Consider the following 144,179-nt stretch of genomic DNA (forward strand, 5'->3'; position numbering starts at 1 on the left):
CAATGATTGAGAGATTTCACACTATATTAGTTATTCATGTAAAGACCCATAATTCCACATTCACAGCACGTACTGGATTGAATAATTATTAGGTATGAGCAACAACTGAATTATAAAATTCGATCAATGAATTTAGAAATAATGAGAAATCTCGTTTTGCTATGTGACTGAGGAATATGTGCAAACAAACAGGAATTATTGCAATGAAAAGTAATTGCAGGTCTGTGAATTTAAATTCTGTGATTACGGAGATCATTCAAATAAGCAAACATCAGACATTCACAATTAATGTTGGATGGGAAGTCCTTAGATCCATTGTGGGAAACTTGACCTGAAAATAAAGTTTCATATTGCAATGTTGGTACTCAGAAACAATTGGTTAAATTAAAATGTGAATCTCATTTTACTTGTTCAAAAGACTTTCTTAAATAATTGCACGATTATTACCATGACAATGACTTGATAATGTTGCTATATGAGCAATTAAAATGATTCAATATTTCAAAATATTTGCTGTTATGTTGATTGGATATTTATTAAAATTGGTAAATTATGGAATAAAATATAGTAACTAGCTTTATGAATTGAAGAAAAAATGAGCCTTTCAGTGATTATAGAAATTTTTTTCTTTCTTTACTAAAAACTGAAGGTAACACAAGAAATATGAATTTCTATCAAATGGTTTCATCATAGAGACATGTTATTTTAATTTAGATGATAAATATTATGGTCAGAGTTCAGACATTTGTGTCAGAATTTGGAAGAAAGTTAATAGATAATGAAAGTGAGCATGAAAGTGAACAAATGATACAGTCAATGACATTTGGTACATAAAGGAATTATAATAATTGTTCATTATTGTACAGTGATGAATAATGTTGGAATAGAAAAGACAAAAAGAGTTAACATGTTCAAAACAGTTCTTTTCTTACAATTAAATGAAACCCATAATCATTTTGCAAAGCACGTGATTTGGAAAAAAAACCCAGTCATTTACTGTGTTATATAAACTGAAAACTACTTCCACTTTGCAAAAATGGAAACTTTCCCAAATTCAAAACTTAGGTTTGCTGAATTATACAACAAAAACGGTTGTAATTTGAAATATCTCTTGCACACAAATTTAAAATAAGTAATCTTAAAGATTTTTAGAATGACAAAACGTTTGTTGTTTGCATGATTGTATTACAGTCAATATCCGTGATAAAGTAGAAGCATTGTTTTAAACAACATAAATCATCTTTAACTACTGAACTGAAATAGAAGATATCAGTTCCACTTGTTGCATGGATTAGTAAACAAATGCTGACTGTTGTCATTGGTTTCAGGAGCAATAAGGTACTTACTCAGGTTATTCTACTGAACAATAATCAGATGGTGATGGAAGTCTTTGTGTTGCTTTATGTGTATTGTTCAGTGTGAACATTGGGTTCGCTAAAATTGAGGTATTTGCATGAATTCGGAACAGAGTGATAATTGGGTGCGAATGATCTGATTTAAAATCAGACAGTTTTTGATATTTACGAGGATTGCTGAACGAAACGTTCTTAAACCATCATGCAATCAATGGCATAAGTGAGAGATATGCAAATTGAACTTTCAAGTGAACACACCCTGATATTTTCACACCATTTCAATGTCACATTCAATATAAATAGATGACTGGAAAGCTAAAAACAAATCTCACACAATTCATAAACTGACCAGTAATTAAAAATTGATAAATAATAGCAAGTGACATTTGTTTATTTTACTGAAGAAGTAATTGATCTTTTCTCATATTTATAGCACTGGAACATAAAATTCTGTGTTGTTTTAACTAAGATCTACAGAACAAGAGAAAATTAATGACTGTCATGACTTTGTATATTTCAGCTTTATGACTGCAACATTCTCAAATATTTTCTGAGGAATATTGATTGAGTGGAATTAGATACATTTTGCTATGAGTAACTAGAAGAAAGTATATAGCAGATACTGTGATTATTGGAATGGATGATGATACCTCCAAATAATCTACTGATATTGTGATTGGATATACAGTAAGTGTCAGAATCAAAGTAAATTATAATCAAATCAATTCAAAAATGTTTCCAAGTTTAAAATAAATACAATATTCACAATGATTGAGAGATTGTACACTGTAATGTCCTTGCATTATTTATTGTACAGAAGCATAATTCCACATTTGTAGCCATTACTGGATTGCACAATTATTAGATATAAGATATATTAGCAACAAACGGATTTTAAAATATATATATTCGTGAATTTGAGAATAATGAGATATCTCATCTTGATATTAGACTGAGTAATATGTAGAAATGAAGAGTAATATCGCAGGGAAAAGGAATTGGAGTTCTCTGAATTTCAAAGGCTGAGATAATTGTTATATTTCACCTGAGCAAAAATCAGACATTTACAAAGAATTTTGCAAGGGATATTATTGGTCGTTTGGTATGTGCATGGGCCTGAACAAATAGGTATTAATATAGTAGCATTGACAATAAGAAATAATGAATGAAATGTTCAAAAAAACACTGCATTTTTACCAAGTCTATGTTAAATTGCTTTGCAATTATTGTAATTGATAATTGCTTTTAGAATCCTGACAGATAAATTGACTTAATATTTTGAAAACACTTTGCTCTGATGTTGATTGGATATTCATTAAGATTAAGAAACTGAAAATTAAAGCATAAAACTTAGCTGTATGATGTGAAAAAATCATTCAGCAGCAATTGAAAAAAATGATTTTGTTTAAAAATGCAGGCAATGCAAGATTTATATGGTTCCAATAGTTTTCTTGAAGAGTCATGTCAATTTTGTTGATGTAATTTTTACCACAATAAATGTTTCGAGATTTATTTCAGAATTAGGAGGAAAAGAATTAGGCCATGAAAGTGACTATTATTGTGAACAAAATACAGGGTCACTGACATTTGATACGGAAAGGAATTCTCATAATTGTGTGATTATTGTTCACTGACATCTAATATGGGAGGAAAAGGAGAATTGTCAACATTTCCGAGCAATTTTGTTTCTTATAATGAAATGAAAATAAATATAATTTTGTAGGGCAATTTGTTTGAAAAAAGGAAACAGTCATTTCATATGACATTTGAGCTGAAGACTCGTCCCCGTTTCCCCCATTGTAGTCTTTACAATAATTTAAAACTTAGTGTTGGTTGAACGAAAGAACAAATGGATATAATCAAAATGTTTTCTTGTACACCAAAAAAAGTAAATGTAAAGCAATTTTATCATGAAAATTATATCGCTCTGAATGTAATCATTTCACACACAATAAATGTATGTGTTGAATTGAAATGTCATCATAGCTGTAGAATTGTTTTCACTGGCAAGGAATGAGGACTCAGGAGGCAATCTGAGCTCAGGCATGTGGAAGATGTTTACTCATGCAGCAATCAGTTAATGAAGGAATCATCCTCCGAGATCAATCTCGGAAGGGAGATCCATGACACACTGTAACATGTACAGTAAAAAGCAGCATTTTTATGGACTTTCTGCATCACGATGGCCACATGCAATGTGGTTACAGCCCTTCCCTCCTCATCCAGCCACCCAATTGAAACACATAATCGCAGATGGGCATTCTAATGGATATCCCCAGATTCCTATTGGGATCATTCCATGCATCTTATTGACTTAGATTCCAAAGTTATTCCTGAACTCCCTCAGGCCTCTCAGGATACCTTATCAGCTGGGACATTTTGAGTTCTGCTATTCATTATATTTTATTTTACCAAAGCCAATTACTCCTCATATCATTCACTGTCTTAATTATATATGTACAAAGAAATAGAAAAGACAGTTAATTTTAGCTTACTTGCTATAAGATTAGTAATATGACTTGTGTTATAAAGTTTGTTATATTGTGTAAAATTATACTGCTACTCTTTCTGTCAGGACTTTATAATTAATGAGCAGTCAACATCATACCGTGAAGTTAATTCCTAAAACTAGCTAACTTCAAATCTCTGGCTAAATGCTTTTCTATAATGTTTTTAGGAGGCATTGGTTACATATATCAAACTTATGTTGCAAATTTCCCCTATTATACTCAAGAATCTGTAATTAGAACCTTTGTTTAATATTCTGAGTAACTGTAAAATAATAACTATATCTGACAAATGAACTCTTCTGTTGTCATGATAGCTGCTTAGTGAGTTAACTGGGCTGCACCCTGCAGCTGCTGTTTATTCATTTACTGGGACAATTATCCTTTCATTTATGAGGATCAGGATTGGTCATTTGTCTGTATGTCGGCATGCTGTTATCAAGAAATGTCTGGAATGCTGTCGTCCTGGCGTTGGAGTAGGTCCATTGGTAGTGTGCTTTCTTTTAATTTAAGGCTGAAACAGAATGTTAGTCTAGTTTATCACCCCCTGACACCTTGTATTTTAGTTCTAAGGTAGGCTGCCTGTTTTTGATTGTCAGGCATTTTGTATGAGCCAATATGGACCATTCTATTGCAGGTGGGGGTAGGCCATGCCCAGAACAGCAAATCAGCTAAGATTCAAGTATTGAAATAAAAATCACCATTCGCTACCATTGGTTTTTGTACAATGTAATACGTTTACGTTACTGAGCCTTAATTTCACACTTAAAGCTGTATATACTGGATTTGATCAATTCTTAAATATTAGATATAAGCAACAATTAATCTTAAAAACATTTCATAGCAAACTTAAAAATGATTAGAAATCTCATATGTGTAAAAATGAGCAGCATTTATTGGAGTGTAAAATAATCAGATGTCTCTTAATATGTAAGGACGAATATTAATCCAATGATTTCTGTGAACGTTCAAATGAGAAGGGAACAGATATTATCTGTGAGTGTTGGATAGGGAATCATTAATTTGTTTGTGTTTGTGTTCTCCTGGAATAAGAGAACTGTTATTCTTCTTTTAATATTGACACTAAGAAATAATAGATTAAATTAAAATGTGAATTTGACGATGTTTGTTACAAAACCTAAACTGAATTACTGTGTGATTTTTGGAATGACAATGAATTGATAATTAATTTTAGAACTTTGGCAAAGTAAATGATTCAATATTTCCAAATGGATTTGCTCTGATGTTGACTGGATATTTCTTAATCTGTCAGCTGAGAATGCAAATTCTGGCATGATGACAGGGAAAGACATTCGACATTCAGTGAACGTTGATCAGAAATGGTTTGTCATTCAAAATTCTCAGATCTTCAAGATTTCTATCCTTCGTTTCTCTACTTTTCTTCTTAACGAGAACAAATTCTGCATTGTATTTAATTCATGCAATTTTTCATATCATCAATATTTAGACATTTGAGTCAGAATTATAATGAAAATAAGTCAATAAGGAAGATTTATTTTCACAGAAGCATACAGTCAACAGCATTTATCAACGTATTTGTTTCAATATTGTCTCTGAATAAACGGATAAATACGTTTAATGGGGATCTGTTGACGATGTAATGAACCACAATATCATTATTATCATAATTTTTGGATTGGAAATCTATCAGAAAAAAAATCCTATATTCAGGATTTGCTTCATCTCGATACATGTTACACGTAGTCATAACGTGTCATCATGGGTCTGGGAAAGATGTAGTGTGTAAATTATAATAAGGTGTCTCCTACATATGTTTGGATCTGGTGAGACTGTGATGTTTGCTATGATTATTCATCCTGAGCACAATAAGGCACGTACAAAGTGTTTTTCACCGAACAGTAATTAGGTGGTCTTGAAGACCATTACAAGTACTTTGATTTCAATAATGTTGAGCTGATTACCATGATCTGGGAAATGTTTCACAACATTTTACCAAAATTCTGGATTCTAAGCATTCAATGGGTTTCGTGCAAACACCCTTCATTTGTCGTCATTCTCAAGTAAGGTGTCTAATGCTCAAGCACTGGCTGGAAGTCAAGGTGCCAGGAAGTCTGCTTCAACCTCTCCAAAACACAGCTCTTGGGCTGGTTGTAACAGGATCTCCCGAACCTTCGTGAGCTCTTTGACCGGGCTTTCCACTGTTTTCTGGAGCTGGTTACTTTGTCTACTGTTTCCTTTACTTTGACCTTTTTAGCTCTGCTTTCCCCAGCTGTAGGAATATTTAGAATGTTCAATTATGGGCCACAGGTCACTTGACCTTAGCGGACAGATAAAATATGGTTCACTTATTGTTGTAATAACGAATTGAGAATGAATCTTTGCATTTTAACAAATAAAATGTTTCAATTTTATCAGTGGTTTACAATGACATTGATTAGATAGTCATTAAGAGAGATCAACTGACAATTATAAGCTATTTGCAGGATTATTGAATTGAAAAAGGATACAGAGGTACAGAGATTTTTTTGGAAGGCATTGCTTTTTCATTCTAATATCTTTGTTGTTCAAGAGGTCTATGTAGCTGTTCATTGGTTCTCTTGTCCAGATGCTAGTTAATAATTCATATCGCTTTTATTATGCCCGGAATTTTGAGATTTGTATCAGATTAAGAAGAAAACGAGGAGCTATTAAAACGAGAACTTGAGTGAATAGAAAGCACAGTAAATTTAAATTAGAGAGGAAACAGAGAGTATTTGCTCCAAATAAGCAAATTTTTTTTATGTCGAAAGTGTGATGGTGGAAAAGCACAGCAGACCAGGCAGCATCCATGGAGCCGGAGATTCCCGATGAAGGCTTATTCCTGAAACATGGTTTCTCCTGCTCCTCAGATGCTGCCTGACATTCTGTGCTATTCCAGCACCACATTCTTGACTCTGATCTTCAGCATCTGCGTTCCTCACTTTCTCCAAATATTTGTAATGGACATGAACTGAAAATGTTAGCCTCAGCAGTTGAACAAAACCAAATTTACACTTTTTTGTGCAATATTTGGACTGAAAATTGTTTGTGATCATGCAACACATTCGGACATATGAACACCTCTTCCGTTAGAATCCTTTGCCATTCATAATAAAGAATAACCACTGCTTTGAACAACCAGTATCGTGTGTAATTATTGAACTGAAATACCAGAGGACAACTTCTGCATTTATTGGAGGGAATGATAACCAGATCCTTACTGTGGCAGTGGGGATTGATCTCAGGAACAATTCTGATTATTCCACTGAACAGTAATTAGATGGTCATGAAGACCTTTGTGTAGCCTCATGTTTAGTGTTTTGTGTGAGCAATGATTTAAAAAATATTGAGATATTTTACAAGATTTAGGAACACTGATAATCAAGTGTTAAAGGTATTAACTAAAGTCAACTTTTTAAAAAGTTAGAATTGCTTAGAGAAACACAATTAAACTATTGTAGAATCCCTGTTAGCACAGTGTGGTAACAGATCATTTCGTTGAAAAAAATGACCCTCCAAAGAGTAACCCATCCAAACACTTTCCCAACCATATTCCTCAACATTTACTGCTGACTAATATACACATCCCTGAACACAATGTGCAGTTTAGCATGGCCAGCTCACCTAACCTGCACGTCTTTGGATTGTGGGAGGAAACCACAGCAAAGTCACATAGACTTGGAGAGAATGGGTAAAGTACACAAAGACAGTCACCGAGGCTGGGATCAAACCGAGATCCCTGGCACTGTGAGGTAGCATTTTTAATGACTGAGCCACTGTGCAACTATATGCAATAAGTAAAATCAGTGAGAGGTATGCAAAGACAAATTTCAAATAAACACCCTCCGCTATTGTCAAAGCACATAAAATTTACATTCAATACGAATAGATGAATGGAAAACAAAAAAAACTCCAACAATTCACAAATGAAAAATAATTAGAAATTTAATTTGATCAAATGTCATTCCAATATTTAGATGAATTGCAATTTTTAATAACAAATGTAGGTAATTAGCTGACTAATGAATAATTGGAAGTGGCATATGTTTACTTTACAGACGAAGAAAGCGACTTGTTTTCTCTCCTTGTAACACAGCAGAATAACAATGTGAATGTCCGAAATGTTTGAATCAAGCTCTTTCGAACAAAAAACTAATCACTTACGATCACTTAGCCTTTTCACCTTTAAGACCACAACATTCGCAAATATTTTTCAGGAATTTAGAACCAGCAGAACTAGTTAATTTCTTTTCTTGGGAACCCGAAGAAGAGAATAAACAGCAGATACTGTGAAGAAGTCATTCAATGTGAACATTCAACTGAAGACAACATTCCTTCTTTCTAAAAATGTTCAACTTTCAAAAATTCAAAATTTATTATCATTGTTTAATGAAACAATAAAGAGATGCTGATGCTTTTTCATTGGATTTTGTTGCATGAAAAATGCTTAAGTCTTAAGTGTTAGCATTGAAGTGAAATATATTTACATTAATACAACTATGTTTCAACAGGTAAAGTAAATATTGATTGTTACAATGAATGAGAGATTGTACAGTGCAATACATATGAAGAATTAACATGATTCAATATTTCAAAAGCACTTTGCTGTGATGTCGATTGAGTATTTATTAAGATCAGTGAACTAAGGAATAAAACATAGTAGCTAGCTTTGCGTATTAAAGAAAAAATGAGACATTCAGTAATTATTGAACAAAATTCTTTTCTGAACTCAAAAATATATGCAATATATAAATTGCGAATTTCTTTCCACTGGATTCCTTGTAGAGATGATACGTTGATTAATATTATAATCAAAGTGTCAGAATTAGGAAGAGAATTAATAGATCATGAAAATGATCATGAAAATAAACAAACAATGAAGTCACTGCTGGGTGGTATATAAAGCGATTGTAGTAATTGTGTCATTATTGCACAATGATGAATAATGTTGGAATTGAAACAACAAAAAATTCAACACTTCTTTTCTTACAATGCAATGAAAGCAATAATCATTTTGTAGCATGCATGATTGGAAAAAGCAGTCTTTTAACATGACATACAGTGAAGACTAACCTTTTTGCAAAACTGTAAGAAGCTCATAAATTCAAAATGTAGCGTTTGTTGAATTTGCAACAAAATGGTTATAATTTGAATTGTCTCTTGCACACACACAACAGAAGAGGAGCTTAAAGATTGTTAGAATATTTTTTAAAAATGTTTCCAGTGTTATTGTATTACAGTCACTATCCATGATAAATTAGAATTATTAGTTTAAACAACAAAAATTTGCATTAACGACTGAACTGAAATGTAAGATATGAAATGCATTTACTGCATGGACGAGTAAACAAATGCTTACTGTTGTCATTAGTCTCAGGAACAATAAGATACTCAGGTTATTCCATTGAACGGTAATTAGCTGATGATGAATATCTTTGTGTCGCTTTATGTGCACTGTTTTGTGTGAACATTGACTTCAAGAAAATTGAGATATTTACATGAATTAGGAATAGATTGATATTTGGGTGTTAAGGATCTTATTTACGATTAGACTTTTTAAATAGTTGATAGAATTGCTGAGCAAAACACACTTCAGACATCATGCAATAAATGAGATAAGTGATTGTGAGAAATGAAGTTCAGTCACTTCAATAACTTCAGTCTGGAACAAGACCTGAATCAGTAGTATCGTTTATTACGCTGTTGCAAGAGGGGTGTGGTGTCTACTGTCCACAAGGCACACACACACACTGAATTTAACGAGTACACAATATTTATGTAATTCGTTACTCTTCCCTCCTCCCGTTGCTCGTCCCCTGTTTACATCTATTTCTGATCTAAACCGGCTGTTTATCTCTGAACTCATCCAGCCTCGTCCCTGACAAAATGTTTATCTCTGGCCTCATAAGGCTGTTTGACCACCTCCCTCTGTGGTCTTATTGTTATTTATCCTTCTTCACTGCCATCTGTTTCCGTGCTAACCAAAGCATAATTTCTTTTTATTCTTTATTTACACCGAGCCTTATGACCTTTTGATGGTGTTTTTTTTGTTCCTGCTGAAGCGGGAAACAGATGCTTGTAACTGTACAGGCATATATAGCTTAACCTACACCCCTCCCCTCACAATACCTTAACTATTTGTCTATAACATCTACCATTATTTGCAGACACATTTCATTCTTGTATGCACATTTTAGCTAATACAAAAGCAATAATATATTTCATTCACATAGTTTTCATTCTTGTTAACTCGGCTCTTGGCTGAAGCAATTATACATTGGTGTGAGTTCATTTACCTTGAATAAACAATTATGATTGCAGAAGTAACACTGCTTTACATATAGCCCACAGTGATAAATATGCAAAGTCAAATTTCAAATGAATGCACTTGGATATTTTCACAGCAGTTCAATCTCACATTCAATATAAATAGGTGAGTGGAAAACAAAAAACAAATTTCACACAATTCATAAACAGATCAATAATTAAAAATTGATAAATAAAAGGATTTGGCATTTGTTTATTTGACTGAACAAGAAATTTATTTTTTCTCCTCATTTTTACAGCACTGGAGCATCAAGTTCTATGTACTGTTTGAAGTCAGCTCTTCAGAACAAAAGAAAATCAATTAATATCATTACTTTGTATATTTCATCTGTATGACTGCAACATTCTCAAATATTTTCCAACGAATATTGATTGAGTGGAATTAGATACATTCTGTTATTAGTGACCTGAAAAAATAAATAGCAAACATTGTGATTATTGGAATGAACAACAGATGGAAGCATATCTAATATTAAATTGAAAGGCAATTCATTTGATTCTTAGATATTTTCTAATCAACATTCAGAGCTGCTCTGGCACAACTCTGTGCAAGGTGGGAATTGAAACTGTGCCTCCTGGTCTGGTAACAGAGACAATATCAGAGCTGCACAACATTCCTTCATAATGTTCCCAACCAGGCTGGGCAGGTCGACAATCAAATGCTCACTGTGGTTACTCAAGTGAAAAATAATCAGATGTTTATTGTGATAATTGGATTGGAATTAAATGGATGGATCCTGTGTGTAATGTACTTAAAATTAAATAGTAATTTACAATAATGATGGGAGTTAACAGATGTCTTAATTAAATATGATTTAATGATAATTTGTGGAATGACAACTTGACAGATTTGTGTGATTACTGGTAAATTGATAAATAAAAATGAATATAATCATTCTACATGTTCATAATAGTTTCTCATTTCATAAAATGCAACGTAAATTTTGTTTGTTCTACATGTAAATTGGAACAAAATGATGAATTGGTCAGTCAATGGGACTATTCAGCTAAAGACAATTTTCATTGTTTCTGAAAATGTCTGGTTTCTAAGAAGACACCATTTCCTGTGATTGTTTAATGAAACAAGAAAGATGTCAATCCTTTTTTTGTGTACTTCAAAAAAATTCATCAGAATTTAAATAATTGTGCACAAGAAAAATATTCAACTATTATTGTGATTAGAAGCACAATAAATGTTAACATTGAAGTGAATTACAATCAAATCATTTCAGAAGTGTTTCCAAGTTTAAAATGAAAAGCAAGATTCACAATGATTGAGAGATTCTACATTGCGAATTCCTTGCAATAGTTATTATATAGAACCATAATTCCACACTTACAATCTTTGCCAAATTGAACAATTATTTAATATTAGCAACAAATTGATTTTAAAACTACTATTAATGAATTTAAGAATAATGAGGTATCTCATCTTACTATTCCACTGAGTAATGTGCAGAAATGAAGAGAACTATTGCAGTGTAAAGTAACTGGTGTTCTTTGAATATCAATGACTGTGATGACTGTGATCTTTCAAATGAGCAAAAGTCAGACATTTACAAAGGATGTCGTAAGGGCAGTTATTAGTCTTTTTTGGGTGTATTGGCCTGACCAAACAGGTTTTTATATTGTAGCATTCACAATAAGAAATATGGAAAATATTAATAACACATTAATGTAGACTTCGTAACAAGCACAAAGTGCTGTGTAATTATTGTAATTGTTAATTGTTTCTAGAATATTTATAGATAAATTAACTTAATATTTTGAAAGCACTTTGCTCTGACATCAATTGCATCATAATTAAGATTGATAAACAGAAAATTAATATATAAAAAGTAACTTTAATAATTATAAAAAATACTCAGCAACAATTGACACAGTTCAACATTGGGTTTGTTTGTTGAGTCATGTTAATTTTTTAAATTTTTATCGTGATAAATGTTTAGACATCTATGTCAGAATAAGGAAGAAAATAATTAGACCGGGAAAGTGAGTACTATTGTGAACAAAAGGTCAAATAAATGACATTTGGTACAGAAAATTATTTTGCACAAAATGACTGATAATTATGTAATTATTGTTCATTGACAACTAATGCTGGAAGTAAAAGAAACAGATTCTAACATTTCCAGAGCAGTTTTTTTTTTCTTATAATGAAATTAAAATACAAATCATTTTGTATTGATTTGAAAAAGTGTCATTTAATGTGATATTTGAGATGAAGAATCGTTCTTTTTCCCCCAGTGTAGTCTTTTCAATAATTTAAAATTTAGTGTTATTTGAGCTAAAGAACAAATGGGTGTACCTACATTGTTTTCTTGCATACAAAAGAAGTAAAGTCAACAACATTTTTAAGTTTTGTACAGTTAATTAGCAAAATGCATTGAAGCTGTCATGCATGAAGTGAGATAAGTGAGAGAGAGAGACAAATTAAATGTTCAAATGAACACGTCGATATTTTGAAAGCATATCAATCTTATGAATTATGAATTGGTGGATGGAAAATAAAAACATATTCCTGACAATTCAAGAATGAATAGTAATTAGAAATTTAATTTGTTCAAAGCACATAACAACATTTAGATGAATTGCAATATTTAGTTAAAATTGTAGGTGATCAACTGACCAATGAATAATATGAAGTTGCATTTGGTTATTTTGCTGAAGAGGAATTTTGACTGTTTATTTTTTCATCTTTATAATACTGGAGAATAAGGATTTATGTGCTTGAAATGTCTGAACTAGGTTCTTTCAAACAGAGAAAAAAAAAAATCAGTGAGTATCATTTCTTAGACTCTTCCAACTTTAAGATTGCAACATTCTCAATTACTTTTTCAAGGAATGTTGAACTAGCAGATATGATACGTTTTATTAGTGACCTGGAGAAAATAAGTAATAGATATGGTGATGATTGAAATGCACAGCAGATCGAAGTATATTTCATGTTGTTTTGAAAATCAGTTCAATCTATGCCAGGTATTTTCTCATGAATATTTGAAGCTGCTCTGACACATCTCTGCTGAAGGTGGGAATTGAAATCATTCCTCCTGATCTTGTCGTAGAGACACTGTCAGAGCTCCACACGGACCCTTCATAATGTCCCCACCCCCGGAAGGGTAGGACCATAGTCACATGCTTACTATGGCAACACAAATGAAAACGAATCAGATGTTTATTGTAATAATTTGTATGGGAATTAATTACATATTTTCTGTATGTAATGAACTGACAAAATGAATTAGTAATTTACAGTAAAGTTGTAACAAAGCAATAATGACTTTAATTAAATATGAATCTCATGATGATCCATGATAGGAAAAAAAGCCTAATCATTTGATCATTGTACACTGATGAACAAAAATCAATCAAATAGTTCCATATGTTCAAAGCAAGTTTTCACAGAATGAAAAGAAAATCAAAATGCTTTTGCAACATAAATGAATAGGAAAATAAATGAATTAGTCACACAATACGACTATTCATCTGAAGACAACTTCCCTTCTTTCCCAAAATGTCCAAATTCCCAAAGTTCAAAATGTACTGTGACTATTTCATGGAACAATGTTAGCTCCTTTTGTTGTACTTCAAAACGTCACAAGAATTTTAAATTATTTTGTTCCATGAAGAATGATTAACTTGTATCATGTTTATAAATACAGTAAATGTTAACATGTAAGTGTAACATAATTAAATCAATTCATCTTTTGCTAGGGTTAAAATAAAAATTGATATTTACAACACACACTGCAAATCTTTACATTATTTCATGCATGAGCCATAATTCCACAGATATACCCTGAACTATATTGAACAATGATTAGATAATAGCAGCAATTGGATTGTCAAAGTTCTATCAGTTAATTTAAGAATATTGATAAATCTTAGTTGATTATTTCACTGAACAATGTGGAGAAACGACCAGAAATTATTCTAATGAAAAGTAATTACAGTTCTCTGAACGCTTCAGGCTGAGATTACCATGATCATTCAAATGAGCAATCATCAAGTATTTACAATGAGGCATTGAATGGGAAGTCATTGGTTCCATTATGGGATCGTTCAGCTGAACAGTAAATTGATTTTTATATTGTAGGGTTCGTACAGAAACAATTGATGCAACTAAAATGCGATTCTCACTATATTTGTTAGAAAGATTAACTCCAATAATTGTGCAATTATCGTAATGGCAGTGACTGGAAAAATAACATTATAATCTGAAAAAATAAATTGATTTAATATTCTAAAAGCACTTTGCTGTGATGATTATTGGATATTCATTAAGAGCGATAAACTGAGGAATACAATATAATGGCTAGCTTTCTGGATTCACAAAAATGAGCCATTCAGTTCTTATTCATCAGAATTGTTTTTGGGTCAAACATGCAGGATTACAAGAATGACATATTACCATCCATTGGTTTGCTTCTTGAGACGTACTTTTAATTTATATACTTTTGATCATGACCAATGTTTCGACATTCCTGTCAGAAGTAGGAAGTTAATAAGTATATAGTGAAAGTACGTATGACAGTGAACGTAAGATACAGGGAACTTCCATAATTTTGTGATGATTGTACATTGATAAATAACTTCGGAGTAAAAAAAGTAAATCAGCGTGTTCAAAGCAGTTTTTTTGCTCATAACAAATTGAAAATTTTAAAAAATCCTTCTGCAGTGCACATGATTTGAAAACGCATCAATCACCAGTCACAAAAAACATCGGCGCGAGACAATAAGACCCTAATGAAGGGGATTCTACTCAACAGGAATTCGAGGACCTTGAACATCTTCATGTCATTCTTGCAAAGAACACTCTTATTATTCCTAAAGTTTTATTATCATAAATATTTCGACATTTGTATCAGAACTAGGAAGAAAATGAGAAGTGATTCACATGAGTATTTTCATGAGTGAAAGTCAAAATAAATTTACAGTGCCATCTTTCATTATTTTCTCTGAATAAGCAGATAAAGATTTTTAAGGTGCAAGCTCAAAGTGTCTTCACCTACAGGTTGTACTAAGCCAAAATACATCATTTTATTTTGCGATACTTCAACTGGATTGGAAATCTGCTATGTATGCTGACGTTAGCGTCCTCGCTCATTTGTAATAAAGCATTGTTATTGGTTTTAGTAAAATATTTTGTGTGCAATTACTGAAGTGAAATATAAGAAATCAAGTGCATTTATTGGATGGAACTGCTCACCAAATGTTTATTGTGGTTCTTGTTCTCAGAAACAATAAGATACTTACTCAGGTTTTTCTCTGGAGCAGTAATTAGATGACCAGGAAGACATTTGTGTAGCTGTGTGTGCCGTGTTCAGTGAGCTTTTTTTTCAATTACAACTATATTTTAAGAATATAGGAAGGGATTAATAATCGTGTGTTAAAGATCTTAATTAAAGTCATATTTTCTTTTAAAAATTACGAGAATTCCTTTGTGCAACAATAATTTGGAGATCTCGGTATTGGACGAGGGTGGACAAAGTTAAAAATCACATGACACCAGGTTATAGTCCAACAGGTTTATTTATAAGCACTAGCTTTAAAGGCGATGGCTCTGCATCTGGTTATCTGGTCTCTTAGGAGAGACACTACTAGAGATACACAAGTGCCTTTCATTATCGTCCCAACAAGGAAGGGTGGGATTATAATCAATTGGGATTACTCAAATGAAAACTAACCAGTGTTCATTCCGAGAATTAGACTGTTTCTGTGTAATGGACTAAGAATGAAATAGTAATTCACTATAATAATGGTACTAAGCACATATGCTCTTACTTACAAATTAATATCAGAATAATGGGAAGAAAGATAAATCGACATATCATGAGCTTATTGTAAATTCATAAAAAATAAAACTGCAGAATACGTTTAAAGCAGTTTTTCTTATAAAGAAAAAGACAATGAGAATGTTTAGCAGTCGGACGGAATTGGAAGAAAAGGTCATTCACTGTGACTATTCAGCTGCAGACATCTTCTCTTCCTTCCACAAATGTATAACTTGCAACAATTCCAAATGTATTCTGAATGATAAAGGAAAGAGCAAACGCCTGTAAATTCTTTTTTTTTTGTTTACAAAAAAGTCACAAATTTAAATAATCTTACTGTGATCAGAATTACAATAAATCTTTGTGTTGAAGAAAAAATATAATCAAATCAAATCAAAATATACATCGATATTCACAATAATTGGCAGAGTGAACACTGCAATATCTTTCCATCAGTTGATGTACTGAGCCATATTTCCACTTTTCTATCCCTGACTGGATTGATCAATGGTTAGATATTAGCAATAACTCAATTATTAATATGCTGTCAGTGAACTGAATATTAATGAGAAACTTCACATTGCCGTTTGAACGAGCAAATGTGTCAAAATAAACAGTAATTATTGGTGAAATGTCATTAGATATCACTTAATCGATGAGGCTGTGATTACTTTGATTGTTGAAATAAGTAGTATTCCAATATTTCCGATGAGCATTGGATGGAAAATTGATGCTTTTTGGTGTAGAGCTGATTTTTTTTTATTGTAGCATTAGCAGTAATAATCAATAGATTAAATTATAATGTGCATCACACTTTACTGAATATTTTCAAGTTTTCTAACAGGTTTCTAGTCCAATCTTCAATTTAAAAAGGGTAATTTTGGCTCAGCACATCAGTAACTGCAAACATTTTCAACACATCTCCAAAGTTATTAATCTTATCATTAAAAAAAACCAAAACGTTTCCGCTGTAAATGTCCTGGACTCTATCTTTAGATTATAGTCAAGTTTGTTCTCTACTTATTTTCTTCCTATTTCTGACACCAGTGGCTAAATATTGATTAGATTAAATGCCATATGAGTGAGGTATTAGTTTTCTCTGAAAGATGTGTGCAGCACAGGAATGGGTCCTTTGGCCCGTAACGTTGTGCTGAATATAATGCAAAAGAAACTCATCCCTTCTGCCTATCCTTGGTCCATATCCGTCCAAATTATCTCAATGAACATTAAATAGCCTTAATGTATCTGCCTCCACCACCAACCCTTGAAGTTCATTCCAGACACCTACCACTCCCTGTGTAAAAAGTAAATGCCCCTCACATGCCCCTTGAACTACCCCCCACAACCTTAAATACATGCCTCATAGTTTTGACGTTTCAACTCTGGGAAGAAACTTCCTGACTGACAACCCTACCTATGTATCTCATGATTGCATTGACTTCAATCAATTCTTCCCCTCAGCCACCGCCACTTCACAAAAAAGCAGCCTCTCCAAATCCAGGCAGCATCCTGGTAAACGTCCTCTGTGCCATCTCCAAAGCCTCCATACCCTTCCTGAAATGTGGCAAACAGAAGTGAATACAATACTTTAAGTATGCCTTAACCAAAGTCTTACAAAGTTACAAAATGATATCCTGACTCTTGTAACCAGTTCCCTGACCAATAAAGGCAAACCTGCCATTTGCCTTCCTTACCACCCTATCTACTTGCATGGACACTTTCAGGGAGCCATGGTCTTGAACGCCAACATCCCTTTGAGCAACAAAGCTGTTCAGGGTCCTGCCATTAACTATCTACTTTTCCTTAATATTTGAGCTCCCAAAGTGTGACACCTCACACTTGTATGGATTAAGCTTTACCTTTAATTTCCCTGTCCATAGCTGCAGTTTATCTTTTTCCTGTTGCATTCTTTGACAACCTTCTACATTATTCACAACTGCACTGAACTTTGTATCATCTGCAAGCTTATTAACTCACCCAATTAGGTTTTAATTCATGTCACTTCTATATATTTGTATCGTAACCAGAAGGGTTCCAGTACAGATCCCTGTGGAAAAAAGACAGAAAATGAGGGAAATTTCTTGAATAAATGTGTTTTTTTTCAATGACAAAACAATTCTGATGAATAATCTCTGAAGTTGTGATTTTTGTTTTAAATTAACCCAATATTTTAATTCTCAGTTTACTAATCTTAATGAATATCCAGTACAAACTGCTTTGAATATATTGAATCATTTTAAGCATTGAGTTCTAACATTAATTATTATTTAATTGTCATTTCAATTCTCATACCATCATGAGATTCACATTTTAGTTGAATCCGTTATTTCTTAGTGCCAGTATCACAATGAAATATTAACATTCTTTTCAGGTCAACACACCTGCAATCAACCAGAGTTTTCTCACCCAACACTCATAGTAACTATCTCATTCTCTTTCATTTGAATTCTCACATTAATGGAAGGATTATTAATCAGCCTTATCAATTAAGAGATGGCTAATTATTTTTCACTTCAATATTTCAGTTTTTTTCAGATATACTGCACAATTACATTGCAATAAGGATTTTCTTATCAACCTTAAATTTGGTTTCAGCCATTTTAAAACTAATTATTGCTAATGTCTAACTGGTAATCATTGTTTAAATGCAATATATCCAGCTGTCGATGTGGAACAATGGCTCAATACATCAACTGACAAACAATATTGCACTCTACAATCTTTTAATCTTAGCAAAATAATTTTCAGTGTGGAAGCTTAGTTGGATTGAATTGGCTGTGAGCAAAAATACATTCTGAGGAAGGGTCACTGGACCCAAAGTATTAACACTGAATGTTTCCCACAGATGCTGCCAGACCTGCTGTGTTGTTTTCCAGCAATTACTGATTTTGTTTCTGAGTTCCAGCATCCACAGATTTTTGCATTCTTGTACTGATTGTTTTTCACTTCAATGCTAACATTTCTATATTTCTGACGATTGCAAAAGAGCTAACTATTTTTCACATTAAACATTATTTAAATTTCATGTGTTTCTTGTGTACACAAACCTGAATTTACAAATGTTTGATCTATTCTTTTACAATAAATCTTGAATTCTTAGAAATCACAATTTTGTGAAACTGAGGAAAGTTGTCTTTCGCTGAGTAATCACGTTGAATGGCGAATGCTTTATTTCCAATTCATGTGCGTTACAAAGCAGGTCAATGTTAATTTATGTATATGAATAACTGCTTCAAACATATTAAATTATTTGATTATCATGAGACTTATATTTATTTAAGATCATTGTCGCTTCGTTCCATCATTACTAGAAATTAGGAATTCTTTTTATCCATTACACACTGGAAGTGTCTAATATAATCCTAGTCCAATTATCACGATAAATATCTAAGCAGTTTTCCCTGTGAGTAACCACAGTAAGTATGTGATTATAGTCCTGCCCTTTCTGCATGGGAACATTATGGAGGGCTCTGGTAATGTCTGTACTAATAGACCAGGAGGCAGGCGTTCAATTCCTACCTTAAACAGAGATGTGTCAAAGCACCTCAGAGTTGATTAGAACATATCTAAGTGTCAATTGAATTACTTTTCAATCCAACATTTTCTCAACTTGTATCTGTTGTTGATTATAATGGTCACAATATCTTGAATTAATTTGCTTCAGGTCACTGATTAAAGTATGAATGTTATTAAGGTGAGGGGGAAAGTTTTAAAAGGGATCTGAGGGGCAACTCTTTTCACAACGTGTGTTTGGCATATTGAGATGAGATGTGACAGGAAAGTCAGCGGCTGGTACAATTGCAACATCTAAAAGACTTTCGGACAGTTACATGGATAGAAAACATCCAGAGGGATATGGGACAAACACTGGAAAATGGGACTAGTTTAGTTTCGGAAACCTGGCCGAATGCCAAGTTCAGCTGAATGGCCTGTTTCCGTGCTGTATCTGTCTAACTTTCTACAATTCAAACTTGACTGTGATAGGTAAAGGAAAGCAAAAACGGGTATTAATTCTATTTTGTGTCCATAAAAAAGTGACATGAATTTTAAATAATTGTGTCACATGAAATAGTTCACTCTTACTGTGATTAGAAATACATTGAATGCGAGCACTAAAGTGAAATATAATTGAATTAATTCAACTGTGTTTCCATGGTTAAAATAAAAATTGATTTGCACAATGATTGTGAGTTTGTACACTGCAATATATTCACATCAGTTCACGTACTGAGCTATTATTGCACATTTATACCCCTTACTGAACTGAACAATAGTTACATATTAGCAACACATAGATTTTTGAAAATATATCAGTGCACTTCAAAGAAGGAGATATTTAATGTTGCTATGTGACTGTGCAATGCGTAGACATGAACAGCAATCATTGCAGTGAAAAGTAATTACAGTTCTCTGAATTTATAAGGCTGAGATTACTGCAATTATTCAAATGAGCAAAAGTCAGTTTTCAAAGCATGTTGGATGCAAAAGCATTGGTTCCATTGTGGGATACTTGACCTGAAAACAATAGTATTGATACAATGGATTAAATGAAACAATGGATTAAATTAAAATATGGATCTGACTATACATGTTAGAAAGACAAACAAATTATTCTGTAATTATTATAAGGATAATGAATTCATAATAAATGTTGTAATCAGAACAAATAAGTTGACTCAACATTTTAAAAGCACTTTGCTCTGATGTTGATTAGACATCATTAAGATCGGTAAACTGAAGACTAAAATAGAACAGCTGGATTGATGGATTGAGGACATGAGCCATTCAGTAATTATTGAAAAGAAATGATTTTTGCTCAAAATGCAGACAATACAGAAATAATGTATTTCATTCAATTAGTTTACATGTAGAAACGTATTTTTTAAAATTATTTAATTTTATCCTGATTGATGTTCAAACATTTGTGTCTGATTAAGGAAGAAAATAAGGAGATAACGAAAGTTAATATTAGAGTGACCACAAGATACAGTCCATGACATTTGATAGAAAAAGGAATTTGCATAATCTTGTAATTATTGAACATTGATAACCAATTAACTCCTCAGGTACCGAAGCAGTCCAACCCCAAGAACAACAAGATCTGGACAATATCCAGATTTGGGCTGACAAGGGGCAAGTAACATACATGCCACACAAATGCAGGCTGCGACCATCACGTATAAGAAATGACCTAACTACCATCACTTGACATTCAGTGCTGTTACCATTACTGAAACCCACTATCAACATTATCCTGGGGATAATCATCGATCAGAAACTGAATTGGTCTCACCACACAAACACAGTGGCTACAAGAGTAATTCAACTCCTGGCTCCTGAACGCCTGCCCAACAGCTACCAGGCACAAGTCAGGAGTGTGATGGAATACTCCCCACTTGCCTGGATTAGTGCCGCCCTAACAACACTCAAGGAACTGATGGCCACTTCCATCTCGAAGGACAAAGGCAGCAGCTAGATGGAAAGGCAACTACCTTCAAGTTCCCCTCCAAGGTACTAACCCACCCTGATTTGGGAATGTATCGCCATTCCTTCACTGTCGGTGGGTGAATGTCCTGGAAATCCCCACCCCAATGATATTGTGGGTCAACCCACAGCAGGTAGACTGCAGCGGTTCAAGAAGACAGCTCAGCACCAATTTCTCAAGGGTAACCAGGGACGGGCAATAAATGCTGGGCTCAGCCAGTGACACCCAAATCACATCAAATAAATATTAACATAATTTCTGCAAGATCAAAACAGCTTCAACGCTGTCCTAGCTGCAGTCTCTGCCTCTTCTTATTGACAAAGATAAAAGGTTACCTTGCTCAACTTTCTCATCAGTACAGTATTCCCCCCAGCCCTCTCTTATACCAACCAGCAGCATTTCCATCACCAGCAGCAACTCCACTTAAAATATTTTGTCAGTAACTTTTCATTAACTGGTTACTTCAATTACAATGCAATCTCTACAAACAGACCAAGTACTTTTTCGGCAACAACAAATTTTCTAACAACTTTTCTTGATCTCTCTCTGCCATTCTTTTTGGTTATATGAGGTAGGGAGGAATTGGATCACCACAGCGATGTAAGATATATGTAACACAGTGAGACAGGAAAGCTAGTATGGCTCATGTTGACTCTTAGACCCAACACAGTGGAACAACACATTCACTGCATAATAAACACAACACAACATTTCAACCCGGTGTGACAGGAATAAAATGTGGATCGGTTGGACAGGCTGGATTTGTTTCAGCCGGAGTTTGGGAGAGTGAGGGGTGATATGACTGAAGTGTCTAAGATCCTGAATGGTTTGTTAAGGAGGATGTGGAAAGGATGTTTCCTCTTGTGGGTCATACGCGAACTCGAGAGAACTGCTTTAAAATTAGATTCACCCTTTCAGGACAGAGATGAGGAGATTTATTTCCTCTCAGAGGGCTGTGCAACTTTGGAACTCTCTGCCCCAGAAGGTGGGCTCAATGAATATTTTTAAGACACAGGTTGATAGGTTCTTGTTAAGGGACGTTGGGAGAAGATGGAACACAAATCACTAACAGATCAGGCCTGGCCTTATTGATTGGTGGATGGACTTGAGGGGCTGAAAGGTCACCTTCTGCTTCTTTCTCACATGACACAGGACTAAGAGCTTTGTTGAAAATTCATTCACTGGATGTAGGTGCCACTGGCTATGGGCAGCATTTATTACCCAGAGGGCAGGTAAGAGTCAACCACATTACTGTGGGTCAGGGGTCACATGTAGACTAGATCAGGTAAGGATGACAGCTTCATTCCCTAAAGGACATCAGTGACCGAGTTGGATGTTTCCTAACAATCGAGAATAATTTCATCAATAGACTCATAATTCTAGATGATTATTGAATTCAAACTGCTGAAACTGACTGACCATGTGGCTGTCAGTGAATCCAACATAAGTGAATGGAAACATTGCTCAGAGTCTGGTTCTGGAACATTCAATACAACCAGGAAATGGAAAGTGAATAATTAGCTGAAAACAAGGCCACTGCTCTGTTAGAGACAAAATCATTCAATGTTCAGTTACTGAACATTATTGACTCACAGAATATGTGAACCTGTAGAATCACAGTAAAAGGGGAAAGTAAACAACATTCTTGGCAAAGACAGAATGAACCAAGTTCTTGTATAAAAATAGCTCTGAACAAAGGGGCTGAATCCTCCACAAACTGACAAATCAGATTTGTAGATAGAGATTGGAAATCTTTAGAAAAAACTCTTCCCTGCTGATGGTGTGTGCTAGAAACCATTCTCAGGGTGAACTGCCACTTATTTCCTTTGAAGAGAATCTGTTTCCCCTCACAAAAGGAGGTGTGTTGCTCACTTACAGACAAAAGAAACCTGATGTGAGACTCGCAGGTTAATTAAGCTATTAGTGACAGTCCACTGCACACAACAAGAGCTCAGACCACAACAGATTCTAGTGAAACCAACAATGCAATGAAAATGGCGAATTGGTCTTTATACTCATGCAGCCTCTCTCAATCAAATAATCCTAGTCAACTTCTAAACATTTTAAAACTATTAATATCAATGAATATATATTTATTTCCATTCCTAATTTTCTCCAAAAAATGTACCTGATTATTCTCTTCAAAATATATTTTAAATGGTGTATTCCAAATCACAATTCATTTCCAATTATTCTTAGTGCAAAACGACTTGCAAACTAAAATAGTTTTCATGTCAATAATGACACTGTAAACTTTGTTATGTAGTTTAACCATATTTCCAAATATTGTTTTGGCTCATTATTGCAGTGAAGCTAAAATTAAAGTCTATTTATTTTCTCTGATATCCTTCCATTACTTTATTCCCTAATAACAATGCCCATGGTGTAATGGGTGACAAACATTAAATAAAATTGAATTTTCATTGCAAGAACTTGTACTAATAATCACATATTATTTAGTTCATTCATTGTCGAAGCTTGTCAGTTATTTTCATTGTATGATCACGTTAAATTCACTTAAATAATCACAGTAGAATTTTCACCTCTATAGATATGCAAAGTGAATGTCAAATTATTAATATTTCAAGTCAAACCAAATTTGCATTATGTTCTGTTTGAATCCAGGAATGATGGAATATGTTGCATTATTATGATAAACAGGAACAAGCAAAGGTGGTGGCTCTCAGACGTGAGGCCTTAAAGCCAAAGGGCCAGGTGGTAGTTACAATGGGGGGAAGTACCTAATGCCCCGCTCTCCTCAGAAGACAGTGAGGATGGTGACACTGACTGGAACGGGTTAGATGACAAAGCACCCACGTATGGACAGAGGGACGGCAATGGGTGGGATGACCCACTGCCCTATAAGGCCCAGAAGGCCGTGTCTATGGCACCACTGGGCATGAAAGTTCAACTTAGACATTAGGGAGCAACAAAGGGAACTGACAGAAACCAAACCTGAACCGTTCACCCGCTGAATAACAGATGTTGGTGAATGAACACCCAGCCTGATAGAGAAATGGTAATAATGGGCCTTATTGGGGCAATATGGATGAATTAGTAGAGGTACACAGTCTCACCGAAGATGATGCACGGACCCTCCCTCGGCCCAAGATGCCCTGAAGTGTACAGCAGAAACTGTACCTGCAATGAGAGGATGGGGGTGTGAGCCGGATCCCCCCCAGAGTACAGCTGATCCATGGCGCCAGGCATTTACAGATATTACAGGGACACACTGGGGAGGGGACAGACTGAATGGGCTAAAATAACCTTGGTGACTCAGGGAACCAAGGGTAATATCGAGGATCATACAGAGAGGAAGCCTGAGGTGTGTAAGGACCACGGGGGATTACCAAACCCCAACCTGTGATGATGAAATCGATTTGATGTATTTAAAAGATGACATAGGACCCCAATTAACTGTAATTATAAACATGGGACTCCCAGTGGGAGATAATTCTAACTACATTCTGAACTGGGCCATGAGAGCTGAGGCAAACACAGAAACACAGGGGAATAGCTGCAGTACAGGGAGGGTAATCAGACCCACAATGTTACAAGGGAAGCAGGAAAGGGCACATAGACAAGGAACATAGGCACAGAGAGGGAGACAGGTGTTCATATTGTGAGTGGCCTGTGTTCATGTCGATATATGCATCACCCATGAATATTCATTGACGCGCTGTAAAGGGGCCCACACTTGCATGATTCTAACACCACAGCATCTTTGTCAGTTACCGATAAGGATTTACCCCTCACCCCCTCAATTACTAAAATGAGAACAGTCGGAGAGGGAACCTCGGAAGGTGGATGAAGCAAACCTGTTCCGATGTCGACTGGGAGTATGACAAAATGTATTCAGGTATGGAGGTGTGACACTCAAAAAGAGACCATTCTGGGAGTTGCTCCTATTTATTCTAAAATGGCAACTTTTGACATCAACACCCGAATTTAAACTTGGGGATGCTCCGGCCAGGACTGGGACAGAAAGAAAAGGAGAGGCAACCTCTCCGGAGTAGCTACATTGTAGGGAGACTGGGACAGTCAGAGATTCTGGTGGGTTATAGCTTGGACCCTCTCAGCGGTGTGCGTAACTCAAACAGGAAAGTGGGTTGTTATCTATCGACCCTGTAAAGATTGAGGGCCCTCTCACTCCCCACAAAACGGGATCTCATCAAAGCTGGGGCTGAAGAGGCAGTAATTGTGACAGTGATAGATTGACAGAAGCTGGAAATAGTCTGGGTCCATACCTGTGGACATTGAATGGCAGAAGAGAGTGGTGTTTACTGACCGAGGAGAACAGTCCACCAGGATACTATTAACCTCAGGGATCCCGCAATATTCCAGTATATCCCACGGATGTGTGTTTGATGGATTTAGTCACACTGATCTTACCAACACCTCATCACCTCAAGCGGTGAGAAAGAAAATATCCAGATATTATACAGAGTATTGGATCAGGTTAGCCAGGCCGGGCTTAAAATTAACACACAGAGAGTGTAACTGGGAAGGTACGGAGAGACGGAACTGGGACATCAAATCAGGAAGGGAGAGGGAACAGACCCAGCGGGAACAAAAACTATGATTATAAAATTATCTACCCACACACCGTAAAGGGATCAGGCAAACTTTAGGATTGTTTAATTATTGTGAGAATTTTGTTTTGGAATTATCCAGAAATAGAGAACCATCAGGAGCCCTGGCAGAAGCGCGGACATTAACCAGGGGTGAGGGAGGCAAAATGCACACAGTCAGCATGCCTTTGGTATAGTCCATGACTAGGCTCAGTGAAGGTATATCACCCTGTCTGGGGGCCACATAGAGCATGAAGAATAGGTCAGAGAGTTAGTGGAAGCAGCTAACTTTCCCAGTGAAGCAGCACTAATGAAGATTAGAGCTCACAGGAAAGTAGAAAACCCCATACCAACGGGGTAGTTGGTGAGCATGGGTGAGCATACTTATTGAAACAGTGCAGACATTTGAGGAGGATGCAGTGGCAGTAGCTACAGAAGCGAGAAAGGAAAGTTTAAAGACATTTCCCGAAACAGTCCCATAGCAGGAGAAACAAGAATGGGAAAAGGGTGGGGCAGTAATAGGACATAGGATGATCCAGCAGTGCCACTGTATAAGACAAACATTATGAAAAACATATCATGGGATGGCCCATATTGATCAGGATAAGACGCAATATCGGATGATCAACTTCAGGGGTGTTCTGGAACAAGAAGGTTTTGTCGAAGGGGTGTAGTCTGTACACAGTGTGAGCTAGGGAAGAGAATCAGGATAAAATGGAGGCAGCAGCAGGGACCCAGGGGCCCACAGGAACAATTACAGATGGATTTTACATACACCCCCATCCCAATCCCAGGGAAGGAAATCCTGCTGGGTCTTAATAAACAGGTTTACTCAGTGGGTGGAAGCATTCCCCTGCAGATTCTGACGAAGGGACACATGTTCCAGGAAACAAAGTTCAGCAGCTCTGTGGCTTGTTTGGTACTGAGCAGAAATCCCATCTCACATCCCACCCCCAGAGCTCAGGGACAGTAGAAGGAATGAAGCAGACACTGAAAGCTAGTCTGACTAAGGCCCTGACAGAGACAGGCCGGGATGGGTTAGTGTACTCCCCACAATCCCCACAAACCCCAGCAAAGGGAACTGAGCAATCCCCCATTGAATTTGGACTATGCAGCTGCCAGAGGGCAGGAGAAGTACAATGGCAAGGATAGGGTGAAACAATTTGTGAAAGAACTGACAAAGCAACCGCACGAGCTGAGAGGGGAAGTTGCAGATGGACAGAGAATCAGAGACTGGGAAAGGGAGCTCATAAAACATCTGAGCTGACATTCCGAACCCAGGAGATTGGGTCGGGGGGGGGGGGGGGAATATTAATGGAACCTACGAAAGAAACACATCCAAATGCTGGACTTGGCTGGGGGAGTCACTGAGTTCCAGAGAGGGAACTCTTCCATCATGCATTAGTAAGGAGCTCTGAATAAACATTGGTCGTGCTGCTCAGCACAGAACTCAAGGCTCCTCTTTGATATTTCTCCCAGTAACAGTTGTGCAGGGGGATGTTGGTGGATGGAGGTCTGTGACCAGTGCCTCTGTTCCACAAGGGTCAGAGCTGGGACATCTGTTGTTTGTAATACATAGAAATGATTAGCCTGAAAATGTAAACGACTTAATTAGCAAGTTTGTAGATGGCACAAAGTGAAGAAGTTGTGAATTGTGAAGAATGTTGTCAAAGGAAACATCAAGGACGAGATCAGTTGGAAGGTTATGCGGAGAAATTGCAGATAGATTTTAATTCAGACAACTGTGACATGATGCATTTTGGGCAGCTCATTGTAAGAGGAATGTATACACTAAAAGGAAGTGCCCTGAGCAGCATTGATATACAGAGGGATCTTCAGGTGCAAGTTCACAGCTCCCTGAATGTGGTGGAGGAGGTGGATGGCAGGCTTGCCTTCTTCTGTCAGGGGACTGAATATAAAACTGTCATTAGACCACCTTTGGTGTATTGTGTGCTGTTTTGAGCACCACATTATAAGGAGGATGTGGACGCTTTGGAGAGGGTGGAAATGGGTTTACCAGGATGTTGCCTGGATTGGGAGAGGTTGGAAAATCTTGGATTGTTGTCTTTGGAAAGTCAGTGGCTGCGGAGTGATCCGAGAGGCACAAACACAGTGAATAATCTGAATCTTTTTCCAAGTGGAAATTACCAATTCCACTGGCCATAGATTTAAGGGGAGAGGCGGCAAGTTTAAAGGAAATGAAAACCAAAAGAACAGCAGATGCTGTAAACCAGAAAGAAAAACAGAAGTTTCTGAAAAAACTCAGCAGTTCTTGCAGCATCTGTGAAGAGAAATTAGTTAACATTTCTGAGGAAGGGGGACCGGACCCGAAACATTAACTGATTTTTCTTCACAGATGCTGCATGACCTGCTGAGCATTTTCAACAACATCTGTGCAAGTTAAAAGGGAGTTGTGTCAGACAAGTTTCTTATGCAGGAGGTGGTCATTGACTAGAATATACTTGCCTGAGAGGTGGTAAAAGCAGAAACAATCACAATGTTTAAGAGGCATTTGGACAGACAGATAAGCAGGCAAGGGTTGACAGGGATATGGATCATATACAGGCAGATGGAATCAGTTTGGAATGGCATCATGGTCCGCACAGACATGGTGGGCTGATTATTCCGGTGCTGCACTGTTCTGTTTTCCAGGGGGGAGAATGTGTGGAGCGAGAGATAATATTTTGAGTATAATATGTCTCTTCTTTAGAACACACAGTAAGTTGATGCATTTTGAGAGAAGCAATGTAGAAAGGGAATATATATTTGAATGGCACAGACATAGAGAGCAGGACAGCAGGAATGCGGGACAACGTGTACAAATCCTTAAAGGAGAGAGAACATAAAGTGTATTGAATAAACTTATAGGATGCTGGGCTTCATCAATGGAGGGAATGATAACATACTCATGGAAAAGATGCTGACCGTTGACAAAGTTCTAGTTAGGTCACAGTCAATCATTGCATCCAATTGTGGTCAACAGATTCCTGGTCAGGATGAGGAAGTTAAAATACCACAGAGGGGCCTGTGCCATACTTTGCTTCTCTTTCAGGATGCATTGGCGACTCAAGGGTTAAATATTCTCCTGCCAAAGGTCTGACTGCCGTATTGTAAGAGTACAAGTCCTGTACTCTTCCAATACAGACTGAACACATCAGTAGGGGTGAGGCAGACTGTATCTTCGAAATAGAACCTCTTGGAGCCACACATGTGGATTCCACCATAACCCCAAATAGAGCAACTTGCCCTTTCCAGACAAGACTGAGAGCCCTGGGCACAACCCTGTTAAACTGCCTCCTGCTCCCATTGTCTTACCTCCCCTCCATGTGAGCATAGGTAAGTGAATCCCCCACTTACTGAAGGAAGAACCCTTCTGCCTTAATCTCTTCCCATCAACACATAATCATGGACAATACGATAATCAGTTTCTGTAATCCATCACACATTATCACAGGACATTGGCATTCATCAAGCTTTGTAAATTCATAATTACCAGCTTTAAACTATGTAATTGCAATCGCCCATGTGACTGATATGCCTTTGTCTAATTCTTATTAAATATACTGTCTCTGTGGGTAAGGCAGAGATTCGTGAAGATGAGTCTGTACAAGGAGACAATCGGCTACTTTAGAGATGCTTTGAAATTCTTGCCAGCTGTCCAATAATAAAGCTACTGCTGTTGTACAGAAAACTTGTGTCATCTGGATTTGTGGAACAAAACAGACATTAACAAGGAAGAATATGAGTGATCTTCAGGCTGTGGAGTACAGACTTACTGGAGTGGTTCACTGATGAAGAAAATGCAGTCACTGGATTGATTTGAAGGGATTGCTACTTTCCTTGAAATAAACAAGTTAAATATATTTTTGATAAAGCTGCATAAGATTATAACAGACCTAGATATAGCAGACAAAAATATCTGTATTTGATAGGTGATGGCACAAGAATTAAGGTCAGATGTAAGGTTTTGAGACAGTGGGAGATGAGTAAGTGTCTATGCTGACTGTATTGGCTGGAAATATGCAGAACATGTTGCCTATTTTGGTGGTGCAAGTAGAGAAGATCAATGATTGATAAAAACAATTAGATCAGTTCTGAGGGAAATAAACTTGCAGAGTTTGGGGTACGTAGGGGGAATGAGAATATTGGATTCTGCTGCAGAGAGCCAGCTTGGATTTGATGGGCCTCTTTCTGTGCTATAATGCATTATATTTGGACTTGCTTAACTTGCTCTGGTCACCGATTAAGTTGTCATTAAGGTAAATCTGCTCAGTGTTCCTACTCAGACCAATACAGGCTGTCCCTCCACAGCAGGAGATAATGTTTACTGCTTTATACTGGGTTCTTGGGGGGGGGGGGGGGGCTAACGGTGTGTGTAACAGTCTGCTAGCTTATCTGAAATGGCAAAACATCAGTTTAACCACACTAGGGATCGACGCTGGAAATGTGGGGAATGCCAGAAGGGAATTCATTACCCATCCCACCTGGAAACTGGCCAAACCAGTCAGACTGGGGAGAAGCTGTTCGCATGCTCTGTGTGTGTGTGTGGGGGGGGGGGGGGGGGGGGGGGAAGGGATTCACTCAGCCATCCATCCTGCTGAGACACCAGTCAATTAACTTATAGCCACAGTTGAAGGATTTTTTTTCCTCTCTTATTCACACCAAGTAATGAACAATGGTTTTGGCAGCTCAAAGTTGTGCACATTGAGATCTTAGCTTTGGAAATGTTAACATTGTTGAACATGTACAGATTCACACTGGGTAGAGACTTTTATTTTCCTTTATTCATTCACAGGATGAGGGTGTCGCTGGCCCGGCAGCATTTACTGCCCATCCCTAATTGCCCAGAGGGCAGGTAAGAGTCAACCTCATTGCTGTGGGTCTGAGGTCACAATGTAGGCCAGACCAGGTAAGGATGGCAGCTTCCTTCCTGAAAGGGCATTACTGAACCAGATGGGTTTTTCTGACAACCGATTAATGGTCATCATTAGATTCTTAAATTCCAGAGTTTATTAAATTGAATTCAAATCCCGCCCATCTGCTGCAGCAGGCTGTGAACCCAGGTCTCCAGAACACTATCTGGGGTTTTAGATTAACTGTCTCTCGACAATCCCACTCGGCCAATACTTCCCCACATCACTGTCCATCTGCACAGAGTGAACAGTGATTTTCTGGTTCATCAGAACTGGGTAATCACACATACGTTTGCTCAATGATTGCAGGAGTTGGATGTTATTTGGCTATTGACATCCATCTCCGAACCATGTATTCTGGGGTTTGTTTCTGGGGATGATTGGAAGCATCATCAGTCTTGTTATCTTTTGGGAATAAAAACAGTTTCAATTAGCTTTCTGTTAAATGCATGGCAATCAATTCTTTCTCACAACTCTCAGTCAGATTAGTTTCTTTTGAAGGGCTCTCCATCACCCAACCTCCTCCATCCTCACCCCCAACAGTACAATAATCTCACAGAGTCTCTTTATGATTATGAATGAGACAATCTGATCAGCTGCTTCTTTCCCTACTCCTATGTCAAGTTGAATCTTAAACTCCCCTTGCTGCAGTTGTGATCCTGCATCATTGTACAGTGTTGCTCGTATTTCATGTCTTGGCCTATCAGTGTTCATGAGACTGCATGTAGTATATGGGGCCAACAGTGTAAGAGTTGTGCTCATTCCTTCCACCAACAGCAGTAGAATTGTACTCCAACAAAACTTACAGAATCATGGCCCAGCATATTCCCCAATTTACCTCTTACCATCAAACCAGAGGATCAATCCACATTCAACTGAGAGAATTCAGGAGAGCATGTCAGTAACAGCAGCATGAATACCTAAAAATGAGGTGTTAACATGATGAAGTTCCCAAAGAAGACTACTTGTGTGCCTAAAAGCATAAGCAGCAAGTGATAGACAGAGTGAAGCAATCCGGGAAACAACAGAACAGATCTAAGATCTGCAGTCCAGCCAAATCCAGTTGTGAATGAAGTCAGAGCACAGTTGGAGTTCTGAGGACAGTTCTCTTCAAGATACTAACCAACAAGAATGTCAGACTGGATTAATTATCATAAAACTCAAGTCCGTTTGATATTCATATATTTACAATCAGTGTTCAATTCACCAAATGTAGCTGAAGGTAAAGATAATCTTCAAGTGATTGTAACAGTGGAGACATCTGAATACTTGGTCAGCAACTTAAAGCCTGTTGTGTTTAGATAGTAATAATTTTAAAGAGATTTTTAAAAAGTAAGGTGACTTGGGTGTAACGGAAGAAGTTGATTGGTGGGGAGCTGATAATCTTGCTTTCATCTGAAGTTAATTTAGCATTAGTTAACAAATAAACACATGGTAGGAATCCCAGCCCCATGGAGCGCACATCCAGTTCCATGTGGGAAAACCAGGACACTTGTGTGAGCGACAACCACAAGAACACGGAGGTGACACGGGAAATGACAGGAACACTCATTTGACTGCAGTTAATGTACTGCACACACTTCTGATCCCCTTATTCCAGGGTTAATGTGATCACACCAGAGAGGGTACACAGGAGATTGATCAGAATGTTTCTACAATTGGAAAATTTCTGCTCTGAGGAAAGGTTGGATAGGCTGGGGGATGATTTCCGAGGAGGATGAGGTGAGATTTAATTGAAGTGATAAAATGCTGAGGAATCCAGATCGAGTGGATAGGAAGGAGCTATTCATTAACTGAGAGGTCAGAAACTGGAGGATTTAGGTTGAAACTAATTCCTACAAAGAATGGGAGGGGAGAATTCATTTCACTCAGAGATGGTGGGGAGTAGGAACTCATTGACGGTGTGACAGAGGCAGTAACCAGCATCACATTAGAATAAAAGAACATGGATGTAACTGAGATGCTGGAACATTCAGGGCTGTGGACTAAAGTCTGCAGAATGGGATCATTGTGATTGATTTAACATTTCTCCAGAATATTAAACTCAAGTCCAATTTGAGAATTTATGAACATCATCCAACCTGAATTCCAAATGTCAGAATAACTTTATCAGAATGTTACAGCACAGATCGAGGCCACTTGGCCTATTCTGAATGCGTTGTCTGTAATAGAATGACCCAGGCTTTACAGCGTTATGTACTCACCAATGAGAACAACAATTTCAGACTGTGAACTCTGCCCTCTATGTTGTTATAATCTGTTTTTATAATGTATATCTTTCACAGCTGCTCACCTTGTTTCCTGGTTTCTTTCCCAGCCCGAACTCCATTCCCTGTGGCCTTGAGGGACTACCATTTCTGCAATTCAATCTCTCCTGCCTTCCCCCGTGTGACAGACTGTCTTTTTGTCCTTGTCTCACTCCCACCTTGCTCACAACCTGTTACATTTCTGATGGTTCCCAGATCTCTGTGACTTCACTGCGCCCCCGGGTCAGGGGCACGAGTTTTGAATTCTCTTCCTCATGAGATAATCGGAAATCTTTCTGGCTGCAGTTTCCCCCAGATTTTATTTTGAAAAAAAAAAGAGGATTTGCATCGGAGTCAAGTATTTGTGAGCCCTCATCCACAATCCTGAGCACTTAGACATAATATGTGACTCTCCCACAGATGTGCCAGTTTGATGGATTGGCCGTGCTAACATGGCCTGTAGTGTGTAGGTTAGGTGGGTTGGGTTAGCCATGCTAAATGTGGGGTTATGGAGGTAGGGTGGGACAGCAGGTCATTGCAGACTCGATGGACCGAATAGTCTCTTTGTGCGCCTAAGGGATTCTGTAATTCTAACTAGTTAGGAAAATGTGACAACAATCACAAGTCCAGGTTCATTCAACTCAGGTACACATGCTGCCTTTTGTGTTTCTGTGTGTGCCCGTAGTGTTAGGTAAGGGGTAAATGTAGGGGTATGGGTGGGTTGCGCTTCGGCGGTCGGTGTGGACTTGAACACAGTCTCCATGATTGTGCAGACTCAGTGGATCAGCCATGGGACATGCAGTGTTACAAGGATAAGAGTGCTCCAGGTGGGATGCTCTTTGGATGGTTGGTGGGGTTTGATGGGCCAATGCTCTCCTGCCACCCAGTTGGGATGTTATTCGATGATTGAGGATAAAGCAGGGTGTCCTTGGAGAGGAGCATGTGGTATGTATCAATGCTCTCAATGCCTTTAGATACAGGTGGGCATCGCAGGGGATACAGCTTTATCTCCACTGCTGCCCCCTCACCCCTAACTCTACTTTGATTTGGTCCTTTCCCACTCTGTCATTTGTAATGGTTTGCTTTACCCGTAATGGGCTTTGTTTGTAAATATTCAATTGGTTACATGAGTGGTTTACTACTGGTGATTATACATTAACAAAACCTAAAATGGCAAAATGATGAACGTGGGAAGGTTGCTCAGCTGTGTGTGAGATAACATTTCTGGGCCGGAGAAATGGGGGGTTTAAGAACGCTTCACAGCTCACAGAACAAGAATTGAAAAGCAGTTAAATCAAACCAAAGGTTCAGACAGGGAGGGAATATTTCCCTGGAGTTTGAGTAACTGGAAAGAGATGGTGTCTGGGAATAGACAGGATTTTGTTTTACAGGGCATTTGAAATTTTTAAAACTGTTAGTTTCATTTCTTTTAGTTTTATTTATTGTGGAATAAATAGCTACAATATTTTAAAACCAAATTCACAAACCTTGTGTTAAAGACAAATGTTAAATAAAATCCATCAAACCATTTATGGGCGGCACAGTGGCACAGTGGTTAGCGCTGCTGCCTCACAGCGCCAGAGATCCGGGTTCAATTCCCGCCTCAGGCGACTGTGTGGAGTTTGCACGTTCTCCCAGTGTCTGCGTGGGTTTCCTCCCACAGTCCAAAGATGTGCTGGTCAGGTGAATTGGCCATGCTAAATTGCCCGTAGTGTTAGGTAAGGGGTAAATGTAGGGGTATTGGTGGGTTGCGCTTCGGTGGGGCGGTGTGGACTTGTTGGGCCAAAGGGCCTGTTTCCACACTGTGAGTAATCTAATCTAACCCCTCACTGAAAACTGATGTGGAGGTGCAATCTCCTGGAGAATCCCTGCCCTGCCGACTTCTTCCTACCCGGGCTCCGTAACTATATACATACCTGGGAGATAGCAGCAGGAGGCCATTCGGCCATTCAATCCTGCTCCACCATTCAATGGGAAACAGCTGACCATCCAGCTCAGTCTCCTCTTCCTGCTGTGTTCCAATCCCCTTTCATGGCTTTACCACAAAGAACTATATCTAAGTCCTCCTTTGGTTTCACTGCCTTTTGTTCCATTGGCGTTGTGGTGTTACTGTGTGGGGGTAGGCAAGGGTAATGTGATGGTGCTGCCTCCTGGAGGATGCACTCAGCCTCCCTCATCATCCTGCAGTAACATCAACTGGGTTTCAGCAACTAGAGATAGAACCCATTTCCAGGATATGGGCATCACTGGCTCAGCCGCATTTATTCCCCATCTCTGGGTACCATTGAGAAGATGGTCGTGAGCTGCTGTCTTATACCATTCACAGTCCATTTGGCGCAGAGAGACCGACAATGCTGGGAGGGAGAGTGTTGCAGGATTTTGGCCGAGTGATTCTCCATCTTTGGTTCTTCAAATTCTGGTTAACTTTATCACAATCGGCAAATGATTTTGAGATTTCAGTCTGCAAATCTTCACCATCTAGCACCCTGTATAAAGGAATATGTACAGGTTAGAAATTCAGAACAGACTATTCTAGTTTCTCTGGAATATCGTTTTCCCCTTTCTTCCCCCAAAGCTGTAACCTTCCAGCCCACTTACACTCTCCCACCATTCTGACTCTACTACCCCCTAATGTACACCCTCCCCATTCTCATCGAGTTGTTGATACACAGGTCTCTGCCACCACTTCCCGTGCCTGGTTAGAGTCTGCACCCTTTCTGGGTTCACTTCCTTTACCTTCAGTTGCTGCAAGTCAATAATGTAACAGCAGAATGAAACAAAAGGAAACAGAAAGGGAGATAGCAGATCCTAGACAGAAGAGGAACCTTCAGTCTGGGAGAATGGGTCAGATCCTTCTTTGTTTCTCATTGGTCGATTCCAGTGTTATGACAAGTTGGGAATGTAACTTGGTCCCATGTGGGTGTGGTGACACTTTGACCCTCCAACAGATCAATACTACAAGCAAATACGTTCCTCCTCCAGACAATCACAGTATGAAATACTTTCCACTAGTTACCCCAAAGCACATGCTCCAAAACTCACCCACATTCTGTACTTGTGCAATGCCAGGTTTCCCCACAGACGGTGGTCCCTGCCTCGGAATTTGGGAGTTGCAGTCCTCATGCAGCCACTGGAGCCCTGACTCTGGAATGTGAATGAAAAGTGTGGGATGGAGGATGTTGTGTATCAGATCCCCATTCAGACACACGGGACATGTGGGCTGTCACTGGGATTTCCTGAGACATCTGCTTAGACAACCTGATTTCTGACGTAAGGAACATAGATTCAGCCAATTGGGGCATAGGGAGGTTAATAAGGGGCAGCAGGTTTTAAGCAGAGGTGGCTCAGTGGCGAGCGCTGCTGCCTCACAGCGTCAGGGACCTTAGGCGACTGTGTGGAGTTTACACATTCTCCCCATGTTTATATGGTTTCGTGCAGTTCTCCAGTTTCTTCACACAGTCCAAAGATGTGCAGGTTAGACGGACTGCCCATGCTAAATTGCTGACATTGTTCATGCACGTGCCGGTTAGACAATTAGCCATGGGAAATGCAATGTTACAGGGAATGGGTGGGTCTGAATGGGATGCTCATCATAGGGTTGGTGTGGACTCGATGGATGAATAAACTGTTTCTGCACTATAGGGACTCTATTATATTCTCATGAGGAAGAATGTACCTATCACAATGGGTTGTGAATCTGTGGAATTCCCTTTTCAAAATGCGGTGGATGCCAGGACAATGAGCCAATTTAATGAAGAGATACAGATTAGATTAGATTACTTACAGTGTGGAAACAGGCCCTTTGGCCCAACAAGTCCACACCGACCCGCCGAAGCGCAACCCACCCATTCCCCTCCATTAACCCCTTTTACCTAACACTACGGGCAATTTAGCATGGCCAACTCACCTGACCTGCACATCTTTGGACTGTGGGAGGAAACCGGAGCACCCGGAGGAAACCCACGCAGACACGGGGAGAATGTGCAAACTCCACACAGAGAGTCGCCTGAGTTGGGAATTGAACCCGGGTCTCTGGTGCTGTGAGGCAGCAGTGCTAACCACTGCTGTTGAATTTGCAATGAGATGAAGGGTGAGAGAGAGCAGGCGGGAAAATCCATCTGAGACCGAGGTGAGCTCAATCATCACCGTATTAAATGGTGGAGTTGATTCGAAGGGCTGCATTGCCTCTCCTGTGCCCAGGGCTTATCTTCTTACAGTAATAACTGGAAAGCTGAATCCAAAAATTACCACCTTCACCAAAGGAGATTTTCGGAAAATGACAGATAGTCAGGTGGATTAGCATTCCAAACTTAGATAGCGAGGAAGCGTGTAGGAGATAATGATTTTGCAATTTTAAACTGAGGGGAGACAGTGATTTATGATTTTAGACTGTGTAGTACATTCACACCGTCCAGAATACTCTGCTGTGAATATCTATCCTGTACTTTATTATAAAGCCAAGGTCTCTGACAATGAAACCCAAAACTCCCAGGAAACATCGCCTCACCTCGTAATCTGATAAAAGAATTCTGATAAGTCTGGTTGAACTTAGAACACAGATGGAAAGCTGGAAGATTAGATCCACTCCCACGATCCTGTGCTTAAACAAAAGGAGACTACAATAGGATGAGGCAGGAGTTGGCTAATGTAGACTGGAAACAAAGACTTTATGGTGGGAAAGTTGACGGACAGTGGAGGAATATCAAAGAAATTTTTCGAAGTGCTCAGCAAAAGTATATATCAGGGAAAAGGAAGGACTGTAGGAAAAGGAGTAATCTGCCATGGGTGGCTCAGGAAATAAGGGAGTCTATCAAACTGAAATAGAAGGCATACAAATTGGCAAAGACCAAGGAGTAACTAGGAGATTAGAAAAACTTTAAAGATCAACAGAAAGCGAAATGGGATTGGGGGAGAAAAGTGATGAGTAGCTATCCCCAGGGCCAGAATAGCAGTTTACACTGCTATTGTTTGGGGAACATATGGCCTCTGCAATTGTTGAAGCACTTAACTGTTACCAAAGAGATAATCCCGATTAAGTTAAAAATCACAGCACACTCCAAAAGCTTGTACTTCCAAATAAACCTGTTGGACTATAACCTGGTGATGTGTGGTTTTTAACTTTGTCCACCCCACCACCGGCTCCTCCATATCAGAATCCTGATAGATCCCCCACTGAAACTGAAGCACCTGTCAGATACTTGAGGGAGCCACAGGGGCGTGGGGGAGGGGTGTGTGGTTTAACCACAAAGTGCTGAACTGAACTAGAGTTTCTAACTGCTGTCGCCATGGAGATAATACTGAGAGACAGTCTCTATTCAAAGTCCCAAACCATAAAGGTATAAGAATGGGAGCGGCACATCGGACAGGTGGGGAGTTACCTGATGCTGCCTGGAGGTGTTTTGCATGTACACTACCCAGGTAACTACCACGTCTCATCAATAAAGACTCAAAGAAGACCTCTCAGAGTTCTGTGCCTAGTTATTCCTATCCAGCAGGGTTCAGGAATATGAGCACACAGCAGTCACAGTCTTCACAGTGGAGGATATGACGAACATGCCAGTAATTGATAAGGAGACTGAGGAAGGTGAGGACCTACATAATAACCGTTATCATCAAAGAGTTAGAGCTGGGCAAGCTAATGGAGCTAAAGGTAGACAAGTCTCCTTGCCCTAATGGAATACATCCCAGGATACCAACAGAGTTAGGGGGAGAAATAGCAAATGCACTTAGTTATAGAATCCGACAGCAGAGACAGGCCATTTGGCCCAAACTGGCCCATGCCGACCAGAATGTCCATCCACGCTAACCCCATTTCCCTGCACTTGGCCCATTTGCTTCATACCCTTTCCTATCCATGTATTTGTCCAAATGTCTTTTCCCTGTTGTGAGTGCTCCTGGCAGCTCATTCCATATACATAACACCCTCTGTGTAAAACAGTTGCCCCTCAGCTTCCCTTTTATTCTTTCTCCTCTAACCTTAAATCCAATCAAGCCGTCCAATCCTTGAGTTCCTGGGAGAAGACTGAGTGCATTCACCTTATCCATGCCTTTCATGATCTTATACACTTCTAGAAAAGAACCCCCTCAGTTTCCTCTGCTCTAAACATAAAATCCTCACTTGTCCAACCTCTCCCTATAACTCAGACCCCTGAGCCCTGACAACATCCTTGTAAATTGTTCTGCACTTTTTATAGTTTAATAACTGAACCCTCCATTACATTCCTCATATTCCCAGTGTTTCCCCACGGGGCTGGAACCGACGGGACAATGCCAATGGATTACAATCCATGATCGAGAATGAACACCTTTACAACAATCCCGTTTTCATAGTGTTCCCCATGGTGCAGGTATCCTTGTGTCTTTCTGGTTGTATGGTTCATTAAAGACTTGTCCTTCTACAAAGCAAAGTTGTGGCTTAATTGTTCCTGGGAAATGTGCCATGATTTTCCAGACTTTCAAAGACAAATGAAATCTTTCTCCACACTCACCACGCTGACATGGACTTGGCTGTGTCTCAGTACTTTTGCAGTCACACCGGAGATTTGAAATATTCGCCCACGGACAGAATGCACACCTTTCCTTCCAGATGAAAAGGCCAATGATATTCAGATCGGCACAGATCAAGTAACTGTCAAAACTGAACATGAAGTTCAATTTGTATTTCTCATCCGCAAATCCACCCTTTCAGTATCAGACAGAGCACACAAGTTACCACTGTTAATACAGGATGGAAATTCAAAAGACAATTGTAGTATTAAACTGTAGTTTCCTTGTTCCCCCAAAGCTTTAAACCACAGTCTCACAATTTCTCTCTTCTGCAAACTGAAATCCAAACCAATCCCCCCACTCCTTTCCTCCACACCCAGTTCTCACACACTCTCTCTTCGAATTCAGTTTCCTAGCTCCTGATGAGAACCATCCTGCACACTCTGGCCAAGACCCATCTGACTAAAATGAGCCAAATTAGAATTCTAATTGCAGGCCCATCCTTGTCCCTTTCCATAACAACCCTGAATCTTCACAAAAGAGTTCTGATAACCTTCTGCAAAACGCTGCCCCACTGATAGTCTGATCACATGTCAGGGTAGCAAGAGAAGGGGCCATTCCCCTGGGTCCTGCTCCCAGAGGGATGAAGCTGCTAATGATAGATTAATCCCTCACACCCACAGCCTCCTTCCCAGGCACTGACCTATGCTGCACATAGTCCCACAATTGGCCAGCACTGCACCCGTGCACTTGTCTCCCCTCCTACAGCACGTGCTCCCAATCATACAGGAGTCCGGGTGATTGACAGCAGGTACTACCCAATATATCAGAATCCCTACATTATGGAAACAGGCCCTTCGGCCAAACAAGTCCATACTGACCCTCCAAACAGTAACTTACACAGACCCATTCCCCCTAACTAATACTGTGGGCAATTTAGAATGGCCAATTCACCTGCCCTGCACATCGTTAGATTGTGGGAGGAAACTGGAGCACCCGGAGGAAACCCGCTCAAACACTGGGAGAATGCTCAAATTCCACACCGACAGTCGCCCGTGGCTGGAATCGAACCCGGGTACCTGGTGCTGTGAGGCAGTAGTGCTAACCACTGAGCCGTCTCTATAGGGTGGAGGGGGCAGGGCTGGAGGACTGGGATAACGAGATTGTAAACAATGAATGAATGTGGAGGACACTGGGAGATGGACAGGTCAGTGAGGGACAGGATCAGCCCAGCAGCAGGAGGGGATCCTGGACAAACTGAGCAATGGGAGAGTCTGACAGGAGAGAAACTACAGGAAGGTTCTGTTTGGAGGCTCAGGCAGGGACAGCTGGGAGACAGTATGGCCTGGTGGCTTGGGCAGGTTTACTAATCAGCCTCTTCAAAGATGCTGTTTCTCAACTCTGAACCTGATCCTCCTAGTCCAGAGGTAAGGACACTTACACTATTTCCTGGTGGGCAAGGGATACAGGGACTGCCTTTCAAAAGGAACTCACCTGTGTTAGTGACATTAACAAGACTCAATACAGACTCACTGACAAAATGCTGGCGTACTTGAACTTCATCCAGAATATTAACACCTATAACTGGGCAATGCAGACCCCAATGTAAATCCTGGATACTAATAACAGCTTTGTGCATGGGAAATCATACCTCATGAATTTGACTCCGTTTTTTTGAAGAAGTAACAAAGAGGATTGCTGAGGTCAGAGCATGGACATGATCTACATGGACTTCAGTAATGTGTTTGACAAGGTTCCTCATGGGAGACTGGTCAGCAAGGTTAGATCGCATGGAGTACAGAACTGGCCCGAAGGTAGAAGGCAGAGGGTGCTTTTCAGGCTGGAGGCGTGTGACCAGTGGAGTCTCACAAGGATCGGTGCTGGATCCACTACTTTTCATCATTTATATCCATGATTTGGATGTGAACATAAGAGGTATTGTAAATAAGTTTGCAGATGACACCAAAATTGGAGGTGTAGTAGACAGTGAAAAAGATTACCCCAGGGTACAAGAGGATCTGGATCAGATGAGTGAATGGGCTGAGGAGTTCAGTTTAGAAAAATGCGAGCTGTTGCATGTTGGAAAAGAAAACTTTAGCAGGAATTATACAGTTAATAGTAAGTTCCAGGGGAGTGCTGCTAAACAGAGACCTTGGAGTGCAGGTTCATAGTTCCTTGACAGTAGAGTAGCAAGTAGATAGGATAGTGAAAGACCAACTGTGGCCGCTTGTCTTTATTGGTCAGAGCATTGAGTATAGGGGTTGGGAGGTCATATTGCGGCTGTACAGGACATTGCAAAAGTTGCCGAATCAATATTCCATAGAATCCTGTTCTCCTTCCTATCAGATGGATGTTCTTAAACTTTAAAAGAGATCAGAAAAGAATTGTAACATGTTGCCAGGGTTGGATAGGCTGTTTTCCCTGGAGCGTCAGAGGCTGAATGGTGACCTGAAAGAGATTTTTAAAATCAGGCTGGGCATGGATAGGGTATATAGACAAGATATTTGCCCTGCAGTGGGGGAGTACAGAAATAGGGAACTGGGAGGGAGGGTAGGCAGATCGAGAGAGGTGGGACCGAAATGGGTGGGGAAAGAGAGGAAATAGAGAGGGGTGGCACAGAGCCGGGTCTGGACAGAAAGTGGAATTAGAGAGGAGGAGGGGACAGGGGGTTGCAACTGACAGAAAGGGCGAGGGGAACAGACCGGGGGGGGGTGGGGAAAGAGGGCGAACAGGCTGACAGAGGGGGGAGGAGAACAGGCCGATTGGGGAGGGGGGGGAAGAGACAGGCCGGTGGGGACAGGCCGACAGATGGAGGGGGACAGGCCAACAGAGGGGAGGTACAGACAGAGCAGGGGGAGATGGGGGGAGCAGACAGAGCGGGAGGAGATAGGGGAACAGAGGGGGAAGATGGAGAGTTATTTTATAGATCTAAAACTCAATCCTGTTCCTGTTTTCTCCTCCTCACCTTATTTCCCTCTGAAGGGCTCAGAACAACTGCATAGTTCTTGGAAAGTAGAGTTTCAGGGAAATCAGGTGCTGAACGTGGCATTTGGGACACGAGCATTGAATGAAATGTGCTGATCAATAAACGTACTCTGGTTCGATTCCACTGTCTGTGTGGTGTTTGCACGTTCTCCCTGTGTGTCTGCGTGGGCTTCCTCTGGGTGCTCTTAATTTCCTCCCACAAATCCAAAGACATGCAGGTTAGCTGGATGAGCTTTGGGTAATGGCAGGTTACAGAGTTAGGGTGGAATGCTGTTCCGATGGTTGGTAAGGTCTCATGGGCCGAAAGGCCTGCTTCCACACCGTAGGGATTCTGTCACTGAGTATAGGGATTAGGAGGGCATGTTGTGGCTGAGTAGGGCATTGGGGAGGCCAGGTTTAGAATACTGTATTCAATTATGGTCTCCCTGATTTCAGAAAGATGTTACCAGAATAGGACGCAATCTCTTAATGACAAGTTCCTGGGAAGTGTTGACAGACAAACAGACCGTGCAGTGTGGGTTGATAGTTCCTTGAAAGTCTGGTTGAAGGTAGACAGGTCGGTCAAAGTGGTGTTTGGTATGCTCGCTGTTATTGGGCAGTGCATTGAGGATAGGAGTTGGGAGATCATGGTTCGGTTGTACAGTTTATCGGCTCAGCCACTTTTGGAATCCCCAGACTGCTTTACATTCCAGTCTCCCTGCTATAGGAAAGATGTTGGGAAACTTGCAAGAGTTCAGAAAAGTTTTTCCAGGGTGTTGCCAGTATTGGAATATGTGAACCATAGGGAGAGGCTGAATAGGCTGAGGCTATTTCCCTGCAGCACTGGACACTTTAGGTGGCTTTATCGAACTTTATAAAATTATGAGGAGCAATGATAGGGTGACTAGTCATGGTTTCTTTTTTTCCCAGGGTAGGGGAGTCCAAACAAATGTGAATCTTTTTTCCAAAGTGGAAATGACAAAGTCTAGAGGAGAGATGGCAAGTTTAAAGGATATGAAAACTGAAACAACTGAAGATGCTGTAAACCAGGAAGGGAAACAGGAGTTTCAGGAAAAGCTCAGCAGGTCTAGCAGCATCTGTGAAAAGAAATTAGAGTTAACATATCTGAGGAAGGGTGACCAGACCCGAAACTTGAACTGATTTTTCTTCACAGATACTGCATGACCTACTGAGCATCTCCAACAACATCAGAGCAAGTTTAAAGGGAGTTGTTTGGAGTATATACCTGAGAGGAACTTTATAAAGTGCGAGTGAGACCACATCTGGAGTAATGACAGAAGGTTTGGTCCCTTTATTTAAGGAAATACATCATTCCATCAGAGGCATTTCACAGAAAATTGACTGGGATGAACCCTTGTTTACAGGGATTATCTTTTAAGAAAAGGCTGAAGAAGTTGGGACTCTACTCACTGGATTTGGGAAGAATGAGAGGAGATCTCATTGCAACATGTAGGATTCTTAAGGAGTTTGACAGGGTAAATACTGAGAGGATGTTTCCCATCATGAGGGAGTCTGGAACCAGATTCTGGGATAGTCGCGGAATCACAGGTTCTGTTTTGGACTCGTTTTAGGCAACACCGACACGGGTCAGGGGTTTCAGTAGCAATGGAGCTGGGGTGAGGTGAAGACAAGCTACATTTAAGAGATTGGAATTCCTGGTGTTTGTGATTGTGTAGATGTTTGATCATAAGGTCACCTTGGGGTCAGATATGAGAGCAATATTGTGAAGAGTGTGGTTCTGTCTCAGACAGTTCCCAGGGAGAGGGAGGGGCTCAGCAGTAAGGGAAAGTAATTTGTAATAGTAACTGAAGGCAATGGGTTTAACCACTGCAACATTCCGTTGCAGGAAATTGCAGCCAATCGCGAAGTGGGAGCGTGATGAGCAGTTTGATAACTGAGTAATGGAGAGGGATGATGGGGAGGGAGAGCGAGGCATTGTCAGTGTACATGGGAAACCTAACACGGTGCTTTTGGACAATGTCACCTCCTGGCAGTATGTAGGTGAGATACAGGAGGGACCAAGGAGAGATCCTTAAGGGACACCAAATACAAGGAATTCAGAAAGGAAAGGGAGAGTTGGGATGGAGCAGGTTTTTCCAACAACGGTGAGGTCAAATATTAGTTTGTAGCAGAATGGGAGAGAAAGACATAACCAGAAAAAGCAGACAGAGAGAACAAGGAACAATATCTGTGAATTAGGGAGGGGGGGTGATGAGGAGGAGGAGCAGCCCAACTCCAAAAGTACTATTCCTCCATCAGTGACATCACCCAACTCCACCCTAGTCTCGGCTCATTTACTGAAATACTCGTCCATCCCTGTGTTATCTCCAGACTTCATTATCCAAACACACTCCTGGCCAGCCTCCCACATTCAACTTACATGTAATCTCAAGAGTATCTAAAACCCTACTGCCCAAGTGCTCACTTGTACCAAAACTTGTTGATCCATCAAAAGGCTCCTATTAACAAGCAACAATTTAAAATTCTCACCCTTGATGTAATTCCTGGCTGTGAACATCCCTGTCTCCCTGCACCACACAACCTGTGAGATCCCGACAACTCATTTTCTTTCAGACTCCCAACGATGTGTTTATTCATTGCTTCACCTGTCTGGCTGTTTCTACTGTTGCCAAGGCAACACGGTCTGGAATTCCCACACTAACACTCTCAGACCTACTTTCCTCCTTTAAGGTATTCCTGAAAACCTGCTTATTTGGCAATTCTTTTGATCACCTGACCTAATATCCCCATCTGTGGCCTTATGTCAGAAGTTCTCAATAGTATTTCTGTGGAATTATAAACATGATAAAAAAAAACAAACTGTCGTTGATTTGCACATACATTGTCAACTCTTCAATGTTACTGAGTGAATAATCTATAACAGCTCTTACCCAAACACATTGTGGGACCACCTTCACCACATGAATCGCAGCTGTCCAAGGAAGTCAAACATCACCTTCTCCACAGGCAATGGGGCTTTGGCACTGATCACTGGTATCTGTGGAGAGAGAAACACACAGTTGATATTTCAGGGAGTGCAAAATGCATTATAGGGAGGGAAAATGGTGCAGAATTTGGGATTTTCAAATTTGTGTTTTACAATGTGCACTAAGTTCTGTAAAACCTCTCATTCCATACCGTGAAAATTTCCTTCTCTTCCTGGTCAATATGTCTTTCCTTGCCCCTGCCCTGCACCTTCACACATTTCCAATGCCTTGGTCACAACAAAACTGTGCTGCCAGTGAAGTTTATGACATGGTTGAGTATTGCCCCGCCCCTCATTCACTCCAATTGGTTGAAGGACCAACTAGCACCTCTCGCCCCGTTCCCCCACTCTTATTGGTCCTGCGCTGACATCAATAATCCGAGGCTCATTGTGGGCTGGAGCATGCTCAGTGCTTCCTGCTTTTGCTGTTGTTCATCAGGTCCCAGAGAGAGAGAGAAAGAGAGAGGGCTCATCCCTGTTTGTCCTGATGTCAGACAATAACAACAACTACCTGCATTGTATGGAGCCTTTCACATTGACACATCTCAAATGCTTCACGAATGATGGAAACGTTGATTAAAGAGAACGATTTTTAGATACATCTTTAAGGCGGACAGAGGGGTTTAGGGAAGATATTCCAAATGTTTGTGTCCTCGGCAGCTCCAATCGTGGAGTGATATAGGTGGGGAACAGCTTACAATGGAGACAGTTAGTGGCTAACCATAAGTTAACAACCTCATGTCATAGCCCACTACCCCACACACCAGGCCTCGTTCTCACAGCCTGCCATTACACACTACCTATGGTTAGCCACTAACAGTCTCCACTAACAGCTAATCACCCTCCCCCAGCCAGATCGTTATCCACCCCTTTATCCAACTGTTCTTCTCACTCTATCCCCACCTATTCTTTACTCCTTTTATCCTCCCCTCCACACTAACTTCTGCACATAAACTGACTTTTTTTCTCAGTAACATCTGTCTCCTGAGAAAGGGACACTGGGTCTGAAACTTTAACTCTGATTTTTCATCACAGATCCTGCCAGACCTGCTGAGCTTTTCCAGAACCTCCTGGTTGTTGTTTCTGATTTACATCTCCCGCAGTTCTTTTAGTTTTAATTTACCAGGAGCTTGTAATTCAGGTCCAACAGCCTCTGTCCCAGTCTCTGCTGTCTCTCCCAACCCCACCCAGTGACACTGCACCTGCACAGCTCATGGATATGTGTCGTCTTGCTGGCCACACCCCTCATTCACTCCCATTGGCTGCAGGACCACACAGACTCTCCTCCCATTGGTCTGGAGCTGCCATCAATCAGCCGGGCCCCATTGTGATGAGAGTGGAGGGCTAATCCCTCTCTCTGCCCTGGGATGAGCTTCATCATTCACAGTGAATGGGGCAGTATCACAGAGCACAGGGCCTGGGGGCTATTCAGCCCATTGGGGCTGTTACTCTCTCCCTCTGGAGATGCTGCAAATCTGTCCCAAGTCCCCTCCCATGTGGCGGCATGGTGGCACAGTGGTTAGCACTGCTGCCTCACAGCGCCAGAGGCCCGGGTTCATTTCCCGTCTCAGGCGACTAACTGTGTGGAGTTTGCACGTCCTCCCCGTGTCTGCGTGGGTTTCCTCCGGGTGCTCCAGTTTCCTCCCACAGTCCAAAGATGTGCACGTCAGGTGAATTGGCCATGCAAAATTGCCCGTCATGTTAGGTAAGGGGTAAATATAGGGGTATGGGTGGGTTGCGCTTCGGCGGGGTGGTGTGGACTTGTTGGGCCGAAGGGCCTGTTTCCACACTGTAAGTAATCTAATCTAAAAATAAAAAAAAATGTGCCCATAGCCCCCCAAATCTTTCCTTAAAAAGTAAAATTCTAAGTCTGTTTCAGAAGACCTGCTGAATCTATGTCATTCAGACTGTTCCAGATGCTCAGAACTTACTGAATAAAATAGTGTTCACATTTTCACCTTGTATTATTTGCCAATTACTTGAAAGTTACTAAAAATTGTGACAGTGTGAACAATTCCTCTCTCTCTCTGCAAATTCAAGACCTTGGAACCAAATCTGCACCAGATCGAAATCACTGCTTCACCTTCTCAGCTCCAAGGATAATTATCTGTGCTTCAGCTAGCTCTCCACAAAAGAGAGGAATGCATCTTAATTTATTAAGATCCAAGAAACAGACCTTCGGTCCAACTCGTCCGTGCCAACGAGGAATCCTAAACTGATGGATTCCCATTTACCAGCTATTGGCCTGTATCCATCAAAACCATGGACCCAATTGGAAGCCTGTTAGATGTTGTGATTTTGTCAGCCTCCACTACTTCATCTGGTAACCCCTCCCATACACACACCACACTCAGCTTGAAAACATTGCCATTTAGATCCCTTTTAAATTGTTTGCCCTCTCAACTTAAACCCAGGTGCTCTACTTTTGGACCCACCTCACCTGAGGAAATAGGACCCTGGCTGCTCACCTTATTCACACCCCTCGTGATTTTATAAATCTCCATGAAGTCACCTCTCAGTCTTTGACTCACCAGAGAAAATAGCCCCAGCCTACTCAGGCTCTCCCTGTGGCCCAAATCCTCCAATCCTGGCAACGTTTTTGTAAATCTTGTCCAAACCTTTTCAAGTTTCACAACATCCTTCCCAGAACAGAGTAATTCAAATGAAAACAGAATTCCAGAAGTGGCTTAATCAATGTCCTGTCTAGTCACAATATGACGTCCCAGCTTCTGTATTCAATGCATTGACCAATAACGGAGAGCATTAATGGAGTCCCATTTGCCAGCGGTTCACCCTTATCTGTCGAAATCCTTCCTCTTCATGTATCCAATCAGATGCCTTTTAAATGCTGCAATTGTACTAGACTCCACCCCTTCCTCTGCAGTTCATTCCATACTTGCAATGCCCTCAACATGAACAAGATGCCCCTTAGATCCCTTTTAAATCTTTTCCCTCTCACCTTAAGCCTGTACCCTCTAGTTCTGGACCCACCGAATTTGGGAAAAAGTCCCTGACTGCTCACCTTATCCATGCCCTTCATGATTTTATGAGATCACCTCTCAGCCTCCAACTCTCGAGGGAAAATAGTCCCAGCCTATTCAGCTTTGCCCAATAAGCTCAAACCGTCCAACCCTGGCAAAATCCTTGCAAATGTTTTCTGAACCCTTTCAAGTTTCTCAACGTTATTCCAAGAACAGGGAGATTGGAACTGAAAACAGAATTCCAGAAGAGCTGTAATCAGTGCCCTGTCCAGCCACAATATGACGTCACAACAGCTGCATTCAATGCATTGACCAATAACAGGGAGCGTACCAAATGCTGCATTCACTATCCCACCTACCTGTGACTCTACTTTCAAGGAACGATGAACCTGCACTCCAAGGTCCCTTTGTTCAGCAATGTTCCCCAGGACATGACCATTAAGTGTATAAGTCCTGCCCTGATTTGCCTTTCCAAAATACAACAGCTCACACTTATCTAAATTGAACTCCGTCTGCCATTCCTTGCTCCAATGGCCCATCTAATCAAGATCCTGTTGTATTCTGAACTAACCGTCTTCATTCTACACAACCAATTTTGGTGTGTTCTGTAAACCTACTGACCATACCTCATATATTCACATCCAAGTCATTTATTTAAGGGCACAATGTCCATCCTTGCAGAACACTGCTGCTCTCAGGCCTCCAGTTCGCAAAGCAACCCTCCATCATCATCCTCGGTCTCCTACCTTCACGGCAGTTTTGTAATGGCTTGCTCTCCCTGCATTCCATGTTATCTAACCCTGCGAACCAGTCTGCTTTGTAGAACCTTGTTGAATGTCTATATAAACAACATTCACCGCCTGGCTTAATCAATTTTCTTTGTCACTTCAAAACACTCACTCAAGTTAGTGAGACACAATTGTGCATGTACAAAGCCACATTGACTCTCCCTGATCATTCCTTACCTTTCCAAATAGATGGATATCCTCTCCCTCAGAATCCCTTCCAACAACTTGCCTGCCACTGACTTCAGGCTCACTGTTCTCTTGTTCCATGGCCTCTCCTTACCACCTTTTAAAATAATGACACCTCACCTGTCGCTATCAATGATACAAATACCTCAGGAGAGGCCCAACAATCACTTCTCTAGATTTCCAGAAAGTTCCAGGATACACCTGATCAGGTTCCAGGGCTTTATCCACCTTGATGCGATTTAAGACTCCAGTACCACCTCCTCTGGAACATGGACACTTTTCAAATTATCACTGTTTATTTCTCCAATCTCTCGAGCTTCCATATACTTCTCCAGTAAAAATGACGTGAAATATTTGCATATCTTTCGCACCCCCTGTGGTTCCATAGACAGCCTTGTTGACCTTTAAGAAGTCCTATTCTCTGGTGCAGTTAATCTTTTGTCTGTGATATATTTGTTTAATCTCTTTGGATCCTATTCCAGGACATCCCAGAAAAGCCGACTTCAAGGACCGTAATTTTCCTCTGACTTGATCAACAATGCCCTCCAACACATACCCTCCACTTCCCGCACGTCCGCCTTTACCCCACCCCTCCAGACACAATAAAGAATATAACCCTGCGGTCTTCACCTTCCACCCCACTAATCTCCAGATACAGCGCATTAACCTCTTATTTCTGCGACCTAAAGTCAGACCCCACCACCAGAGACATATTTCCCTCCCCAACCCTATCTGTGTTCCGCAGAGACCATTCCCTCTGCACCTCGCATGTTCGGTCCACACCCTCCCACCAACCCATGCTCCACACCCTTGACCCTCCCTTGCCGCTATGGGAATGTAAAACGTGCGGCCACACCTCCCACTAACCTCTGTCCAAGACCCCAAAAGGATCTTTTCACATCAGGCAGAGATTTGCCTGCACATCCCAAAACCTCATATACTGCATCTGGACACTATGGGAAATTTAACATGGTTCATCCAACTAACCTACACATCTTTGGACTGTGGGAGCAAACTGGAACACCCGAAGGAAACCCTTTCAGATACTGGGGAGAATGTGCCAACTTGAACACAGGCAGTCACCTGAGGCTGGAATCAAACCCAGGTCCCTGGTGCTGAGGCAGCAGCGCTAACCACTGAGCCACAATACTGTGGGATCTTTGGTGCTGATGTGCTGCCCCACTGATACCTCAGTCACTCACCCTGCCTTGTCCTGATGACGGAGTGAAATTATCGCTAGACAGTTAATCCAGAGACTCAGATAATGATCTGGGAATCTGGGTTTGAATCCATCACGGCAGATGGTGGAATGTGAATTCAATAAATATCTGGAAAAAATAATCTAGTGACAACAAGGAATCCATTGTCAATTGTTGGAAAACTCATCTGGTTCACTCATGACCTTTAGGGAAGGAAAATGCCATCCTTACCTGGTCTGGTCTGGTCTGCATGGGACTCCAGATCTATAGCAACGTGGTTGACTCTTAACTGCCCTCTGGGTAAACGCAGCAATAAATGCTGGCCGAGCCAGTGACAGCCTCATCCTGTGAATGAATAAAGAAAACAGGTCAGGTTTTGTTCCTTCTCTAGTAGGTACATCCTACAAACTGAATCTGAAATGTTCTCATACACACTGAACAAATACCTTTCCATCCAAGCCCTTAAAACTACAGCACTCCGAGGCCATGTTGGTAAAGTTAAAACCCCTTATCATTGCAACTACATTATTCTTACAGATAACGGAGATCTCTCGGTAAAAATTTGTCTCAATTCCCTGCTGACTATTGGGAGAGGGTCTATAATACAATCCCAATAAGATGATCATCCCTTTCTCATTTCTCAGTACCAACCAAATAACTGCCTGGATGTACTCCGAGGAATATCCTCCAGAAGCCTAGCCAGAACATTATCCCTAATCAAAGATGCCACTCCCACTGCTCTGTTGCCCTCTTCCAACTTTGCTATTAGCATCTCTACCCTGGAACATTAAGCTGTTAGTCCTATCCATCTCTGAGTGATGCCTCTGTAATTGCTGTAATATTCCAGTGCCATGTTGTTCAAAATCATACCCTGAGCCCATCTGCCTGACCTGTCAGGTCTCTTGCACTGAAATAAATGCAGTGTAACTGGTCCGTCGCACCTCATTCTGTGACTTGCTCTTGCCTGCCTTGACAGTCTGACCTGTGAACAGTACCAGCCTCAGACTCACCTCTTTTCTCACTATCTCTTTAGGATTACCCCGACTCCCTCACTGGTTTAATGCCTCCCGAGTGGCACTAGCAAATCTCCCTGCTCGTCAGGACCCCATGCTTTCCCCTTCCTATGCCATTGGTACCAATGTACAATGACCTCCCACTGGTTATCCTCCCCTTTGAGAAGATTCTGAACCATCTCGGAGTCATCCTTGACCCAGGCACCACCCCATTCTGAAGTCTCACGGTCAGCTGCAGAAACGGCAGACTGTGCCCCTGACGAGAGAGTCTCCTATCACCATTGATCACGTGGAACTGGATATACCTCACATTACAGTAGAGCCAGTCTCAGTCACAGTAACTTGACTGTCAGTGTTACATTCCCCGAAAGTCTATTACCAACTACATTTTCCAAAACAGTATACTTTTTTGAGAGACTGCTGTACTACCTGCCTACCCCTCCTCGCTATCCTGGAGGTAACCCACCTACCTGACTGTATCTGCAGTATCCTGCAATCCTGAGACTGCCCCTTATCACACCCCCAGGCTCCTGTCAATTCCTCACTGCCTTTAATCACTCCTCCACCAATCCATCCGTTCCAATAGGATTTACAATCACACTTGCTGCAGACATAATCACAGGATCATGGAGACTCTCCCTAATCGCCCACATCCGACAGGAACAGCACGCCACTCTACAACAGGCCACCTCTCGGCCTTAAGAATCTACAGACCAAGAAAAAGGCACAGTCTTACTGCCTGAAAAATACTGCCCGAGAATAACAATGCTTATGTTTTATATTTCAAACATTTAATCAAGAGACTGTAAGACATTAAAAAGAAACCCTCACCTTACTCACTATTGTAGATTTAATAAAGTAGAACAGACTAAGATTGATATTTGAAGAGACTGAAACCCACTGAGCTGATCCCCGGCTCTGAGTACTTCCAAGGGTGAGGACTCCCTGAGGGCAGCTGTGAAATGTCACTGTTTCTCTTCTCTGTCCACTCCATTTCCAGAGATGTTTATAACTTCACAGCCAGTCAGCTCAGGGAGGTCACTGCTTGGTTTTATTCACTGGGGGTTGCCTTTGCTGCCCAGACCAGTGTTTATTGGTCACCTTAGTGTTGGAGAAAGTGGTGGTAAGACTGTCTTCCTGAAACGCTGCAGTCCATGTACACCACAGTGATGTTTGGACAACAATCCCCCTCCAGCCTCACCACCCTCCCAGTCTCTGTAATCCCCCTCCAGCCTCACCACCCTCCCTGTCTCTGTAATCCCCCTCCAGCCTCACCACCCTCCCTGTCTGTGTAATCCCCCTCCAGCCTCACCACCCTCCCAGTCTCTGTAATCCCCCTCCAGCCTCACCACCCTCCCAGTCTCTGTAATCCCCCTCCAGCCTCACCACCCTCCCTGTCTCTGTAATCCCCCTCCAGCCTCACCACCCTCCCTGTCTCTGTAATCCCCCTCCAGCCTCACCACCCTCCCTGTCTCTGTAATCCCCCTCCAGCCTCACCACCCTCCCTGTCTCTGTAATCCCCCTCCAGCCTCACCACCCTCCCTGTCTCGGTAATCCCCCTCCAGCCTCACCACCCTCCCTGACTCTGTAATCCCCCTCCAGCCTCACCACCCTCCCTGTCTCGGTAATCCCCCTCCAGCCTCACCACCCTCCCTGTCTCTGTAATCTCCCTCCAGTCTCACCACCCTCCCTGTCTCTGTAATCCCCCTCCAGCCTCACGACCCTCAGTGTCTCTGTAATCCCCCTCCAGCTTCAGAAATTACATGTCCGTGATGTAAGATTTTTATTTGGATTCATTTTTGTTTCTTTTACCTCAAAAATGAAAAATAAAAAACCCAAAAAACAAAAAGAGTGAAATATTTTCCCCCCAAACAGATTTCTGTTGAGTGACCTTTTGGAGAGGCCGACACATGGACATTTGAGTATTTTATCACAAATTGTACATGTAGAATGAGGGAACGTTTTTTTAAAAACTCTGCTAAAAAGGGAGGTAATGGCCAGATGGTATTCTTGCTAGACGAGTAATATATGTAATGTTCCGAAGATTAGGGTTAGAATCCCAACATGGCTGATGGTGGCATCGGAATTCAATACAATCGAGAATGAAAAGGCTAATGATGACCATGAAACTATTGTCGATTGTTAGAAAACACCCATCTGATTCATTAATGTCCTTTAGGGAAAGAAACTGTCATCCTCACCTGGTCTGGCCGACAAGTGACTCCAGACCCACAGCAATGTAGGTAACTCTCAACTGCCCTCAGGGTAAACACCCACATCAACTGAGTGAATAAACAAAAAGAGATTTATTTTTAAATCGCGGAGGAGAGCTTTTTAAAAATAAAATTGTGTTTTCAAAATTTAAAAAATGATCACCTTGGTCGGATGGCACTATAGACGCCGCAATAATCAGAGTGAACTAAAGGAACATACAGAGAGATCTCAGATATAAAGTCAGAATAATAAGGTGGTTATAGTAGACGATTCAATTTTGCAAACATTGACTGAGACTACCACGGTGTGAAAGGTTTGGTTGGGAAAGAATTTGTTAAACGAGTCCAAGAAAATGTTCTTTATCAATATGTAAATGTTCCTATCAGAAAGCAAGCAACACCTGACCCTTTTCTTGGCTGATCAGACAGGGCAAGTGACTGAAGTGATAGGATGGGAACAGTTTGGGTGGGAGGAAATTGTGGGCACCATGGAGAAATATTTGTGTAATCGATAACTACGGGTGAGCTACCTGATGACTGGAGAGTGGCTAATGTTGTACCTTTGTTTGTGAAGGGATCGAAGGAGAAGCCTAGGAACTGTAGACCTCTGAGTCTGACTTCAGTGGTGGGTGACCTGTTGGAGGTCATTCAGAAGGATTGGGTTTACATGTATTTGGAGAGTTAAGGAATGATTAGGGACAGTCAACATGGTTACACAAGAGGGTGTCTCACAGACTTGATTGAGCTTTTTAAGGTAGTAACCAAGAAGATCGACGAGGGCAGAGCGTTAGACATTGTTTATTTGGACTATAGTAAAGCCTTTCACAAGGTTCTGCATGGGAGACGAATTTGTAAAGTTTGATCACATGGGATTCAGGAAGAGCTTGCCAACTGGATACAAAACTAGCTTAACGGTAGGAAACAGAGTGTAATAGTGGAGGGTTGCTTTTCAGACTGGAGGCCCGTGACCAGTAGTGTTCCACAGGAATCGGTGCTGGGTCCATTTTTGTTTGCCATGTGTGTAGATGGTTTGGGTAAGAATATACAAAGTATGGTGTGTTTGTGGGTGACATCAAAACTGTTAAAGTGGACAGTAACAAAGGTTATTTATGATTACAAAGGGATCTTGATCAATTGGGTGAATGGGCTGAAGAGGGGCAGATGGAGTTTAATTTGAATAAATGTAAGCTATTACATTTTGATAAAACAGACATCGCCTTTACCCTCATTAATTAATTTCACTAATTAAAAGTAAGGCCTTGAGTAGTGACATAGAACAAACAGACCGAGGGGTTCAGGTCTTGTGTCATATGTAGACAGGGTAGTTCAGAAGGTGTTTAGCACACCTACCTTCATTGCTCAGACCATTAGGTAGAGGAGTTGGGACATAATATTGAGGCTGTACAGGATGCTGGTGAGACCTTTTCTGCAATACTGCGTCCAGTTCTGGTTCCCCGTTATAGGAAGGATGTTATTAGAGAAGGTTCAGAAGATATTTCCCAGGATGTTGCCATGGATGGAGGGTGATGTTGAAGGAGTGGCTGGATAGGCTGAGATTTCTGTCACTGGAGGATAGGAGGTTGAGGGGTGAACTTATTAGAGGTTTATAAAATCACGGAGAGTGTCGATAAGATGAATGCCCGGGGGGTCGCAGGGGGATTGAAGACTCAGGTGCATACATTTTGAAGAGAGATGAGAAAGGTTTTAAATAGATTTTAGGATGTTTTATCGATATCCTAACAGATATTAGGATATTTTTACATTTGTGGAATGAACTGCATGGGGAAATGGGAGCTGTGAATACAATTACAATCTTTAAAAGACCATGGGCTAAAGTTCATAAATAGGAAATATTTGGAGTCAGGTACAGTTAGTTTCATTTGGAATTATAGTCGACATGGATTGGTTAGACCACAGGGTCTGTTTCCATGCTGAATAACTTTAAGACTCTAACTCGGTGTCTCTGTAAATTGCTCCATGCTCACAACTCTCTCTATCACTGTCACTTCATCAGCTTCACATCTCTTCCTTATCTCTGTAATTCCTCTCCAGCCTCAGAACCCTCACTATCTCTGGTATCACAAAACATCTGTCTCTGTAACATCATCCATTCTCACAATCCTCCTTGTATTTGTAATCTCCTCAAGCCCCACAAATCTCTGTGCTAAGTGCCTTTCTCTAATTCCAGCCTTGAGGATAGCCCATTTTTAATTCAGATTCATGCACCCTGAGCTCCAGAAATTACTACTAAACCTCTCTGCTCATTTTCCTCATCAAAACATTAATTAATCCTGTATCATCTATTCTAATATCAAAAGGTATTAAGACGATCATACAGGGTATGTGTGCTTGATGACCAATATGGATAAGATGGGGGCACTGTGTTAAACAGTTTTATACCAGAGACTCTGACCCCATTTTATTCCGTGTTTCTCTGTGATTCTCTTTTCGAAGCAGATAGGAGTGGGAAGCAGTGGAGAATGTAAATGATCCATGGTCTTCATAGTGAGAAGATTCCACCACCATGGGCTGTTTACCCACCAGCTCCACAATGTCTGGTAGCCTATCCGAGCTATTGCGGGAGGTAACATACCATCCTGGATTCATGTCTGTGGCCATAGAAGTGCCTGTCTGTGCATCGACTATTGAATCCCCTGTCACTTTAGCCCTGCCACTCTCTTTCCTCCCGCTCTGTACAGCAGACCTTTCTGTGGTGTCATGAACCTGACTGTTGCTGATTTCCTGAGAGGCTACCCCACCCGTAACCTCCCAACAGAATCCCAAGTGGTATATCTGTACCTGTTTGAGAAGGGGATAACCACTGGGGACTCCTGCACGCCCTTCCTGTCTATTTTCTTGATCTGACGGTCACCCATTCCCTTTCTGCCTGTGTAGCCCTCACCTGCAGTGTAACTAACTCACTAAACATGCTGACCATAACATTCTCAGTATTGCAGATGCTCCACAGTGAGTCCACTCACAGCTCCAGGTCTGAAAAGCAGTTTCCCAGTAGCTGCAGGTGGGTCCACTTCCTGCATACATAGCCATCAGGGATACTGGAAGCTTCCCTTATTTCCCACATTGTGCAAGAGTAGCACACCACGGGTCTGAGGGCTCCTATCTCAATGTCTCTCTTTATTCATTTAGTTACTCCCATTAAGAGAATTTAAATGAACTAGCAACCTTCCTTCACACAAACATTTCTATTAAAATCAAAAGCACCAATCTTTACTTAACCTGTTATGTTATACTTTAAAAACTGTTAAGAAACACTCCGCAGGTATCACTTAAAAAACTGGCTGTTCCCATTGGGATCATGTAAGTTTCTGAAAGGCCTGAACCAAAACTGAGTTTCAGCTTCACCTTCTCCCTGTCTCACCTCACTGTTTACACCCAACTCTAAAACACTCTCATTGAGCCAAGCAGCCCTCACAGTGCAGCCCTGTCATTTTCATTGTCTGTCATACCTACACTGCCCTCAGCCTCCTGTACTGTTCCAATGCATCTCAATGGGAGCTCAGGGACAGCACCTCATCTTTCAATTCAGCCCTTTGTAACCCCAGAGTCAACATGGACCTCAGCAGTTTCTGGATGAACAGACAGTTGGTAGAATCTGGAACATTCCACCTGGAAAGGTGCTGGAATTTGAGTCTAAAAGGAATTTTAATGAGAAGTTTGCAGGTGATTGAAAATAAAGAGTTTATAGGTTAACATCATGAAGTGGGTGATTGGATCGAAATCTGACAGTTCTTACAAAGAGACGAGGTGTAGCTTGGATAAATACGTGCTCCCTCTCAGGCCAATATCTCCTTCCTCAGCTGCAGGGCCCAGAAGGCAGCACATACCAAAAGGGTGATCCAACCTCAAATTTGTACATCTTTCTGCTTAACAAAAATATTAGAAATATTCTCCCGCAAACAGAACAAACCCTTCTCCTTCCACAGTTAAATGCCAATGATGTTCAGATCCTGATGACTCCATTGACTGCAAAAATTTGCTTTGACATCCCAGCCTCAATTATTCTGATTTAATATCCTATGAAATGAATTCACAAAACAAAACTCAGTCAGTGCAGGAAGAATAGTAAAGACATACTTTTCTCTTGGTATGTGCTTGATGTGTAAATGCCTCTCTTCAAATCGCAGCCCCCATCCTAGGAAGGGGACATGCACATGCGCCTCACCTGTACCTTGCCCCTAATAAAGATGGCGACCATAACCCAGGTCCTGTCACCGCCTGAGGGCCGCAGCCGTTTTCCCATCTGCTGCAAACACGGGACCCAGAGTTTCTAATTCAGACTAACGAACCGCACAGAGTGTAATTAAAATTTCCCAGTCTAAAGTGACTCATGATCTCCGTCTCCGAGGCCACTCTCCCCTTCCCTGTTTGCGACTCCCACATTCACCAATGTCCGTGTCACGTGGTACTGCATCAGCAGAATTACTGGTGACGTGTCATCCCACTGGCCACGCCCCTCATTCACTCCCATTGTTTGGATGACCAGCTGGTTCCACTTGGTCCACCAGTCCCACGACCTTTTCCTATTGGTCCGAAGCTGCCATCAATCAGCTGGACCCCATTGTGAGGTCAGTGGTGGGATCCTCCCCCTGTCTGAATTAAACCCGGAAGGTGTATGGATGGTGTCAATCAGGAAAAACAAGCAGAAGGTGCTGGGAAATCTCAGCAGGTCTGGCAGCATCTGGGAACAGAAATCTGTCCAGTGGCCCTTCCTCAGAACCGATGGGAGCTGGGAAAACTGGAATCCTGACAGTGTGGAAACAGGCCATTCAGCCCAAAAGGTCCACAGCATTCCTCCGAAGAGTATCCCACCCAGATCCATTACCCTACTCTATTACTCTACATTTCTCCTGACTAATGCACCTAACCTACACATCCCTGAACATTATGGGAAATTTAGCTTGGCCAATTCAACTAACCTGCAGATCTTTGTATTGCAGGAGATAGGGGTTAAATAGTAAATAACAGGCAGGGACCGAACCCAAAGAGAGACTGGAACATTTGGAAAGACAAAGGAGTGGATTACGATCTGGCTGGGGGGGAGGGGGGGGTGCATAGCTGTTAATGGAGGGGACAGGAACCTGTGTCTGGCAGCATCTCAGTGGAAGTGGCGGAAATGGCGACTGATGATCTACGTTCTGCTGCAAAAACAGACCCCGAGCTTCCAGCTGCCTGCCACTTTAACACACGAGTCTGTTCCCCGGCCAACATCTCTGTCTCACGCTTACTGCAGTGTTCCAGTAATGCCTGAACATACCAAATTGCCCCGTTTTTCAAGGACTGCAATTTCCCCTCCCACGTAGTCAATACCATCGAATTGTCTCCTCCACTTCCCGCACCTCTGTCTTTGAAATCCACACCTCCAACTGCAAGGATAGAACCCTCCCCAAGTCCTTACCTTCCACCCAGGTACAACACATCATCCTCTGCCATTTCCACCACCTACAATCAAACCCCACCACCAGATTCTTAAGGGGTTTGACAGGATAAATAGTGAGAGGATGTTTCCCATCATGGGGGAGTCCGAAACCAGATTCTGTGTCAGTCACGGAATCAAGGGTTCCGTTTCAGATTCATCAAGTTTAAGGCGATACCGACGCGGGTAAGGGGTTTCAGTAGCAATGGAGCTGGGGTGAGGCGACAAACAACGTTCAAGAGATTGGAATTCCTGGTGTTTGTGATTGTGTAGATGTCTGATCAGAAGGTCAGCTTGGGGTCAGATACGAGAGCAATATTGTGAAGAGTGTAGTTCTGCCTCAGACAGTTCCCAGTGAGAGGGAGGAGCTCAATAATAAGGGAAAGGAATTTGTAAGGCAATGGGTTTAACCATTACAATGTTTCATTGGAGGAAATTGCAGCTAATCAAGTAGTGGGAGTGTGGTAAGCAGTTTGATAACTGAGTAACATTGGAGTAATGGAGAGGGATGATGGGGAGGGAGAGCTGGGCATCGTCAGTGTACATGTCAAACCCAACATGGTCCTTTTGCACAATGTCACCTCCTGGTATTGTATGTGAGATACAGGAGGGACCAAGGACACCAAATGCAAGAAATTCAGAAAGGAGTTGGAGAGTGGAGATGGAGCAGGATTTTGGAAGAGAAGGACATAACCAGAAAAGACAGAACAAGGAACAATGTCTGTGAATCGGTGAGGGGGACTGATGAGGAGGGGGAGGAAAGAGAGTTGGAAAGTCTGTAGTTTAGTGAGATTAGGGGAAAGGGTCAAGGTGAGCTATGATAAGGCTTGACATGAGATTGTACAAAGATGTAAGTTTAGGACAAAAACCAGGTACACTACGTGATGCAGTTTGACTCAGTGGGTTAGTGGGAGGAAGGGAAGCAACAGATCGGACTATCTCAGTCTTAGTGACAGAGAAACTCCATGTGCTCCAAACTCTTGTTGTTGGAGAGAAGGATGGAGGAGACAGGATGATGGACAGTGTTTCACAAAGAAACAAAACCTGGGTAAGTGATATTTAAAGTGAGTGAACAAACCTGATGTATTTAACTTTTATCCAGAATATTAAAACAAACGACTGAAGTCCTGGTTCGAATCCCATCTTGGCAGATGGTGGAGTCTGAATTCAAGAAAAAAATAACTGGAATTAGGAATCTCCTGATCTCCATGAAACCACTGTCAATGGCGAAAAAAGCCCTGCCAACCTGACAGTCGCCCAACAAGGTACTCACTGTATTAATCACGGCAAAGTCTCAACAAAGGAATGAAACTGGATAGACCGCTTGGTATCTATCAAGGCACCATTTAATATAACCACAGAATCAGCCCACTCGATGGTGCAACGTCCTCCTCACGACCATCTAGATTTTGGTGCCAAAATGTGCAGAGCTGTCTCACAGACCAATCAAGGAACAGCCTGACATAGTCATACTCACAAAATCAACCCTTACAGACAATGACCAGACACCATCATCACCATCCCTAGATAGAGTGTGGTGCAGGAAAAGCACAACAGGTCACGCAGCATCCGAGGAGCAGGAGAATCGAAGTTTCGAGCCTAAGCCCTTCATTAGCCTGACCTGCTGTGCTTTTCCAGCACCAGACTCTCGACTCTGATCTCCAGCTTGCGCAGTCTTCACTTTCTCCTGAAATCTCTGGATATGTCCTGTCCCACCGGCAGGACAGACCAGGCAGAGGTGGTGGCACAGTGGTGTACAGACAGGGAGGATTTACCCTGGGAGTACACAGCATTGGCTCCGGAGACCAGTAGATCTCATGGCTCCTGCTGATTACCACGTACCATCCTCCCTCGGCTGATGGATCAGTTCTCCTTCATGTTGAACAACATTTGGAGGAAGCACTGAGGAAGTAAAATGGCGTCAAACATACTCTGGGTACAGGATTTCAATGTCCACAATCGAGACTAGCTCTGCAACAGAATTACTGACTGAGCTGGTCAGGTCCTACAGGATATAGCTGCTCAACTGAGTCTGCAGTGGGTGGTGAGGGAACCAACAATAGGGAAAAACATACTTGATCTCATTGTTATGAATTGACCAGCTGCAGATATATCTGTCCATGACAGTATCAGTACGAGTGACCATCACACATTCCTTTTGGAAACACAAGTCTTGCCTTAAAGTTGAGAAAAACCTCCATTGTGTTGAGCGACACTATCACCGTTCTAAATGGGACAGACTTTGAAGAGATGTAGGATCTCAAACTGGGTATCTCTGAGGCAATGTGGGACATCAACAGCAGCAGAACTGTACTCCAGCACAATCTATAATCTCATGGGTTGTAAATCCCGCTCTCACCCATCACAATGTACAGTAAAGGAGGGCATGCCAAGAGCAGCACCAGGCATACCTAAAAATGAAGTGCCAACCTGGTGAATCTACCAAACAGGACTATCTGCATTTCAAACAGCATCAGCAGCAAGCAACAGATCTAAACGATCCTACATCCAATGGAACAGATCGGAGCTCTGCAGTTCTGCCACACCCAGTTGTGAACGGTGATGGACAATTAAACAACTCACTGGAGGAAGCATCACAGATATCCCCACCCTTACTGATGGAGGGGCCTCACATATACATGCACCAGATAAGATGACAGCATTTGCAGCAATCTGCAGCCAGACGTGTCAAGTGGATGATCCATCTCAGCCTTCTCCAGTGGTTTCTAACATCACAGATGCGAGTTTTAAGCCAGTTCGATTCAGTTTGAATAACATCAAGAAATAGTTAAGTAGTGCAAAGGCTACGGGCCCTGCCGATATTCTGGCAATAATACTGATGGTTTGTGCTCCAGAACTTGCCACCCACCAGGCCAAGTACCCCTCCAGCACTGACATCGACCAACAATGTAGAACAGGCATGTTCAACACAAAAACAAAGGGCAATCCAACCCAGACAATTTCTTTCTATCAGTCCACACTCGATCAGCAGTAAAGTGATGGAAGTCGTCATCAACAGGGCTATCAACCAGCAGCTGAGCGACACTCATTTTAGGCTCCACCAGGGCCACTCAGCTCCCAATTGTGATACTGCCCTGATTCACAACCTGACAACCAGCTGAATCCCAGAGGCGAGGAGAGTGTGATAGCTCAGTCCCAAGTCCAAGACCACTATTTCTAGCTGACTCCACCCTCATCTCAGCTCATATACTCTCATCTGCCTTGTATTATCTCCAGACTTCATTATCCAAACACACTCCTGGCCAGCTTCCCACATTCAACCTCCCTGTAATCTCAAGAAAACCTAAATCTCTGCTGCCCAAGTACTCCCTTGTACCAAAAATTGTTGATCAATAAAAAGGCGCCTATTCATAATCAACAACATAGAGCTACCGCGATGTACAGCATGGAAACAGACCCTTCAATCCAACCCATCCATGCCAACCAGATATCCCAATCTAGTCTCACCTGCCAGCACCCGGCCCACATCCTCCAATTTAAAATTCTCACCCTTGATTTAATTCCTAGCTCGCTGCATCACACACCCTTTGAGACCTCGACAAACCATTCTGTTCGAGACTCCCAATGATTTGTTAAATCATTATTTCACCTGTGTGGCTGTTTCTACAGTTGCTAAAGCAACAAGGTCTGAAATTCGCAGTCAAAACCTCACAGATCTGTTTTCCTCCTTTCAGACTTTCCTCAAAACCTGCTTATTTGGCAATGCTTTTGGTCACCTGACCTAATATCATCCTTCTCTGGCCTCATGTCTAAAGTTCCCAATAATATTTTTGTGAAATTATAAGCATGTTCTTGATTTGGACATTATCTTCAAATCATCACTGTTGCTGTAATGAATACTCTGTAATGTCTCTTACCCAACCACATTGTAGGAGCACCTTCACCAAACAAACTGCAGCTGTATAAGAAAGTCAAACATCACCCTCTCCACAGGCAACAGGGCTTTGGCATTAATCACTGGTATCTGTGGAAGGAGGAACACAGTTGATGTTTCAGGGAGTGCAAAATGGATTACAGGGAATGAAAATGGTGCAGAATTTGATAGTCAGAAACGGAAGGAAAATACACTTGCTTATTGGAAAAAAGAATTCTTGACTGTCAAAGTTTTTCTAGAAAAAAATAATCTGATAATAGAGCAGCACATGGTCAGGGGCTGGGCAGCAGTGAAAAATTAACTTACAAGAATCTCTGTTAAAGTAATAGGAAAATACTAAACAGACCAAAAATACACCTATTGTTCAAGACTGAGGAAGCTAGATTTTGACAAAGTGGCCATGAGGGAGCCCAGGGGTGAATCAGAGCAATATTAGCTGTTATGATCCCACAGTCATAGAGCTGTATAGCACCGACACAGACCCTTTGGTCTAACTCATCCATGCCAACCAGATATCCTAACCTAATCTATTCCCATTTGCAACTACTTGGCCCATATCGCTGTAAACGCTTTCTAATCATATCATGTATCTATTTAGAGGCCTTTAACATGTTTTAATTATACCAGCCTTCACCACTTCCTCTGGCAGCTCATTCCACCCACTGCATTAAAGAGTTGGCCTTTAGGCCCCTTTGAAATTTTTCCCCATTCACCCTAAAGCAATGCCCTCTACTTCTGGACACCACTACCCCAGGAAAAACACCTTGTTCATTTACCCTATCCATGCCCCTCATGATTGTATAAACCTCCATAACATTACCGCTCAGCCTATGGTAGTCCAGGAAAAACAGCCCCAGCCTTTTATGCCTCACCCTGTAGCTCAAATCCTCCAAACCTCGCAACATCCTTGTTATCTTTTTATGAAACCTTTCAACTTTGACAGCACCCTTCTGATAGGAGGCAGGCCAGAGTTGCACACAATATTCCAAAAGTGGCCTAACCAATGTCCTGTACAGCAACATGACCTCCCACATCCTATATTCGATGCTGTAACCAATAAAGAAAAGTATACTGAATACCTCCTTCACTATCCTATCTACCTGCAACTTGACTGGCAAGGAACGATTGTTAGAAATGGGGAAAAGTGTTGTTTTTGCAGATATAGAAAAAGGGGTACAGCAAGAGAACTATTAACTCTATAAGTATTTAGGGAAGAGAATCTATAATTATGGTTAATTAAATACTAATTTTTGTGTGTAATTATTATAAGTTTCAAATAAGCTCAATGTTTAAAATAAAGTTCAAATAAGTTTTGTTTAAAACTTGTGTTTTCAGCAAAACGCTGAGATAACCAAAATGCTTGAGCTATACAAGTCAATGAAATATGCAGGGATGGAATGTACCAGCAGAGTTGATACAAAATGTTGAACCATATCATGATGTACCTATGGATAATGGTCAATGGACAAGTGAGAAGGAACATCAAGATATAGGTTTAGCCTTGTGTCAGCACTTACAGAGGGGAAAGTTGCCAACTTGGAGAGAAGGGGGCAATTAGGGTGGAGCATAGCTAGGCATTAATAGAAATCAATAAAAAAGATTGTGTAATATAGGAGCCAGTCATAGTCGGTAGAGATGACCTCACGCAACTCAAAGGTACAACTGGTGTAGTAATTTGAATTTTTCCTCACTTCAATTGTTCTGTACAACTGGAGTCCGATTCGTGCAAGATCGTAGAATAAATTGTCTCGTTTCCAGTTTTGGTGGTCTCATCTAAATTTTATTGATTTTGTTTTCAACACTATGAACCTGCAGTCCAAGGTCTCTTTGTTCTGCAAGACTCTCCAGGGCCTTGCCATTCAGTGTATAAGTCCTGCTCTGATTTGCTTTTCCAAAATGCAGCACCTCACATTTATCTAAATTAAACCGAATCTGATCAATATCCCATGCACTCTGAGGTAACCTTCTTCCCTGTCCACAATACCTCCAATTTTGTATGACCTGCAAACTTATTCACTATATCTCCTGTGTTGACATCCAAATCATTTAAATGAATGACGAAAGAAATCCAGAAATAAACACCCATCTCTCTAGGTTTGAATATGCTCTGTGTAAATCCTGCCCTATGACTTTTACCAGAGAAACGCTGCACCTTGCCCCCTATAAAGATGGCGGCTCCGCACGTGTCCAGTGAATCGTTGCCCCGAATAAAGATGGCGGCGCTCACTCATCCCTGGAGCTGCGCTGAGGCAATTCCCCGTTTACTACAAACGCGGGACTGGGACGTTCAAATTTGTGTTTTTCGACGTGCACAATTTGTTTATAAAACCTCGCCTCTCATAGGAACACAGTTTATTTCTTTCCTTACCGTATCCTTTCGCTCCATAACTTCCCGAGTATTCATCACACCGACTCTGCGCCGCGCGTAAGGTGATCACGTGGTTTAGTCCAGTTCCGCCCATCATTCACTTTGATTGGTTGGAGGACCAACCGCCCTGCTAGGACCTCCAGCTCCGCCCACCGTCCTTTCATTGGTCCGGTGCTGACATCAATCACCCGGGATCCCATTGTTGGCTAGATCATGCGCAGTGCATCCTGCTTTAGTTGATATGTTGGGGAAAGTGATGGGAGAGTTGACTGAGGGGAAGAATTGGAGAAAGTGAGGACTGCCGATGCTGGAGATCAGAGCTGAAAAATGTGTTGCTGGAAAAGCGCAGCAGGTCAGGCAGCATCCAAGGAGCGGGAGAATCAACGTTTCGTGCATTTCCCCTCCCCCCACCTTATATCATCCCCAACCATTTCCCCTCCATGCACCTTATCTCAGTCTCAACCCTCAGACTCAGCACCGCCTTCTTGACCTGCAATCTTCTTGCCGACCTCTCCGCGCCCACCCCCTCTCCAGCCTATCACACTCACCTTGACCTCCTTCCACCTATCGCACTCCCAATGCCCCTCCCCCAAGTCCCTCCTCCCTACCCTTTATCTTAGCCTGCTTGGCACACCAGCCTCATTCCTGAAGAAGGGCTTATGCCCGAAACATCGATTCTCCTGCTCCTTGGATGCTGCTTGATCTGCTGCGCTTTTGCAGCAACACACTTTTCTGCTCTGAAGGGAAGAATTCCCTTTGTGTGAGTTCTGCAGTAGATTTCCTTTATTCATGGAGGGAATTCCCTTCCTGCTCATGACTGTATCGCTGTGATTGATGAATCAATGCCATCTGAACCAGTACATAAACACCCCATTTTCACAACATCTGAGATCTTTAGCACATTGTATCATGCTCTTCTTTGGAGACAAAAAACCATGAAATGGAGGCTCAAGGAATCAGAGCATGAGTACAGCATTCATCCCCTTCAGCTTGTTTCCCCCATTCTGTCAGATCATGGCTGGGCCAACCCAGGCCTCAACACCTCTTTTATGCTTGATTCGCATAGCCCTCCACTGCTGAATATTCCAAAAATCTATCTGCCCTCTTTTAAAATAATTTGAGGTAGAATCTGACCTTCGTGGTGGGAAAGATGCTGCAGTCTATGATAAAGGATGAAATTACGGCAGATCTGGATAGTAGTAACAGGATAGGACAGAGTCAGCATGGATTTATGACTAATGCTTGACTAATCTTCTTGAATTTTTTGAGGATGTAATTCTGAAGATGGACGAGGGAGATCCAGTAGATGTAGTATACCTGGACTTTCAGAAGGCTTTTGATAAAGTCCCACATCGAAGGTTAGTGAGCAAAATTAGGGCGCATGGTATTGGGGGCAAAGTACTAGATTGGATTGACAATTGGTTGGCTGATATGAAACAAAGGGTAGTGATAAACGGCTCCATTTCGGAATGGCAGGCAGTGACCAGTGGGGTACCGCAGGGATCCATGCTGGGACCACAGCCTTTTACAATATATGTCAATGATATAGAAGATGGTATCAGCAATAATATTAGCAAATTTGCTGATGATACAAAACTGGGTGGCAGGATGAAATGTGATGAGGATGTTAGGAGATTGCAGGGTGACCTGGACAAGTTAGGTGAGTGGGCAGATGCATGGCAGATGCAGTTTAATGTGGATAAATGTATGGTTATCCACTTTGGTGGCAAGAACAGGAAGGCAGATTACTACCTAAATGGAATCAATTTAGGTAAAGGGGCAGTACAGAGAGATCTGGGTGTTCTTGTACACCAGTCAATGAAAGCAAGCATGCAGGTACAGCAGGTTGTGAAGAACCTAATAGCATGCTGGCCTTCATAACAAGAGGAATTGAGTATAGAAGCAAAGAGGTGCTTCTGCAGCTGGACAGGGCCCTGGTGAGACCACACCTGCAGTACTGTGTGCAGTTCTGGTCTCCAAATTTGAGCAAAGACCTTCTGGCTATTGAGGGAGTGCAGCGTAGATTCACAAGGTCAACTCCTGGAATGGCGGGATTACCTTACACTGAAAGACTGAAGCGACTGGACTTGTGTACCCTTGAGTTTAGAAGACTGAGAAGGGATCTGATTGAGACATATAAGATTATGAAAGGATTGGACACTCTGGCAGCAGGAAACATGTTTCTACTGATGGGTGAGTGCTGAACCAGAGGACACAGCTTAAAAATACGGGGTAGACCATTTAGGACAGAGATTGGGTGAAGAAGTTTCTCCTCAAGAGTGGTGGCTGTGTGGAATGCTCTGCCCCAGAGGGTAGTGGAGGCCCAGTCTCTGGATTCATTTAAGAAAGTGTTGGATAGAGCTCTCAAGGATAGTGGAATCAAGGGTTATGGAGATAAGGCAGGAACAGGATACTGATTAGGAATGATCAGCCATGATCATATTGAATGGCGGTGCAGGCTTAAAGGGCAGAATGGCCTGCTCCTGCACCTATTGTCTTATTGTCTATTGTCTATTGTCTAGAATCACAGATTCCCTACTCTGTGGAAACAGGCCCTTCAGCCCAACAAGCCACACTGACCCTCCAAAGAGTAAACCAAGACCCATTCGCCTACCACATTTAGCTTTCACAATTCCTTGGGCTGGAAAATTCTTGCAATTCACTGAGAGAAAAAAAAAAATCTTTACATTTTGTTTTAAAATGAATGTTCCCTTCTGTAATGTCCCCTGATTTGAGACTTCACTGGTGCTAGAAGTTCTAGTCAATATCTACCCCGTCAAGCTCCTCAGAATCTTGTTTCCACAAGGTCACCCCTTATTTGTAGAGATTCTATTGAATAATGACCTAACATGTTTAGCTATTCTTGATAGGTCAACCTTTTCATCCTTGAAGCAGCTAAGTGAATCTTTATTGAATGGTCTCGAATGCTGGTTTATCCTTTATTAAATATGGGAGCTAACATTGTATACAGTACTCCAAGTGAGGTCTCAGCAACAGCCAGTGTGGTTAACCAATCCTCAGTCCATACTAATACATTACCCCAATACGGTGAGCTCCTATATTGTGCAAGTAACTTTTAAAGAGCACCTTATCATCTGCATTTTTTAATCCAAATGCAGAACATCATTGGCTTGCCCTTTATCAGCCCTGTCTGTTATCTCCTCAATGAACTTCGCAAATTTGTCAAATACCATTTCTCTTTCACAAAACCCAGTCTACCATGTTTCAGGATAAGCTTTTCAAAATGTCCTGCTATTTCTGACTATTATATTCAACTCTGTCATATTACCAAAACATATTAAACTAACTAACTGGGTGGCGTGGTGGCACAGTGGTTAGCACTGCTGCCTCACAGCGCCAGGGACCCAGCTTCAATTCCCGCCTCAGGCGTGTGTAGAATTTGCACATTCTCCCCGTGACTGCGTGGGTTTCCTCCAGGTGATCCGGTTTCATCCCACAATCCAAAAATATGCAGGTTAGGTGAATTGGCGATGCTAAATTGCCCGTAGTGTTAGGTGAAGGGGTGAATGTAAGGGAATGGGTCTGGGAGGGTTGTGCTTCGGCGGCTCGGTAGGGACTTATTGGGTCACACTGTAAATAATCTAATCTAGTCTATAGTTTCCTGATTTCTGTCTTCCTTTCCTTCTTGAACAGGCTCATCAATCCACTGGATGTTCCCTGTATTCCTTGATTCTGGAATATTCCAATCGATGCCTTAAATGTCTCTGCAGCCAGTTGCCTTAAAAATGTTTGATCCAGGCCATTAGGTCCTGTCTGCCTTTAGTCCTATTAGTTGGTCAATACTTTGTCCCTTGTGACAAAGACTGTTGGAACATTTTACTTCCCATGAGTAACTCGCTTATTTGCTACCTTTAGGATGATAACGGTATCCTCCTTCATGAAGACCTATGTAAAATATCGGTTTAAATTATCTGCTGTTTCCTTGTACCCATTATCAATTCCAGAGTCAGAACCTCCAAGGGTTCGATGCTGACTTTAGATACTCCATTTTTAATATACCTGGACAACTCTTGCCATTCGTTTTTGTTTCTTGTCAATTTAATTACATGGTCAGTTTTCTTCCTTTTTACTCATCTGCTGCTATGTCAATTTTCCCTTGTGGGTACTGCCCTTGACTGCCTTTCTTACCCACGGGTGGTTCACCTTTCTCTTCGAGTTCTCCATTTTACCCTAAATTAACTTTTGCTCAGCGTTATGTTTAAAAAACCCATCATATTACAGTGACCGAGCATGTGATTTTTTTTAAACATTGGATGCTTCAATGTTCTGATTGGGTTTTGCTGTTTCAAAGAAGAGCTGAGATCATCTGGAAAGGAGGTGGCAGCTGATTCACTGTTAATTTCCAAAATTAATTTAAATACTTGCAAAAAGAAATTATTTGCAACACTGTGTAAGTGGGGGGCTAGCCAAGTAGCTATTTTAAAAAGGCGGCACAGTTGTGATGGGTTGAATAGGGGCCTCTGATTTCAAAAGCAAAATGTGATCCAAGTGGTTTCCTCCCACAATCCAAAGAAGTGCAGGTTCGGTGATTTGGTCATGCTAATTTGCCCATAGTGTCCAGCGATGCACAGCTTCCGTGCATTAATCAGGGGTAAACATTGAGGAATAGGTTTGATTGGAATACTCTTCAGAGGGTTGGTGTGGATTTGTTGGGCTGAAGGGCCTGTTTCCACAACATAGGGATTCAATGCTCTGAGTAATTTTGGGGATCTAACAGAATCCTGGTATGCAGAGGGTTCTCTGTTAGTTAAAATAATATTGTACACTCAGCTTATGTTACCTTCTGAAGCAATTTGAGGTTGACTGCTCTGTACAACCTCAGAACAGATGCTCTGGAACCAATCAGGGATCATCTGATAATGTGATTGATTAATGAGCTCAAAATAAGCGACCCTTTTGGTAAGATTCAATGCAGCGTGATAGAATTTAGTTTTAGGGTGAGGAATTTGCTTCTTCAACTAGTATCCAAATTTAAAGGCAGTCACAAGGGTATAAAGTAGCAGTTAGCTAAACTGGAATGGGACTATAGTTAGAATGTTAAAGCAGAAGAATATATTCAGTTATTTTATAATTCTCAACAATATCTATTGACTTGTTAAAGAAATGCAGGATGAGCAGCACTGCATAGGTGAGGGAATTATGAGGGACATCAAATTGAAAGAAAAGATGCACAAAACTGCAAAGATGATAGTAGACCAGAAGGTTTAAAAATTTCAAACTATCGAAGGATGAACAAAAAAAAGGAAGATAATTTGTTCCTTGTCAGAGAGACTGTTAGAACATCTTTGCTCCCATTAATACCTTGCTTATTTCCCATCTTTAGGATGTAGCAGTATCTTCTGGATTAGTAAGATAATTGGGCAAATTAACCCACGAGTTACTCAACCTAAAACAAGGAAGGGTTTAAAGGGATATGGGCCAAATGCTGGCAAATGAGACTAGAGTAATTTAGAATATCTGGTCAGCATGGATAAATTGGACCAAAGGGCCTGTCTCCAATTTGTACATCTGAGTCTAACTGGCCATCTGCTTTTTGAGAATCATCATTGGTTGATGCTCCATACCCTTGCTTGGTGAAACACTTTTTCTCTCCCATGTTGTTTCACATGCTGTAATAAAGGTTGTTTAGCTCAGTTGGCTGGATTGCTGGTTTGCAATGCTGTGATGCCAACAGCACAGGCTCTATTTCCTGTATCGGCTGAGGCTCCATCTTTTCAAACTTGTCCCTCACCTGAGGTGCGGTGATCCTCAGGTTAAACCACCACTTTTTCTGTCATGACAGAGCAGCCCTACTGCCTTCCAGGGCTATGGTGACTTTACTTTTACTCAGTTACAAGTGATTAGAAATTTTATCCTCTTTATTGTTTGGTGTATTTCCTTTTGGTGACTTTTGTTATGAAACCCAGCGGGAGGGAAGGAAAATGTCTGATCATGAAAAGTGTGGATAAAGTAGGCTTGCAGGGAGGAGAAAATAAGGACCGCACATGCTGGAGATCAGAGTCAAGAATGTAGTGCTGGAAAACACAGCAGGTCAGGCAGCATCTGAAGAGCAGGAGAATTGACCTTTCGGGTATAAGCCCTTCATCAGGAATGAGGTTTGTGGGTCGGGGCTGAGAGATAAATGGGAAGGGGTGAAGTTTGGGGGAAGGTAGCTGGGAAAGCAATAGGTTGATGAAAGTAAGGGAGAAGGTGATCAGTCAGAGTGGGGAGTGAGGAACGGGTCCTGAGGGAGGTGCCGAGTTGCTACAACAGGAAGTGCAAAACCTGTGTCCACACCACTCCCTGCACCTCCGTCCAAGGCCCCAAGGGATCCTTCCACATCCATCAGAAATTTACCTGCACCTCTATCAATGTCATCTATTGCATCCATTGCATCCGGTGTAGTCTCCTCAACATCGGATAGACGGGACGCTTTCTTGCGAATCATTTCAGAGAAGGTCTCTGGGACACCCGCACCCAACCCCACTGCCCCGTGGCTGAACACTTCAACACCCCCATCTAATCCATCAAAGACATGCAGGTCCTGCGCCTCATCCACCTCCAAACCGTTGCCAACCGACGCCTGGAGGAAGAACGCCTCATATTCTGCCTGAAACCACACGGGATAAATGTGGATTTCAACAGCTTCCTCATTTCCCCTTACCCCACATTATCTGAGTACCAAGCCTCCAACTTGGCACCGCCCTCCGGACTTGTCCATAACTCCCCCTCTGACTTATCACCTTCTCCCCAACTTTCCTCCATCTATCGCTTTCCCAGCTACTGTACTCCAAACCCACCCCCTCCCATTTATCGCTCAGCCCCTCCACCCACAAGCCTCATTGCTGAAGGGCTTAGGCACAAAACATCGATTCTCCTGCTCCTCGGATGCTGCCTGACCTGATGTGCTTTTCCAGCATTATACTCTCGACACGCTTTCACAGCAAAATGCTACGAGTTAACTGTCAGTTTCATAGATAATTGTGGAATTGATTTTGTTAAATTGAGAAATTTGGGCTACTCCACCAATGATAACAGCCCTTAAGGTGAACAGTTCTTACAGGAAAAATAGCACTTAAAGGTCACGATGCTAAATGGGACAAATGTTTGAGCCAATTTAAGAACTTGAGACTGGGCATCAATGAGGCACTGTGGGCCATCATCAGCAGCAGAATTGTACTCCTCAATCTGTAGTCTCATGGTTTGTCATATCACACACTCAACTATTAGCATCAAACCAGGAGACCAACCCGGGTTCAATGGAGAGTGCAGGAGGGCATCCCTGAAGCAGCATCAGGCGGACCTAAAAGTGAAGTGCCAACCTGGTGAAGCTATCAAACGGGACTACTTGTGCACCAAACAACATAAACAGCAAGTGATAGGCAGAGCTAAGCGATCCCACAACCAGTGAATTAGATCTACATTCTGTAGTCCTGTCACATCCAGTCGTGAATGATGGTGGAAAATCTTTTATTTAAAAAAAAAAGCTTGCTGCAGGAGAACACTCTCAAGTATCCCTATCATCCGTAATGGAAGAGCCCAACACATTAGTGCAAAAATTCAGGCTGAACCAATTACAGAAAGCTTCAGTCAGACGTGGATGATCCATTTTGGCATTCTCCAGCGGTCCCCAACATTGTAAATACCAGTCTTTAAATAATTTGATTCATTCCACATGATACCAACGAACGGTTAGAAGCACTGGATACTGCAAAGATTATGGGCCTGACAATATTCTTGCATCAACCCGACAATATATAAAATTGCCCAGATATGTCCTGTACACAAAGCAGAACAAATCCAATCTGGCTATTTCCTGCCCTATTACCGTCGCTCACCAGTAAAGTGATGGAAGGGTCATCAACAATGCTAACAAGCAGCATCTGCTCAGCAATAACCTGCTCAGTGATGCAGAGTTTGGGCTCTGCCAGGGCCATTCAGCTCTTGAGCTTATTACAGCCTTGGTTCAAACGTGGACAAAAGAGCTGAATTCCAGAGGGGAGGTGAGGTGACAGGTCTTGTCTTCAGAGCCGCATTTGTGGCACCAAGGAGGCTGAGCAAAATTGCAATCATTGGTTTTTGGGGGCAAATTCTCCTCTGGTGTCATACCTGGGAAGTAGGAAGCTGGTTGTGGTTGTAGTAGGTCAGTCATTTCAGTTCCAGGACATCTCTGCAGGAGTTCCTCAGGGTACTGTCCTGGTTCCACTAATCTTCAGCCATTTCATCAATGACCTTCCCTCCATTATAAAGTCAGAAAGTGCACTCACTGCTGAACATCACCAATGTTCAGCACTATTTGTAACTCTTCAGATACTGAAGCAAACTATGTTTAAATGCAGCAAGGGCTGATTAATATACAGGGTTGTGGCAAGAAATATTTGTACAACCCCAGTTAAAGACCATCAGCAATAAGAGACAATCTAACAACCATCCCTAGACATAAATTTCCTTCAATGAATTTCCCTCTATTAAAACCCTGAGGGTTACTATTTACCAGAAACTCAACAGGACATACCACACCAACAGAGAGTGGCAACAAGAGCAGGTCAGAGACCAGGAATACTGTGGTGAGCAACTCACCTCCAAAGTCTGTTCACCATCTCCAAGACACACGCCAAAATGGCGATGGTATGCTTGCCACTTGGCTGGAATGGTGGGGTTCCAGCAACACAAGAAGCTTGACACCATCCAGGACATGCTAGCTGTTTGATTGGCACCACATCCACATGCACCAACTCCCTCCACCGCTAATGCTCAGTAACAACAGTATGTACGATGTAAAGATGCATTGCAGAGATTCACCAAAAATCCTTAGGCAGCAACTTATAAACCTACAACCACTTAGATCTCAAAGGACAAGGCCAGCAGATCCATAGCAGTTTTTCTCATCTGGTAATCCCAAAACAGGAATTAATTGCATTTAAGACAGTATATAATTAACTAATAATTTGCAAAATTCAGTGTTACTAATTAAAATAAAGTACCTTCAGATAACGAGTGGACCATTGTGATATTTCTGCAGTGTTGCCCCCTTGCTGAAATAACATGCATATGTCTGGAACCTGCCTTATTTAACCCTAAAACATCTGTTTTCAACTTGTATCTGGCAGAATAAATGTTAACAGATGATACTATAAAATCTAGACTAGAAATCCTAAATATCAATTTCCAAAATATTCAGTGATGGATTTTGAATTGATTGTTTCACACCCCACTGCGAAAGAGTCCAATGGAGGGTTGAAACCGGACCTCTAATTCCTCACCGGATAACTGGGAATTTATGATAGTCAAGTGATATTTGAAGATCTGTACTTAACGTGGAAAGATAAAAATCCGAAGCCCTAAATCAAATTGGTTAACTTTAACTGAAAACACACGAGGTGTATTGCTGTAAAACTTTCTCTTAAATTAGAGATTAATTTATGACATGAAGGGGCGGGGAAATACATTGTGTCAAGTGGATCAGAAGGATTCAGTTATGATTTTCCGCAGATCTTTACAAAATGTGGGGTGAGTCCCTACTTGAGGTCACAACATGAAGTTTTGGTGTCATGAGCTCCAAGATAGCAATGGTCAAACCCTTCACCACCGAGACACTCTGAGTTTTAACAATTTACAAGCCTTAAAATGGTGTCACGGTGGGAACAGGTTTGAAAAACTCTGACCTACTACATCTTTTAAATAATTGACATTGAGTTGTGTTGGAGTTTATATCAAATTCTTCATTGTTTTTAATCCTTTTAGACTTGGAAGTATTGTGATATCCTTTAATTCCATGACCTCCCACTCGTTTCAGGCCCTGTTTTAGTTTTGTAAAATGAGAGTCATGTTTATGCAAACCTTACTATGTGAACTGAATGTCACAGTTCCAACATTGAAAGAGTGAAAGATGGCAATTCTCTGGTTGCTCAGTGAGCTGAAGTCTTACATCTGCCTTGTCAAGTCTCTGCAGTCAGATCAGCAAAGATCAGAATCCCTGGGACATTTCAGGAAAGTTCAGTAATACAGATGAAAGACTAAATGTTTCCCTCTTTGCCAAACATGCTGGTTGGTTGGAGATGAAGTACTCTGTCCTTACTCACATGACTGATTAGTGTGTTTGTGAGGTTGGGTGTGAAGTGGGATAGTAAATCACAGTGGTGTGAATTTGGAATATTGATGTAATTCACCCTCTTCTATTTTCTTTGCCTCATTCCAAAAGATTTGTCAACAGACAAACAGAATTTAACTTTGCTTGCAAGTGTATCATCGAGGAACATTTCTTTATTCTGTATCCCAATGCTGCTGACATGCTCACCCTGTTTCAGAGGGATGTGTAAGATGTGGTTGGACCATTTGGAAGGTAGTGCTTGAGATTCTCCTCCTATCCAAGTCAGAAAGAGAAATGGAGCTGGTGTTGGCATTACTGAGCTCTGTTGCTATTTGAAGTTAATGAATCTTAGCAGAAGGAGTTGTGTTGAGCCAGAAGGTGTCGGGAGGTTGGATATAAATTGTTGTATGGAATACTTGGAATTTTTGTTTAAAATGTGTCAGTTTAATAGTCCTTTCAGATTTTAGATTTTTATTTAGAATTGAAATTACTGATATCAAATATAATTCAGGGCTTAGTGCTGCATTTAGTGACATGCTGGACAAGCTCACAAGCATTTTGGATGATTTTAGCAATGGCAGGAAATCTGTGTTGATTTCGAATTTGAATTTCATCTTGCTTCAGAGCTATTTAATTTCCCCTTTTTTATCTTTTCTTTTAAACTGCATTCAAAATGAAGTTTGTTACTTTAATGCTTTTCTGAAGCTCCTTCGTAGATTCCCACAGAAAAGACAATTCCATCTCCCTCTTTTTTGCTTTGGGAGTAGTATTTTTGCAAGTTGAATGTTGGTATTTCTATCTGTAACTGGGTTGTTAATCTACTATTTTCTTCCTGATCAGAGAAAAAAACATGGCATTGATGGAAGGATAACTTAACTGGGATTGTAACTGGATGAGCGACACAAATACTCTGGCTGTATGAGCAGCTCAGCAGCTGGACATTCTGCAATGAATAACTGTCCAAAGCCTGAGAGGCACTTTTTGGGAGTGTGTGATGGAACAGTCTCTGTGTGCTTGGATGAATACTGCTCCAACAGCAAGGAAAAAGCTTGACATTGTCCTGAGCAAAGCAGCCCATTTGGTTGACACCCCACCCATTGACTTCTTTCTCAATGACACACATTTGCAGCAGTGTGTACAATACATAAGATGCACTACAGCAACTAACCAAGGCTGTTTTGACAGCACCTTTTAAACCCATGATCTGTGCCATCTTAAGACAATAGTAGCTACTGCTCCCTTACTAATGCTACCACCACCCAGTTCCCCTCCAAGCTGCATAATGTTTTGAATTGGAATCATATCATCAAACCTGTAGCACATCCTGACTGCACTGTGGGTGTACCTTCAAGAGGGCAGCATACCACCACTTAAGGGCAATTGGGAATGAGCAACAAATGCTGGTTTCATTGGCAACCCTCTTATTCCATGAAACCATCTTCAATAAAAGCAAGTAATGTAAATATATCCTGTGGTTACAGTGCAGCTGTGTATACAATCCGCAGACACTGTGCTATGAACCTAACCTGTTTTAATAGTATTCTTGCTAGAATGCTACATTTAACTGAAAATTTACTCATTAATCAATCATGAGAAGGGAAACAGCTTTGTATTTTGAAGCAATGTCATGGTATTTCATGATAATCCAGTTTAATTGAAGACCTCTTTGTCTTATACAGTGTGATGTGGAAGTTTCGATATAATGGCCTTGATTATATGGTAGGCTGTACTACATTTCTGAATAAAATTCACCCAGAATTACTGGAATTATTGAAAAATCATGCAGAATTTTAAGTATGAATTATGTTTGTTGTGTGAATGTTGTAATATTGGAAAACTAATAGAAACTAGCACCCTCTCCCAGGGTGAATTAAATACCAGTGGAACTTTGTAATGATTGTGTTTATATAAATCTTTAAAGAGGCTGTTTAAAAAAAATGAAGATTTTCTTTTGTGATCCAGATAAGAAATTGACATGTTTTAGAAATATTTGACTTTTTTTCCTGTTTGAAACATAAAAAGCAAGTGTTGTCGTAAGCCACTTGAGCCTGCTCTGTCACTCAATATGATCATGGCTGATCATCTAAATGCAGACCTTGTTCCCACTTTCACCGCATACCATTTGATCTCTTTAGCCCTAAGAACTATATCTAACCATTAAAAATCTTCAATGTTTTGTCCTGAAATACATTCTGTGGCAGACTATTTTGTTAGTTCCCCACTATCTGGATGAAGAAATGTCTCCTTCTCTCCCTTCTGAATAGCCTCATCTTATATCCTTTAGACGATGCCCACTGGTTCAGGCCTACCCCACCATGAAGGCCAACATACCATTTGCCTTCACTGCCTGCTGCACCTGCATGCTGACTCTCAGTGACTGGTGGACAAAGACACCTTTAGTTGCACCTCCCCTTTTCCCATTATATTCAGTTAATTTCCCTTTCTGTTTTTGCAACAAAAAAATCACTCAATTTATCCAAATCACAATGAAGCATCTCTGTATCGTCCTCACAGTCCATCCTCCTCACAGTTCACCCTTCCACCCAGCTTTGTGTCATCCACAAACAGAAATAGTAATAGATCCCCCATCTAAATCATCCGTATATATTGTAAATAACGGGGTTTGAACCATTGATCTCTGTAGTGCCTCACTGATTACTGGCTGCCACTCAGAAAATTACCTGTTTGTTTCCTGTCTGTCAACTAGCTCCCTGTCCATTGAAATACACTAACCCCAATCTCAAACCTGTTCTTTGGTCAGATCACCTGGTAGTTGCCTGTAGTGTTCCTGGTTGTGCAGTTGTCGGTACACTTCCTTGCAGTAATCTGTTCTATTCTGAATGACAATGGCTCCTCCTTTATCTGCTGGTTTGATGGACAATGTTGTGATTGGTTTTGAGAGCCTGGATGGCATTGCATTGTGAACGGGTGATGTTTTGCTCTACATGGCAAGTACTCATGTGACTCTGCCAATGTTGTCTATCTTATACGTTGCAGGAAAGGATGCCCGGAGGCATGGTACATTGGGGAAACCGAGCAAAGGCTACGACAACGGATGAATGGGCACCGCACAACAATCAACAGACAAGAGTGTTCCCTCCCAGTTGGGGAACACTTCCGTGGTCCAGGACATTCGACCTCGGACCTTCGGGTGACCATCCTCCAAGGCGGACTTCGGGACAGGCAGCAGAGGAAAGTGGCCGAGCAGAGGCTGATAGCTAAGTTCAGTACCCATAGGGAGGGCCTCAACCGGGACCTTGGGTTCATGTCACATGAAAGTTGACCACCATTGTACTATACACACACAGATACTCCTACACACACACACACACACACACACTCTCACAAAGCACTCCTATAGACACATGCACACGGACACACATATCCACAGACATGCACACACACTCCCATATTCACACATGCACCCCCTCACAGACTTAAGACACTCTACACTCACTACACACACACAAAACCCCCAACCCAGACAGACACACACAGAGAGACAGACAAAGACCCACATGCACACATATTTTGTGGGATGTATTTGTCCTTGCAGGGTTACATTGTACTTTACGCAAAAACTGCAAGAATTCATGTAACACTCTATTATCTCACTTTTTAGATTAGAATCAATCTAAACATCATGGCATAGACAGAGAACACAGGGGTGTAACACCTTCAACATATTGTCTACCTCTCACCATTGTTAACAGCTAACCTGAGAATGCAACTTTTAAAAAAATGGTTTTGTGATTTACACATGAAAGAAGTGAAACTATTGTGATATTCTAACAGATGAAAGGCTTAACAGACAATCAATTTTTCAATGTATAATTTCAGTTACATCACACTGTAAATTTTTACTATAAATTCTGTGTGTTAGGATTGAGCCCTCCACTACCACCTGATGAAGGAGTGACACTCCGAAAGCTAGTGTGCTTCCAATTAAACTTGTTAGACTATAACCTGGTGTTAGAACATAGAACATAGAACAATACAGCGCAGTACAGGCCCTTCGGCCCTCGATGTTGTGCCGATCAAAGCCCACCTAACCTACACTAACCCACTATCCTCCATATACCTATCCAATGCCCGCTTAAATACCCATAAAGAGGGAGAGTCCACTACTGCTACTGGCAGGGCATTCCATGATCTTACGACTCGCTGAGTGAAGAACCTACCCCTAACATCAGTCCTATATCTACCCCCCCTTAATTTAAAGCTATGCCCCCTTGTAATAGCTGACTCCATACGCGGAAAAAGGTTCTCACTGTCAACCCTATCTAACCCCCTAATCATCTTGTACACCTCTATCAAATCACCCCTAAACCTTCTTTTCTCCAAAGAAAACAACCCCAAGTGCCTCAGCCTTTCCTCATAGGATCTTCCTACCATACCAGGCAACATCCTGGTAAACTTCCTCTGCACCCGTTCCAGTGCCTCCACATCCTTCCTATAGTATGGCGACCAAAACTGCACACAATATTCCAGAAGCGGCCGCACCAGAGTCTTATACAACTGCAGCATGACCTCAGGACTCCGGAACTCAATTCCTCTACCAATAAAAGCCAGTACGCCATATGCCTTCTTCACTGCACTATTTACCTGGGTGGCAACTTTCAGAGATCTGTGTACATGGACACCAAGATCCCTCTGCTCTTCCACACTACCAAGTAGTCTACCATTAGCCCAGTAATCCATCTTTTTATTACTCTTACCAAAGTGAATCACTTCACACTTAGCTACATTGAACTCCATTTGCCACCTTTCTGCCCAGCTCTGCAGCTTCTCTATATCCCGCTGTAACCTGCCATATCCTTCCTCACTGTCTACAACTCCTCCGACTTTCGTATCATCCGCAAACTTGCTCACCCAACCTTCTAACCCTTCCTCCAGGTCATTTATAAAAATGACAAACAGCAATGGTCCCAAAACAGATCCTTGCGGAACACCACTAGTGACGGCACTCCAAGATGAATCTTTGCCATCAACTACTACCCTCTGTCTTCTTCCAGAGAGCCAATTCCTAATCCAAACCTCCAACTCACCCTCAATGCCATATCTCTGTATTTTCTGCAGTAGCCTACCACGTGTTGTGAGATTTGTAACTTTGTACACCCCAATCCAACACTGACATCTCCAACTCATTCCAAATTCTACTTTCCTTCTGCTTTGTCTGTATGTTATATTTAGCAAGAACAAGGTCAGGTAGAAAGATTAATACTACCTGAGCTTTACAGTGCTTCCAGATATCGCGGAGCTGCAGTATTTTGTTTTGCACTCAGCCATTTATTGTTCTCACTTGTTTCTTTGTGAAAGTTCACAAAATTAACTTGGATGGATGAATTTAGGATTCCCTTTACCAATGTTGGGAGAAAAAATGTCAGTGTTTCAAGTGCTGATAAAGTGAAATAAACTGATAATTAGTAGAAAGGGTTTAGAGGGATTTGGAACAAATGCTGGAAAATGGGACTGGATTAATTTAGGATATCTGGTCAGCATGGGCAAGTTGGACTGAAGGGTTTGATTGAGTGTTGTACAACTGTGACTTCATTCTCTCAATTATTCAAGAAGTTGAATACTTCGAGGAGGAAAAGGAGGATTTATGCAGAGAATGCACCTGAAATGATGATCAAGGTATATCAAACTCACATTATTTCATTACCTTTTCGTCTGGGCTCTTCAATGACCAAACTTGTTTTGTTATCTGAATAACTATGTATCATGTGATTTGTTTTGCACAAAATATTTCGTTAGGATCTAGTGAACTGTTAAGAAGTGTTCATTTTTAAAATTTAGGCAGCTTGATTGTTAAGCAAGAAAAGGTTAGCATTTTACTCCCACTGATTCATTGTTCTATAAAAGATAACAAGCTTTTTATCTGTTCTGGGCACTGAATATATGAAAGTCAATTTTGAAGTAAAAAATCCTCATCGGTAATGTTCCCATATATGTGGAGTAATTGCTTCTGGTCACTCTTCAGGCTCTAGAGGCGAGGAAATAAATGAGTTGGCCAAAGTTAGCAACATCATTTGGACGGACTGTACTCGTTGGGGAAACTTGCAGGATCTGTAGAAGAAACATGTGTTTCTGAGCATATGCAATAAACCTGAACATTGCTATTTTTTCACAGAGCTTGGGACCTGATCGGAGCAGCAATGAAGCTAGTATTGTTTTTTTTTAAATTTCCGAGCTTGCCAAATTATTGTTGGTAAATGTAGGTGACATTATCAAAGCACCTTTCATAGTCCCCAGCTAGAAATTTGGTCCCAGTTTTGTCGGTCCATCCATTCCCATGGATAAGAGGTGTTTTAAATGTGAGCACTCCATTTAACTATTTGAATTAATCCCTGAAGTATTCAAGTTCTCTTGGATTCTTAATTTCAAATTACTCAATGTGATTTTTTGAACTCCCTGAATTTGCGAAGCACTGGGCAGTTCTGGAATGTTCAAAATATTTACAATAGATGCATTTACACTATTGAAGGCAATCTGGTAGATTTGAATACCATTCAGGTAGTCAAAAACAATACATAAATAACTTTATGAATTGCTTACTGTACACCAACGCAAGCCAAGTATTATTGAAACCACAGATTGTCTCCCAAGGATCCCCAAATCTAATCAGTGCATTCCAGATATGCTCACTATCACCATCTGGGAGCAGTCTCCCAAAGTGCTCCCAGAATTTAGAAAGCGCACACACTGCCCTCCAAAGCTAAATCTGCTGTCACAGGCTTCACTCTTATTGTATACAATGACATTTATTGTCCAGTTCTTTAACGTGACAAATGATTTTACAAACAATTTATAAAATACTTTAAATCCTGAAGAAATGTGATGTCAGCCCTTTGTAGAAGTGAATGGAAAGTGTGATGTTTGTTTGACCTTTAGTTCTATGTATCAGACCGAACTGAACCTTTAGCAAGATGTGGGATGTTTCCCACACACTTTGTTTAAAAAAGCAAAGATTATGCTCTGAGATTTAAGTGTTCAATCAGGTTTGATCAAAAAGCCTTCCAAAAATTGAGAGTTTGACTTCAGCCCCTTTAAAGAGACATACTCTCGGTGTTCAATTTTGTGACATGTGATCATTCTTTGGTAAAGGTGGCTGTGTACAACACTGCAGGATGTTGTGCTGAAGTGCCTCATTGGGTGGGTGAGCTTTATTACTGGTGTAACTTGGCTAATTTTGAGATGGAATATTCCTTTGAGTTAAATCTTGTTTTTAAAATGAGGCGTGCTTGTGTAACTCAAGTGTGGAAACTATGCTCGTGTTTGCAATGAACCTTTCACTTTTGCAGATTAGTACTTTTCTGATCTGTTTTGTAAATAAAATTCAATATAGAAAGCACAGTGCTGGAGAACCGCAGGTCCAGCAGCATCTGTGAGTGGAAAAACTTTGTAAGTTCAAAGTCCAGTGACCTTTTGTCCGTTCAGACAAAGAGTCAGTGAACTTCAAATGTAACATTTTTTTTCTCTTCACAGATACCCTCAGAACTGCTGAGTTTCTCCAGCACTTTGTTTCTGAGGTTCAGATCTCCAGCACCTGCAGTTTATTGTTTTGTTATCGATCCTATGATTTGACTTGGGGAGCTAGAGGCAGCAACTGTGATCAACTAGGATAAAACTCCCCAACCATGGAAAAAAAACACATATCTTTATACTTTGCAAAACATTACTGTAAATAAGAAATGCAATTAAGCTAAATGCAAGAAGGCATACCACCTGCCGTGTCTCAAACTTGCTACTCATCTTTGAGGACTAATCTGTCACAATTGTGTTTGCTCCCTTCCTTGGAGATCACAGTCCACAAATGTCCCAGTTCCAATTCCTGGGCAGGGCCCAGTTACCACATTGCAGTGGGGTGGGGAGCTTTGTGTCAGCCTGAAGTTTTTGGTAAGAGCAAAATTGCAGGTTGAAGTTGACGGTTTTGACTAATATGGTATCATCAAACTTGGAAGAAATCCTTCCGAATGTATTGATCAACTGTACTGAGCTTGTTTACATGCAGTCCTGTTAGTAGTGCTGTAATATTCTAAGTTAAGAATCACACAACACCAGGTTATAGTCCAATACGTTTAATTGGAAGCACACTAGCTTTCCGAGGGCCGCTCCTTCATGAGGTGATTGTGCAGTGCACAATTCAAAGGCACGGAATTTATAGCAAAAATTTACAGTGTGATGTAACTGAAATTCTCCATTGAAAAATACCCTGATCGTCTGTTGAGTCTTTCATCTGTTCGAATCCCATGATCGTTTCACTTCTTTCATGTGTCAATCACCAAACCTGTTTTTAAAAGTTGCATTCCTGACACTGGCCCACCAAATCACTCATTGTATTAATCACTGCACAGTCTCAACAAAGGAATGAAACTGGATGGTCCACATTACATCTACCAATGCACTGGAAAATACAACAACACAATCAGCCCTCTTGACCCTGCAACTTCCACCTCACTGTGGGCCAACATCAGCAGCAGAACTGTACTCCAGCCCAATCTGAAATCTCATGGCCTGGAATATCCCCCACTCAACCGTTAACATCAAGCTGGGGATCAACCCTGGCTCAATGGTGAATGCAGGAGGGCATGCCAGGAGCAACTCCAGGCATACCTAAAAATGAGGTGCCAACCTGGTGAAGCTAACCAATGTGCATGCCACACAGCGCAAGCAACACCAAATAGAACTACGTGACCCAACAATTAAAAGATCAGATCTGAGCTCTGCCACACCTCGTCATGAATGGTGATGGACAATTAAACAACTCACTGGAGGCAGCATCACAGGTATCCCCACCCTTACTGATGGAGGGGTCTCACACATTCATGCAACAGACAAGACAACAGCATTTACAGCAATCTTCAGCCAGCAGTGCCAAGTGGATGAGCCTTGTCCATTGGTCCCTGACATCACAGATGTGAATCGAATTGGTTGAAAACTCATTTCAAATCAGATCAAGAAATGGACAAGTCGTGTAAAGGCTATGGGCCCTGCCAACATTTTGGCAATAAGACTGATGGCTGTGCTCCAGAACTTGCTACACACCAAGATAATTACTGCTCCAGAACTGGCACCTACCGATATTGTGGAACATTTCCCAGTGTTGTTCAACACAAAAACACAGGACACATCCAACCCAGCCAATATCCCTCCATCAGTCCACACTCGCTCAGCAGTGAAGTGTTGGAAGGTGTCATCAACAATGCTGTCAAGCACATGCTCAGCTATAACCTGCTCAGTGACACCCAGTTTAGGTTCTGCCAGGGCCAATCAGCTCCTGAGCTTGTTACAGACTTGATTCACAAACTGACAAACAGCTGAATCCGAGAGGTGAGGGTGACAGCCCAGTCCCACTCCAAGACCACTATTTCGACTTCAGTGATATCACCTGACCTCACCACAGTCTCAGCTCATTTACTGAAACTCTCATTCATTCATTTTGTTAACTCTAGATTTCATTATCTAAACCCACTCCTGGCCAGCATCCCACAATCACCCTCCCTATAATCTCCAGAATATTGAGAATTCTACCGCCCAAGTGCTCACTTGTACAGAACTTGCTGATCCATCAAAAGGCTCCCATTTATAAGCAACAGCAATTTACTTTCACACCCTTGGTTTAATTCCTGGCTGTAATCATTCCTATCTCCCTGCATCACACACTCTTTCACATCTCAATAACTCATTTTAGTTTAGACTCCCAATGATGTGTTTATTTTTGAGTTCAGCTGTGTGACTGTTTCTATCGATTCCAAGGCAACATGGTCTGGAATTCCCACCCTCTAAGATCTGCTTTCTTCCTTTAAGGCATTCCTGAAAAATTGCTTATTTGGCAATAGTTTTGGTCACTGTACATAATATTCTCCATCTGTGGCCTTATGTCAAAAGTTCTCAATACTTTTGTGAAATTAAAAACATGTTGATTTGTACAGATATCTTCTACTTTTCACTATCGCTAAGTGAATAATCTGTAATGTCTCTTACCCAACCACTTTGTGGGAGCACCTTCACCATTCAAACTGCAGCTGTACAAGGAAGTCAAACATCACCCTCTCCACAGGCAACAGAGCTTTGGCAATGATCACTGGTATCTGTGGAAGGAGAAATACACATGATGTTTCAGGAAGTGCAATATGAATTATAGGGATTGAAAATGGTGCAGAATTTGACTGTCAGAAATGGAAGGAAAATTCATTCACTTATTGGAAAAAAGAATTCTTGACTGTCAAAAATATTGTGGAAAAAATAACCTGAGAATGGAGCAGCATATGGTCAGGAGCCGGGCAGCAGTAGCATTTATGAAAACATCTGTGAACGCAGTAGTAAAATACTAAACATGGCAAAAATACACTCATGTGAGATTGAGGAAGCTGGATAACGAACAAGTGGACATCAAGGTGCCCAGAGGTGAATCAGAGCAGTGTTCACTTTTATGATCCCACAGTCAGAGATGTCTAACACAGAAACAGACTCTTCGGTCCAACCCATCTATGCCAACCAGATATTCTAATCGAATCTATTCCCATTTGCCAGTACTTGGCCGACATCCCTCTGAACCCTTCCTATTCAAATGTTTTTTAAGTGTTGCAATTTTAGTTACCCTTTAGGCTCCTTTTGAATTTTCCCCTCTCACCCTAAACCTATATCCTCTAGTTCTGGGCTCCACCACCCCAGGGTAAACACCTAGTCTATTTAGGAGAAAGTGAGGACTGCAGATGCTGGAGATCAGAGCTGAAAAATGTGTTGCTGGAAAAGCGCAGCAGGTCAGGCAGCATCCAAGGAGCAGGACAATCGATGTTTCGGGCATAAGCCCTTCTCCAGGAAACATCGATTCTCCTGCTCCTTGGATGCTTCCTGATCTGCTGCGCTTCTCCAACAATACATTTTTCAGCCTTTATCCTAATCCAACACCTGCACCTGCAAGTCAAGAGTGAGGGAGGAATGCAAAATATAAGAACCAAAGAACTAGGAACAGGAGAAGGCCATCCTGCCCTTTGAGCTTGCTCTTCCATTCAATAAGATTATGGCTGATCATTTCGTGGACACAGAACCATTTACCAATGTTCTCACCGTATCCCTTAATTAATTATTTCTTTTTTATAAAATCTACCTTAGCTTTAAAAACGTTTCCTGAACTAGCATCAACTATTTCCCTGGGCAATGAATTCCATAGAGGTCAAGACGTTCCTTCTCAATTCAGTCCTAAATTTGCTGCCTCTAATCTTGAGGTGATGCCCTCTTGTCCCGGCTTCACCTGCGAGTGGATGTGGTCTCCTCTACATTGGGGAGGAGACTAGACGTCTCCTAACAGAGTGCTTTAGGGAACATCTCCGGGACACCCGCACCAATCAACCACACCGCCCTGCGGCCCAACATTTCAACTTTTTCTCCCACTCTGCCGAGGACATGGAGGTCCTGGACCTCCTTCACCACCGCTCCCTCACCACCTGACGTGTGGAGGAAGAACGCCTCATCTTCCGCCTTGGAACACTTCGAACCCATGGCATCAACGTGGACTTCAACAGTTTCCTCATTTCCCCTTCCTCCACCTCACCCCAGTTCCAAACTTCCAGCTCAGAACTGTCCCCATGACTTGTCCTACCTGCCTATCTTCTTTTCACCTGTCCACTCCACCCTTCCCCCCGACCTATCACCTTCATCCTCTCCCCACACACCTATTGTACTCTATGCTACTTTCTCCCCACCCCCACCCTCTTCTCACTTAGCTATCCATACTTCAGGCAGTCTGCCTGTATTCCTGATGAAGGTCTTTTGCCCGAAACGCGATTTTACTGCTCCTCGGATGCTGCCTGAACTGCTGTGCTCTTCCAGCACCACTAATCCAGAGTCTGGTTTCCAGCATCTGCAGACATTGATTTTACCTAGTTGATTTTAACCCTACTGCGAATCCTCTTGCAAGGATGCCTGCCTTGAAGAAGTTTTTCTCCTCTCTCGACGAGAATCGCAGGGAGTCCCTCTCCCACTGCAACTCCCAGGCCATTTCCTCTGCTCTGAAGCTCTTCAACCATGTCCAGAAACAAATTCACTACCACAGCCACATTTGCTTCCTCAGTGCCTGCCTCCGTAACCAACTCATCCCACACGGACTCCAGACCATCTTTAAACCAGCAGAGTTCAGACCCAAACAGGACAAACAGTACAGACTACAGATTCAAAAACACCAGCAACGGCTCTCCTTCAAGATCCTCCGCTCCACGCTCGCAGCAATGCGCCGGCACCTAACCTCTCTACAGTCAGCCCTGCCTCAGCTGAGGGCCACACTCTCTCAGAATTGCAAAGGACCCACTCTGTACTACATCCTCAGGAGAATTCATACTCTCAACAAACAGTATTTCAATTCCATCTCAAACATCAAAAACTGTAAGTACAACAAACTTTTATCTACCCACCTCCATAACCAGCACTCCTCAAACATTCCAGAAGATTCCCCTGGCCTCTGGAACTGCTCGGACGCCATTAGGCATGTGGCTGGTGCAGCGGCCACCCCACGCTGATTGATGATGCCCCTTCCTCCCCCATCATGGCCGCTTCCACAGCCACTTCCACCTCTCACGATTCCTCATGCACCACACGTGACATCACTTCTGCCCCTCACATCATCGCTGAAATCTCACGCTCAATGACTTCCGCCCTCCCTACTGTTGGGTTTGCCATCTCTTCCTCACCAACGCCACTCACCTGCATTCTGCTGACACGCCCCCTACAGATCCCACTGTCACCATCCCCGCTCCCCAGAACCCTGAGGGGAACACCACCCCTGCTTATGACTCCACCCCCATTCCCACCACCACCACCACACCCACTCCAGTTACCGGCTCAGGCTCCACTCCCAGCTCCATACCCACATCAGATCCCAGCTACCAGCCCTGCCGAGTTTTCACCATCCCTCCAAACCTCCCCCTCACTGAGGATGAACAATTAGTCCTCAGCAAAGGACTCACCTTCATCCCCCTCCATCCACGCATCAATGAATTTAATACACGCCGTGATGTCGAACAATTCTTCCGTCGCCTCCGACTCCGAGCTTATTTTCACGATCAGGACTCCCGGCTACCTTCCGAGGACCCCTTCGCCCACCTCCAACACACTGCATCCACCTGGACACCCCGCACTGGCCTATTACCCACCCTTGACCTCTTCATTTCCAACTGCCGCCGGGATATTAACCGCCTCAACCTGTCGTCCCCCCTCCCCCACTCCAACCTCTCACTCTCACAATGCGCAGCCCTCCAATCCCTCTGCTCCAATCCCTACGTCACCATCAAGCCAGCGGATAAAGGGGGCGCAGTGGTGGTCTGGCGCACTGACCTCTACACCGCTGAAGCCAAACGTCAACTCGAGGACACCTCTTCCGACCGCCCTCTCGACCATGACCCCACCCCCCATCACCAAACCATCATCTCCCAGACCATACAGAACCTCATCACCTCAGGAGATCTCCCACCCACAGCTTCCAACCTCATAGTCTGGGAACCCCACACTGCCCGGTTCTACCTTCTTCCTAAGATCCACAAGCCTGACCATCCTGGCCGACCCATTGTCTCAGCATGCTCCTGCCCCACTGAACTCATTTCTCCCTACCTCGACACTGTCCTATCCTCCCTAGTCCAGGCATATGTTCGCGACACCACCCACACCCTCCACCTCCTCCAAGACTTCTGTTTCCCCAGCCCCCAAAGCCTCATCTTCACCATGGATATCCAATCCCTCTACAGCTCCATCCACCCATGGAGGGCTTGGAGGCCCTGGTTGTTTCTTCCTCTCCCAACGTCCCCAACCGTACCCTTCCACCAACACTCTCATTCATTTGGCCGAACTAGTCCTCACCCTTAACAATTTCTCCTTCGAATCCTCCCACTTCCTCCAGACCAAAGTGTTAGCCATGGGCACCCGTATGGGCCCCAGCTATGCCTGTCTCTTTGTTGGCTATGTAGAACAGTCGATCTTCCGTAATTACACCGGCACCACTCCCCATCTCTTCCTCCGCTACATTGATGACTACATGGCGCCACCTCATGCTCTCGCGAGGAGGTTGAGCAATTCATCAACTTCACCAACACATTCCACCATGACCTTAAATTTACCTGGACCATTTCTGACACCTCCCTCCTCTTCCTGGACCTCTCCACTTCCATTAAGGATGACCGACTTGATACCAACATTTGTTACAAACCCACCGACTCCCACAGATACCTGGATTACACCTCTTACCACCCTTATTCCTGCAAAAATGCTATCCCGTATTCCCAATTACTCTGTCTACGCCGTATCTGCTCCCAGGAGGACCAGTTCCACCACAGAACACACCAGATATCCTCCTTCTTCAGAGACCACAATTTCCCTTCCCATGTGGTTAAAGATGCCCTCCAACACATCTCGTCCACGTCCCGCGCCTCCGCCCTCAGACACCACCCCTCCAACCGTAACAAGGACAGAACGCCCTTGGTGCTCACCTTCCACCCCACCAACCTTCGCATAAACCAAATCATCCGCTGACATTTCCGCCACCTCCAAACAGACCCCACCACCAGGGATATATTTCCCTCCCCACCCCTTTCTGCCTTCCGCAAAGACTGTTCCCTCCGTGACTATCTGGTCAGATCCACGCCCCCCCTTCAACCCACCCTCCCATCCTGGCACCTTCCTCTGCCACCGTAGGAACTGTAAAACCTGCGCCCACACCACCTCCCTCACCTCCATCCAAGGCCTTAAAGGAGCCTTCCACATGCAAAATTTTACCTGGACATCCACCAATATCATTTATTGTATCCGTTGCTCCAGATGCTGTCTCCTCTACATTGGTAAGACTGGGTGCCTCCTAGCAGAGCGCTTTAGGGAACATCTCTGGGACAACCGCACCAATCAACCACACCGTCCTGTGGCCCAACATTTCAAATCCCCCTCCCACTCTGCTGACAACATGGAGGTCCTGGGCCTCCTTCACCACCGCTCCTTCACCACCTGACGCCTAGAGGAAGAACGCCTCATCTTCCACCTTGGAACACTTCAATCCCAGGGCATCAATGTGGACTTCAACAGTTTCCTCATTTTCCCTTTCTCCACCTCACCCCAGTTCCAAACTTCCAGCTCAGCAATGTCCCCATGACTTGTCCTGACTTTTCCTACCTGCCTATCTCCACTTCCACCTATCCACTTCACCCTTCCCCCCCGACCTATCACCTTCATCCCCTCCCCACACACCTATTGTACTCTATGCTACTTTCTCCCCATCCTCACCCTCCTCTCACTTAGCTATCCATGCTTTAGGCAGTCTGCCTGTATTCCTGATGAAGGGCTTTTGCCTGAAACGTTGATTTTACTGCTCCTCGGATGCTGCCTGAACTGCTTTGCTCTTCCAGCACCACTAATCCAGAATCTGGTTTCCAGCATCTGCAGTCATTGTTTTTACCTCGTGGAAACATTCTCTCTACTTCTATTTTATCCATTCCACTCATTATTTTATATGTTTCCATTCTTCTGAATTCCAATGATTATAATCCCAATCGACTCAGTCTCTGTTAAGCCAACCCCCTCAACGCCGGAATCAACCCAGTTAACCTCCTCTGCACCCCCTCTCATGCCGGTACATCCTTTCTCAAGTAAGACGGCAGAAACTGCATGCAGTACACCAGGTGTGGCCTCAATCCCTTCAGCAATGAAGGACAAAATTCCATTTGCTTTCTGAATTGATTGTTGTATCTGGTGACCAACCTTCGTGCAGAAAGCTCCTCTGCATAGCAAATGATGCAACTTTTTAAAATTCAAGTCATAACCTCTTTTTTAATGTTACTCCAACCAAACAGTAGGACTTTACATTTATGAACATTCTATTCCAAATGCCAGACCATTGCCCACTCACTCAATGTATCTCTGTTCCTCTGCAAAGTTTCACAGTCCTCCACACACTTTGTTCTGCTCCTCATCTTAGTCTCATATGCAAACTTTGACACCCTACATGTGGTCCCCAACTCCAAATCATCTGTATCAATTGTATATAATTGCAGTCCCAACACTGATCCCTGAGACACACTATTAGTCACCGATTGTCAGCCAGAATAGTACTCATTTATCCCCACAGTTTGCTTCCTGTAAGTCAACCAATCTTCTATCCATGCTAATACCCTACCTCTAACGCCATGCACCCTTCTCTTATGTAACAGCCTCTTGCACAGCACCTTGTTGACAGACTTTTGGAAATCCAGGTACACCGCATCCACTGGGTCCCCGTTGTCCACCTTGCTCAAAATGGCTTCATAGAATTCCAAATGATTTGTGAAACATGACCTGCCCTTCATGAACCCATGCGGTGTCTGCCCAATGGGACAATTTCTGTCAAGATTCCCTGCTATTTCTTCCTTGATAATAGACCCAAGCATCTTTCCCACTAGAGCGAATAAGGTAACTGTTGGGTAATTCCCCATCTTTTTTCCACCTCCTTTTTAAAACAGTGGCATCACTTTTGCTGCTTTACAATCTGCTGGGACTGCCACAGTGTCCAGTGAATTTTGGAAAACTGCTGCCAGTGCATTTGCTATTTTTCCTGGCATCTCTTTTCGTACCCTGGGATGCATTACATCAGGGTCAGAAGACTTTTCTGTCATTAGCTCAATTACCTCCAACAGTCCAACACTAGCTGTTCAGTAATAATGATAGTTTCCAAATCCTCATCTACCTTTGTCTCGTTGCTAACTATTGGCAAGCTATTAGTATTCTCCACTGTGATATCTCATAACGTAATGCTCCTTCTCATTTTCCAAAGGACCAACACTTACTTTAGCCACTCTTGTTCAATATAATTTTGCTATCTTTCTTTATAGTCTGTGCTCATTTATTTTTCTCATGTTCTATCTTACCTTTCTTTATAGCTCTGCTGTGGCTTTCTGTTGACCTTTAAAGTTTTCCCAGTTCTAGTTTCAGGCTGTTTTTGGCCACTTTGCATGCCATCTCTTTCAATTTGATTATTTTCCTTAGATACCCATCGCAGAGTATGCCTCTTCTGACAGTCCTTCCTTTTCACTGGAATATACCTTTGCTGAGCACTTTGCAAAGTGTCTTTGAAAATCTTCCACTGCTCATCAACTGTCCCATAAAATCTTTGTTTCCGGTCTACTTTATCCAGGTTCTGCCTCATTCTATTGTAGTTCCCTGTGTTGAAGCAAAGGACCCATATATTAGATTTTATTTTCACACTCTCCATATGTATTCTAAATTCAACCATACAGTGATCACTTCTTTCAAGAGGATCCCTAACCCTGAAGTCATTAATTATTCCTGTCTCATTGCACAGGGGTCAGATCTTGGATAGATTGCTCCCTTGTCAGTTCCATGTCATACCGTTCAAGAAACCTATCATGGATACACTTAATAGACTCAAGGCTACCCTGACATGTAGATTAACATCACCCATGATAATAGCCGTACCATTTTTACAGGCATCAGTTATTTCTTTGTTTATTGCCCATCCCAATGTGATGTTATTATTTGGTGGCCTGCACACTACACCTGTCAGTGACTTTCTTGTTAGAACTTTGAAAGCATCATTCTTGTTTCTCCTAATGTACAGCAATAACAACAACTACTTGCATTGTATGGAATCTTTCACAACGGCAAATCTCCTAAGGTGCTTCATGGATGATCAAAACATTGATTATGGAGAATGATTTTAAAATACATCTTAACGGAGGATAGAGAAGGTTATGGAGGGTATTCCACAGACTTCTGCCCTTAATAGCTCCAATTGTGGAGTGATGCAGGTGGGGTGGTTTGGAAAGGGAACGTGCAAAGGGAAAATGGAGGAGCGTAGGCAGTGCGTAAGGTTTTAAGGACAGAGGAGGTTCCAGACTGAGTCTGTCTGTCATAGAGAGTATGGCTGCCTCATGGAGTTTGAAGCACTGCAATGGGTCCATGCACATCATGTAAGTCGAGGAGAGTATAATGGTGGTTGAGAGAACTTTTGATGAGGACTCGTCTCCTGAGGTAGTGTGGGCTGAGGTTAGAAACAGTAGAGGAGAGGTCACACTGCTTAGAGTTTTTTTTTAAAAAGGCCTCCGCACAGTTCCAGGGAGGTGCAAGAGAGGATTAGCAAAATTATTCTGGGTCGGAATGAAAGGAACAGGGTGGTCATTATGGGGGACTTTAACTTCCCCAACATTGACTGGAACTGGTATAACTCTCGTACGTTGGATGGATCAGTTTTTGTCCAATGTGTACAGGAGGGTTTCCTGACACAGTATGTCGAAGGGCGGACAAGAGGGGAGGCCACACTGGATCTGGTGCTTGGTAATGAACCAGAGTAAGTGTTTGATTTAGTTGTAGGTGAGCACTTTGGAGAGAGTGATCATAATTCAGTTACGTTTAGTTTAGCGATGAAAAGGGATAGATACATGCCACAGGTCAAGAGTTATCGATGGGGGAGGGGCAATTAGAATGCGATTCAGCAAGAATTGGGATGCATAGAATGGGGTAGCAAAATGCAGGGGGTGCAGACTATTGAAATGTGGAGCTGGTTTAAGTAACAGATATTGTGTGTCCTTGACAGGTATGTTCCTGTCAGGCAGGAAGGAAGTGATAAGGTAAGGGAATCGTGGTTTACTACAGAAATTGGATCTCTTGTTAAGAAGAAGAAGGAGGCTTATGTGTTGATGAGGCAAGATGGTACAGATGAGGCGATGGAGTGTTACATATCAACTAGAAAGGATTTAATGAGAGAGTTAAGAAGAGCAAAGAGAGCACACAAGCAGTCTTTAGTGAATAGAATAAAGGAGAATCCTAAAGCTTTCTATAGTTATGCGAGGAACAAAAGCATAGGGAAGGAATAGAGCCAGTCAAAGTCAGAAGTGGGAAGTTGAGTGTGGACCCTGTGGAGATCGGAGAGGTGCTAAACGAACATTTCTCATCAGTTTTCACTGAGGAAAAGGAGAATATTATAGAGGAGAAGAATGTGGTACGAGATATTAGACTAGAAAGGATAGAGGTTAGTTACGAACAGGAATTATCAATTCCAGAAGGAGTGAAAGTAGACAAGTCCCCTGGGCTGGATGGGAATTAACCGAGGATTCTCTGGGAAGCTAGGGAGGAGCTAGCAAAGCCTTTGGCTTTGATATTTGAGTCATCATTGTCTACAGGTTTGGTACCAGAGGACTGGAGGATTGCAAATGTTGTGCCCTTGATCAAGAAGGGCAGTGGAGATGACCCAGGTAATTATAGACCAGTGTACCTTACTTCTGTTGTTGGAAAGGTTTTGGAAAGGATTATAAGAGATAAGATTTATAATCATCTAGCGAACACCAATTTGACTTCAGATAGTCAATATGGTTTCGTCAAGGGCAGGACATGTCTCACAAACCTGAGTTTTTGAGAAGGCAGCCAAGCATATGGATGAGGGTAGGGCAGTTGACATGGTAGACATGGACTTCAAGAAAGCCTTTCATAAGGTTCCACATGGTAGGCTGTTGGAGAAAATGCAGAGATATGGAATTGATGGTGATTTAGCAGTTTGGATTAGAAACTGGCTTTCTGAAAGAAGACAGCAAATGGTGGTTGATGGAAAATATTCAACCTGGAGTCTGGTTACTAGTGGTGTGCCACAAGGACCTGTTTTGGGACCACTGCTGTTTGTCATTTTTATAAATTACTTAGACATAGGCATAGGTGGATTGATCAGTAAATTTGCAGACGACACTAAAGTTGGTGGAGTAGTGGACAGTGTGGAAGAATTTTACAGGTACTCAGGCGGACTTGGATAAACTACAGAATTGGGCTGAGAGGTGGCAAATGGAGTTCAAACCAGCTAAATGTGAGGTGACGCATTTTAGGAAGAATAACAGGATGGCAGAGTACTGAGTCAATGGAAAGATTCTTGGTGGTGTGGGTGTGAAGAGGGATGTTGGAGTCCATATCCATAGGTTCCTGAAAGTTGTCACCCAGGTGGATATTACTGTTAAGGCAGTATGCAGTGTATTAGGTTTCATTCGTTGAGGGATTCAGTTCTGGAGCCGCAATTTCATGCTGCAACTATACAAAATATTGGTGCGACCATACTTGGAATATTGTGTGCAGTTCTGGTGCCCATAATTCGGGAAGGATGTGGAAGCATTGGAAAAGGTGCAGAAGAGATTTACCAGGATGTTGCCTGGTCTAGAGGGAAGGTCTTTTGAGAAAAGGTTACAAGACTTGAACCTGTTCTCATTGGCAAGAAGGCAGCTAAGAGGGGATTTGACAGAGACTTACAAGATGATCAGAGGATTAGATAGGTTCGACAGTGAAAGTCTTTTCCCTAGGATGATGACATTAGCGTGTTCGAGGGGGTATAACTACAAATTGAGGTGTGATGGATTCAAGACAGATGTCAGAGGCAGATTCTTCACTCAGAGTGGTTAGGGCATGAAATGTGCTACCTGCTAATGTAGTTAACTCAACCACATTAGAGAGGTTTAAACAATCCTTTAGATAAGCACATGGGTGATTTTGGGATAGTGTAGGGTGACGAGCTGAGAATAGTTCACAGGTCGGCGCAACATGAAGGGCCGAAGGGCCTGTTCTGCACTGTATTGTTCTATGACGAAAGTGCTACAAGAGATTTCTACTGTCTTCAACAGTGATAAATGTTGTATTGTGGGCTTACGAAACGTCACTGATCTCTACCAAACATGTACGAGGCAAAGCCTCGTAATAAGATGCTGCGACAGGAGGGGAACTGGTACCTCCATAAAAATCCCTACTCCTTCTCACCTATTTCACCTCCAAAACTGAGCACGTTCCGGAAAAGCATCTCGATCTCCCACCACGACACTTTTCCCCACAACCGTGGTATCTGGCTGTGCACTAGGAGTGCAACAGTCTGTACTAGGACCCACTGGGGTCCTGAAACACTTGGTAAAGGTGAAAATCTTCTGGGCATTGAGAGCCCCACCACATTGCATGCATTTTCTATGTTTTTAACTCTGTGCCGGACTTCCCTTATTTTTCCGAATGAACCTGTTCAAAGTTTTTATTACACACACCTGCACAAGCTATGAATTGAACTCAAGCCTCTCGGTCCAAGATTTGGGATATTTTCACCGCATCACAAGACATCGACTCTAACTTCCCTTGTCCCTCAGCCTGCTGAGTCACGCTTGAATCAACTCTGCAATTGGGAGGAAGGGGCGGAACTGGAGGACCGAGCAGCAGCCGATCCTCCAACCAGAGTGAGGAGCGGGGCCAAAGCGTTCTCCAGGAGCGAGCGCTTCAGGATTGATCTGAAAACAAACTGTTTTGCAGGATTGATCGTTCCCACCACATAGTGGAGTATTAAACCTCTCTCACAAATCCATGTGAGATTTTAAGAAATAATTGAGATGTAAATCTGATAACTTACATATTTCCAATGGATTTGCTCAACTCGAGTAAGAAAGTTCTTTTCAAACTCCCAGAACGATTGCTAATTTACATACCTAGCCGGTATGGTTGAGTTGGACAAAACAGCCTATTCACATGCTGGAAATCTCTATGACTACTCGACAAAGCAATTGTTAATGACTAATACTTTTCCCATCAGTCTGTGCAGTTATGAATATTCTCTAGAAACTCATTGATAACCTCAGACGCACGCGCAGATTGGTTTCTATGCAGAGCATGCGCAGTGTCACATTGAACACGACAGAGAGAGCGACATGGAGCTGCTTTCTCTGGGAGCGGCGCTTAGAGCCGGTGTGTGGGAGCCTCGCTGGGAGAAAGGAGCAGAGAGATTTCACAAGTCCCGGATAAAGGTTAAAAAAAATTGTAGAAGACCCTCCAGGCCCTGGTCAGGAGGTGGCGGTCTCTGATCAGGGAAACGGCCCAAGGTCACGGCCGCCATTTGTTTGAGGGAAGTGGGAGCGCGGGGCCATCTTGAGAAGGTCAAGGTGCAGGAGGGCGGGGCTCTCGGGGTCTGTAGAACAATCAGAGGAAAGGGAAGACCCATTGTTATTGATTAATTCCACGAACACAGCTTCACTGGGCGATCCTGCAGGAATATCCTCTCTCAGTCCTGCTGGGATGTTTCACTCCATCAGAACCAGCAGCTCTCCTCCTCTCTCAGCTCCCCTTCTGTCCCCTGGAACATTGAGCTGCCTGTCCTGTCCCTCCCTCAGCTGTTGTTCTGTAATACCTGTGATATCCCAATCCCACTTTAGATTACTTCACTAAAGACAGGAATGCACCCGATAGATTTTTTTTAACACCAGTAATTGTTTAATACTCACTTGCAGGCTTTTAATTACATCTTTTTTGAAGCATTTAATTCACATTTAATCATTTGCAATCGTGGGATTTGAACCTGTGTCCAGAGAACACTTGCTCAGTTTCTGGATAAATTGACTCACAGTAATACCACTAGGCCATCACTTCACCTGCTCACAGGTTGCGCATCCCAGTGTAACATGAATCAAAACCCTTTCTTTCCGCACAATTGTTTGATCCTGAACTCGGGTGATATCACTCAGTATCTCTCCATGTGGTATCCCTCACTGTGTGGGTCTAATTGATCCCTCTGTCAGCGTCTCTTACTCTTGCAGCTACTCCAGATCCAGAGCCAACAGAATTCTCCACTACAGAGAGATGAGGCAGTACAGGCCAGGATTGGAGACTGGGATTTTCCAGATCTCTGTGGGCTCAGTGCCATTCTACATCTGTAATCCTCACAGCATCAGTCTAATTTCCCATTCTGCTTATTTCTGTGTCCTCTACAGGTACTCAGGGAGTTCCTGACTCAATAGACTTGCCAACTGCTAGTTGGGAAGATGATTGGTCAGCCAGAGAGACAAAGGTCAGGGAGGTCGGTAGCCTTTAATAAATCCTGCCGCCAGGTAAGATCACTCACAGTGCACAGAGCAGAGAGCAATGAGAGGGCTCCAAACATTAGCTAACAGGACATGACATAGACATAGTGCTGGAGGGGGAGCACAGTACAGACACACCTCCCTACTTTAAGTTTTGTTGTACTGAGACAGCATTGGGAGTTCCCAGTTTTCAATCCAAGTGTTTGCTGTCTTGGTGAGCACCAGGATAACAGAGGGGAATGCAGGCCTGCAATGAGAGGGTAGTAATGCTGCCTGGGATCTTTCTGTTCCCTATTCCCTCTCCAACACTGTATCTATGGCTCATCTTGTGGACCAGTGTCTTCAATCATTCTAACTCCTATAACAGTTCCTATCTCTGTCATCCCCTCCCCTCTCACCAATTATTTGTCACATTTGAAACCTCCAGTCCAGATGACTATCCATATCGCTGTAACTTGCTTCAGTCTCTACAATATGTCTTGTCTCAATAGTCTGCTCCTCCAACAATTGGAGACATAGAGTCTGTTTCTGTGCTGCATGAATCTTTGTTTGCAGTTTCCAAAATGGAATGAGTTGCGTTTGCCTGTGTTTGGCCCATATCCCTTCAAATCTTCTCCTCTCCATGTAACTGCCCAAGTGTCTTTTCCATGTTGTAATTGTACTTGTTTTTACCATTTCCTCTGGCAGTCCATTCCATCCATGCACCATCTTCTGTGGATAATGTTGCCTCTCAGCTCCCTCTTTAAATCCTTGCTCTGTCACCTCACGTTTATGCCTCTAGCTTTGGACTCACCTACCTTTGGCTATTCACCTTACTTAGGCCCTACATGGTTTCATAAACCTTAATAAGGTCACCCTGTGGCCTCCTCTGCCTAGGAGAAATATTGACAACAATGTTACAAATATCTCCAACTTATGTACTCAACGCTCTGGCTACTGATGGCAAGTGTCCCAAATGCTGCTTTCACCACCCTGTCCACCACTAATGCCACTTCCAAGAAACAATGTAACTGCACTCCTTGGTCTCTCTCTGTTCGACAACACTGCTCAGAGCCCTAACATTAACTGTATTAGTCCTCCCTGGTTTGTCTGAACTAAATTCAACACCTGAATTAAACTCCATCTTTCATTCCATGGCCCACTGGCCCAGTTGATTAACATCCCCTTCAATAACTATATTCCCTGCTCACTCTTCCCCTAATCTTGGTATCCACAAACATACTAACAGGGACTCCTATATTTTCACTCAGATTGTTTATGTAAATGGTGCACAACAGTGGTCCCAGCACCAATCCTTACAGCACACTGCTGGTCAGAGGCCCCAGTCTGAACAACAACCCTCTCCCACCACCCTCTGTCTCCCACTGTCATCCCATTTTGTATCCAGTTGGCTAGCTCTCCTTGATCCCTTGTGATCTACCCTTACTGACCAATGTATCATGCTATATCCTGACCAAGGGTTTGCTGAAGACAGAAACAGCGTCTGTTGCTCTGCTTTCATCTATCTTCTTGGTCACATCTTGAACAAACTCCAGTCAAGTTTGTGAGACATGTTTTCCCAGGCACAAAACCGTGCTGGCTGCCGTAATCAGTCCTTGTCATTCCAAATGCATGTAAGTCCTACCTCTCAGAATGACCTCCAATAACTGACCTACCCTGATGTCTGGCTCATCAGTCTGTAGTTCCCTGGCTTCCTCTTGCAGCCTTTCTTAATTAATGACACATCATTATAATCATAGTCAGAGAGTCATACGGCACTGCTTGGTTAACGCTAACCATACTCTAAAACTGATCTCGTCCCACCTGCCTGTTCCTTGATCATATCCCTTCAAACCTGTACTAATCCTAATGTCTTTTAAACATTGTAATTGTCCCCAAGTTCACCCCTTCCTTGGGAAGTTCATTCCACACACAACCCACTCTCTGTGTAACAATGTGCCCCTCATGTCTTTTTTTTTAAATGTCTCTCCTCTTACACTTAAAAATATAGCTCCTAGTCTTGAAACTCCCCTGTCGATGGGAAAAGACAACTCCCATTAATTCTATCTATCCCCCTCATTATTTTATAAACTTCTATGTGGCCATCTGTCAACATTCAGGTTTCAATGAAAAAATACCAACCTATTCAGCCTTTCTTTATACTGAAGCCTTTCGTACCCAGCCACATCCCAGTAAATCTCCTCCCAACCCTTTCCAGCTGAATAATATCCTTCCTATAACTGGGCTGCCAGAACTGGACACAGTATTCCAGAAGAGGACTCACCAATGGCCTGTATAATCTCAATGCGACTTCCCAACTCCTATATCCAAAGGACTGAACAATGAAAACAAGTGAGGCCAGCACCTTTTTTTAAACCATCCTGTCTCTCCATGTTGCAAACTTCAAAGAATTATGTTTCTGAACCCCGGGGTCCCTCTGTTCTACAACACTACCGAAGGTCCTACCATTAATTGTATAAGCCCTGCCCGTGTTTGTTGTACCAATTGCATTACCTCGCATTTATTCAGATTGAACTCCATCGACAGTTTTTCAGCCATTCACACATTTCATCAGGATTCCTTTGCAATCTCAGAAAACCTTCTTCACTGTCCACAATGCCACCTTCCAGTGTAACAGCCTATCACACATGGTACAGATATCTCTGCTAGGGGCCCTACAATTTCTTCACCAGCTTCCCACAATGTCCTAATATACATTTGATCAGGGCCTGGGGATTTCTCCACCTTTTTGTTTTAAAACTTCCAGCATCTCCTCTTCGATAATGTGGACTCATTCCAAAACATTCAGTCACAGAGATGTATAGCACGGAAACATCTTTGGACCAATTCCTGCATGACGTATCTAGACACTTTTGTCAGAACGTTGCCAGTATCCCTCTGAACCCTTCCTGTTCATATACCCATCCACATGCCTTTTCAATGTATTTCTATCAGCCTCCACTATTTCCTCTTATTCCATAGACTCTGCCGGAACCAGTTGTCTTTTAGGTCCCTTTGAAAAGTTTCCCTGCCACTTTAAAGCTATGCTCTGTCAGTTTGGAATCTCCCAGCCCTGTGGAAAAGACCTTGTCTATTGACCCTATCGATGACCATCATGATTTTAAACACCTTTATCAGGTAACTCCTCAGCCTCCCATGTCCAACTGAAAACAGCCCCAGCCTATTCAGGCTTTTCCCTGCAGCTCAAACCCTCTAACCCTGGCAGCATCCTTGTTCATTTCTTCTGAAACCTTTCATGTTCCACGACATCCTTCCGATGGCATTGAGACCAGAATTGCACACAGTATTCCAATAGTGGACAGGCCAAACACTCTTTAGTTCCCTGAGCGCCCCAGTCTTTATCCACAGTAAGTTCCAAAGTGAAATATTTGTTTACGATCTTATAGTTTCACACATCGTTGCCTTCATTGATCATTAAGGAGACTGGGTTTGTCCCGAGCTCTTCTTTTGCTCTTAATACACTTGTAGAGTCTCTTTGGATTCTCCTTAACTTTCTCTGCCAAAGCTATCTCGTGTCCCCTTTTTACATTCCTGATTTCCATCCTAAATGTATTTCTACAGCCCTGATGCTCCTGAAGGGATTCCCTTGAGTCAGCCAGTTATATCTGACATGTGCCCCCTTTCTTCTTGACTGGAGCCTCGAAACTCAGCCAGTGTTTCCTAATTCAGTCAGCATTGAGCTGCACACTAACAGGAACACGCTGGCGCTGAACGCTCCTTTTATCTTGGTTTTAAAATATTCCTACTTGCCAGACTTCCCTTTATCTGCAAATAGCCTCCCCAGATCTACTTTAGAAATTCCTGTCTAATACTATCTTGCTCCATTGAATAACTTTAACTTGTGGACCAGGCCTGTCCTTTTCCATCGCTATTTTCAAACTAATACAATTGTGGTAACTTTCCGAAGTGCTCCCCCACTAACACCTCAGTCCCGTTCCTGACCTTGTTTCCCAAGGGGAGGTCAGGTTTAGCCCCATTCTCCAGTTGGGCCACTTACATAATGACTGGGAGTTTTCGGAACACACTTAACAAATTCCTTCCATCCAAATGTTTAACTTAGTAGCAATCCCAGTCCAGGTTTGGAATGGTTAAGATCACCTGTCATTACAACCCTATTATTCTAAGAGATATCTGAAATCTCCTGACATATTTGCTCCTCCATCTCCCATTGCCTATCGCTGTAGTCCGACCGTAGAAAACTAATGACCAATTTTTATTTCTCAGCTCCACTAATATCGTTTAACTGGGCGATCCTACATGAATCCTCCCTCTAGGTACTGCTGGGATGTTTCCCCCCATCAAACCCACCAGCTCTTCTCCTGTTTTCCCTCCTGTTCTATCCTTCCTGTAGTATCTGTCTCCGGAACATTGAGCTGCTGCTCCTGTTGCTCCCTCAGCTGTGTTTCTGTAATATCTATGGGATCCCAATCCCATGTTCCCATCCATGCTCTGGGTTCATCTGCCTTATCTGTCTGGCCCTTTGCATTGAAATAACTGCAGTTTAATCCACCAGTTTTCCCTAATTGTCTGCTATGTTCTTGCCTGCCTTGTCTATTTAAATTGCTCCCTTGAACAATTGTACCAGCCTCAACTTTCTTTCTGGCCTTACGACTCTTTGGGTTCACACAGCCCTGCCAGACAAGTTTAAATCCTCTCGAGCAGCTCCAGCAACGTTCCCCACCAGGATGTGGGTCCCCCTCCTGCTCCCAGTTCAGGTGTATTCCCCACCCTGTCTACCTGTGCTGACACCTTCAGACATCCAGGGACTTACCCACCAAGGTCCCTGTGTCCCTCAGTTCTCCAGAAGGACCTACCCTTCATGATGTATATCATTCGTTTATTAGACTTCCCACAGTGCATTACCTCACAGTGATCAGAAATAAACTCCATCTGCCATTACTCTGCTCAGTTTATCATCTGATCGATATCAGACTGCAGCCTGAGTCCGTTCCCCTCACGATGGACAATATTCTCACCTTTCATGTTATCTGCAAACCTACTAATGTCTCCTTCTGCCTTCACGATCGAGTGATTCATGTCCATAATGAACAGCAATGGCTCCTGCACAGATCCCAGTGGTACACCCGCTGGGCAAAGGCTTTCAATCACAAAACCAACCCTCCACCAATTGTGGATCCAATTTACCAACTTACCTTGGATCCCATGGGATCTTCCCTTTTGGACCAGCCTTCCGTGTGGGACCTTGTCAAAGACCTTAATGAACTCCATATAAACCACATCATCTGCACTGCCCTCGTCAATATCAGAGGACAGTCGTCTAGCAAATCCATACAGACAATCCCGAATGAAATTGCGGGGGTATCCGTTTTTGGCGAATACATTGTATAGGTGTTCTTCTTCCTCTTTTTGCAGTTCTGGTGTACTGCAGTGTGTTGTGGCCCTTTTGAACAGTGTCTTGATGAAACTACTTTTGTGTGTGTTGGAGTGGTTGCTTTCGTACTTAGGACTTGGTCTGTGTGTGTGTGGTTTTTCTGTATACCTTTGTGGTGAATTCTCCGTTCGGTGTTCTCTATACTGTCACATCTAGGAATGGGAGTTGGTTGTCCTTTTCTTCCTCTCTAGTGAATCGGATTCCTGTGAGTGTGGTGTTGATGATCCGGTGTGTGTTCTCTATTTCTGTGTTTTTAGTGATTACAAAGGTGTCATCCACATATCTGACCCAGAGTTTGGGTTGAATTTGCGGTAAGACTGTTTGTTCTAATCTTTGCAATACCGCTTCTACTATGAGTCCAGAGATCGGTCAGTCCATGGGTGTGCCATTGATTTGTTCATATATTTGGTTGTTGAATGTGAAGTGTGTTGTGAGGCACAGGTCCAGTAGTTTGAGTATGCCGTCTTTGTTGATATGTTCACCGTCCTGTTGTCTGTTCTATATGTCCAGCAGGTTGGCTATTGTTTCTCTGGCTAGGGTTTGGTCGATAGAGGTGAACAGTGCCGTTACATCGAATGAGACCATGGTTTCTTCCTTGTCTATGTGTATATTTCTGATGATGTCCAAGAATTCCTGTGTTGACTGTACAGTGTCTGGATCCGCTGATCAGGTGTTTCAGTTTCTGCTGTAGTTCTTTAGCCAGTTTGTGTGATGGTGTCCCTGGTAGTGATACTATGGGTCTGAGTGGGATGTCTGGTTTGTGCACTTTAGGTAGTCCATAGAATCTGGGGGTGTTGTTGCTTTCAGGTTTCATTCTCCGTAGGTCAAACCTGGTTATCTGTCTGTTTTTTTTTGTAGGTCTCTCAGTGTGTTGTTTATCCTATTGGTGAGCTGTGGGGTGGGGTCAAACACCATGTAATTTCATCCACAGATGCCTCAGGGAAAGACAACTGAATGAAGACACGCCACGACCCAAAGGACTAGCCATACTACCATATATCAAGAACATTTCGGAACTGACAGCCAGACTACTGCGACCACTAGGACTCATAACAGCACACAAACCAACAGCCACTCTCAGACAACAACTCACCAGGACGATGGACCTGACACCCAGCATGAGCAAAACCAACGTAGTGTACAAAATCCCATGCAAGGACTGCACAAAACACTACATAGGACAAACAGGAAGACAGCTAACGATCTGCATCCATGAACACCAACTAGCCACGAAACGACACGACCAGCTATCCTAAGTAGCCACACATGCAAATGACAAGCAACGTGAGTTCGACTGGGACAACACGACTATAATAGGACAAGCCAAACAGACAACAGCCAGGGAATTCCTAGAGGCATTCCTCCACAGCTTCAATGAATAAGCACATCGACCTGGACCCAATATACCGACCCCACTGCAGTGGACAGCTGGAACTGACAATCGGAAGCAGCAGATACAAACCACTATAAATGCCGGAGGAAACATCACAGAAGCGCTTCACAGGAGGCTCCCAAGCACTGAGGATGTCACCTAGACAGGGGACGAAACATCTGCAACACAAATTCCCAACTCGGAGAACAGAACCACAACAACGAGCACACCATGCTCCAAATCTTCTCACAAACTTTGAAGCCCTTTAGACTCTACAAAGCTCCGTCATGAACAAGCCACCATCTCTCTCTTTCCTTTGCCTACAGTGTCTGCAACTTTTGCTCCAGTAACTTTCTTTAGTTACTGCAGGTCTGCCTAGCTCCCAGACAACCTGTTCCATCCCCTACAGCTCCCTCAATCACTGTAACACCCTCTGCTCTGTCTAATCCTCCTCTTTCCCACTGTCTTCCAGGCACAACAGTGATCCTGTAAGAGAGCAGTGTGGAATGGAATGTTATAAATCTCAGCTGAGGCTTGAGGCCTACCATTACCTGGGAGTCACAAGGGGAGAGAACCTGAGCGAGTGCAGCACAAAGCGGGAGAATATAAATCAGCAGCGAGGGTCAAGGCCGACTGGGACTTGGATTTGGATAAAAAGCAGAGCAGGAGGCTCGAAATCAGCACCGAGTCACAGAGGGAGTGACCGTGTGAGGGAGCAACTTGGAGCAGGAGCATGAGGCTGACTCAAACGTGGGAGAATATGAATCAGCACTGAGGATTGAGTCCTAGTTGTACCTGGGAATCACAGAGACGGTGACCCTGTGAGGGAGCAGACTGGAGTGAGAGCTGGACGATTACACGTCCGAGGAGACACATCACTGTGTGTGCACGAGTCCCTCCATTTTTCTGTGTTTGTGTGTGTGTGTGTGTATGCGTGTGTGTCCCCTTCCCTTGCTGTGTGTGTTTGTCCCTCCCTCACTGTGTATGTGAGCATGTCCCTCCCACACTGTGTGTGTACGTGTCCCTCCCTCACTGTGTGTATGTTTGTGCGTATGTCTGCGTGTCTCCCTCCCTCACTTTGTGTGTGTGTGTGTGTGTGTGTGTGTGTGTGTGTGTGTGTGTGCTTCCCCTCTCGCTTTCAGAGCACATGTCCCACCCTCGCTGTGTCTGCATGTCTCAACCTCGCTGTGTGTGTGCGTCTCCCACCCTTGCTGTGTGTGTGTGTCGCTCTTGCTGTGAGTGTGTGTGCCCCTCTTGCAGTGTGTGAGGGTGTCCTCCCCTCGCTCTGTATGTGTGTGTATGCGTATCACTCACTCACTATGTGTCTGTGTGTCCCTCCCTTGCTGTGTGAGTGTGCGCGCGTGTCCCTCTCTCACCGTGTGCATGTCGCTCTTGCTATGTGTGTCCCTCATGCATTGTGTGTGTGTGTGTCCCTCCCGTGTGTATGTGTGTGCGTGTGTGTGTCCCTCCCTCGCAGTGAGTGTGTGTGTGTCCCTCCCTCGTTGTGTGTGCATGTGTGTGTGTGTGTGTGTGCATGTGTGTGTCCCTCCCTCGCTGTGAGTGTTTGTGTGTGTCCCTCCCTCGTTGTGTGTGCGTGTGTGTCCCTCCCTCGCAGTGTGTGTGTTTGTGTCCCTCCCTCGCAGTGTTTGTGTGTGTCCCTCCCTCGCTGTGAGTGTTTGTGTGTGTCCCTCCCTCGTTGTGTGTGTGTGTGTCCCTCCCTCGCAGTGTGTGTGTGTGTGTGTGTTTGTGTCCCTCCCTCGCAGTGAGTGTGTGTGTCCCTCCCTCGCAGTGAGTGTGTGTGTCCCTCCCTCACAGTGAGTGTGTGTGTCCCTCCCTCGCTGTGAGTGTGTGTCCCTCCCTCGCTGTGTGTGTGTGTGTTTGTGTCCCTCCCTCGCAGTGAGTGTGTGTGTCCCTCCCTCGCTGTGAGTGTGTGTCCCTCCCTCGCTGTGTGTGTGTGTGTGTGTGTGTGTGTGTGTGTGTGTGTGTCCCCCTCCCTCGCTGTGTGTGTGTGTGTGTGTGTCCCTCCCTCACTGTGTGTGTGTGTGTGTGTGCCCCTCCCTCGCAGTGAGTGTGTGTGTGTCCCTCCCTCGCAGTGAGTGTGTGTGTGTGTGTCCCTCTCTTGCTCTGTGTGTGTGTTTGTGTGTGTCCCTCCCTTGCTGTGTATGCATGTCCCTCCCTGGCTGTGTGTGTGTCTCCCTCTCGCTGTATATGTCTGTGTCTGTGTGCTTCCTCATGCACATGTCGCTCCCCCACTCTATGTGCGTGTCCCTCCCTAGCTGTCTGTGTATGTGCGTGTGCGTGTCTCTCCCTCGCTGAGTGTGTGCATGTCCCTCCCTCGCTGTGTGTGCATGTCCCTCTCTTGCTGTGTATGTCTGTGTTTGTGTGCTTTCTCATGCACGTGTCGCTCCCTTGCTGTCGGTGTGTTTGTGTGTGTCCCTCCCTCGCTCTGTGAGTGTGTGTGTGTGTGTCCCGCTTGCTGTCCGTGTGTGTGCGTGTCCCTCCCTCGCTGTGTGTGCATGTGTAGCGCCCTCGCTCTGTGTGTGTGTGTGTGTGTGTGTGTGTGTGTGTGTGTGTGTGTGTGGTCCCACCCTCGCTGTCTGTATGTGTGCGTGTCCCTCCATCACTGTGTGTGTCTGATTTTCCCCCTTTTTTTGTGTGTGTGTGTCCCTCTTGCTGCGCGTGTGTGTGCGTGTCCCTCCCTTGCTGTGTGTGTGCATGTCCCCCCCTTGCTGTGTGTGTGTATGTGCCTCTCCCTCGCTGTGTGCGTGTGTGAGTGCATGTCCCCCCTTGCTGTCTGTGCGTGTCCCTCCCACGTTGTGTGTTCATGTCCTTTTCTCCCTTGCTCTGTGTGTGTGTGTGTGTGTGTGTGTGTGTGTGTGCGCGCGCGCGTGTGTCCTTCGCTTGCTGTGTATGTGTGTCCCTCCCTCGCTTTGTGTGTGCGTGCATGTCCCTCTCTCGCTGTGAATTTGCATGTCCTTCCCTCGCTGTATGCGCATGTCCCTCTCTCACTGTGTGTGCACGCGTCACTCCCTTGCTGTGTGTGTGTGCCCCTCCCTTGTGTGTGTGTGTACCTCCCTTGTTCTTTGTGGATATCCCCCTCACTGTATGTACGTATCTCCCCTCGGTGTGTGAGTGCATGTCCCCCCTTGCTGTGTGTGCATGTGTCCCTCCCTCGCTGTGCCTGTGGATGTCCTCTCTCGCTGTGTGTGTGTGTGTCCCTCCTAATTTCTGTGCGCATGCCCTCCCCTCACCGTGTGTCTGCTTGTCCCTCCTTCCCTGTGTATGTGCATAGCCCTCCCTCGCTGTTTGTGCATGCATCTCCCTCGCTGCGTGTCTCAGTAACTCCCTCGCTCGCTGTGTGTGTGTGTGTCCCTTCCTCGCTATTTGTGTGTACGTGTCACATCCTCACTCTATATGTTTTGAGTGTCCCCCCTTCACTGCGTGTCCCTCACTCGCTGTTTGAGTGTGTGTCACTCCATCACGTTGTGTGTATGTTTCTCTCTCTCGCTGTGTGTGTGCATATCCCTCCCTCGCTCTGTTTGTGTGCTTACATGCGTGTCCCTCCCTGTGTGTGTGTGTGTGTGTGTGTGTAAGTGTGTCTCCATCCCACGCTGTGAGTGTGCGGGTCCCCCTCGCTGTGTGTGTGCATGTCCCTCCCTCGATCTGCGTGTGCATGTTCCTCCCTCACTGCGTGTCTCAGCAAGTCCCTGCCTTGCTCTGTGTGTCCCTTGTTTGTGTGTGTGTCTCGCTTGCTGTATATGTGTCATGCCCTCACAGTATGTGTTCATGTGTGTCCCCCTTCGCTGTGTGTCCCTCACTCGCTGGTTGCATGTGTGTCACTCCCTCGCGTTGTGTGTATGTGTCTCTCTCTCACTCTGTGTGTGCGTCTCCCTCCGTCGCTGTGAGTGTGCATGTCCCCCCTTGCTGTGTGTGTATGTGTCTCCATCCCTCCCTCTGTGTGTGTGTGTGTGTGTGTGTGTGTGTGTGTGTGTGTGCGTGCGCGCGCGCGCGCGTGCGCGTGTCCTTCCCTTGCTGTGTATGTGCATGTCCCTCCCTCGCTGTGTGCGCATGTCCCTCTCTCACTGTGTGTGCACGTGTCACTCCCTAGCTGTGTGCGTGTGTCCCTCCCTAACTCTGTGTATATCCCCCTCACTGTATGTGCGCATCTCCCCTCGGTGTGTGAGTGCATGTCCCCCCTTGCTGTGTGTGCGTGTGTCCCTCCCTCGCTGTGCCTGTGCATGTCCTCTCTCGCTGTGTGTGTGTGTCCCTCTCAATATCTGTGCACATGCCCTCCCCCTCACCGTGTGTCTGCTTGTCCCTCTTTCCCTGTGTGTGCGTATCCCTCCCTTGCTTTGTTTGTGTCCCTCCCTCGCTGTGTGCGCGCATATCCCTCCCTCGCTGTGTGCGCGCATATCCCTCCCTCGCTGTGTGCGCGCATATCCCTCCCTCGCTGTGTGCGCGCATATCCCTCCCTCGCTGTGTGCGCGCATATCCCTCCCTCGCTGTGTGTGCGCATATCCCTCCCTCGCTGTGTGCGCGCATATCCCTCCCTCGCTGTGTGCGCGCATATCCCTCCCTCGCTGCATGTCTCAGCAAGTCCCTCGCTCGCTGTGTGTGTGTGTGTGTCCCTTCCTCGCTGTTTGTGTGTACGTGTCACATCCTCACTGTATGTGTTTTGTGTGTTCCCCCTTCACTGCGTGTCTCTCACTCGCTGTTTGAGTGTGTGTCAATCCATCACGTTGTGTGTATGTTTCTCTCTCTCGCTGTGTGTATACGTATCCCTCCCTCACTCTGTGTGTGTGTGTTTACGTGCGTGTCCCTCTGTGTGTGTGTGTGTGTGTGTGTGTGTGTCTGTGTGTCCTTCTTGCTGTGCGCATGCGTGTGTCGCCCTCCCTCGCTGTGTGTGCATCTGTCTCACCCTCACTGTGTTTGCGAGTGTCCGTCTCTTGCTCTGTGTGTGTGTTTGTGTGTGTGTCCCTCCCTGGCTGTGTGTGCACGTGTCCCTCTCTCGCTGTGTGTGTGTGTCTCTCTCTCGCTGTGTGTGTTTCTGTGTGTGTGGTTGTGCATGCGTGTGTCACTCTTGTGAGTATGTGTGTCCCGCTTGCAGTGTATGTGCGTGTCCCACCCTCGCTTTGTGTGTGTGTGTGTCCCTCTAGCTGTGTGTGCACGTGTCACTCCCTCGCTCTTTGTGTATTTGTGTCCCTCCATTGCACTTTGTGTATATCCCCCTCACTGTGTGTGTGCTTCTCCCCTCGCTGTGTGAGTGCATGGTCCCTCCTCGCTGTGTGCGTGTGTCCCTCCCTCGCTGTATCTGTGCGTGTCCCCTCTCGCTGTGTGTGCGTGTCCCCTCTCAATTCCTGTACACATGCCCTCCCTCTCGCCGTGTGTGTGCTTGTCCCTCCTTCCCTGTGTGTGTGTGCGTGTCACCCCTCGCTGTGTCTGTGTGTGGATCCTTTCCTTCGCTCTGTGTGGTGTCCCTCCCGTGCTCTGTGTTTGTGTTTGTGTGTATCTGTGTGTGTCCCTTCCTCGCTTTGCGTGTGTGTTTCCGTCCTTGTGTGCGTGTGTGCATCTCCCTCCCTTGCTCTGTGCTTGTGTATGTGTGCGTGTCCCTCCCTCGCTTTGCGCGTGTATCATCCCTTGTGTTTGTGTGTGCGTGTGTGCATGTCCCTCCCTTGCTCTGTGTTTCTGTGTGTGTTTGTGTGTGCGTGAACCCCTCTTGCTTTGTGTGTCCATGTGTCCGTCCCTTGTGTGTGTGAGTGCGTTTCCCCCCTTGCTGTGTGTGCGTGTCCCACCCTTGCCATGTCTGTGTGTGTCCTCTCTCGCTGTGTGTGCGTGCCCCCCCTCAATTTCTGTGCACATGCCCTCCCCCTCGACATGTGTGTTCCCCTCCCTTGCTCTGTGTGTGTGTGTTTGTGTGTGTATCCCTCCCTCGCTGTGTGTCTGCGGGTAACCCCCTCACTGAGTGTGTTTGTATGTCGCTCCCTCGCTGTGTGTTTGTGTCCCTCCCTCACTGTGTATGCACGCGTCTGTTCCTTGCTCTGTGTTTGTGTGTGTATCTGTGCGTGTCCCTCCCTCGCTTTGTGTGTGTGTGTCCGTCCCTTGTGTGCATGTCCCTCCCTTGCTCTCTGTGTGTATGGGTGTATGTATGTGTGCGTGTCACTCCCTCGCTTTGTGTGTATGTGTCCATCCCTTGTGTGTGTGTGTGTGTGTGTGTGTGTGTGAGAGTGAGAGAGAGAGTATGTGACTAGCTTGCTGTGTGCGCGTGTCCCACCCTTGCCGTGTCTGTGTGTGTCCTCTCTCGCTGTGTGTGTGCCCCTCTCAATTTCTGTGCACATGCCCTCCCCCTCGACATGTGTGTGCTTGTCCCTCCTTCGCAGTGTGCGTGTCCCTCCCTCACTGTGTGTCTGCGTGTATTCCCCTCACCATAAGTGTGTGTGTTTGTCCCTTCCTCACTGTGTGTGTGCGTCTCTCCCTTGCTCTGTGTTTGTGTGTGTGTGCGTGTCCCTCCTTCGCTTTGCGTGTGTGACCCCATCCCTCACAGTGTGTGTGTGTCCCTCCCTTGCTGTGTATCTGCATGCATCCCCCTCACTGTGTGTATGTGCTTGTCCCTCCATCGCTGTATGTATGTGTCCCTCTTGCTGTACGTGTGTGTGTGTGTGCGTGGCCCTCCCTCACTGCGTGTTTGTGTGTGTTTGTGTGTGACCCTCCCTCGCTGTGTGTGCATATCCCACCCTGGCTGTGTGTGCGCGTATTCCTCCCTTGCTGTGTGTGTGTGTGTGTGTCCTTCTTGCTGTGCACGTGTGTGCATGGCCCTCCCTTGCTATGTGTGCATGTGTCTCCACCTCGCTGTGTTTGTGAGTGTACCTCTCTTGCTCTTTGTGTGTGTGTCTCTCCCTCGCTGTGTGTGAATGTCCCTCCCTGGCTGTGTGGGCGCATGTCCCTCTCTCGCTGTGTGTGTTTCTGTTTGTGTGCTTGCGCATGCGCGTGCCCCTCCCTTGCTCTGTGTGTGTGTGTCCCTCTTGCAGTGTATGTGCGTGTCCCACCCTCGCTTTGTGTGTGTGTGTGTGTGTGTGTGTGTGTGTGTGTGTGTGTGTCCCTCCATTGCACTTTGTATATATTCCCCTCACTGTGTGTGCGCTTCTCCCCTCGGTGTGTGACTGCATGCCCCCCTTGCAGTGTGCGCGTGTGTCCCTCCCTCACCGTGTCTGTGCGTGTCCCCTCTCGCTATGTGTGCGTGTCCCCTCTCAATTTTTGTACACATGCCCTCCCCCTCGCCGTGTGTGTGCTTGTCCCTCCTTCCCTCTGTGTGTGTGTGTGTGTGTGTGTGTGTGTGTGTGTGTGTGTGCGCGCACACATGTGTATGTCCCTCTCTTGCTGTGTATGAGCATGTCCCTCCCTCGCTGTGTGTGTTTGTGTATGTTCCTCCCTTGCTGTGTGTGCATGTCCTACCCTCGCTATGTTTGCGTGTCCCTCCCTCACTCTGAGTGTTTGTATGTGTGTGTGCGTGCGTGTGTGCGCATGTCCCTCCCTTGTTGTGTGTGTCTCTCGCTCGCATGTGTGTGTGTCCCTTCCTCACTGTGTGTGCGTGTTCTTCCCTCTGTGTGTGTGTGTGTGTGTGTGTGTGTGTCCCTCCCTTGCTGTGTGTCTGCGGGTAACCCCCTCACTCTGTGTGTTTGCGTGTCGCTCCCTCGCTGTGTGTATCCCACGCTCTCTGTGTGTGCACGTGTCCCTCCCTTGCTCTGTGTTTGTGTGTGTGTGTATGTGTGCGTGTTACTTCCTCACTTTGCATGTGTCCATCCCTTGTGTGCGTGTGCATGTCCCTCCCTTGCTCTGTGTTTGTGTATGCGTGCGTGTCCATCCTTCGCTTTGCGTGAGTGTGTCCGTCCCTTGTGTTTATGTGTGCATGTCCCTCTCTTGCTCTGTGTTTCTGTGTGTGCATGTATGTGTGCGTGACCCGCCCTCGCTTTGTGTGACTGTTCCTTGTGTGTGTGAGTCCGTGACCAGCTTGCTGTTGCGCGTGTCCCACCCTTGCCATGTCTGTGTGTGTCCCCTCTCGCTGTGTGTGCGTGCCCCCTCTCAATTTCTGTCCACATGCCCTCCCCTTCAACATGTGTGTGCTTGTCCCTACTTCACGGTGTGTGCGTGTCCCTCCCTTGCAGTGTATGTGCGTGTCCCTCCCTCACTGTGTGTCTGCGTGTATTCCCCTGACCGTAAGTGTGTGTGTTAGTCCCTCCCTCGCTGTGTGTGCGCGTCTCTCCCTTGCTGTGTGTATGTGTATGTGTGCGCGTCCCTCCTTTGCTTTGCGTGTGTGTGTCCCTGACCCTCGCTGTGTGTGTCCCTCCCTTGCCGTGTGTCTGCATGTATCCCCCTCACTGTGTGCATGTGCGTGTCCATCTATTGCTGTGCGTGTGTGTGTGTATTTGTGCGTGTCCCTGCCTCCCTTTGCGTGTGTGTGCCCCCTCTCAATTTGTGTGCACATGCCCTCCCCCTCACGGTGTGTGTGTGCTTGTCCCTCCTTCGCTGTGTGTCCCTCCCTCGCTATGTGTGCGCATGTTGCTCCCTTGCTGTGTGTGTGCGTGTCCCTCCCTCGCTCTGTGTATGTGTCCCTCCCTCACTGTGTGTGTGTGTCCCTCCCTCGCTCTGTGTATGTGTCCCTCCCTCACTGTGTGTGTGTGTGTCCCTCGCTCTCTGTGTATGTGCGCGTGCATGTCCTTCCCTCACTGTGTGTGCATGTCCTTCCCTCGCTGTGTCTGTGTGTGTGTCCCTTCGCTGCGTGTCCCTCCCTCGCTGTGTGTGCGTGTTCCCCCTTGGTGGGTGTGTGCGCGTTCCCCCTTGGTGGGTGTGTGCGCGTTCCCCCTTGGTGGGTGTGTGCGCGTTCCCCCTTGGTGGGTGTGTGCGCGTTCCCCCTTGGTGGGTGTGTGCGCGTTCCCCCTTGGTGGGTGTGTGCGCGTTCCCCCTTGGTGGGTGTGTGCGCGTTCCCCCTTGGTGGGTGTGTGCGCGTTCCCCCTTGGTGGGTGTGTGCGCGTTCCCCCTTGGTGGGTGTGTGCGCGTTCCCCCTTGGTGGGTGTGTGCGCGTTCCCCCTTGGTGGGTGTGTGCGCGTTCCCCCTTGGTGGGTGTGTGCGCGTTCCCCCTTGGTGGGTGTGTGCGCGTTCCCCCTTGGTGGGTGTGTGCGCGTTCCCCCTTGGTGGGTGTGTGCGCGTCCCCCCTTGGTGGGTGTGTGCGCGTCCCCCCTTGGTGGGTGTGTGCGCGTCCCCCCTTGGTGGGTGTGTGCGCGTCCCCCCTTGGTGGGTGTGTGCGCGTCCCCCCTTGGTGGGTGTGTGCGCGTCCCCCCTTGGTGGGTGTGTGCGCGTCCCCCCTTGGTGGGTGTGTGCGCGTCCCCCCTTGGTGGGTGTGTGCGCGTCCCCCCTTGGTGGGTGTGTGCGCGTCCCCCCTTGGTGGGTGTGTGCGCGTCCCCCCTTGGTGGGTGTGTGCGCGTCCCCCCTTGGTGGGTGTGTGCGCGTCCCCCCTTGGTGGGTGTGTGCGCGTCCCCCCTTGGTGGGTGTGTGCGCGTCCCCCCTTGGTGGGTGTGTGCGCGTCCCCCCTTGGTGGGTGTGTGCGCGTCCCCCCTTGGTGGGTGTGTGCGCGTCCCCCCTTGGTGGGTGTGTGCGCGTCCCCCCTTGGTGGGTGTGTGCGCGTCCCCCCTTGGTGGGTGTGTGCGCGTCCCCCCTTGGTGGGTGTGTGCGCGTCCCCCCTTGTTGTGTGTGTGTGTGTGTCCCTCCCTTGCTCTGTGTGTATGTGTGTGTGTGTCCCTCCTCACTCTGTGTGTGTGTGTGTGTGTGTGTGTGTGTGTGTGTGTGTGTGTGTGTGTGTGTGTGTGTGTGTGTATGTCCCTCCCTCAATGTGTCTGTGTGTGTCCCTCCCTTGCTGTGTATGTGCGTGTCCCTCCCTCGCTGTGTATGTGAGAGTTTCCCCCCTTGCTCAGTGTGTGTGTGTGTGTGTATGTGCGCGTCCCTCCCTCGCTGTGTGTGTGTCCGCATCCCGCGGTGTGTGTGTCCTTCTCACTCACTGTGTGTACCCCCCGTCCCTCAGTGTGTGTGTGTCCCTCTCTCGCTGAGTGTCTGCCTGTATTCCCCTCACTGTGTGTATTTGTGCATGTCCCTCCCTCGCTTTGCATGTGTGTGCCCCCTCTCAATTTGTGTGTGTGCGTGTCCCTCCCTTGCGGTGTCTGTGTGCATGTCCCACCCACGCTGTGTGTGTGCGTGTCCCTCCCTCGGTGTCTGTGTGCATGTCCCACCCACGTTGTGTGTGTGCGTGTCCCTCCCTCGGTGTCTGTGTGCATGTTCCTCCCACGTTGTGTGTGTGCGTGTCCCTCCCTCGGTGTCTGTGTGCATGTCCCACCCACGTTGTGTGTGTGCGTGTCCCTCCCTCGGTGTCTGTGTGCATGTCCCACCCACGCTGTGTGTGTGCGTGTCCCTCCCTCGGTGTCTGTGTGCATGTCCCACCCACGTGTGTGTGCGTGTCCCTCCCTCGGTGTCTGTGTGCATGTCCCTCCCACGCTTTGTGTGTGCATGTCCCTCCCACGCTGTGTGTGTGTGCGTGTCCCTCCCACGCTGTGTGTGTCCGTGTCCCTTCCACGCTGTGTATGTGCGTGTCTCAGCGTGTCCCTCCCTCACTGAGTGTGCATGTCCTTTCCTCACTGTGTCTGTGTTTGTGTGGGTGTGTGTGTCCCTTCTCTGCGTGCCCCTCCCTCACTGTGTGTGTGTGTGTGTGTGTGTATCTCCCTCACTGTGTGCGTGTCCCTCCCTCGATGTGTGTGTGCGTGTCTCTTTCTTGTTGTGTGTGCATGTCCCTCCCTCGCTGTGTGTGTGTGTGTGTCTCTTCCTCGTTGTGTGTGCATGTCCCTCCCTCACTGTGAGTCTGCGTGTATCCCCCTCACTGTGTGTGTGTGTGTGTGTGTGTGTGTGTGCATGTCCTTCCCTCGCTGTGTGTCTGCAGGTATCTCCGTCACTGTGTGTGTTTGCGTGTCGCTGCCTTGCTGTGTGTGTCCAAAATTTGCACCATCAGTGGATTGGCCATCATAAATTGACTGTGGTATTCAGGAATGTGTGGTTTAAGTAAGTTCACGACGAGAAATGCAGGGTTTAATGTATAGGTAGAGGGGTGGGTCTGGGTAGGATGCTCTTCAGAGGGTTGGAATGGACAGGTTGTGCCGAATGGCCTGGTTCCAGGCTATGGCGATTCTATTCAGATTATTGTCCAGCCCTATCAACCATCCCCGTCTCTTATACCTTGCCTTATCCCCAATATTCTCCTTAACACTGTAATCTCCTCCAGACTCTAAAACACTCCTTGCTGATGTAAGCTTCCTCATTGTGTAATCCTCTCAGGTCTCTGAAGTAATCCTGATCTGTCGAACTCACTCCATGCCTGTGCCTCTCCCAATCCAGTTCCCACAAAACCCACTATCTATTTAACACCCTCCTGTCACTATCACCCCCATGTCAATGTAAGCTCCTCCTGTGTCTCCACCATCTACCCATCTCCATAACCTTGTCCAGCTCTTACACCACTGTCTGTTTAAACGTCACCCTCCCCTACAACTTCCTCCTGTTTGTGCGATGCTCCCTTATCTGTGAAATTGTTTCTGACCAAAATTGTTATCCCAATCTCTGAAACGAAATCCAGATTCCACAACCTCCATAACCCCCAGAACCTAAGCCTTCCCTAAAATCCATTAACATCTTCAGTCACGACTACCCTGCATATTTCTGTTTGTTCTTCCAGTCGATACAAAGATCTTTATCTCTGTAATCTGCTCAGCTCCCTAAAACACTCCCTGTTGGTGATCCAGTCCTGTCCTACTAACATCCTTATCCCTGTAAGTTTCTCCATCCCTCCCAACATTCCCAACTCCATGAAATCCTGCAGGTCCTATAGCTCTCCCCATTTCTGTAACCTCCTGTGGCTCTATGGTCCATCTTCTCTGTGTGACCTTGTTCAGACCCCATACTCTCCAGCTTCCTGAATCCTCTTCCTGCCATTGCACACAAAAACCACATGTTTATGTAATATCCACCAGTGCTTACACCCTCCCCAACTCAGTAACTACTTGCAGTCCTAACAAAACAGCTAAACTGTGAAACCTCTCATTTCCCTACAATCCTCCCTCCCTCCCTCCCTCCTCAAATGCCTTCATCACCATGAAACCTCACAATTACTGAAGCCTCCTTTTGGCACTGCAAACCTCCTAATGTCTGCAAAATCCTCCTGTCCTGAAATCCCTCCCTGACTCTGTAATCCCCACCACCCTCCAGTGCCCTTCTGGGGATCATGGCAGAGGAGGGAAGATTTGTAGAGTCTGGACCATATTATGGAGGTAGAATTCTGGGAATTACAGATTTGGTCTAATGTCTGTGGTGTGCAGATTATTGGCGAGGACTCTAAAGACAGGATTTATGACTACTTGGAAAGACATAGTTACATTAGAGTCAGTCAGTATGGGTTTGTGAGGGGTCAGGTCATACCTCACAAACCTTATTGAATTCTTTGAGGAGATGGCAGAATATGTTGATGGCTCATTCAGAAAAGAAGGATGATTGGGATACAGGGAAATCTGTCTGTCTGGATACAGGATTGAATACCCCAGAGTAGACAGAGTGTGGCAGCAGATGGACAGTATTGAGCCTGGAGCTCAGTGACCAGTGGGGTTCTGTAACAATCGGCTCTGGGACTCTGCTCTTTGTGATTTTTTTTTAAATGATGTGCATGTGGATGTTGGAGAGTGGGTTAGTAAGTTTGCCAATCACATGAAGGTTGGTGGAGTGGTGGGGAATGTGGAGGTTGCACTGGGATATTGATAGGACGCAGAGCTGGGCTGAAAGTGGCAGATGGAGTCCAATCTGGAAAAGTGTGAAGTGATTCATTCTGGAAGGTCGAATTTGAATACAGAATGTTGTTGTGGTTCTGTTCGCCGAGCTGGGAATTTGTCTTGCAAACGTTTCGTCCCCTGTCTAGGTGACATCCTCAGTGCTTGGGAGCCTCCTGTGAAGCGCTTCTGTGATCTTTCCTCCGGCATTTATAGTGGCCTGTCTCTGCCGCTTCCGGTTGTCAGTTCCAGCTGTCCGCTGTAGTGGCCGGTATATTGGAACTGACAACCGGAAGCGGCAGAGACAGGCCACTATAAATGCCGGAGGAAATAGCACAGAAGCGCTTCACAGGAGGCTCCAAGCACTGAGGATGTCACCTAGACAGGGGACGAAACGTTTGCAAGACAAATTCCCAGCTCGGCGAACAGAACCACAACAACGAGCACCCGAGCTACAAATCTTCTCGCAAACTTTGAATACAGAATGCAGGGTGAAAGGCAGAATACTTGGCAGTGCGGAGGAACAGAGAGATCATGGGGTCCATGTCCATGTCAAAATCACCACGCACGTTGGTAGGTTTGTTAAAAAGGCATATGTTGTGTTGGCTTTCCTCGGCAAGGGGATCGATTTTAAGAGCCGCGAGGTTTTACTGCATCTTTATAGCGACCTGGTGAGACCACACTTGGAATATTGTGTTCAATTCTGGTCCCATCTTTACAGGAAGGATGTGCAAGTTTTAGAGAGCGTACACAGGAGATATACCAGGATGCTGCCTGGAATGGAGGCATTTCTTATGGAGAACGTTTAAGGGAGCTAAGGCTTTTCTCATTGGAGTGAAGAAGGGGGCGGGGTGACCTGGTAGAGGTCAACAAGGTGATGAGAGGCACAGAGTGAATAGTCAGAGACTTATCCTCCTATGGCATAAATGGCTATTACAAGGGGGTGTAATTTTAAGGTGATTTGGAGGATGGATCAGAGGATAGAGAATGTTAGGTGGTTGGAAGGCACTGCCAATGGTGGTAGTAAAATTCGATACATCCAGGACATTTAATAGACTCTTGGACAGATACATGGATAATAGTAAAATGAAGGGTATGTATGTTAGTTTGATCTTACAGTTGGATAAAAGGTTTGAATGAAATCATGGCCGAAGGGCCTTGGGCTGAACTGTTCTGCGTTCTGTGTTCTGTCTGATAAACTGGGTAATAAGCTCAGATCAGTGTAAAAAGAATATGGCATTCAGGAGGAGCTCGTGGACTGGATACAAAATTTGCTTGATGGTTGTAGACAGAGGGTGAAGGGGAACATGTTTTTCTGACTGGAGGCATGTGACCAGCGGTGGAGTGGGTCCCCTGTTGTTTGTCATTTGGATAAATGGTTTGAATGGGAATATTGGTTTCCTGGTAAGTAAGATTCTTGGGTGACACTGACATTGATGGTAAAGTGGACAGTGGAGAAGATTATATATAATACAAAAAGATTAACAGTAGTGCTGGGATAGTGGGCTGAAGAAGAGCAGATGGAGTTTATTTAGATAAATGTAAAGTGTTCCATTTTTGTTAAACAGACCAGGGCGGGACTTGTACAGTTAATGTTCAGGCCCTGGGTAGTGTTGTCAGTCAGAGACCCAGGGATGCAGGTACACAGTTCTTTGAATGTGGTGTCACAGGTAGACAGGCTGGTGAAGCAGGCGTTTGGGATGGTTACCTTCATTGGGGAGAGCATTAAGAGTAAGAGTTGGGATGTCATGTTGTATCTGTATAAGACATTGGTGGGGCCACCATTAAAACATTGTTGATCAGGAGGAAGAACTCATCTAGTTCACTAACCTCCTTTAGGGAAGGACATCAAATATTCTAACCTGGTCTGGCCGACATGTGACTCCAGACCCACAGCAATATGGCTGACTCTGAGGTACCCTCTCAGTAATTAGCAGAGGGGTCAAAGAATGTTAGTTTAGGCAGTGACACCCACATCTCATGAATAAATAAATAAAAATACCTATGTCCCTCCGTACCTCTGCAAACCCCTCCAGCTGCAGCAATCCGTACTGGCTTTGTAACACCCTGACCACTCTCTGTAACACTCTCACCACCTCCAGCACCTTCACCTCTCCCTGTTCCTATTGTGTCAATGAACCCTGACCGTGGCTCCCCTTCCCACAGCCCTCCTCCTGCGAGCAGACCCATTGCAATCCACTAACATTTACTCCTAAAATACACTCTCACTTCAGGATTTTAAGTACTTTTTGGTGATCTTCTCAGCCTCATAATCTAGTATGATCCCTTTTGTCCTGAGTGAGGGATCAGTGGGGATTTCTTGCTGAGGTGTTTACTGTTTCAATTGAATGACCTTCTGTTGTGTTTTACACTGTTCCTTCAAATGGTTTCCACTGTTCATTTACAGGCACATATTTCAGTCTGTTTAGCCTGTTTACCTTGGTCAGTTCTCCTCTCAAACTCATGTAATTGGCTATTTTTGTTTCTAGTTGTAGCTTGTCCTTTCTTTGATTCACTTTCAAACTTTATATTTCTTTAAACTGCACTTTATCACAATTTCCCGAAGGATCTCTCCCGGTGACATGACTCATTCACTAAGTTTCATCACACGGTCGCTCTGCGAGAGTTATGTCCCTTAACAGTTGCACAATGTGTTTTTCAAAGAAACACTGAAAAAAAATTCTCCGAACTCCTCTTCCAATATCAATGTTGACTGTGTGATTGTCCCAGATTATACAAATATTGAAGTTTTCCAAAATTGTCACAATGTGTTTGTCAAAAAATTCCAATGAGTTCCTGTGTAATGCAGTGATGAGCAATGGAATGCTGTTTGGTGGCTAAAACTGTTCTGCTGCTTGTGTCCTTGGCGAGTAGTAGCCAGAATTTATATTCAGACTGACTCTACTTCATGATCTGAGGCCAAATGCTTTCTCTGTAATGCCTTTCTTATCCATTATTGTTAGCGTCGTCCATTTAGCCTGAGTTTCTGCAAGGTTGTGAACCATTGAATATTTATGTCCAACTCTTGTTCACCCTGTAACCATATCTCTCTGGTGTCTAAACTTCTTCTATCTCTGTGTCAGAAATCCATCTGCCTCATTGATGAGACTTCGTCCATTCAAAAAAAAACATAACTTACTCTTTCCCACAATTTCCTGTCACAATCCTATTCACTGATGTACAGTTTTGGTGAATCGCTGTCCCATTCTGTTCCTTTCTGCTTGTCTATGGCCACATCCCCATGCTGTTCCGATGTTCCACCTTTTCTCTTTGGATTTGGAAAGCTCCTTTGACCTGAATCCTGTCCCTGCATCCTCTCTGTCAGTTTAAAGCCCTGTCCTTAAACCTACTGACATGATTAGCCAGGATACTGGTCCCAGCACAATTCCAGTGGGACCCTCCTAATGGATTTTTTAAAAATATAAATCAGGTCGGGGATGTGGGTGTCTCTGGCTGACCAGCCTTTCTTGCCCAGCCCTAGCTGCCCTTGAGCTGAGTAACGTGCTCGGCCATTTCAGAGGGTTATTGAGACGCAAACACTTTGCTGTGGGTGTGTCGTGAAGACCACGTGAGCATGATCAGGTGTTGTTGTCGAAAGGACAAGTGGGCGGCATGGTGGCTCAGTGATTAGCACTCCTGCCTCACAGCACCTAGGTTCGATTCCAGCCGCGGGCGACTGTGTGGAGTTTGCAAATTCTCCACGTGTCTGCGTGAATTGCTTCCAGATCCTCCGGTTTCCTCTCTCAGTCCAAAGACGCGTAGGTCAGGCGAATTGGCCATGCTAAATTGCCCATAATGTTAGGTGTATTAGGTAGAGGGAGATGGGTCTGAGTGGGTTACTCTTCGGAGTGTTGACGTGGACTGATTGGGCCAAAAAACCTGTTTCCAAACTGTATGGAATCTAGTCTAAGGGATTGTGATATTTGTACACCAGCAATGGTTTCATATTTGTTTATGGATTGTTAATTACTATTTTTAAAATTATTGATTTTAAATTCCACCATATCTTATGATGGGATTCAAGTCTGCCTCCCCTGAACATTAGCTGAGGTTTTGGATAAATGCCCTAACAATGATGTTACTAGGCCATCACTTCACCTGCTCACTGGTTGCTCCTCCCTGAGCACTGACACATTAAGCTAAACCCATTTTTCCAACATGACTGTGTGATCCTGAAGCCTTCCAGCACTCCAGTGATATCACTTAGTCGCTGTCAATGTGATATCCCTCACTGTGTGGGTCTAATTGCTGTCTCTGTCAGTGTCTCTCACTCTTGCAGCTACTCCAGATCCTGAGCCAACAGAATTCTCCACTCCAGAGAGACGCAACAGCACAGGCCAGGGATGGAGTTTGGGATTTTTCAGATATCTGTGGGGCTCATTTCCATTCTCCTTGTGTAACCCTCACTGCATCAGTCTAATTTCCCATTCTGTCTATTTCTCTGTCTCTTGTAGGTACTCAGGAAGTTGCTGACTCAATAGACTTCCCAACTGTTGTGTGTCTCATCCATCACCTCATTGAAGATGGTTGGTCAGCCAGAGAGACAAAGGGCAGGGAGGTCTGGAGCCTTCAATAAATCCTGGAGTGAGGCAAGATCACTCATAGTGCACAGTGCAGAGAGCAATGAGAGGGCTCCAAACATCGCTAACAAGACATGATATAGATACAGTGCTGGATGGGGAGCACAGTTTAGACACACCCAATGCTCAATCACCACGTCTACTTTAACTTGTGTTGCACTGAGACAGCATCTGGAGTTCATAGTTATCCATCCAGTCCTGTGCTATCTTAGTGAGCATCAGTACAACAGAGGGGAGAGTAGGCCTCCGACGAGAGGTTGGGAATGCTGCCTGGGATCTTTCTGTTCTGTGTTCTCCCTCCAACACTGTACTCAGACTCACTACTCTGCAACACTGTATCTAAGGCATGGCTTGTGCACCAGTGTCTTCAGTCATTTTTAACTCCTACAATAGCCCCTGTCCCTGTAACCTCCTTCCTTCCCGATAGTCCCTCCACATATTTGAAATGTACTGCATTCCAGACTACCATCCCCATCAATGTAACTTGCTTCAGTGTCTACAACATGCCTTATTTTGGTACACTAATCCTCTTTAGCTGGATACAGAGTGATACAGCATGGAAACAGAACCTGTGGTCCAACACCTCAATGCCCATGTTACCTAAACTGAATGAGTCTCATTTGCCTGCGTTTGGCCCTTATCTCTTCAAACCTTCTCCTCTCAATGTACCTCCCAAATGTCTTTTCCATACTGTAATTGTTCTTGTTTCTCCCATGTGCCTGAGGCAGTCTGTTCCGTCTATGCACCATCCTCTGTGGATAATGTTCCCCCTCAGCTCCCTATTTTAAATCCTTGCTCTCTCACCTCCCGTTTATACCCTCTAGTTTTGGACTCACCTACCCTTGGTTATTCACCATTCTTAGGGTCACCCCGTGGCCTCCTCTGCCCAAGTGAAATATTTAGGACAATATTACAAATATCTCCAACGTATGTAACAAAATGCTGGCCAATGTCGGCAAATGTGCCAAATGTCGCTTTCCCCACCCTGTCCACCTGTGATGCCACTTCCGAGGAACAATGTAACTTGCACCCCCTGGTCTCTCTCTCTCTGTTCAACAACCCTGGCCAGAGCCCTTCCATTGACTGTATTAGTCCTCCCTGGTTTGTCTTAACAAAATCCAACACCTGAATTAAACTCCATCTTTCATTCCTTGATCCACTGGCCCAGTTGGTCAGTATCCCCTTTGATAACCATATTTACGGCCCACTACACCATTCATTTGATCATCAGCAAACTTTCGCACAATCACTCCTATATTTTCAACCAAATCGTTTATGTGGATGATGCACATCAGTGGACCCAGCCCTGATCCTTTCTTCAATAATGGAATCAAACCATATTCTTGTCATAGAGCCATACAGCATGGAAACTGTCCCTCCAGTTGATACCCACCATAATCTAAAACTAAACTTTTCCCAGCTGCCTGTTGCTGGCCCATATCACTCCAACCCTTCCGTATTCACCTGTTTATCCAAATATCTTTTAAATGTAGTAATTGTACCCACATCAACCCCTTTCTCAGGAAGTTCATTCCACACTCCAACCACCCTCTGTGTAGCAAATTGCCCCATATCTTTTTTTTGAACATCTCTCTCCTCTAACCTTAAAAATGTGGCCCCTCCTCTTGAGACTCCCCCATCCTGAGGAAAAGGCAACTACCATTAAATTGATCTATGTACCTCATTTTTTTCATAAACCTTTATAGCATCATGTCTCAACCTCCAGGCTCCAGTGAAAAAAGACTCAGCCTATCCAACCATTTTTCAGATCTCCAGCCTTCCATACCCAGCAATATCCTGGTAAATCTCTTCTGAATGCCCTGCAGCTTAATAATATCCTCCCTGTTAACTGGGTGACCAGAACTGGACAGAGTATTGAAGAACAGGCCTCACAAATGTCTGTGCAATCGCAACATGACGTCCCAAATCCTCCACTCGATGGACTGAGCAATAGTCAGGCATGCCAAGCACTGTCTTATCCATCCTGTGAGGCAGGCTTCAAGGATTATGTACCTGAACCCGGAGGTCCCTCTGCTCTAAAACACTAACCGAGGCCCGAACATTAATTGTATAATCTCTACCCTTGTTTGTTTTACCAAGTGCATTACCTCGTATTTATTCAGATTGAATTCCATCTCTAGCTTTTCAGCCCATTCACTCCCTTCATCAAGATCTGTATCTAATCTCAGAAAACCTCCTTCACTGTCCATGATGCCACCCTCCAGCCTGCCAGCCCATCACACATGGCTGTCAGTAGTATACATGCCTTTGCCATGGGCTCCACAATTTCTTCCCTAGCATCCCCCAATGTCCTGTGATACACTTAATCAGGTTCTGGGACTTGCCATAGCTTTGTGTTTTAAAACCTCCAGCACCACCTCTTCTATAATATGCACTCTTTTCAAGTCATAGAGATATATAGCATAGAAACAGACCCTTCGGTCCCCAACTCGTCCAGGCTTACCGGAAGATCTAATTAAATCCATTCCCTTTTCCAGCATTTGGCCTATATATGTCTACACCCTTACTATTCAGATGCCCATCCAGATACCTTTTAAATGTTGTAATTGTATCAGTCTCCATTACTTTCTCTCTCAGCTCATTCCATACACACATCACCATGTGCGTGAAGAAGCTGTCCCTTCAGTCCCTCTGTAAACCATTCACCTCTAACCTTAAACTTATGCCCTCTAGTTTTGGACTCCCCAACTTCTGAGAAAAGGCCTTGAATGTTTACCCTATCCATGCCCCTCATGTTTATATAAACCTCTGTAAGTTAATCCCTGCGTCTCCGATTCTCCAGTGACAGTAACCCCGGCTTATTCAGCAACAACCCGGGCAATATCTTGTTAATCTTTTCTGAGCCCTTTCAAGTTTCACAACTTCCTTCCTGTAGCAGAGAGACTGGAATTGCAGAGAACTCCAATTGTGGTCTAAAGTATTACTCTTGCTCCCTGAGTTCCCCAGTCTTTCTCCACAGTAAGTTCTGGAGTGAAAAAATAGTTTACGATCTTAGCAAATATCCTGCAGTTCCACACATCGATGGCCTCATTGATCTTTAATTGACACTATTTTGTCCCGAGTTATTTATGCACTCTTAATATACTGATACAATCACTTTTGGATTCCCCTTTCCTTCTCTGCTGAGGCTATTTCATTTAGCCTTTCTCCATTCCTGTTTTCTACTCAAAGTGTATTCCTACAGCCCCTGTATATCCTCAGGGATTCCCTTGATCCAGCTGCCTATACCTGACATGTTGCCCCCTTTTCCTTGACCAGCCCCTCAATAGACAGCCAGTGTTTCCGAATGCTGTCAGCATTGACCTGCACACAAACAGGAACATGCTGGTGCTGATCGATCAGTTTATCTCACTTTTAAAATATTCTCACTTGCCAAACTTCCCTTTCCCTGTAAATCATTCCCTTCCCCAATCACATTTTGAAAGTTCCTGGCTAATACAATCAAGATTGGTCAGGCTCCATTTTATAACTTGCACTTGTGGACTAGGCCTGTCCTTTTCCAAAGCTAATTTCAAACTACTAGAACTGTGGTCACTTTGGCAAAATGCTTTCCCACTCACATCGCAGTCCCTTTCCCTACCTTGATTCCCAAAGGGAGGTCAGGTTTTGCCCCTTTCTCTTTTCAGGCCATTTACATATTGATTGGGAGTTTTCTGGAACACAATTACCAAATTCCTCCCTTGCAAACACTGAACACTGGCAGTCCCAGTCTAGGTTTGGAAAGTTCAAAAACGCTACCATAACAGCCCTATTATTATGGTTGGTATTTAAGATGTCCCGACATATTTGTTCCTCAGTCTGCCACAGATTATTTGGGGTCAGCAGTCCAATCGTATCAAAGTGATGACCTATTCTTATTTCTCTGTTCCTCGAACATAGCTTCACTGGGCGATCCCACAGGAATATCCTTTCTAAGTACTGCTGTGATGATTCATGCAATCAAAACCCACCACCACACGTCCTCTCTTGCCTCCCCTTCCTGTAGCATCTCTACCTTGAAACAATGAACTGCCAGTCCTGCCCCTCCCTCAGCTGTGTTTCTGTAATAAGTATAATATCCCAGTCCCATGTTCCAATCCATGCCCTGAGTTCATCTTCCTTAGCTGTCAGGCCCCTTGCATTGAAATAAATGCAGTTTAATCATCAGTTTTCCCCCATTCCCTGCTATGTTCTTGCTGGCCTTGTCTGCTGAAATTGATGTCTTTAACTCGTGTACCAGCCTCAGTCTTCTTTCTGGCCTTACGTCTATTTAAGGTCGAACACCCTACCAGACTGGGTTATATCCTCTCAAGCAGCTCTAGCAATTCACCCCACCAGGATATGGGTCCCTCTCCTGCTCCCAGTTGAGGTGCCTTTCCCACCCTGTCTCCTTGTGCTGACACCTTCAGGGATCTATGGACTTGTCCACCAAGGTCCCTGTATTCCTCAGTACTCTGCAAGGACCTACCGTTTATTATGTCTGTCCTTCCCTTATCGTACCTCCCACAGAGTATTCCCTCACTTCAATCAGAACTAACCTCTGCTTACATTATCATCCGATTGACATCGGACTGCAGACTGAGACCATCCTCCTCACTGTGAACAATACCCTCACCTTTCATGTCATCTGCAAACCGACTAATGATACCTTCTGCTTTCACATCCGAGTTATTAATGTTCAATGGTTCCTGCACAGATCCCTGTGGTACACCCGGTGTTGAAAGTATTCTATCCACCAATTTTGCATCCAATTTGCCAACTTGTCTTGGAACCCAGTCCTTTTGGACCAGCCTTCCATTTTGCATCTTGTCAAAGGACTTATTCAAGTCCGTGTAAACCACATCATCTGCACTGCCCTCATTAGTATACTTAAGCACCATTTTAAAAAAAACTGAAATGAATTCCTCAGACAGTATCTCCCTCTGCCAAATCTGTTATGACTAAACTGAGTTGATCCTTACCTTTGCAAGTGTTGATTCATCCTCACAATTGTTTCCAATAATTTCTCTCCCCCTGCTGTCAGACTATCTGCTCTGTAATTACCTGGCCTATCCCTGCTGCCCTTCTTGAACAAAGGAACCACATTAGCGATCCTCCAGTCATTCAGCACTTCACCTGTGGCCAGCAAAGTATGATATTTATCCACCATGGCCCCAACAATCTCTGGGTAATTAGCATGGGGTCAAAGAATGCTGGTCCAGGCAGTGACACCCACATCCCATGAATGAATAAATAAAAATACATATGTCCCTCCCTACCTCTGCAAACCCCTCCAGCTGTAGCAATTCGTACTGGCTTTGTAACACCGTTCAGGCCCTGACCACTCTCTGTAACACTCTCACCACCTCCAGCACCTTCACCTCTCCATGTTCCTATCGTGTCAATAAACCCTGACAACGATTCCCCTTCCCATTGCCGCCCTCCTGCGAGCAGACCTATTGCAATCCCTTTAAAACTTACTCCTAAAACTCTCTCTCATTTCAGGATTTTAAGTACTTTGTGGTGATCTTCTCAGCCTCATAATCTAATATGATCCATTTTGTCCTGAGTGAGGGACCGGTGGGGATTTCTTGTTGAGTTTTTGTGTGTTTCAGTGGAATGTCCTTTTGTTGAGTGTTTTACACTGTTCCTTCAAATGTTTTCCACTGTTCATTTCCAGACACACATTTCAGTCTGTTTAGCCTGTTTACCTTGGTCAGTTCTCCTCTCAAACCTATGTAATTGGCTATTTTTATTTCTAGTTGTCCTTTGTGTGATTCACTTTAAAACATTATATTTCTTTAAACTGCACTTTATCACAATTTCCCAGAGGATCTCTCCAGGTGACATTACTCATTCACTATGGTTTATCACACAACAGTCGCTCTGAGACAGTTACGTCCCTCGCCAGTTGCACAATGTGTTATTCTAAGAAACACTGAAAAAAATTCTCTGAACTCGTCTTCCAATATCACTGTTGTCAGTGTGATTGTCCCAGACTTTGTGAATATTGACGTTTCACTAAATGTTCACCATGCCTGTATTAAAAATTCCAATGAATTCCTATTTATTGCAGTGACGAGCCATGAAGTGGTGTTCGGTGGGTGGTCTAAAACTGTTCTGCTGCTTGTGTCCTTGGCAAGTAGTAGCCAGAATTTACATTCAGACTGACTCTACTTATGATCTGAGACCAAATGCTTTCTCTGTAATGCCTTTCTTACCCATTATTGTTAGCGTCGTCCATTTTGCACAAGGTTGTGAACCATTAAATATTTCTATTCCACCTTTTGTTTGCCCTGTAACCACATCTCTCGGGTGTCTAAATCCATCTACCTTGCTGCAGAGACTTTGTCCATTAATTAAAAAACATTATTTACTCGTTCCCACAATTTCCTGTCACAAATGGATTTGCTGATGTACAGTTTTAGTTAAACTTTGTCCCATCCTGTTCCTTTCTGTTGTCTTCAGTCACATTCCCATGCTGCTCTGATGCTTCACCTTTTCTCTTTGGATTTGGAAAGCTCCTTTCACCTGAAGCCTGTCCCTGCATCCTCTCTGTCAGTTTAAAGCCCTGTCCATAAATCTACCAACGTGATTGGCCAGGACATTGTTCCTCTGGAACTGTGCTGGGACCAATCTGAATGGATTTTTTTTTATAAATCAGGTATGGGATGTGGGTGTCTCTGTCTGACTAGCCTTTATTGCCCATCCCTTGCTGCCCTTGAGCTAAGCAGCTGGCTCGCCCATTTCACAGGGTCATTGAGAGGCAAACACTTTGCTGTGGGGATGTCGTGCAGACCACATGAGAGTGAACTGTTGTCTTTCTCTGAAGGTCAAGTGTTTGGATTTTTATCAATACTTATTTATGGATTGTTAATTCCAATTTTTAAAACATATATTCATTTAAAATTCCACTTGGTTAGAAGTTAGAAAGAAGAAGGGGATGGTCACGTTGTTGGGACTGTCTTGTAGACTGTTGTAGACCCAACAGATACCGGAGGAGCAGGTGTGTAGAGAGATTGCAGATAACTATAGGAATAATAGAGGAGTGCAGGCTGGAGATTTTAATATTCCCTGTACTGACTGGGCCACCTCGAGTATAAAAAGACCTGGACGGAGAGCAATTTTTCAAATGTGTCCGAGGAAGGTTCCTAAATCAATATGCAGAGGGCCCTACTCTACTCAGACAGGTGCAACACTGGACCTCCCCTCAGAAAACAAGGTTGGGCAACAGTCATTCAGAGAGCACTTTGGGTCCAGTGCCCACAACTGTCTTCGTTTTAACATAGGTATGGAAAAAGATCAGCAGGTCCATAGATTGAAGAGGAAAACTGGAACAGGGCCAGGTTTGGGGCCATTCTGCAGGATCTGGCCAGCGTCAATGCTGTGAATTTAAAATTGCACAACGCCCAGCTATAATACAACTCGCTTTGGAAGCGCTGGTGATCACTGTAACAGATGAAAGGCTGAAACTAAATTTGTTTCATATTATATTCCATGACACTGCCATCCTGTTGCTATAAATTCTGTACTTTAGGATTGTGCTGCACAACCACCTGATGAAGAAGCAGTGCTCTGAAAGCGAGTGCTTTCAAATAAACCGGTTGGACTGGAACCGAGTGTCGGGTGATATTTAACTTAGTACACCCCCAGTCCGACAACAGCACCTCCACATTATGATTCTAATCGATTGGGTGAGTCTGTTTGAAGGAAAAGGAACAACTGGCAAATGGGAGGCTTTCCAAAGTGTGATCTCAAGAATCCAGGACCAGTATGCCCCATTGGGGTAAAGGGAAAAGCTGGCAGGGTTAGGGATCCTTGGCTGATGAGGGATAATAAGGCTTTGGTCTTGAAATGAAGACTGCATGCATTGGGTTTAAGATTTCCGGACCTACATATTCTTAAAGACACGATCAACCTGTGGAGACCCTACATTCCTCTCAGTCCCTGTAATACTCCCAATCTGCAGAAGTCATTCCAATGCCTGTGACTCTTTCAATACAGTTCCTACAAGACCCATTATCTGTGTGATATCTTTTCATTGTCAGCACCCACCCTGATAATGTAAGCTCCTCCAGTGTCTCCATCCATCTACTCAATTCCATAATCTTCTCCAGCTCTTCCATGTGTAAACATCACCCTCCCCTACAACCCTTCCCACTCTGACCAAACTGGAGGAGGTTACTAATGCTCCCTAATCTGTGAAACGGTCTCCCACCAAAATTGCTGTCTTTATCACTTGGAGAATTTGTGTGATTCCACACCCCCTTTATCTAAATAACCTGCAGAACCTAAGCCTTCCTGTGTCTATAAACATCTTCAGTCACGACTACCCTCCTTACGTCTATTTGTTTTTCCAATCTGTACAACCCACTTTATCTCTGTACTCAGCTCCATTCACCTGAAACATTCCTGTCTGTGTAAACACCCCATCCTACCAACATCCTTATCCCTGTAAACTGCTCCATCCCTACCAACCTCCCCATCTCCATGAACTCCTGTAGGCCCGACAGCTCTCCACATTTCTGTAACCTCCTGTGGCTCTATGCTCCTCCCTCCCTGTGAAAGCACCTCCAGTTCCCACAATTCTCCCAGTCTGGTCATCTGCTCCAGATCAGACCATTGCTGTCTCTGTTACCTCATACAACTTTAGCAACGCCTCCTATTTGTGTCACTTCATTCAGATCGCATCCTCTCCCGCTTCCTGAAACCTTTTGCTGCCATCATAACCCTTGCTATTGAGAACATGGAATAGCACATTCCAGTACGAGCCCTTCCACCCTCAATATTGTGCTGTCCTTTTACCCTACTCTGAAGATGAAACGAACCTACATACCTTACATTTTACGATCATTGATGTGCCTATCCAAGAGTTGCTTAGATGTCTGTAATGTGTCTGAATCTACTACCACGGCTGGCAGTCCATTCCACGCACCCACCAGACTCTGTGTAAGTAACGTACCAGTCCCTTCCATGCCGACAGGATATCCCAACCCAATCTAGTCCTACCTGCCAGCACCTGGCCCATATCCCTCTGATATCTAAACTAAACCTTCCGCCAATTACCTTAAACTTATGTCCCCTTGTGATAGCCATTTCGCCATGGGAAGTAGTCTCTGGTTATCCACTCTATCTATGCCTCTCATTCCCTTGTACACCTCTATCAAGTCACCATTCTTCCTCCTTTGCTGTGATCAGAAAAGCCCTCGCTTCCACAACCTACCTTCTATGGGCATGCCCTCCAGTCCAGGCAGCATCCTGCTAAATCTCCTCTGCACTGTCTTTAAAGCTTCCACGTCCTCCCTATAATGAAGCGAACAGAACTGTTCACAATATTCGAAGTGTGGTCTAACTGGGGTTCTGTAGAGCTGCAGCAAAATCTCACATCTCTTAAATTCAATCCCCCTGATAATGAAAGCCAACACACCATCCGCCGCCTTAACAGCCTGTCAACTTGGGTGGGAACTTGAGGGACACAGGATCCCTTTGTTCCTGCACGCTGATAAGAATCCTGCCTTTAACCACGTTAAGGTTTTCTGCAGAATCCTCCCATCTAAAACTATCCCTATCTTTGTAAGTTCCTCCAGTCCCTACAACATTCATAAACTGTGAAACTTCCTCAAGCCCCTATATTCCTAATGTCTGCAAAATCCTCCCGTCCTGATGTCCCTCCATATCTCTGTAACCCCCACCATCCTCCAGTGCCCTTCTGGGGAACATTGCAGAGGAAGGACGAGTTGGAGAGTCTGGGCCATGTTACGAGGTATGAAGGGCTGCAGAACCTGGAGGATGGTACAAATGTCGGCAGGGACGTGGGACTTGCAGAAGGTTAGAGGTTCCGGGATTTATTGAACCTGTAGGAGAGGACAGGGGATGGCTTGTGGAACCTGGAGGATATTATGATTTGAACCACAGGTAATTTTTGATTGGACCATTCAGCCGATCTTACAGTCATAGAGATGTACAGCATGGAAACAGACCCTTCATTCCAACCCAGCCATGCCGACAGGATATTCCAACCCAATCTAGTCCCACCTGCCAGTACCTGGCCTATCTCCCTCCAAACCCTTTCTATTCATATATCCATCCAAATGCTTCTTAAATGTTGCAATTGTACCATCTGTAAGATTGGCTGAAAGATCCAATCAAACATTACCTGTGGTTCAAATCATAACATCCTCCAGGTTCCACAACCCATTCATGGTCCCATCCTGCAGATCAGATATCCCAACCCAATGTAGTCCCACCTGCTCGCACCCAGCCCATCTCCCTCTAAACCCTTCCTATTCATATACACATCCAGATGCCTTTTAACTGTTGCAGTTGTACTAGCCTCCACCACTTCCTCTGGCAGCTCACTCCATACATGTACTATCCTCTGTGTGAAAAAGTTGCCCCTTTTTATCTTTTATATCTTTCTACTCTCACCCTAAACCTCGCCCTATAATTCTGGACTCTCACACCCCAGGAGAAAGACTTTGTCTATTTACCCTATCCATGCCCCTCTTGATTTTATAAACCTCTATAAGGTCACCCTCAGCCTCCGACTCTCCAGGAAAAACAACCATCACCTGTTCAAAGTCTCCCTATAGCTCATCCCTGGCAACATTGTTGTAAATCTTTTCTGGACCCTTTCAAGTTTCACAAAATCCTTCTGATCGGAAGTAGAACAGAGTTGCATTCAGCATTCCAAAAGTGGCCTAAACTACTGTCCTGTACAACCGCAACATGACCTCCCAACTCCTGGACTCAATGCTCTGACCAATAAAGGAATGCATACCAAGTGCCTTATTCGCTATCCTAACTACCTGTGACTCTACTGTCGAGGAACTCTGTATTTCATTTGAAAAATTGCATCGACAGATAGTGGCCCAAGGTCTTCTGGGTAATGCTAGTTCAGTCTAAGCTGGTAGGCAGAGCCAGTGAAATATTTGCAGCGCTGTCTGATGAATGGTCGAGAGATAATGCATATGTTGTTTTAAGTGCTTATGGATTGCTTATGAAAGGGAAGCCACTACAATTCCCTTTACTGTACCATCGCTATCTGTCAAAGCTCCTTCAGGTCTATATCCTCCAAACCTGCTCTCACCATTGCAACTCCCATTATTTCCTAACATTGTTGAGTCTCTAAAACCGTCCCTATCAGGTTAATCTCCTCCACTGCATACAACACTCCTAGCCTGTGTAATCTCTTCAATTCCTTCAGTTCCTATATACCTCTGTATGTGTGTGACTGCTTTGTGGCCATTGTATCCTCATTTATATCTGCAAAAGGCTCTGCTCACTGTAGCACATCCTATGCTCATAAGTGAATCTGGTCTCTCACAAGACTCTCTATCACTCTTTCCTCCAGTATCGAGAAGCTTCCCTATCCCTGTCATATCTTGCAGCATGCACACCACGCACTCTCTCTGATATACCTTCCAGTGCATAAATTCACCTCTCCTTCTAACTGTATCGAGTCTACAACTTCCTCCCTATCCCTGCAACATCCTCCAGTCCATATACTCCTCTCTATTACTGCAGCATTCTCCAGCTTATATCATCTTCCATGTGCTTGCAACATTCTCCAGTCCATACTACCCACCCTTTCCCTGTAATATTCTCCAGTCCATACCATCCTCCCTATCACTGTGATATTCTCCAGATCCCACAACTGTTGTTAAATGTACCACATCCTGGAATCCTGTGAATGTTTCTACGCCCTGACCAACATAGTCCATGTAACGATCCACAACCCTACACACATCCCTATCTCTGAAGTCTAATCAAAGACGCTTTATCTCTCTAACCTCCTCCAAACAATAAAATGTTTTCTCCTGCGAACATTCTGTTGCAACTGTAACTATGTTTCACCCTGCAACATTGTCGTGCCCCCAAACATCTCTCCCACTCTATGACCTCTAACCAACCCTCAAAGGCCCTCTCTCGGTAACACGCGCCATGCATTTGCAACAAGGCAGATGGAATGACAGCATTAACTGAGCCAACAGAATTCTCCACTCCAAGGAGATGAGGCAACACAGACCAGGGATGGAGACTGGGATTTTCCAGATCTTTGTTGGACTCAGTGCCATTCTCCATGTGTAACACTCACTGCATCAGTCTAATTTCCCATTCTGTCTGTTTCTCTATCTCCTGTAGATACTCTGGATGCTCTTGGCTCAACAGAATTCACAATTCCTGTCTTGTCCATCACCACACTGAAGACAGTTGGTCAGCCAGAGAGATGGAGAGTGAGATCTGGAACCTTCAGTAAATCCTGCAGCGAGGTAAAATCACTCACAGTGAACAGAGCAGAGTGTATTTAAGGGATCGAACTTTGGTCCGGAAGACGTGACACAGATTCAGTGTTGAAGGGTAAACACACAGCATGATGGTCCCAGGCTCAAACCCCACCTCTTGTTAATTTTCATCACTGCTGTACTGAGTGTTCCTATGTCAATACAGTAAGTTGACAGTTATCAATTCAGGCCTGTGCAGTCTTCGTGAGGATCAGTTCAACAGAGGGGATAGCAGGCATCCCTCAAGGAGATGGTATTGAAATCTTTCTGTTCTATATTCCCTCCTCACGCTATCTCTTGTCATGTGATAGCGTCATACAGCAAGGAAACATGCCTTTCGGTCTAACTTGTTTGTGCCAATGTCTTGAATGCTTGTAATTTCCAGAAATTTTCCTATTTCTGTAACCTCCACCCCTCCCATATTCCCGCTGTATATTTGAAACCTACTCCGATGCTGACGACTCTCCCTGTATATAAATTGCTCCAATGTCGATAACATGCCCAATCTCAATAATCTCATCCAGCGCTCAGTACAATAATTCCCATTTCTGTAGTTTTGCACAATACTTACAGTAACCCCGTCTCTGTAAAATCCTCCAGCCTGGAGCAACATACCCACCTGTGTACTTTCCTCAAGCCCCAAGAAAACATGATATCACTGTAACCTTCTGCAGGTCCGATCACAGTCCTGCCTCCTGGCCTATAGCACCACATGACCACAGTAACCTTCTCCCAACCCTACCGACCTCCTTACCGATATGAACACCTCCAGACCCCTTTCAAGCCACAGCAGCACTCCACATCTCTGTTTGCTCGTCCACTCCCTACAGTCCTCCCAGCACCTCAAACACTCTCTCTTTGTGTAATGCTGCATTTGGGGCAGCACAGTGGCTCAGTGGTGAGCGATGGTGCCTCACAGTGCTAGGGACCCAGGTTCGATTCCAGCGTTAGGTGACTGTCTGTCTGTGGGGAGTTTGCACCTTCTCCCTGTGTCTGCGTGATTTTCCTCCGGGTGCTCCGGTTTCCTCCCACAGTCCAAAGATGTGCAGGTCAGGTGAACCGGCCATGTTAAATTGTCCACAGTGTTAGGTGCATTGTTGGAGAGAAGCGGGTCTGGGTGGGTTACTCTTTGGAGAGTTGGTGTGGACTTGTTGGGCCGAAGTACCTGTTCTCATGCTGTAGGGAATCTAATCTAAACTCTGTGTTCCATATTACTGTCCCTAAATATATCCCTCTATCCATAATCAGCCCCAACCCCTTCAAACCTCCAAGTCTCTGTGAACTCCCACAGCTCCAACATCCCTCCTTAACTGTGTAAACTTTTCCATTCCTGAAACACTCTGAAAATGTGGACATCCTACAAACCTCCCTATCTGCGTAATCCTGTCAGGTCCCTGTAAATCCCCGGATCTGTGGAACCAGCTCCAATGCTTGTGACTCTCCCGATCAGTTTCTACAAGACTTACTATCTATGTAACATCCTCCTGTCGCTATCACCCGCCCTGTCAATGTAAGCTCCTCCGGTCTCCCCATCAATTTAATCATCTCCATAACCTTCTCCAGCTCTTACACCCCTATCTTTGTAAACGTTACACTCCCCTACAACTATCCCTAAAGCAGAAACCTCCTCCAGTGTCTGCAATACTCCCTATCTGTGTTTGTGTCGCCAGGATCTATTGCTGTTCCTGTCTCTGTAAGCTCTGACAGATTGTACAGCTTACCGGTCCATATTCTTTCCAGAACCTCAGCATCTGACATCAACAAAAGTCTTCATTAACTGCAGCCTTCCATATCTCTGTTCTTTCCTCAATTCTATACAACTCTCTTAATCTCTTTAAGTAGCACAATTCCATAAAATACCCCATGCCTGGGTAAACTGACCCAATCCGACAGTGAGAAGCCTCCCTGTCCTTTTGATCACCTGTAGTCCCTTCAGATCTCCCTGTATCTTTCCTGACTCCATTGAATACAGCCCATCTCATGTTATAACTCCGCTAACTCATATGTTTCTCCCCATCTCTGTGATATTCTTCAGTTACTGCAATTCTCATTCTATCTCCAGAGCTTCCAATCCCCCGATCGATGTAAGGTTTTGATCCCTTGCAGCATGTTTAACACCTGTAGCAGCCTCCAACTCCTCAATGCACCCTGTCGCAGTAACCTCCTCAAATACTACAGCTCACTGTCTTTGTAATATCTTCCAGTATCTGCAACCCTCTCGATTTTTGTAACCCACTCCAGAACAGCACTCCACATCTCTGTGGAACTGATGGGAATGCTGTAAACCTGCCTTCACAGCCCTCAGTAACTCTCTGAACTTCTGCAGCCCTACAACCCTCAGTATCCCTGGCTCCTCCAATCCCTACACTTCTCCCTGACTGTGTGAACTGATCCAGCCCCTTCAAAACTCCCTATCTCACTCACTCTTGCAGCTCCAACTCTTGTCCATGTCAGTGTAATTACCAGCGCCAACAACCCTCCCAGTCTCTATAAACTCCTGCAGCTCCAATTACCACCCCTACCTGTGTACTCTCCAGTCCCTCCAATCCTCCCTTTCTCTATAAACTCCTGTAGCTCCAAATACCATCCCATCTGTCTACTCTCCAGTGCCTCTGTGTAATCTCTAGTCCCTAAATTCCTCCCAATCTCTGTAAATCCTTCAGAACTGATAATCCTGTAACTCTACTTGACATCTTTCAGCCCAATAACCACCTGATCTCAAAACACCAAACTCTGTAACATCCTCCAGTCTCTGCAGCCCAGCTTTTCTCTGTTCGCTTCTCTGGTATCTGTATTCCCCTTCATCTCCGGTTACAGATCCTTGCTCAGTGAAACAATGCCTCAGTACCAAATCTGTAAGAACACATGAATCTTTGGTGTATCAATAAATTTGCCTCACTTTCTAAATTTTAATGACTGCAGGTTCAACCTTCTCCACCTCTTCTCATCAATATCCCTCCATTTTGAAGACCAGCCTGGTGAACCTTCTCTGGGCTGGCTCCAATGCAAGGACATTTTCCCTCCAGATAGGGGATCAAACGTGTTCACAGTATTCTCAGTGCGGGCTGACTGGAGTCCTCTATATTTATTACAAGCCTTCCCTATTTTTATTCTCCATTCCCTTTGAAATCAATGCCAGCATTCCATTTACATTCTCTTTGTCCTGCTGACACTGTATACCACCTTTCTGCGATTTATACACCAGGATTCCCAAGTTTTGCCAAAGCGTAGCTTTCTGCAGTTGATCTGAAACCAAGAGCTGACAGCAATAATCACGAAAGTGCTGGAATGTATGTTAAACGATATGCCAGAAATACTAACTGCACACTTAGAAACTTATGGAATAAGCGCAGTCCATAAGACCATCATGTATATGAGTAGAATTAGACCATTCAATCCATCAGGTCTATTCCACTATTCGATTGTGTGTGAATTGTTTCTCAACCCCATTCTCTCACTCCCTGTAATCCTTGATCTCCTAATTCATCCAGAACTTGCTTATCTCTGAGTAAGATACACTGAATCACTTAGCATCCACAGCCCCAGTGAGGCAGTGAGTTCCACAGATCCAGCACCCTCTGGCTGAATAAATTTCTCCAATTCTCCATTCTGAAGGGCCGTCCCTTCAATCTAAAGCTGTGCCCTTGGCCCCTCGTCTTGCTTGCTCGTGGAAACATCTTGCCCCCGTCCACTCCATCTAGGCCCCTCAGTTTTCTGTAAGTTTGAATGAGATTCTGCCGCCGCCTCTGAAACGTCATCAAGTGCAGACCCAGAGACTTCACCTGCTCCTCATATGACACGAATTTCATCCCTGAAATCTTTCTTGGAAACCCATTTCTCGTACCCCTTCACATCCTTTGTCCAGACTCTGAATGAATAACGTGTCGAGTGTTGTCCCAAAACTGACCCCTGCGGAGCTCCCCCCATCACCAGTTCCCATCATGAAAAAGACCCCTTTCTTCACACTCTCTGTCTTGTGCCAATCAGACAAATCCACTATCCATGTTCAGCATGTTGTTCTGAATTGGAAATTTCATTTCACACCCACTGCCGGATTTATTTTTCCGTCTGACTGTAAACAGCAGGGTTTCACCATTCCCTTCCCATCTGTAATTCCCTGGAGAAGGTGGTGGGGAGCTGCCTTCCTGACCCATTGCTGTCCTTTGGGTGTATGGACAGACACAGCGCTGGGAGGATAGAGCGCGCCTTGGAGGGCACGTTGGAAATGCTGGTGTTCCCGTGCACCAGGAACTCCTGTCCTTCCAGATTATAGTGGTGCCGGGTTTGTGAAGTACTGTTGAAAGTGCTTACCTGAGTGACCTCAGTGCTGCTTTTAGATAATTCATTCCTTCATTCATTCATGAACATGAGCTTTGTTCGCTGAGCCAGCATTTATTGTTGATTCGGGGTTGTCCCTGAGAAGGTGGTAGTGAGCTGCCTTCCTGAGCCCCTGCACCAGCTGTGTGAAATGTTATTATCTGTGTCCCCTCCAGCAGGCGCTACAACACTCCTCACGTCTCTAACTGTATCAAGAGAATGCAGCTCTTCCTTTTATATCTGACATCCTCCCCGATTTATAACTCTTTTAGTACCTCACAATATCTCACCTCCTCCATTCCCATCTGTGCCTGAGATCTCAAAAATTTCTTTATTCCTGTTTAAACTTCTGATCACCTAAAATCTCTTCCTTTTTAAATTTGTCACCCATTCAGCTTCTGTAACTCTCCAAAGTTTGGGAGAAGATTTGTAGCTCGGGTGCTCGTTGTTGTGGTTCTGTTCGCCGAGCTGGGAATTTGTGTTGCAAACGTTTCGTCCCCTGTCTAGGTGACATCCTCAGTGCTTGGGAGCCTCCTGTGAAGCGCTTGTGTGATGTTTCCTCCGGTATTTGTAGTGATTTGTATCTGCCGCTTCCAGTTGTCCATTGCAGCTGTCCGCTGCAGTGGCTGGTCCAGGTCGATGTGTTTGTTGATTGAATCAGTGAATGAGTGCCATGCCTTTAGGAATTCCCTGGCTGTTCTCTGTTTGACTTGTCCTATAATAGTCATGTTGTCCCAGTCGAACTCATGTTGCTTGTCATCTGAGTGTGAGGCTACTAAAGATAGCTGGTCATGTCGTTTCGTGGCTAGTTGGTGTTCATAGATGCGGATCGTTAGTTGTCTTCCTTTTCTCCGATGTAGTGTTTTGTACAGTCCTTGCATGGGATTTTGTACACTACATTGGTTTTGCTTATGCTGTGTATCGGGTCCTTCGTCCTGGTGAGTTGTTGTCTGAGAGTGGCTGTTGGTTTGTGTGCTGTTAGGAGTCCTAGTGGTTGCAGTAGTCTGGCCGTCAGTTCAGAAATGTTTTTGTTGTATGGTAGTGTGGCTAGTCCTTTGGGTTGTGGCATATCCTCCTTCGTTGTCTTTCCCTTAGGCATCTGTTGATGAAATTGCAGGGGTATCTGTTTTTGGCGAATACATTGTATAGGTGTTCTTCTTCCTCTTTTTGCAGTTCTGGTGTACTGCAGTGTGTTGTGGCCTTTTTGAACAGTGAAATGATGCAACTTCTTTTGTGTGTGTTGGGGTGGTTGCTTTCGTAGTTCAGTACTTGGTCTGTGTGTGTGGCTTTCCTGTAAACCTTTGTGGTGAATTGTCCGTTCGGTGTTCTCTGTACCATCATGTCTAGGAATGGGAGTTGGTTGTCCTTTTCTTCCTCTTTAGTGAATCGGATTCCGGTGAGTGTGGCGTTGATGATCCGGTGCGTGTTCTCTATTTCTGTGTTTTTAATGATTACAAAGGTGTCATCCACATATCTGACCCAGAGTTTGGGTTGAATTTGCAATAAGACTGTTTGTTCTAACTTTTGCATTACAGCTTCTGCTATGAGTCCAGAGATGGGTGAGCCCATGGGTGTGCCATTGATTTGTTCATATATTTGGATGTTGAATGTGAAGTGTGTTGTGAGGCACAGGTCCAGTAGTTTGAGTATGCCGTCTTTGTTGATAGGTTCCCCGTCTTGTTGTCTGTTCTGTGTGTCCAGCAGGTTGGCTATTGTTTCTCTGGCGAGGGTTTGGTCGATAGAGGTGAACAGTGCCATTACATTGAATGAAAATATAGCTTCTTCCTTGTCTATGTGTATATTTCTGATGATGTCCAAGAATTCCTGTGTTGACTGTATAGAGTGTCTGGATCTGCTGATCAGGTGTTTCAGTTTCTGCTGTAGTTCTTTAGCCAGTTTGTGTAATGGTGTCCCTGGTCGTGATACTATGGGTCTGAGTGGGATGTCTGGTTTGTGTACTTTAGGTAGTCCATAGAATCTGGGGGTGTTGTTGCTTTCAGGTTTCATTCTTTATAGGTCAGACCTGGTTATCTGTTCGTTTTTTTTGTAGATTCCTCAGTGTGTTGTTTATCGTATTGGTGAGCTGTGGGGTGGGGTCAAGCTCCCTCTTTTGGTAGGTGTTGGTATCTGCAAGTAGTTGTTGTGCTTTTTGCATGTACTCTGCTTTGTTCAGGATGACTGTCATTCTGCCTTTGTCTGCTGGTAGTATGATTATGTTCTTATCGTTTCTTAGTGATTTTAGTGCTTCCCTCTCCTTGGTGTAGAGGTTATGTGTTTGTCGTTTCCTTTTTATCAGTAGTACGACACTGTGTCTCACAGTTTGTTGTGTCTCTTCTGTCAGTCCACTGTTTCTGAGTGTGTATTCTAGTGCTGCTTGGAAGTTTGCTGTCTTGGTGTCCCTGTGGTTGTAGTTGAGTCCCTTGGCCAGTATTGTTCTTTCCGTGTCTGTGATCTGTCTGTGGGAGAGATTTCTAATCTACGAATGTGTTGTGGTGTCCTCTCTGTTGTGCGTTAGTTTGTGCATTTTTTTTTCTTTTAGTGAAGTTTTTTTGCGGTGTGTGATCCTGTTCTGTCCTATGGTGATGGCCTGTTCTATGTTCCGGGTCCATTCCTGATTGGTGGTTTTTGACATTAATGATTTTTGATGCGCAATTTCTTGTCTGTATTTGTGTAGTCTGTTGTGTGCGTCTGTAATCATCATCTGGATCATCCTGAATCCGTTCTGTCTGGCTGTATCCCTGGCTTGTGGATTGTTGACTGGTGGTCTGTATCTGACACATGGTGGAAGGATTCGATTCTTTCGGCATTCGTGCAGGAACCGGAGTTGTTTGTGTGTGGCGCTTTGACGGATGGCACAGGATTCCCATTTCCTGGCTTGTCTCAATGTCTCTCGCCTGGAGGTGTTCAAAGTTTGGGAGAAGATTTGTAGCTCGGGTGCTCGTTGTTGTGGTTCTGTTCGCCGAGCTGGGAATTTGTGTTGCAGACGTTTCGTCCCCTGTCTAGGTGACATCCTCAGTGACAACCTGTAACTCTCCATATAACTGGAAACAATGACAGCACAGGTTCCCTTCCTTAAATCTCTATAATTACAATGGTTGCGACCGCTAAATTGGCACTTTTCATCCTCTTTATCCATCTCATGACCTCCAGCCCCTACAATCCCACTATTTGGAATGCTCCCATTCTCTGCACCTCCTCATGTCCTGAGGGACCTTGAACACCACCAGTGCTCCAAAGTTTTAACAGTCTCCATTACCATACAACACTTGCTGGCTCTCAATTTGCATTTGTTGACGTCTACACATCTCTGTAAGCAGCAAAGAAAAAGCCCATTCGGCTCTAAAAAGCTCCATCATGATCAAACCACCATCTCTCTATTTCGTTTGCCTTCTTTATTGTCTGCAACACTCGCTGTATCTTCCGCTAAAGTTGTTGAGTTGCTGCAGGTCTGCCTAGAACCCCAGCTAACCAGTTCCATCCCATATAGCTTGCTCAAACACTGTTAACACCCTCTGCTCTGTCTAATCCTCCTCTTTCCCACTGTCTTCCAGGCACAACAACGATCCTGTAAGAAAGCAGTGCAGAATGGGATGTTGTACATCTCAGCTGAGGCTTGAGGCCTACCGTTACCCGGGAGTCACAAAGTCACAAAGAACCTGAGAGAGAGCAGCACAGAGCGGGAGAATATCAATCAGCAGTGAGGGTCGGGACCGACTGGGACTTGGAGTTGGAGAAGCAGAAGAGATCAGCACCGAGACACAGAGGGAGTGACCATGTGAGGGAGCAACTTGGAGCAGGAACACAAGGCTCACGCACACCTGGGAGTTACAGAGGTAGCAAAGTGGGAGGATAGAAATCAGCACTGAGGTTCGAGGCCTAGTCATACCTGGGAGTCACAGAGACGGTGATCCTGTGAGGGAGCAGAGTGGAGTGGGAGCTGGAGGATTACACATACCTGGGAGGCGCAGAGATAACTTTCTGCTGCTAGGACCTGCCTGCACTGAGTTTGGAAGACTTGCAAGTGCCATCACAGAAAATGCTGTAAGTTCATTGGCTAATAAATGCAATGTTCTTAGCGACTGTTAGTTAATGGCTGTAAGTCAGCAAATATATTTTTTAACCTTCTGAAGTAAGGATTGAACTCAGAAATAAGAGAGAGATTTGAAATTGTGAGCCAATATAATAAATTACCCTCCGTAAGCCACAGTTGAATAAGGGACTTAACCACATTGTTATTTCCCTGGATGTTAACTTCATTCTAACTAATTAATTACATGTTGCATTTTAAGACATGGCAAGACATGTTTGTCAGATGGAAAATGTGTTCTGTTACATTGGGAAGTCATAGCCCCTGCTTGTGTTCTAGATGGACACTGGGTCTTGGAGATCATGCAGTGACTAGAGACTCTGAGATGCTGAGAGTTGGGGGATAGCACACACACAGAGCAGGTCACCCTAGACATGAGAGCCTGAAATAAGGAAGGGAATGGGGTCTAGGCAATCAAAGAGGAACAGTCAGGGAATCCAGGAATAGCCTGATGTCTCCCTCCCAATTCAGTTTCCCAGTTGGGAAGCTGATGAAGGTATAGACTGCTCAAGGGAGGACAGTCGGAGCCATGTCTGTGGCCCCACAAGCAGCCTGACTGCACAGGAGGGGAGGGAGAAGGAAGGAGGAGCAATAGGCACAGGGGAATCAGGAAATTGAAGAAGGTGTCAGTGTGTCTGTAATTCCAGGATAGTTGGGTTAAGAATGTCACGGTGTCTGCACGACATTAGTCTGGGGTA

This window comes from Chiloscyllium punctatum, chromosome 16 (assembly GCF_047496795.1).
Source record: "Chiloscyllium punctatum isolate Juve2018m chromosome 16, sChiPun1.3, whole genome shotgun sequence".
Lineage (NCBI taxonomy): Eukaryota > Metazoa > Chordata > Chondrichthyes > Orectolobiformes > Hemiscylliidae > Chiloscyllium > Chiloscyllium punctatum.